Source organism: Zonotrichia leucophrys, chromosome 6 (genome assembly GCF_028769735.1).
Source record: "Zonotrichia leucophrys gambelii isolate GWCS_2022_RI chromosome 6, RI_Zleu_2.0, whole genome shotgun sequence".
Taxonomy (NCBI): Eukaryota; Metazoa; Chordata; class Aves; order Passeriformes; family Passerellidae; genus Zonotrichia; species Zonotrichia leucophrys.
In genome coordinates, this window is record NC_088176.1 from 4,447,125 (window position 1) to 4,591,303 (window position 144,179).

The 144,179-nt window shown below is 43.5% G+C and overlaps 2 protein-coding genes across 11 annotated transcripts; both read right to left on the bottom strand.

Annotated features, from left to right (window-relative positions):
* Nucleotides 1–27,139: 27,139 nt before the first annotated feature.
* LOC135449611 (CD59 glycoprotein-like) lies at nucleotides 27,140–30,130 on the bottom strand. The gene is made up of 3 exons (XM_064716786.1): nucleotides 29,740–30,130; nucleotides 28,824–28,940; nucleotides 27,140–28,246 (listed from the first exon to the last, which is right to left on the bottom strand). Exons 1-3 carry the CDS (start codon nucleotides 29,792–29,794, stop codon nucleotides 28,044–28,046), a joined length of 375 nt encoding a protein of 124 aa, XP_064572856.1. The 5' UTR covers nucleotides 29,795–30,130; the 3' UTR covers nucleotides 27,140–28,043.
* Nucleotides 30,131–30,727: 597 nt separating this feature from the next.
* Nucleotides 30,728–120,242, bottom strand: TACC2 (transforming acidic coiled-coil containing protein 2). 10 transcript variants are annotated; one of them, XM_064717547.1, is made up of 19 exons: nucleotides 119,736–120,242; nucleotides 104,167–104,292; nucleotides 98,106–98,237; nucleotides 69,776–69,942; nucleotides 62,056–63,358; nucleotides 57,122–57,182; nucleotides 55,851–56,058; nucleotides 52,034–52,095; nucleotides 51,103–51,218; nucleotides 50,176–50,347; nucleotides 49,914–50,054; nucleotides 48,922–49,002; nucleotides 43,039–43,182; nucleotides 42,572–42,648; nucleotides 38,510–38,553; nucleotides 33,059–33,219; nucleotides 32,629–32,735; nucleotides 31,698–31,818; nucleotides 30,728–30,947 (listed from the first exon to the last, which is right to left on the bottom strand). In XM_064717547.1, exons 1-19 carry the CDS (start codon nucleotides 120,209–120,211, stop codon nucleotides 30,882–30,884), a joined length of 3,765 nt encoding a protein of 1,254 aa, XP_064573617.1. In that variant the 5' UTR covers nucleotides 120,212–120,242; the 3' UTR covers nucleotides 30,728–30,881. The 10 variants fall into 10 exon arrangements, with proteins under 10 accessions (XP_064573617.1, XP_064573608.1, XP_064573610.1 ...); XM_064717538.1 differs by lacking the exon at nucleotides 48,922–49,002 and adding an exon at nucleotides 58,652–58,687; XM_064717540.1 differs by lacking the exon at nucleotides 48,922–49,002.
* Nucleotides 120,243–144,179: the final 23,937 nt, after the last annotated feature.

Genomic DNA, 144,179 nt, shown 5'->3' on the forward strand with positions numbered 1-144,179 from the left:
AGGCAGCAAGGAAAAATTGCTGTGCCCTCTTGTGCATCATCATTCAGTTGAGAGTGGCTGCACCTTGAGGAGAAAATGATTTTAAACAGTGCCATTTTGCAATGGCATTTTCCAGTGGTGCAGAGGACTGTGGAAGATCCAAGGAGGTGGAATTTTGGGAGCTGTAGGATAGGCCTTTTTCTAAGCCAGAACATGCACAAGAAATTCAAAATGCAATTCTGATTCAGTGTTCGATTTCAGTCATCCTTTCTGCTTGTTGGTTTGGTTTTGTGGGATTTTTTTTCTCTTTCCTTTTTAAAAGCAGCATCCTCAGCTTCTCTTATCAGGAGCCGGGGGGGAAATGTTGTAATGAAACCAGGCTGTCCCAACAAGGGTCCTGAGGAAAGCTGGCGAGAAATGCTATGGAAAAGGGCCATGGTCAAGGGGACATTCAACTCCATCTTCTTGTCATTTTGAGAGGTGAACTTGAACATGTTGTACAGAGCAGAAAAAACCTCTGAGGTACTGGAAAAAATATTAATAATTCAATCCAGTGAGCATTTTATGTCAGTGAACACAGTCTCAGGAGGAAGAGCTGGATGTTTTTAATAATGTACTCCTCAGAAATCTTCAGAAACTCAAGAAATTATTTATGAAGTGCATGTGAGGACAACAGTGGTCTATCTACTAAGCTAAAAATGTCTTCTGTCCTCTACTTTTTAGCATCACTCACAGGTACCTTATATCCCAAAAGATGTACCACAAAAACTATTTTATATGTTCAGCAGGGAAGCAGAAGCTTTGCAGGGCAGAGGTTGTTTCTCACACCCCTCTGGCCTTAAGAATCAGAGCAGGACTTCAAGGCACTTTTTAGGATGCAATACCCTGCCTGGTGTGCTGCATCCAGCTCTGGGCCTCACCCAGGCAGGTCCTGGACTTGCTGGAGCCAGCCCAGAGGAGGCCACAGAGGTGATCAGAGGATGGAGCAGGTCTGCTGGGAGGAAAGGATGAGGGAATGGGGATTGTTCAGCCTGGAGAAGAGGAGGCTGCAGGGAGATCTTAAAGCCTCAGGTGCCTAGAGGGACTCCAGGACAGCTGGAGAGGGACTTGGGACAAGGGATGGAGTGACAGGATAAGGGAGAATGGCTTCCCACTGCCAGAGGGCAAGGTTAGATGGGATTTTGTGAAGGAATTGTTCCCTGTGAGGGTGGGCAGGCCCTGGCACAGAGTGCCTAGAGCAGCTGTGGGTGCCCCTGGATCCCTGGCAGTGCCCAAGACCAGGCTGGACAGGGCTTGGAGCAGCCTGGGACAGTGGGAGGTGTCCCTGCCCATGGCAGGGGTGACACTTTAACTAAAGTTCCTTCCAACCCAAACCATTCTGTGGTTCCATGATTACAAAAAGCAGCAATCTGAGATTCAAGGAACAACCTCCTACATTTTCTGTCTCTGTTCTGGAAGTGATCCCTCCAGCCCTTGCAGGCTGAGGCACTGGAAGGATCCATCCTTCAGGCCCCTCCAGCTGCAGGAGCTCCTCAGGAGCCACCGGTCCCGCCCGATGCCACCCTCAGCCCTGTCCCTACCCACAGCACTGCTGGGACAGCGGCATTTCCTGCTCTGGAGCTGCACATTCCCATTGCTTCCTCGGGAAGAACAATCCAGGGTGAGTAAACAGCAGCCCTGGGAGGGAGGCCGCTCTCAGGGCCCTGTCCCTTGGCTCAGCACAGCTCTGGAAGTCCCCGGCTCGTGGTGCCACAGGGGCGGCTCCTCGCTGGTTTTTCCCTACAGATCCCACTCCAGAGAGGTGGGACACAACCAGCCCTCCTCTCCAGGGGTAAATTCCCTCCATGCAGGCTTTTGTGACATCCCTGGGCTGCAGGACGCTCTGGAATGACAAATTCCCATCAGCACAGGTAGCCACTTGCCAGTAAAACCCCCTCTCATTCAAGGGCTGAGGTTCCTCTTTCTCCCCCAGCACCTTCCCAGAAGTTATATGAAATGATGGTATAGCTTTGTTAAACAAAAAAAAAACAAAAAAAACAAAAAAAAAAAAAAAAAAAACCAACAAAAAAAACACCAAAACACCGAGCCCTAACTTTCAGAGCATTTTTAAAATCCTTTCCAGTGTACCTCATCCTTCATGTTTGCTCCAGCCACTGTTTAAACAGTTTGTGTTTGTTCAGGCAAGGAGATTTATATCCCGGATCAGTAAATAAACCTGTCCCTGTGTGCTTTCCTACAGATACTCCTACCTGATGATTGCAAAACACAGCAGGCAGGAGAAGATGACGTGCACAAAGAAAACTGGTGTCTTTAAGGAAAAAGAGCAGGAATTACAGCTCTGATTTGGTGTGTGGAGGCAGACACACAGGCAGTCGTGGATTTAGCCCAGGATTTAGGTTTAGAAGTGTCTCTCTGAGCAAAAATGATGTCCAAGCTGGATGATAAAATATGAATCCAGAAAGTCTGTGGGTTAGATTTCACTAAGCTTTGGCTGGAGTTGCTGGATTGAGGAGCTCTGTCTCCTCTGGCTTAGACATTACATAGCAAAGCTTGTAATTTTTCATCTCCTCTGGAATGCAATTTTGCAAGAAATACCAATTCTAACTACTAGGTGCAAAGGAATTTTTTTTAAAATAAACTTTTACCTTGTCCACCTGTGTTCAGAGTAGGTCAGAGAGTGGAAGGAAGGTGCCCCCCTATCCATGAGAGGTACTGAGGGGAGCTGGGCTGCACACAGACCCAGCACTGATATTTCAAATCCTTCCATCTGAAAATAGGGGCTGGTGAGGTTTAAATCACAAACACACAATAAAACCCACTTGAAATGAGTCCATGTAAACGAAGGGATTGAAAAACAGCTCTGTATCTCTGTCCTATTTCCCTTTCCAGGAAGGAACATCTCTTGGGTAACCTAAAAACAAAACAAAGTAGCAGAAAACTTTATTTAACCTCCAGCTAATTTCCTATCCGGACTAAATTTAGCAGGTTGGATTTTGTTTGGGGGATGTGCCTCCAGCACAGTAAATTCAGAGGGATGTTGCCATTCCCCTAAAGCAACTCATGCAGTGCTCTGGTTAAAACTGGCTGGGTTAATTCCACATCACAGCATAAATTTTTAACATGAAATGTCACTTTCGGTTTAAACAGGGCAGCACAGGGGTCTGGTGGAGCTGTGGCTGAATTCTGCTCCCTGGAAAAGCCCAGCAGCAAACACACAGCAGAAAAGCCACAGAGCAAACAGCTGCTGGAGCTGCCTTGCAGCCACCTCTGCCTCGCAGAGAGCACGGGAGGACAAAACCTTTGCCATGAAAGCTCCTCCACGCGTGTTTTGAAACAGACAGTCCTTAATTGAAGGAAGATCAAGTCAGGGACCAGCCCAAAACACTTAGATTATTTTTCCATGAGTCAAGGGTTATACTCAAAACAAAAATTAGCCTACAAATACCAAGGCCAGGCTGGTGCACTGAGCATTTCCCAGCACAGGTCACTGCTGCCAGCCTCCTGCTACAGAGAAAAAACCATCTGACAAACGACTTGGAAAGTTTCTGAAACTTTATTCACTCTGTCTGTCGTTGCCTTGCTAAAACCTTTCATTTCAGGGCCTGCAATTATTTGCACTGCCATCAGCTTGAGGTGTAGAAATTGTGGAAGGAGCATAAAAGGACAACAAATACATTTAGAAACTCTCTGAAACTGGCAGCAAGTGTTTCTGCTGTGTGTTTGGGGAAGCTGGAGACCAGGACAAGGTGCTTCTCTTACCTAACTGAGAATTGCATCTTCTTTGTGTTGAGAATCTTTCCAGGGTAAGGAGATACCAGGTTACCAAACTGTCACAAAAACCATGACTAAGAAGTGCCTGCTGCTCACATCAATCCTGAAATGCTGGAGGAAGAAGAGGAAGGGAAAAAATCATTTTTAAGCAAGTGGATTAAAAAAAAAACACATACAAGAACTTGTACAAATAAAAAGCAACACCTTTATTAAAGTAGTGCTTGAAGTTAATGTTTGAGCAGACAGTGTCTTTGATCCCATCAAAGTGAAATGATTGAAAGGGAATGGCAAATGCACTGGCAGGCTGGCTGGAAAAGGTGATTTCAGGACACTTCCCTGCACCACATCCCCCCAGACCCACCAGAGCCCCTGTTCCAGCCCCTGCCCAGCCTCTGCCCTGTGCATGCAGAGCTCCTGGGGCTGGTTGGTTTCCAGCCTGGCACCCAAGATCCCTGTTTTGCTACAGGGCAGAATCTGAACGCTTGAAATGAGATAAAAAACCTTTTTGTGCTCATAAATGCAGGGACAGAGGCTGCAGCCGTGTTTTCCTGCTGTGCTGGAAGCAGCAGCACCTGGCACAGCACTGGGAAGGGGCATCTTGCTCCTGACAGGTCTGTGGGTTTTTTTATTTTCTTTTTTTTTTCCTTGTTTGTGAGCAGAAAATAAAATTAAACTGCATAAACCACCCTTGTTGAACTGGACCCTTATTTTCGCCATGGACTAAAAGGTGCATTTGAGATTTTACCACTCACACTAATGAACTGGATGTAAATGAAAAGAAAGCTGTCTTACACATAATTTAGCCTTCTGTAATCATTAACACTCTTTCCTAAGTCCATGGTTGATTCACTTTGACGTTTTTTGTGGGATTTACAAACCCATTTAGCCTCTGTTGGACAAATGAGACTGTGCCAGATGCAAGCCAGGGCTGAAGATGATTTAAGATTGTTTCCACTCTTTCAGCAGCAGTTTCTCCTTCTGTCTCTAGCATTAACAAATAAACACAATTACAGGCAGAGGAAGAACAAAACGTTGCTTACTAGCATGAAAGAAACTTTTAGGAAGAAAAAAGGAAAAAATAGTTTTGCAGTAAGGGTTGTATTTTTCATCTGGTGACACTCAGCTCTGTCAGAGATCTGGGGAAGCTGATTCAGGACTGGTTTGCAGAGCTCAGTGCAGGTGGTGTCAATGCCTTAAAAAAAAAAAAAGCTATGAATAATGAATAATACATAACCAAGCTTTTGTTGAGTAATTATTAATAGGAAACACAGCATTTGAGATAAAGGAGACTCTTTGCTGGCAGAAGGTGGTAGGGATCACCATAACACTGAAGTTGGCCATCCGTGGGGTTTACTTGGCACTCAGCAGAAAAGGAAATGTATTTTCCCTGCTATTTCCCTGAATAGTTGAGAGTGGAGCAAATCACCATCAGCAGAAGGCAGGAGAAAAAAAATCTGTTTCTGATGCAACTTCCCATGTTTTCAATCAGCATTTTCCATAAGCTGCCTTTTGGTGATGCATTTAAAAGTGATGTAAATGCTCTGATTGCAAAGAGTATACATATATTAAAGAAGCACTGTAATAACATAAATAATAATAAACAGAAAAATATATACATATATAGACATATGCATACACATATACATATTTTTAAATATATATATTCTGTATATGTATATATATATATACATATTTATGGGTTGGCTGAAGAGAGCCACTGCCATGGCTTCTGTATGAAATGGAAGAGAAAAACTAATTATTTGCTTTTTCAAGTAGCTGTGCATTTGTGGGCCCTGGAAGCACAGGTACCGTTTTGCAAAGGGCTCGTTGCAAATGAGAAATGAGCTCCAACTCCATCACATCTCCTCCCCCATGCTGTGAAAGGTCACAGTTGGCTGAGCTCCATTGTAGCTCCCCTCAGAAAGTGGGGAAGGAGTTCAGAAGTTGTTTTTCCCACCAGAAATAAAAAAAGAAAAAGAAAAGAAAAGAACAATTGTACACCATTTCCATTTTCTGAAGAGGAAATGGTGGTTTGTCTCAGCCATGCCATTGCCTGGGAATTCAGCAGCCTTTGGTATTAAAGGAGTTAAGCAGCAGGTTTGCCTTAAATCTGGAGGAAAACATGTTGTTTGAATTGCTTTTTTTTCCATGGTAAATAATCATGAGTCCTTCCCAGCACCTTCTCTCTTTCAGGTGCACCCTGCCCCTGGCTTGGCTGGTTTTTGCTGAATCCCACCTCAGCTCTCACCCAAATAATGTGCCACACCTGAGAGGTGCACCCACGCTGGAAAATCTCAGCCTAAGGAAAACAAGTGAGAAATGCACTGAAATGCTCTGAAATTCCATCTCCTGAGCAGGCAGGGGTTCCAAGGCACCAATAAATTGTTTTCTGTGGGCTCCTTCATCCTGTGGGTCAGGGTGGAAAGCCAGAGGAGGATGCAGCAAATGGATTTTTCACTGTGACCTTTTAAATCATCCCAGCAGCATGGGTGCCACTGGAAAAGCCCCAGATCCTCTTTTGTTGTGAACCAAACCCTACTGCAAAATTTCCCTCTAGGTCTCGTGTCCAAACACAAACCTTTTCTGTCTCCTCAGCATGAAATTCTGTATCCCAGCCGTGCTTTGGGGGGAATCTTTCACATATTTTTTATTTTTTCATACATGAAACCTGCTGGTTTCCCTCCCTGCAGAGGATGGAGCTTGTCTGGGCACGACCCAGGCAGATTAGGGAATGAGGCTGGGCTGCCTGTGACACTTGGATGGTTTGAGATAATCAATTCTTCACATAGGCACCAGCTATTAAGGGGCTGCTTTCTGGAAACTTCTGATTCAGAGCTCCAGAGCTGTCAATAACTCATTCTGACCATTTATTTGCACGTCAAATAAACAAAATGCTGAAAGAACCCCAAGTGGAGCAGCATCTGAGGAGAGCTGGGGAGCATTTTGGAACTTTTGATGTTCATTTCCCTCTGTCCTTCTTCCCCATGGGGGTAATTCAGAGGAGCTGAATCTTCACACCTCCAATTCATATAAAATCAGATTATTAATAAATTATGCTCACTGGGTGAGAGTGAGATGAGAATCATGGCAAACCTGATGGTGACATTTAGTATCACAACTTTGAAAAGCTGTTTTCAACAGCACATTGCAGGGTGCAGTTGCCAACAAGAAGACAGAACATGCAGACACCTCATTTTTGCAGGGTTTTCCACTCTGCATCAGCCATGTGATGACAGAAGTGGCTCTTATAACTATTTATTTAAGGCTTTATTATAATGCTCATGCCAGAGGGCCCTGGATTAAGATGAATTGCAAGTTTTAATCGTGTCATTTCATTGTTTTTGTGGACCTGCCTCGGCGCTCACTTTTGGGCAACCGCTGGCTTTGCAAAGAAAACTGTGTGAAAAGTCTGTCTTTTTCACTGCACTAACAATGGACAAACCCCCAGCTCGCAGGAGCAATGTACATCCACTGTTCTGCACATTGTTCATGCTCTGAAAAGGAAGAGGAACGGGGCTGGGCTCCTCCAGAAATGAGACAGAAATGCCATTGAGGTCTCATTTCCTGCGCGGGGCTGGCGAGAGCTGGGCTAGAGCTGGGCCGTGGTTTGTAGGAGCTGCTGCATCCTCCTGAAATCACTCACCCAGGGTGAAAAGGGCTAAAAAGGGTCTGCTTTTAATCAGTTTAACATTCTGAGCTGGGGACAGTCCCTGTGGGTGGGGAGCAGAGATCCCCTCATGTGACGGTGTTCGCAAGGGTCTGAGGAAGAGGGAAGAGACGAGGATCTGACTCCATGTTTCAGAAGGCTGATTTATTATTTTATGATATGTATTACATTAAAACTATACTAAAAGAATAGAAGAAAAGGTTTCATCAGAAGGCAACTAAGCTAAGAATAGAAAGGAATGATAACAAAGGTTTGTGGCTCGGGCTCTCTGTCTGAGCCAGCTGACTGTGATTGGCCGTTAATTAGAAACAACCACATGAGACCAATCACAGATGCACCTGTTGCGTTCCACAGCAGCAGATAATCAATGTTTACATTTTGTTCCTGAGGTCTTTCAGCTTCTCAGGAGGAAAAATCCTAAGGAAAGGATTTTTGATAAAAAAGATGTCTGCGACACCCTCATCTCCCCCTGATGAGGAGTGGGAGCAAAGCCCCTGGGACATCTCAGCATCCAGAACAGCCCCAACGTGTCTGGGCATCCAGAGACCATCCCTGACCTGTCCAGTGATGGCCAGCAGGGCCCTGGCCACCAGCAGCACCACATGATGCCCAGCTGGGCTTCAAACCCGCTGAAGTAATTGTTTAAAGTAGTCACAGCCAAGCAGAGTGGAAAAAGTTAGAGCTGTTTTAGGTGCTGGTTGTACTCACTGCCACTCACACTCATTAATCAGCCTCCAGAAATGATGGATGCCTTCAAATGTTGTTGCTTGTAAGTGAAGGTTTAGGGGCTCTGGTTGTTTGACACAGGCTCTGTGCCATTTGAGGGTTTTTTGGGTGGTACATGATGATCCAGCTGCTTCCAGGGTGTGGGGCTTTCAAACACATTCTTCCTCCCAACTAAAAATCATGGATTTGTGAAAAAAAAAATTGCAGTTTAGCAACACTGGGCATGTATTAGGTGGCTTTTATGGGACAAGAAATCATTGATAGCTTCTTCTTTCTCCTATGTGCCTGAATGGAGCACAGAGAGGCAGCTTCATCTCTTCATGGCTGCAAGAATATCAGTGAAATTGGAAACACTGCGCTGCAAAACCCCTCTTCACTTCCAGGAGCTACCCTGGGAGAACAACATAATGTTCATCTCAACCCAAAGAAAACATTCTGAACCATATTTTAGTTTATATGTAAAATTTAAATATATATTGTGGGTTTTTTTCTGGGAAATTAATTTCCTCATCTCATCTTCCTCCTCCTTCCCTTTCACCTGAAGTGATGGACACCATGAACGACATTTCTTGATCCCAGATGTGTTCCATTTCCTGCAGCTGAAATTGAAATCATTGCCTTCTTCATAAATACCTGCCAGGGATGGAGATGCACTACTTAAGAACCTTCTGCAACTGGTTCGGTTAGAAGCAAATCAATCAGAAGGACTTGAGGAGGTAGCCAGCATTTTCTAATTTGTTTCTACTGGCAGAAGTGCTGCAGTGAGGCTACATCCAAACAAATTTGGTGGCAGCATTTGCTTTATAATGACCTAAATGTCTAAATCTAACTTTAGAAAGTGACTTGCAGCAGGTTCAAGCAAGGCTTTCAGAGTTTTTATTTTCACTGCTTTAAGTGAAGAGCTGGCCCATGGGGTTTGTGATTGTGGGATCCCTGGAGGGATCCTAAGCCCAGCAGAGTCCCCAACATGTCCAGAGGAGCCCATCAGTGCTGTTTGTGCTGGACCACAAAGGGTTGGACACACCAACCTCTGAGGGAGGGAAGATCTGTTTCAATTCCCCACCTGACAGCGCTGGACTAAAATGGACAAATGTGGGTGTTTAACAGAAAAACTTCAGCTGCTTTATGGTCCAGATCCTGTCCTCAGTCTTTAACTGGGCTTTAGTGCACAGGACTCCTCTGTGTTTTATATATATATATATATGTGATTTTTGCATCCAGGCTAAATAGATGTTGAAGAAAAAAGCTTTATTATGTCGTATCATACACACCTTAAAAAATATAATTGCATAAACAATGCCACGCTTCAGAGCTGCACGAGAAAATTTGCTCTTTAGGGGTATTTTAAATATTTAAGACGCTATTCTGGAATGAAATTAGTCACATTAATAATCCTATTAAAATGTTGGATCAGCGTCCAGAGATGTAAGGGATTATTACTGTACAGGATGTGAAGAAACAATTAAAGAGCATGTAAATGCCTCATGTCCTGTGTAGTTTTGGCCTTTCAGGTATTTTATTGCAGGATTTTCTTTTCTCTAAAAGTTAGTGGTAAAAACACATCTCAGGTCAAAATAGTAAATAGTGAATCACCCACAAATTCAGCTCATTTCCTATCTCTCACTGCAAAAATGTTGATTCCAGGCATGGGAGCAGAGCTGTGAGCCAAACAGTAATTTCTTTATGGTGTGGATGACTCAGAGGAAAGAATGCCTCATGGGGATAGCAGGAGAAAAAACCAAAGAACAAGGAAAAAAAGTAAACTTTCTTTAAAGAAACAGGCAATCAAGTGAAGGGCAAAAGGTCAGAAAAAGCCCTCAGCTGTTTCTGTGATGCTCCTGTGATGCTCTCAGTGCCCTGCAATGCCAGGTTTGTCCCCAAGGCAGGGGCAGCCCAGGCCAGGCTGAGCCCAGCCCCATCTCTGGGTTCAGAGCCCCAAATCCCATCCAAACCAGGATTAGGAGCTCATTTCACACCAAGCACTGGATCAGGAGTTTCCTTCCCAGCACTGCTCCTGGTGTGGAGCCCTGGGAGCTGATCCTGCCCTGGATCTCTGCTGGGAGAATGATGCAGAGCCAGCCACATTAAGCCAGGGGGTTTAATGTTTTCAATGTTCAATCCCTCTTTACTTAATATTTAGAGTTGTTAACTCTACTTAAGGATTTTGGGACCTCCAGCAGCTCTTTTGTTTGTCCCTCTTTCCTTTTTCACAAATGTGAATAAAAGCAGTTTAACCTCCTCCATTAATTGCTTTGTGATCTCTTGATGGGCCTTTAATTATTACAAATATTCCTTGCCCTCCCTGGGAAGTGTCTCCTCCCCCAGGCAGGTTTATGCAGTGGGGTGAATTGATATTCATCAAGCCCATTTCATGAAGGCTGATTGAGAAATGGAACAGAATTTCAGCTCAGCTTTCACCAGCAATATCTCATCTCATTTTTTTTTTCCACGGTGATAATGAATGATTAATTTCAACAAGCATTGCTATCTACATTTACATAATTATTTATGTGCAATTAAAACATCTTGCCTGCTGTTCCAGAGTCAATATCACGTGGCCAGGAGCACAAAACAAGATAAGGAGGCAACATTAAAATGTAGGTTAGCCCTGTGGGGTAACCATGTGCTGCTTTAATGTCACATATTTAAAGCCATGCTCAGGACCAATTAATTTCAGTCTGTGAAGACTGAGAAAATTATTTGTGTTATCTCAGTACAGATCATTACCCTCTCCCACGCATTTTAGGAGCTTTCAAAAAAATGTGATTCACGTTCCAGCACGATATAATTTGAGGCCTGAGGCAAATTTCCTCTTCAGCACCTTTCCTTCATAGGGATGCTGCAGCAAATGGCCTGACATTTATGTACAGTGATTGCTCTAAGAAATAAACCAGATTTCTCTGATTTTCCATGAACACTTAAAATATGAAATAGAAACGTGACTTTTGGAAGAATTATTTAAGAGCTAATTCTTGTCAGTTAACAGATTAAAAACATAAAGTTTCTATTAAAAAAAAAGCTTGAATTAGAATTGACTTGACTTCTTTCCACTCAAATTCACTTCCTCACCTGCTAAAATATGGTAGAACTGTTTCAGGAGCTGGATTTATCCCTAGGAGTTGTTTCCAGAAGGTGAAATTCACAGAGTGTAAATAATCTGCAGGAAGAAAAGACTTGTTAACAACAGATTGGCATCAATTATTTATTCCCTGTTAGCAGGCCAGGCAGAGCTGGGCCCTGTGACAGTTTCCAACCACAGCAGGTTGGGAAGCTCTGGGTGGGGAGTCAGAGCTTCCACAAACATTGGGGAATAATGAGACTGTAAATCCGGAGTGACCTTTGCTGCTGGGGTGGGATGGACATCAAAGGGCTGAGATTTCCCTCTGCCTGCCCAGGGCTGGGACATCTGAGCTACACCTGGCCCTGAGCAGCTTCTGACAGAGTGCAGGTGAGAGCCAAGTGCTTCCCCTGGCTCTGGGCTGTCCTGGTTTGGTTTGGGTACAGGTGAGAGCCAAGTGCTTCCCCTGGCTCTGGGCTGTCCTGGTTTTATTTGGGTTTGGGTGGTGATGGCCCAGAAGGAGCAGGATGACAAAGCTGTCACTTCAGAGGGCACTGCAGCCCTGCCACCCTTGTGCCACCCCTTGGTGCCCCCAGCAGCTCTGGCAGCTCACTGCCCCTCACTGTGCTGCATTACAGCTTGCTGGAATGCTTGGGTTGAGTCCAGCAGGCTGCTTATCAAATGTCCTTATCAAAAGGATCAATGCAATAAATCCATGCTGTGCCCTCCTAACTGGAAACACACCGACCTCCCTCACTTGCTGTGTTTTCTTTCAACATGAGAAATAATTTCTCTGTTGTACAGGTCTGGCTGATTAACAGGGAGAGAAATGGCAGGTTGTTTACTCATTGGAAGGGAAACAATGAGTAAAAGAACAGAAAACAACCCATGAAGCATGTGGGAATTTCAGAAATCAGTTTTATTTAGAAATCTAGACAGATAGGAACTCAGTGACTAAGTTTTCCTTAAAAGAGGATCCAACTCTTTGCAATTGCCTGTGATTTGTGTCCTGCAAATGATGAAACAGCTGGAGTAGGGATACCCACACCATGGCTTCCCATGGGATGTGAGGATTTTGGGACCTCCAGCAGCTGGAGGATGAGTGGAGGCCATGGCTCCCCCATTTTGGTATGGGGAGTATGGAGGAAATTGCAGAACAGAGGTTCTGGAACAAGCTCAGGCTGCAGGAGATGGAACACCAGGAGCCCTGTGCTCCACACCCAGCACACCCTGCCCAGGATCCCACCTGAACCCCAGCACGTTCTCCAGGCCAGAGGATGGAAATTGTCCCTGGCTGTCCACGGGGAAAAACCCTGGCAGGGACAAGGTGGGTGTGGAGGAGGCTGCTCTGAAGGGGATCAAATGTGCAGGGATCCACTGCCAGGGGTGTTTGTGATGACAGCTGGGGGGAAGGAAAAGCTCCAGGTTTTCCAGTGGAAAAGGCGACGTCAGGCGGCCTCAGGAGCTGGGAAAGCCCAGGAGGAACAGCTGAAGTCTCCACTCAACACTTGACATGGAAGTTGGAAACTTGGTTTGGGAAGGACAAGACGCTCAGTGTCAGTGGTAACCAACACCTCAGGAGCTGAGAGAAAGGGGAGCCCCTGCAGAGGGGGATCAGGAGGTGCCCAGCAGGCTGAGGGTGATGGTGCAGATGTGTCCTGCTGAATTGAACATCTGCTCTGGGTCTGTCTGTGGTTCCAGCAGCCCACACTCGGTGCCTCCAGCACTGCAGGGGATGGTGGGACACCCACACCCCCAAAACCAGCAGAACAACAGCAAGGAGAGATGGGATGAGTGCAGGAGCCAGCTCTGCCTCAGCATCAGCCCTCACTGAGGCACCTCTGAGAGATCAATGAGCAGCTCCATCACAGTTACAGCTTTGCAGGCTACTCTTTCATTTCGAGTTAATTAACAGTAATGAGAATATTACATGGATTAGGGGGTGGCTCTTGTTTAGCAGAGCACGGACTTTGTTTGTCTATCAGGACTATTCTCATTTTACTGACTCGTAGATCCTCATTAGATATTAAAACTAGGAACCTGCAGGGGAAAAGCCCTTCATCACATTTCTACTAAGTCAGTGTTTGTGTTGTGTAGGCTATGGTGCTCTCTAATTATTTCTAACTTTCATTAAATTTGAGGTTTCTTTCTTATTAAAACATAATTAACTGGATGGGATTGTAGAGAAACTATGCTTAATATCAAAAAATTGAAGGTGGCAGAGCTTAGGAACAAAAGCAGGGAGGTGAGACTGTCAATATTTTGAACCTTCTGACAAATGCCCAGACTGTTTCATTTTAAAAGGCCAGCAACAACAAACCTTCCAGAAAATCTGCTTTCATGTTTTCGTGCCCATCGTCATTTCTTTGCTGTTTGTTTGTTTTAAAATGCTCCACTCCACTGGTGGCCATGGTATGCTGGGTTACAACACAGCGTTTCCAGACATGGAAGAATGTTTATATATCTGTGGGGAAACATTTAGCTATCTTTTAAAAATAAGCTATTTATGTATCTGGGTGTCAAAGACTGATGTTCAGTTCAGAGCCTGGTCCCATCAGCCTTCCCTCTGCTCTGGGTCACTGTGGTCAGATTTACAAGCAAGATCTGGAATTATTTTTTTATGGTTGTCCCTGTAGCTGGAGGACACCATCATGAACTTTGGAGCCTTCATAACAAGTAAACTCTCAACGATGCCAATATCACATGGAATGTCTGCAGGAGTTTGAGATAGATCTGGATAACATAGCTAAACAAAAAGAGGTTTAAATATTCTTTTCTAAAAGTGATTTTATTACAATTTGTGTTCAGTGTAAGAGTTCTTACTTAGAGCACAATGCATTACACCAGGCTTACATATTGATTTTTTTTTTTGGCCATTTCTCAGTGTATTTGCCTGGTTCTGCTTTCTGCATTGGCTTGAAGATGCAATCATTCTGTGTGAGTGAAAAGCTGGAGCACAACTAGCCCAGACACCAGCCTGGTGTCTCTGCAGGAAGCAGAAATTCCAAAAGGGAGCAGGACAAAGCTCACAAGTCTGGACTCATCCCATGGGAGAGGCTGGTGTGTGCTCACAGAGCTGCTCCTGAGCTTCCCAAGTGCATCCCAGGGACTCTGTCCTGCCTGTCCTGGGGCAGGGAGTGGCAGATCCAGGCTTTGCACACAGGGACAGATGGCAAGGGAGCAGCTTCTACCTCTGCAGACACTGACAGGACAAGGGGGGATAATTTTAAACCAAAAGAGGAGAGGTTTAGGTTGGATGTTGGGAAGGAATTGTTCCCTGTGAGGGTGCTGAGGGCACAGGGTGCCCAGAGCAGCTGTGGCTGCTCCTGGATCCCTGGCAGTGCCCAAGGCCAGGTTTGGCTTGGAGCAGCCTGGGGCAGTGGAAGGTGTCCCTGCCCTTGCCAGGGGGCTGGAAAAAGACAACCTTTAATGTCCCTTCCATCCCAAACCATTCTCTGATTCTATGAATAAAACCAAACCTTCAGGCACATGGCTTGGGAGACAGATTTTTGATTTGAATTTTACAGGGGTGCTTTACAGGTAAGCTGACCCAAGGACAGCACAAATCTGGCTGCTTTGTGATGCTATTTTCATTGCTAGTGTTATCATCATCCTCCTAAAGAGCGTGAACACCTACAAATGTACTTTAGGGTTTGTTTTGTGTAGAAACGTAGCATGCACGGGGCTCTCCCTAATTCAGGGTTTGAAGTGGAGATTTTTTCATGTGCCCGGCTCCCTGGGGCTGGTGATTCCTCATCCCCAGCTCCTGCAGCATTCACAGAACGGAGATTCCCCATCCCCAGCTCCTGCAGCGCTCCCAGGAACGGCCGGAGCTGATGGATGCAGAGGGAAGAACCTTTGGGAGGGCGGTAAAATAATGTCACAGCCAAAGAAGGGGACCTGCCATCCTGTCCCACCTGGGCACGGGGGGCTCTGGGGAACGCGGGTGGGATGGAGCCGCCTTTGGAAGGGGCTGTTTGCTGCTGGAGCGCGGAGCGGAGCTGTTCCTAAATGCCGGGTACCATCTGCTGGCCAGCGGGAGCAGTGCGGGATGGAGCGGGGACAGGGACAGGGATGGAGAGGGGACAGGGACAGCGAGGGAACAGGGACAGGCATGGAGCAGGGATGGAGTGGGGATAGGGATAGCAGAAGGGACAGGGACAGGGACAGGGACAGGGACAGGGATGGAGAGGGGACAGGGATGGAGCAGGGACAAGGATGGGACAGGAACAGGAATGGAGAGGGGACAGGGATGGAAAATGGACAAGGATGGAGCAGGGACAGGGATGGAACAGGGGCAAGGATGGAGTGGAGACAGGGATGGAGCAGGGGAAGAGATGGAGCAGGGACAGGGATGGAGCAGGGACAGGATGGGAAGGAGCAGGAATGGAGAGGGGACAGGGACAGGGACAGGACAGGACAGGGACAGGGCAGGACAGGACAGGGATGGAGCTGGGACAGGGACAGGGACAGGAACAGGGACAGGGACAGGGACAGGGATGGAGCAGGGACAAGGATGGGACAGGAACAGGAATGGAGAGGGGACAGGGATGGAAAATGGACAAGGATGGAGCAGGGACAGGGATGGGGCAGGGATAGGGATGGGGCAGGGATAGGGATGGAGGGGGGACAGGGACAGGGATGGAACAGGGGCAAGGATGGAGTGGAGACAGGGATGGAGCAGGGGAAGAGATGGAGCAGGGGAAGGGGTGGAGCAGGGACAGGGGTGGAAAAAGGGACAGGGACAGGGACAGGGATGGAGCAGGGACTAGGAAGGAACAGGGACAAGGATGGGAGCATCATGTGTGGCTGGGGAAGTGTTTGGGTCTGGGAGCATCCTCAGAGCCTCTGAGATGGAGCAGGGCTGGGAGCATCACCCAGGTCTCACTCAGGGCATTGCCCACTGCCGGTGGGAGTTTAACAAACAGAATCCTGGTTAGGATTAACAAACAGGCTGGGTTCAGCACATCATTCATGCCATACAATTCAAACCCCACAGAGAGTAAATTAATTGTCTGAAAAATTCTACAAGAGAGCTGGAGGACTTTTTGCAAGGGCATGGAGTGACAGGACAAGAAGAAAGGCTTTAAAGTGTCACAGGACAAAGTTAGATGGGATTTTGGGCAGGAATTGTTCCCTGTGAGGGTGGGCAGGCCCTGGCACAGGTGCCCAGAGCAGCTGTGGCTGCCCCTGGCAGTGCCCAAGGCCAGGTTTGCAGAGGGCTTGGAGCAGCCTGGGACAGTGGGAGGTGTCCCTGGGGTTGGAATGAGATGAGTGTCAGGTCCCTTCCAGCCCAAACCATTCTGTGAGCTCATAAATTGATCTCAATCAATGGGCACATTAATCAGCATCTCAGTTTCATGTAGGTGCCAGAGTTCACCCATTCCAAGCCCAGTTTTTATCACCTAACACAATAAAAGCCATGTACAGAGATGCTTTACTCAGCTCAGTGCCTGCAGATGTTTTTCCCCAGAGGTCTGGGGTGTCCCCCAGCAGTTTTGGAGTTCCTGAACCAGATTAGCTCTGTCACTTTGAGACCTCCTACCCCTCTCCCCAGGCCTCAGAGCTGTCTCCACCTCTGACCAGCAGCTACAGATGCAGCTTGGCAAACTCCAGATTTGTTGAAACCTGTGCTGCAGAGAAAAAAAATACATATTTATAAATACAATATTTTTAAAGCATATAGAAAGATTTTCATCTCGATTTTGTAACCAAAAGTCAAAAGAAGTGAGTCTAAAAGGCCATTTTAGAGGTTAAGCTGGAGTGGGGGGAGGACTGTGGTTGCTAACAGCTGTTTGCCAACAGAACATTCCCTGGCATTTTCTTTGAGGAAAGCTCAAAAGGTCTTTTCACATTAGCAGTCTCCAGAATGGGTGTTAAGTTTCCTATTATTGTAAGAACGGCCTGGGAATCTCGGTGCCCTGCGTGGGAGCCAAGCACGGGCAGCAGCTGGGGAACAGTGCAGAAGTGCCCAGGAACTGCTGCCAGTTGGGAGAAAGGAAAAATTCCCAAGGAAAAAGGAGTTTTCAGAAGGAGCTTGAAGTTGAGTTGGGGTGAGGAAACATGAATAAGTGATTATTTTAGTATATGGAGGGGGGGAAAAAGGGTGGAAAATATGTTTGAGTGATTGTGAGGAGAGCAGAGTGAGCAGGGATGCCAAGGAGGAGCTGGGGAGAGGGAAGGGATGCAGAGCTCCAGGGCAGGACAGCTGCTCCTGCCCTCCACAGTCCTGGGAAAACAGGAGCTCTGAGCTGGGAGAGGCTCTGGACGGATTCCACACCCTCAGAGGAAAGGGACTTTCATTTTTGTACAACCTTGTCTCTAAAAAACAAATTGATTTTGGTTTCATCAGTAGTTATTCCCTCAATTTCATTTTTATCAGCAAGAAGAGGCAGCACTCCTCTGGCTTGTTGGGTGGAATCAGTTTGGAGAACATCAGGCAGCTGTGGAGGAAATTAATGAGCCAAAACAGTGACTCTGGTCCCCCTGATCAGTCAGTGCTCCATTGCTGTTTGAGATCTTGCTCCATCACAGGAACAAATCAAATGCAATTTAAGGACACTTAAATATTAACAGAAGGGGCTGCAGATGAAATTGTAGTGGCTTTGAATCTTCATTTTCAGCATCCCTGTCAATCACTGCCATTGCTGTCATTACTTTGGATGCTCAAAACCAAATTTTTCAAATCAGAAAGATGAATAAATTGTACACAAACACAGGTGTGTATTCCTGTCTGTAAGAAAAGTTTGGTTGCTGCATGCCAAGAGGTTTCTGTGCTCAGAGAATTCAAGAGAAACTAAAAAGTTTAAATATTTCTGCATTGCTTCAGTTTAAATTGCCAACCAAGAGGACTTTTATATTATTTATATAATATATATATGTATTATATATTTATACTTTTATATTATTTATTTATAATATTTGCAGCAAGATAATAGAGATCGTTTTTTGCTGTTCTCTCACTCTGGAGATGCTGTTGGGGAAGGGAAGGGAAGGGAAGGGAAGGGAAGGGAAGGGAAGGGAAGGGAAGGGAAGGGAAGGGAAGGGAAGGGAAGGGAAGGGAAGGGAAGGGAAGGGAAGGGAAGGGAAGGGAAGGGAAGGGAAGGGAAGGGAAGGGAAGGGAAGGGAAGGGAAGGGAAGGGAAGGGAAGGGAAGGGAAGGGAAGGGAAGGGAAGGGAAGGAAGAGGGAAGGGAAGGGAAGGAAGGGAAGGAAGGAAGGGAAGGGAAGGGAAGGGAAGGAAGGAAAGGAAAGGAAAGGAAAGGAAAGGAAAGGAAAGGAAAGGAAAGGAAAGGAAAGGAAAGGAAAGGAAAGGAAAGGAAAGGAAAGGAAAGGAAAGGAAAGGAAAGGAAAGGAAAGGAAAGGAAAGGAAAGGAAAGGAAAGGAAAGGAAAGGAAAGGAAAGGAAAGGCCACAGAGGGTCATGAGTGGGATGGTGACCAGTTTGCAGCCTCCTGGCTGTATTTCAGTTGGAGGGGCTGTGACAACTCAAAAGTCAGATAAATGTTGATGACGCTCACTCTGATTTATGTGGTTATGATGAAAAGCACCTCCCCACTCCTGTGCCAGATCCTTCCTCCATGGCCCTGCTGTTCCTCAGCCCAGCAAGGAGTTCTGCAGATGCTCCCGTGATAAGCTATGCAAAAATAGGCTCAGTCTCAAACTAATTCAGGCATTAAGATAAGCTGAGAGTCTAAAGCTTTATCTGAATCTGCTCACTGGATTCAGAGTGCACAGGAGCAGTTTCCACTGATACCTGCACACTGCAGATCAGCTCATCCCCTGCCCTGTGCTTGACATAATTACCTTAAATCAAATTACTGACAAGAGGCAGATTCTTCTTCTAGTGCTACCACTTATTATCAATTTTAAGTTGTAATTACTTGGTTTTTGGTTGTTTGTGACAGTGTTCACAGGAGTCTCAGGTTGAGGGAAGAGACGAGGATCTGACTCCATGTTTCAGAAGGCAGATTTATTATTTTATGATATATATGATATTAAAACTATACTAAAAGAATAGAAGAAAAGGTTTCATCTCAGAAGGCTGGCTAAGCTAAGAATAGAAAGGAAAGAATGATAACAAAGGCAGCTGTCCCAGACTCTCTGTCCGAGCCAGCTGACTGTGATTGGCCATTAATTAGAAACAACCACATGAGACCAATCCCAGATGCACCTGTTGCATTCCACAGCAGCAGATAACCATTGTTTACATTTTGTTCCTGAGGCCTCCCAGCTTCTCAGGAGAAAAAATCCTAAGGAAAGGGTTTTTAATGAAAAGATGTCTGCGACAGTTGGGGTTTTTTTGTTTGTTTTGGTTTGTTTTTTTTTAATTCAGAAGGTCCCCGGCTTTCAGAAACAAGATATTTCATGCCCACAATTCAGGAAATGATGTGCTGAGAGGAGCAGACACAGGGGCAGGGGTTTCTCTTCCTGCCTTGATGCAGTTCTGTCACTGCTCTCGTTCCTGGGATAGCTTAAACCCCACAGAGCAGAGCTGGACTCTGTCATGGTGTATTTGGAATTATCTGCTCTCTGTGTGCAGGGAACAGCTTGGGTGCAGGACTCAGGCATTGCTGAGGAGCTGCTCCAGCCAGGGGCATTTCAGGGATGCTGAGCAGCACAGAATGGCCTGCACAGCCCCTGCTGCCTGCCAGCCCCAGCACGGCGCAGGGAAAGTGAAATCTGCTTTATTCTGCATCAGTGTCCCTCTGTGCAGCTCTGGGGGTGTCTGTGCTGTCCCTGGCCACCAGTGAGGTGATCTGACCTTCCCAGGGTTAACCCTGCCTTGTGCAGGCTGCAGGCCTTGGAGGCAGTGACAAAGCTGAGAATTGCCCAGCACTGCTGACCAGGGTGGTCACCCCCAGACCTGTGCCTGCTTTGGTTCCTCTGAGAGAGGCAATTCCAGTTCAAGTGGGTGGGTTTGAACTGTATTTTGCAGTAAAAAAAGGCCACAAAACAAACAGGTCCTTCTGAGAGCTCTCTGAGTTCACCAGAGCCAGGGTGGCTGAAAGCTGAATTCATTTTGTCCTGTCTGGAAGCCCTGACCGTGTTCTGTGAGAGCTGCAGGTCCTGAATCCCTCCCTCCTTCCTGGGGGGCTCACCTGGAGAGGAGAAGCTCCAGGGAGAGCTCAGAGCCCCTTCCAGAACCTGAAGGGGCTCCAGGAGAGCTGGAGAGGGACTGGGGACAGGGATGGAGGGACAGGACCCAGGGAATGGCTCCCACTGCCAGAGGGCAGGGATGGATGGGATACTGGGAATTGGGAATTGTTCCCTGTGAGGGTGGGCAGGCCCTGGCACAGGTGCCCAGAGCAGCTGGGGCTGCCCCTGCATCCCTGGCAGTGCCCAAGGCCAGGCTGGATGGGGCTGGGAGCCGCCTGGGATGGTGGAAGGTGAAATCACCAGCAAAGAAATGAAGGTGATTTTCCTGCAGAAGCAATAAAGAACAGGAGCACTGATACCCAACAAAAACACCTCAAATGAGCCTTGATTTGGCTCTGCAGCCTCTTCAGGCTTTTCATGCACAACCAGGGGAGCCTAATCTGATTTAAAATGCATCCAAAAATTCCCAGCAGCAGCAGCAGCAGGGGAGTGGGACAGAGCTGACATCCAGACAGGCAGCTCTGAGAGGGGACCTGGAGCTGGGACAGGCTGGGACACCTGAGGGTCAGTGTCTGTCTGTCTGTCTGTGTGTCTTTCTGTCTGCAGGCACCTCACCCCAGCCAGGGCACCTTCCAGGGCCACCAGCATCACTGAACATTGTCCCACTTGCAGCCACTGGCCCCATCCCAGCTCCTCTGCCTGACTGGGGCTTGTGGTCACCTTGATCTCAGGTAATGGAAACAACAGGAATGAAAATGCTTCTGTAGAAGCTGGGCAAATCTAGAGCAAAAGTGGTTGAGACAAGAAAAATAAATATAAAAAGAGAGCTATTTTAAGGCAGTGAGTGACTGTATTTCTTGGGACCAGTGCAGCCCACAGCCCATCTGTCTCCTGTTGGAGAGCTGCTCTGTGAGACTGGGCACACACACTGAGCACACCATGGCTCAGAAATCAGCCCCAGGACAGGCAGCAGTGTTTGTTTGCTGGCTCAGGATGCCCATCCGTGGGCAGTAATCCCCTCTTCATCCTCCTGAGGAAGCAGCTGAAGGAGGGGTCAGCAGGATTTGCCCCGAATAGCCTGGGCTCACAGAGCAGCCCGGAGCCAAGGCCTGGATAAGCATAAAAAGCTTTGGATAAGCCACATTAAAGCAAAGGTCAGATGAGATCACTCCACTCCTGACCATTCATGGGCAAAGTATTGTTCTCAGTTTCCACAAGGGAGCCTGAGTTTGAGGAGATGGGTTTTCCAGGGACTGCTTCTCTCTGATGGTAACCGGAGATGTCAAATCAATGCAGGGTTTTTCCCCCCTGCTTATCATCATCCTCAGAAGAGTCCCATCCAGGCCAGCTCTGGAAAACTTCCTGGCTGGCACAGCCCCTCATTTATCCCTAATTTACCCCTATTTTATTATTTATTTATGAAATTACCAGCAACTGATGAAACTCTGCAAACCCCTCCTCATTTAAAGAGCACCAGACATCCACGGGCTGGCATTCAGGAGAAAAATCTCCTAAATCAGGGAAAATATGGGTGGGGGAAGGTGCTTTAGGAGAAGCTCCTCCTGTCCTAAGCCTTGGGGTGAGTGAACCAAACCATCCCAGGGACAAACCTCTCCTTTTCAGCTGCTGCACAAAGCACAGCAGAGGAGCCTGGTGGATCTGTCCTGCTCACAGCCCTGATGCCAGGAATGCTGACAAACCTCTGCCAGTGCCCCCAGGCACAGCCCAGCTCGGATGATCTCCCCAGGAATGTTTTTTCCTGGCCCAGCTCACTGCCCCCACTCCTGGATTTGCTTCACCTCAGTTGCTGATTTGCTCTTTGCAGAGCCCCAATCACTGCAACAGAATATTGAACAAAACCAGACGTGTTTATCCAACATGAGGAGTCAGAGCTGGCTGGGAGAATGTGGAAACAAGAGATGGAGACTGCCAAGTGCTCATGAGCACTGTTCATGGTACAGTGCAAACAGACAGCTCCAAAAAGTGAAAATTAACCCTTAAGGACCAAAGGAGAGGAGGGCAGAGCTTGTTCCTTGCTGCTCCTCACACACCTGTGGTGGTGCTCACAGGGGTCCCAGGATGAGGGAAGAGAGGAGGATCTGACTCCCTGTTTCAGAAGGCTAATTCATTATTTTATGACATATATTGCATTAAAACTATACTAAAAGAATAGAAGAAAGGATTTCATCAGAAGGCTGGCTAAGGATAGAATAGGAAAGAATGAATAACAAAGGCTTGTGGCTTGGACAGAGTCTGAGCCAGCTGACTGTGATTGGCCATTAATTAGAAACAACCACATGAGACCAATCCCAGATGCACCTGTTGCGTTCCACAGCAGCAGATAATCAATGTTTGCATTTTGTTCCTGAGGCCTCCCAGCTTCCCAGGAGGAAAAATCCTAAGGAAAGGATTTTTCATAAAATATCATGGCTATACACACCCAGCTCTGAGGGATGCAGTGCATCAGAAGGGAGGCTCAAATCATCACTGGACACTGCAGGGTGCTCATTTCCCTTCTGTGGCTGCAGATTTCTCCAAAAGTGTGTCCTGACCATTGGGACTTCAAATGCTCACATAAAGCAAAATTAAAGCACAACTGACCTTGCTGATTAAGGCTGGTAATGAGCAGAGTGTGAGGAGGAAATTCAGAGGTTATCCTCCTATTGGAAATGTCATTCCAGTGACACATAAGGATGAGAATTTGAATTTAATAACTGCACACTTGTGGAGATTTTGCTTGCATTGGAAAGCCCTCAAAACATTGTAAAAGCGTTAAAGAAAAGTTGCTAAAAGGAGATCAACATTCTCAGGATCTCAAGGATATGTTGCAAAAGCTCTCTTTAGGTTGGGAGAGCACAGGAGCAAACCCACAAGTCAAAAGTTTCTTTAGGGAAAATCAGGTTCTGACCTGGCTGAAGAGAGAGTAGCCAGTCCCTCTGAGCTCCAGATCTACTGACACTGATTTTTATTCACTGAAAATGAGAAACTGAGAATGACTGACATTAAAACATGACATTGAATGTCTCCAATGATGGCAGCAGCAATCAGTGATTTGGACACCAGTCTTATTTTTTTGGCTGAGTCTCTGCCAGTGTTCCAATACCTTCTCCCCTTGAGTGTTTAAAGGAAAAAATTAAAACTATTTTGGTGAGGATGAAAGGCAGGAAGTCCTGAGAGAAGGCAAATTGCTTCAAGAGAGAAATTCCTCTTCACCTGTCAAGCATTACCTCACACTTGCAAGTCTTTTGGGCTTGCAGCTAAAAGGGTTTTAGGAGGGCCTGTGGAGCTAAGTCAGGCTGCTGTACAAGTTGTAAGGAATTTAAGGAAAAGTGCATTCCTTAAGGGATTACTAGTGCTAAACATGGAAGAAAGGAGGGTTGGGTGGCTGAAAAGGAGGGCAGGGTTAGGTGGGAATTTGGGAAGGAATTCCTCCCTGGGAGAGGCTGGGGCTGCCCCTGGATCCCTGCAGTGCCCCAGGCCAGGCTGGACATTGGTCTTGGAGCACCTGGGACAGTGGGAGGTGTCCCTGCCATGGCTGGGGTGGCACTGGGTGGGATTTCAGGTCCCTTCCAGCCCAAACCCTTCTGGGACTCTGTGCTAAAATGCTCAGCCCCATCCTCCCACCCTCATCCCTCTGCTTTAGTTTTGTTCCAGAAAAGTGCATCATCATCACCTGTCTCCCTTGGAAACCCATCCCTATGGCAACGTGCAGGAATGTCTCCATGCAGGCACGGCACAGCTTTGACAGCCCCTTCTCTGTCACACTTGTCATGGCACCGTCCCGAGGCTGATGATGGCAGCTCGCCTCTCTCAAGACACCACTTGGAAGATTTTCCACTGAGAACTTGTTTTCTGCAGTCTTTCACTCCCCTGGCTCTTGAACTCTCAGTCTGTGTATCACAACTGTGATTTTATCTGAAAAGTGTTGCAAAAAACCCATGTATTTGCCTTTATCAGCAAAAAGCCCTAACCCCAAATGAGATGTTTTTGACAAGACCTACTTTCCATGGAGCCACTCTGCCAAGCATGAGCTGCTTCTGTGCTTTTTCCAAACTCAATCCCACACTGGCTTTTCACTTGTGATTTTTTTTTCTCAGATGCTAAGAAAGTTCACCTGCACCTACACCACCAACGCCGTGAATTTCTTGCTACACTTTTTATGGGATTAACATTGTTATCATTTTCCCCACTCTGTTGTGAGTAAATATGCCACCTCTGAGTGAATCACAAATTTTCCAATTAAAAACACCCCGTGCACTGCTGGCTGTGGGTGATAAGAGGGAGTGTGTGTGTATCCAGGATTGCACTCAGGAATTCTGATTTCAGAGGCATGAAATCCTCCCCAAGGCCACGTTACCAACCACAGTAACACATCAGTGTCCTCAACATCTGCACGTCCAGAAAGGTTGAGACCCTTAAATTTGATGCTCACAATGAAATCTGCCACAGCTGGGCTTTCTTTGCACACAAAGACATGGTAACACAGGCTGCAAGGATGGTTCTTGTTTAATCCCTACTGCACAGAAATGCATGACTGAAATTTCACATGAGGAAAAAAAGGTTAAAAAATAAACTGTGGTTTGTGACAGCAAGATGTACTTGAAACTTCCATCAAATTGCACAGCCAGTATTGAGCTGATCTAGATTTTCAAGGCCACAAGAATTGCTTATTCCTCACCAAGAACAAGGGACAACTTGGTACCTTGTGCTCACTGTGGAAAAGCCAGGTGTGGAGGAACACTGACACAAATTAAATGGCAAATTCTCACTCTTACAGAGAGCTCAAGGCTCTCTGCTCAGCTGTGCCCTCCTGAGAAGTCCCAGAGGCTCTGGCTGCCCTTGACAAGACCAGGAAAATAAAGGAATGCTGTTTGTAGAGCCAAAAACAAGAGGATAGAAAGGAATAATGGAAGTTGTGATTTGGGGCTATAGGTACAACTGAGATTTTCTCTCACTTAGAAATGAATCTTTTTGGACATCCTTCCTGGAGGTGAGAGAGCAGAGTTACACTCAAATACACTTACCCAACTGAGCCATTACATAAATCCAGCTGATACAAGAGATGAAAAAGAAGTCCTGTCATTCTAAATTGCAGCAGAAAGCAATTCAGCATCAGATTCTCTGCTTCTGACATTAAGGAAGGGAGAAGGAGCCTGTGGCTGCAGCAGGAATTCACCTCAGAACTTTCTCTTGCACCTGTGACTGGGACTAGCTCTGCACAGACATGGCAACAAAACCATTAAAATGTTTTCTGCAATTTAATGGAGTTTAAAAAATATTCATCCTATTTTGTTTTTGTTTCTTTGTGCTTGTCTTCCTGTCAACGCTTATGCCAAAATCCATCACGAAACCGCTCTGAAAACACCAATCCACAAACGTGGTTCATCCCTCCTAGATATCCACATGCAGGCACACTTCAGGGTCATAATTGGGCAGGGAAAATGTATTTTTTTGCTGTAAAAAGCAAAGCAGGGCCTGTGAGGAGCTGGGAGGCAGGAGTGGATGGAGGCGGCGGGAGCTGCCTGAAGATCCCAGCCCTGGCTGCCGTCAGGAATGACAGATGGTGTTTGTCAAGAGGATAGAGATTTACCTTCTTATTTTACCGTGGAAATGCAGCAGCAAGAACACTACCAACATCCACTATTTTATCCAACAGATTTAAGAAATATATCCCACATTAAAAAAAAAAAAACAACAAAACAACAAAGCCCAACAGGATTCCTGCAGGAAAACAGAGCACCAGATGCAGCTGGAAATCCCAATTAAAAGAAGCAGTTGTGTTTACCAAGAGACAATGTCAGCCATTGCATGTAATTTATTTTCTCATTAAGGAAATGCACTGAGCACACACAGAGATTACATTCAATACAGATTTATCATTACAGAACCATAGGAAGATAAAGATACAATCAATACCTGCTTCCTGTAGCAGAAGAGATTGAAGGAACTGCTTCAAGCTGAGAATGAAATGAAAAATACTTACACCAATTTAAATGATTTTTTTATACAGATGAGACACTGGAGTCCAAATTAACATTCTCAGCCAAGATCTGCTGCATTGCTGCAATCTTTATATTTAACAGCTTTATCAGAGTGGTGCCTAGAGACTAAAAATAGACCAAGCTGCCTTGTCTGAGCCCACCTGAACAAACCCAGGAGAATCCAGGCAGTCTGAAGCCACATGAGATGATGGAAGGATCCACACTGGGGAAAGGGCACAGAAAAACAAGGAGACAGCTCAGCCCCTGAGACAGCTACAAGGCAGGCAGGGCTACACTCTGCAGGGAGGGCTCACTCATTGACCTTGCAGCAGCTCTAGAGTTTGCAACCTGAATAAAATTTTGGTCAATGTGAAGAATTCTACTACACACTGCCCAGAACTGATTTTTCAAAGAATTGTACTGAAAAAAAAAGTCACAACACAAAGCTAGGGGAAAAACTACTTTGCCACTTATTTTGTGAGTTCCATAAATTTGATGACCTAACCTTTTTCCTGCTAGGCAACTAAAACTAGAACTGGAAAGACCACCTCTACCTCAGCTACACCAGCTGGACTTTCAGCCAGTCCTGTGCATGTTGTGTGCCAGGGGTTGGACCAGATCATCACAGCTGGACATTAAAATCTACAAATTTCACTCATCTGCTTGCCTGGAGCTCTGAGTTTTGGATCAAAGGAGGTAGTGATGCACAATGCCTTCTACTGACCCCTTCTGGATCATTTACTTGGTAAAACTGCCGTGAATGGGTTTATTAAAAATACTGATTTAGTCCCTCTTTATGCCTCTAAAGACCTCCAAGTAATTTCATTCACTTTGCAAAATGAAAAGATCATAAACCACCTCAACTCCACCACATCACTGAAAGGGGTGACCTGTACAGATACATACACTCCTACTCTCAAAGGCTGCAGTTTAGGGCAGTGGAGAATTATTTACATAACTGAAACCTCAATAATTATAAACTCAAGTTATAATTTGCCTACAAGACAGGAATTAATCACTTGTTTTTAAGCCAGCAAGGGAGATAGATTGAGCCAATCTTTGGAAAGAGTACCAGTTCAAAAACAACTTCCAAACTCTTCTTGTTTCTTCTTCTTCTGATGCTGTGATAAAATTCTCGAAGGATCAGAAAAGACTGGAAGGTGTTTTTTCCAAGGAAATATGCACACAAACATAGAACCATTAAATGGTTTGGGTTGGAAGGGACCATAAAGACCATCCAGTTCCAGTCCCACTGCCAGGAACATATCATATACAACAGAATATGCCTCCATGCATTATTCTCTTAATCACCTTCTCTTACCGTTTGTATTAATACTAAATCATCTGTATTTCAAGTTTCCTTTTGTCCAGCACACCAATATGCTCTGAAAGATTAACCTGCTTGCTAGAATTTTCAGTCACTTTGTGCTTGAAAATTTTAGCTTGCTTTTGAATATCTGCCAACAGCAAAAAGCATTTGGCAGCCATTTGCCCTTGACCTTACTACCAGGTTACCTGCAGCCAAGATTTCTCCTTATCCAAATTGCAGGAAAATAAGCAGCAGGGCAGCATTCCTTACACAGAGATCAAGACCTATTTAGCAGATGAAACAATTTTTTTATCTAAACATCTGTCAGGTCTTCCTACAGCTTTTTGCCTAGTGAGATAAATGGTACATGGAGCAACGTGATTATCAAATACTATCACCCCTTGCTAAGAAGGCAGAGTTGTTGCTTCAGGATACTCTTTTTTTTCCTTTTCCCCCTCATGTCAGCTTCAGCAAGGGGAGCCAGAGCAGGGTGAGGATGAGGAGGGGGAGGCTGCAGGAGCTGGTGACCCTGGGAGCCAGGCTCCTGGCGTTGCAGTTGTTGGAGTAGCAGCAGTGGACGCTCACGCCGGGCGCCCGCGATCCGTCGCGCCTCGCCCGCTCGCAGAAGGACCTGAACGAGCAGGACTTCATGATGCCACCTGCAACAGAGCCACAGTGAGCCCACAGGGGCTGCCAATGGACCTGAACCAGCAGCACTTCATGGTGCCACCTGCAACAGAGCCACAGTGAGCCCACAGGGGCTGCAAACAGCCTCCTGCACCCCCAGCACCAGCCTGAGCATCCAGCACTGGGCCGGGTTGGGCCGCTCCTCACAGGAAAATGAACACGGCCACAACAAGGCAACGCACCAACAGCTCCCCCTTAAATAAGTAAATTTATCTTAGAGGCAACTGGTGCAGCTTAAATATCTTTGGATGTGCCCAAGTGCTCATTAGCTTCTCTTCCATCCTAATTTCCAGCTAAGCAAAAAGTGGGCAATACTTAAAATGCTTCTTCCCAGCTTTCCCACAGACTGGGTGCAGCTCATTGCGGCGCACCGACAAATCATTCCCTGTGGGATTTTGTGACAACAAAACCAGGACTGAGATTCATTAATGGGGTTTATTTTGAGAGGAAACATTTAATTTTGGTTTGTTCCTTAACTTACTCAGCACTCTTCTCTATTTCTTTCTTTTGTGACAAATGCAACAGGTCTGACACATTTGTGACACTTACTTGCTTGTCCTCTAATGACTGCACAGGCATCTGCATGGCCTGGGCACTGCTGACTTCCTTGTCTGTTGCAGTCATCATCACTAGAACCTACACAGGTGTAACACTGCAGTGCTTCACCTGGGTGGAGGGAGAAGAGACCATTTAGAACTTACAAGAAGTATTCAAAAATATCCATCTTTCTAGTATGTTTTCAAGCACGCATAAAATAATTCCAACAGAGCTTCGGTAAATCCAAAGAGTCTGTAAATCTTATCAATGTTTTTAGAAATGGGTCAAATATTGATAAAAATATTAATAAAAACATCAACAGCAGATTACTTAGTTGTTATAAGTAATCTGCATTTAAAATAATACAAAAAACATTTGATGTTCTGTAACTGCATCCATATCTTCTTGTAATGTTTTCAGAGGAGAGCCCAAATGTTTTTTCCCCCTCCTTCATGATCTTTGGTCCACAGTGCCATGAGAAAGCACATTGTATACACATAAAATCTCACAATGATCCAATTTTCCTCTTCTCCTGAAGTACCAATTCAGCTGGAAAGCACAGCAATGTATCTTGAGTTTTGCTCTTGTTTAAACACCACAACCACACCTCAATCCTTTCTTTTCCTTGCCTCAAATTACATGGCATTTTCAAAGGAAGGCAAGCATGAGTTATAAAGATATTTCAAACGCCACACTTGAAGTTGCAGAGCAGAAATCCCACCCTTGCTATCAGTGGGGACATTTGAATCTGTTAGCACACACATTTATCTTTACAGAGGTGCAGTTCTGTGCTGCCAACCACACACACAAAATAACCTGAAACCACCCAGCCCAGGAGAGGAGCCCAGAACAGCAAAGAGGCTCAGCCATGCCTGAGGCAGGGAATGCAAATGAAGTAAAAAAAGGAAAGAAAAAGGAGCTGACTTACTTTTGAGGACAAAAAGGGAGCTGACAAGAACCAGGCTGAAGACTGTCCACATCATGGAGATCCAAGAGATGCACCATTAGGCAAAGAAAGCAGTTTGTTTGCTATTAGAGCCTTAATGCTTCTCCTCCATCCCTAATCCTGCGCAGAGGATAACTTACAGGATAAAGAGGTGTTCAAGAGTGCTACTTATGGAGCTTATTCTGGCTGCACCTCTGATCACACCAACCTCAGCTCCACCAGCCCTGCAGGCAAATTCTGCCAGGAGCAGGAAATTATTCACCTTTCAGTGCCAGACATGCTTAAAAACCATCCTGTCACCACATGGCACAGCCTCTGACTCCTCCAACAGCCTCATTACATTTGCCCATGGGATTTGCTGGATCAGGGTCAGAGCATTAAATATTTTGGAGGATTAAGCCTATGCTTGAGACTTGAGTGGTCCAAATCCAACACATATATATATATATTTAGAGAGACATTAAGATATAGACCTAGATATGTGCACATAAGCAGCAGACTCTTGTGACCCACAAAGTGTTCCAAGCAGTGACCCATGAAGTGCTTTCTCTGGAGGAATTAATTCCCAAGAGCATCTGGTGCTGCAATAAGCAAGTGAAGGACACAAAAGAGAGACATACTTATCTTCAACTTTCAACGAAAAAATTTATTTACAATAGAGAATTTCATTTGTGACATGCATTTTCCTTCTTTTTTTTTTTTTTTTAGATTTTATTTTACAAATCAGCAAATGCAGATAAAGTTTACATTCCTTAAGGCAAGAGTCCCCATGCAAGTAATACGTGTTTATATTAAATCCAAAAGACATCCAACATGGGAACTCATGTACAAAGGGAAGGCTAGGATCAGCAATTTGTATTTTCTTAGAGAACTTGACAATCTCCCTGATACAGGAACTTTGAGATCAACTTGCTATGAATTATACTATGAAAATGCAAACAATAGCAAGAAATTCTGATAGTCATCTTAGTACTGCATACAATTAAATCAACTTTATTTAGAAAGAAAATACAGTAGTGCATACGAAAAAGTGAAAATATAACCTGTCCACATAAATGTATGGACATCAGTGTGCCAATGGTCATATTGCACTCAGTATCGAAGTCCAGAAATTTGGTTAAAAGTTAGCTTTTCCCCATTTTGGCAATCAGTTCATCACAAATCTTTGTTAATTCTTCTATCTCTTTATTCTGGAAAATAAAATATGAAGTATTAGGAAAAGGATTGCTGCGTTAGAGATGAGGAGGTTTGTTTTTTTTAATTTTAATGTTATCTAACTAGTGAGAAAGGTGTGGGAAAATTAACTTTTCTCCAATGCTGAGAACAGGAGATCTATACATACAGATATATCTGCATATATAGTACAACTAAGTGCTCATATTCATAGTACAGCTACATGCATTCAAACAAATGCTTCCTTTCTTCCAAATTCAGCTCCTCCAGTTTTAATAAATCAAATTTAGCAGCAAAGCAGACAGCCTCACAGCACTCATTCCCAGCACTCCACAATAATACAGAGTGGAAATTTGTTTCTAGGCTGCACTTTTCTATTTTTTTTTTCATTATTTTCACCCTGCCTTGCAGAGCTGCAAGCAAGGACGAGCTGTTCCATGCCAAAGCAAGCTCCCTTGGCTGAGCTAGAGATATAAATAGGCATTTCCTACAGACACTTTGGAATTAGCATTGGAATTACAGCTAGCACTAAAAAGGGAAACAGAACCTCAGAGAAAAACCTGAGAAGTGAAGCAAGCCAAGGCCTGGGCTGCAGAGGTGCACCCTGAGCTCTGCCCAAGGCTGAGCCAGCCCCAAACACTTGGGCTCAGATCAAACCTGGCTCCAGCTGCTGCTCACAGGGGTTCTGCCTTAAAATCTGGGGAGTGCTGCTGTCCCCAAAGCTGCAGGACAATCCTCAGGCAGAGCTTGGCTCCTGGTTTATTTACCTTTTGTTCCAGTGTTCTCTCCAAGGCATCCACTTTGAGCTGCTCCTTGCGAAGGCTGGCCTGGTACGCTGCCTGCTCCTGCTGGGCCTTGCCTCTCACTTGTGCAATTTCAGCATTGGCTCTGCAAAAATCACAGGGCTTGGTCACACCTGGGTCTCCACAGGAAAGGGCAGAGGGTGCCCCAGGGTGGACAGCACCTTTACAAATGGGGGGAGAGGGCAGGGCTGCCTTCTGCACATCCTGGGTATGTTGTGAGATTCGTCCCTGAACATTCCACAACTCCCTCTGTTGCTCAGCAGGGGCTGCAGAGCCTTTTCTTACTGTCTGTGTTGCTCCCTTTGTGCTTCTCTCAGATATCTCTGCTGAGGTCACAAATATGACTCAGGCAGAAGTGTTTTATGGCAGTTACCAAATATGATCTCCAGTTCAGGGCACTGTACTATGAGTCCTGAACATGATCCCTAGAAAGGCTTAAGTGGTCATTATGTGGAGATCTAGAAAGAAACTGGCTAATGGCTTCTTTCTTGATCCTCCCATGATAATACATTAACAAATATAAAGACATTAGCTAAATATAGAAATTTAAGGTGTTCTGTATGGTCAGGAGCTGGAATAAACACCAGCACATTGCAGAAATTCTCATTATTGCATTTCTTTCCACCTCTATCCCAGAGCAGCCTGTGATTTGCATATTGCAGGATCAGTTTGGGATGTGAGGTCCAGCCATGGGAATCCTTCTGCAGCATGAACTCCTGAAAAAATGTGTATAATCCATGCACCAGCCCTGGAAGTGCCCAGGGCCAGGTTGGACAGGGCTTGGAGCAACCTGGACCAGTGGAAGGTCCCTGCCCATGGCAGGGGGTGGAACAAGATGGTTTTAGGAAGGATCTCTTCTAACCCAAACCATTCTGTGAATCCATGACTCAATTACCTGTCCAGTTTCTCCTCAGCATGAATTTTGAGTGCCTGGTACCTCTGCTCCTCCTTCTTCACTCGTGACAAATATTCCTGCGCACATTTCTTCAACACTTCTTCATTCTTAAAAGAGAAGATGACATCAAATTTAAACCAAGAGGTTAAAATGCAGGACAGGGAGTCACACACACAGCTGTTTGAAGGGCTGCAGTCCAACACTGACACCCCCTGAAAGAGAATATTTCACAATGCAAGGAGTTTTACAATTTTTCTGTTTGCATTTGATAGCTGCCTGCAATCCTTCACCTGAAGATTATGGTTTGGCATGCAGAACATCAGAATCAGCTGGAAACACAAGTCCTGCCTTCTGTCCAGCAGCACAGCACATTCTGGTCCACAGAATCTGCTCAGCTCTGCTCTTTAAAGGAGATGTTAAGGTGACTCACCTTCCGAAACCCCTCCAGGACTTCCTTCATCTTCTCGTATCTCCTGAAAAGATCTGCCAGGGATTTCTCCACTGAGTTCAGATCGGCCAGAGCTTGCTCCTTCTCCACTATGAGCTGCTGAACAGTGTGGTGGGAGACAGATTTCTCTCTCTGTTCATCCTCTGAAAGAAGAGAGGAGTAGAGAAAAGAGAGGTTTTCAGAAGGGTAACAGGAGTTAAGTCCATTGAGTTCACTATCATCTACGGTTTCTACTATACTTTGCCCTATTTGTGTATTAGTAAATTTACAGGATCCAGAAAAGTCAGATTTATATAAAGACACAAGCCTGGTTTGGAAAACAGTTGCTAAATACAGTGATATTTAAATATTTTGATGTTGGGGGAAAATGTGAATGTATCTCTGTACTGATGATTTCTTCACTCTGAACTCGAAAAGGCAGGTGCTGGATTTCCCCTGAAGATGCACGAGCTGAAGGAAAGGACATTTATGCACATTCCTAGCACTGGCCACAAGTTATTTGCCACTGTTGATAAATGCCTGTCATCTCCTGGCACCTTCTAATCCTGCACAAACAAGGCACTTTGTTCAGGGCAATTCAATTCTTCCCTTGGAAAAGCAATGTTTTACCAGCTCTCAGGATTGCTGGAGCAAGTGGCAGAAAGGAAATCTAACATCAGACAGACTTCCTAAGTGTAAAAAAACTGCAAAAAACATCTGCCAAACTCCTTCTGTGTATAGCTAAATTTGAGCCAGGGGTGGTGGGAAGAACATAACAGGAATACAAATCCATATGGAGGAGGAATTTTCAAGAGAATTGACCTCATAATAAGCTGGGATATTCACATAACACTGGAAGAAAAGGTCTGGCATTGTCTTCCAAAATGCTGCATTTTTTCCTTCACATCCTAAACTATGATTCTTGTGCCCTTGTTTTAAGGGGTACTTTGCATGATACTGAAAGGAAAACCCACCCACAAAACACAACAGTTTTATATTACCATTTCCCTTGGTTTATGATAGAAACTAAGATAAGGTAAAAAGTTCTCCTGTGGAAAAAGCATGGGGCATTTCACAATGTACAACTTTTCATCTGGATCTTCATATTTGGAAACATAAAAACTAAACAAGTTCGTTGGTTTTATTTGAATAGAAGATTTCATCTGAATTATTTATAGTGCTGGTCAGCTCCAAAATGCCAAAGCTGATACTGTCAATTCCCAAGCTGAGATTTATCTCTTCCTCTTGCATATTCCATCCAAAAAAATACACATTTTTGTTGGCCTGACCAAGGCTAGAGCAAGTGCATCAGCTCCTGAGCTCCTCTGCTCACCCCTGACAGCACCTGGCTGGGGCAGAGCCTGACCTGAGCTTGTTTTGCTCTGTGTGATACAGAAGATGAAAAGAACCAGAGAAGTTCTCAGGACCTGCTTGTAACACCTTTATTTTACTGGTGAACAAACACCGTGGACATGGCAGAGAAGCCCAACTGTGTAATACAATATCACTTGGATATATTTAACATTTTATTAAAAAGAAACATTCTTTTCTATTTTGCTTTCTCAGAGACACTCTGTATTCCTCTCTAATGTCAAAATTAATGTGTTCTCAATTAAAACAAAAAAAAATATTGTTGTTTTTTGTTTATTTTTCTAAAGCTCAGAGGCTGTCTCCTTGTGTTCCAGCACTAGATTTGTTTAATTGTGCTGGAGATTACACCCTGCCTAGATAATTCCAAACCCTTTCCTGGCAGGATCCTGTTCTCTGGCAACACTTCTGTCACTGCTGCAACTCCATGGGCAAGAGATCCATGTGCATCCTCATCCAAAATATTTTAGTGTATTTAGTATCACATCCCTACTTTTTGTGAGACTGTGGTCTGAGGTATTTTAGCCACTTCCTTACTTGTTTCCAGGGGGGCAGGAAGTTAATAATTCATGTCACACTCCCTCACAACTACTGAGCTCCTCCTCTTCCTCCCAGCACATTGTGGGCTCTCCTCTCTCCTCAGCTGGATCAGCTCCTCCAACACTCAACCCCCAGCACCATTTAAACTCATGGAAACTGGGGCAAATGCTACAGAGTCACAGAATGGTTTGGGTTGGAAGATCCTTTAAAGATCATTTAATAATTTAATAATTTAATGTCCCTGCCATGGACAGAGACACCTCCCACTGCACCAGGCTGCTCCAAGCCCATCCAAGTGATGCTCCCAAACCAAAATGGTTAAATACAACAAAAGGCAGAAACTTGGCTGGAGGGAGACTAGAGTTTTATGTGATACTTTCATAAAATCACAGAATGGTTTGGGTTGGAAAGGACGTTCTATTTTCTAAGACTATGATTTAGTTTCAATAAAATGTGCTACGTCAAATCTTAGATAAGCGGCCACACATCCTTAATTCTAAATATGTTTACGAGGTTATGTGATCAAAATATTTGAATTAAATGACTTCCACATCTGCACCACAGCCTGCCCAGGGCTCACCAACAATCACAGCAGTATGCTCAGGACCAGCACTATCCAAATTGACAGAATCAGAGCAGCACCACGGCAGATCCGCTTTCAGGCTCAGCTCACTACTACTCACACGACTTAATGGGAATGCAGCAAACAGAGAACAAAAGCAAAAGAAACTAAAGATGCAAAATGCTGGTGTGAAAGTTGGTGAAAAGCTTTACTTACCAGGCTTGCCTGTTTTGTTTTTGCAAGCAAATAGCAAGAAGCAACGAAAACGGAAGCAAAATAGAAAAATCGGGAATTGTTAGGAAAGCAGCAAATAAGTAATGCAACAACCTGTAATGCACAAAGCATAACATCTGTTTGTTTTTCACAAGGAGAATCTCATCATCTATTCAAATGTAAAGTAATAAAAAAATCCTCATAATGTAAATCTCATAATGTAAAATCTCATAAATCTCATCATGTATTCAAATGTAAAAATAAGGATACATTTCTAACAGGGAAAAAAAGACCAACAAACCAACATTAGAAACTTGTCAGTGAAAAGGAACTGGGGTGGGGATTTTGGCTGTGAGCCAGGTGTGTGGAGGGTGCAGGAACACTGGGGTCACCCAGGCTCTGCTCCCTGGCTGTCAGAGCAAACAGCACCAAGCACAAAGCAGCAGCACAGCCTGAAAGCCTGGTCTGTCCTCTCCCCACTCCTCAGAGTAAACTAAAATGTGTTAGGAGTTGAGGCAAATGTAAGAAAAAAAAGGGGAAAAAAGATAAAAGCACGAGTGAAAAAATACACCAAGTGACAATAAACAGGGATCTCCACACTGGCAGCCTGCACAGTGTGGCATGAAGTAATCACAGCAGCTAAGCTGGGTAATTTTGGGTTCCATATATGTGAGACAGCAAATACTGAACCTTCCACAGCCCTTGGAATCAAAGGCAATTGCTGTTTGCAGTGCACATTTTTCAGTGCCTTTAGAAGCAAACATAGGCAGTCATATATTGTTAATATGGGACATTTTCAGTATTCATTATGCACACACCAGCCTGCAAAAAGCTCAGCAGGACCTATCAACCTCACTGAATATTCATCAAAGGGATTGGTGAAATTGGTTTATGTGCAGTGCCCTTCTAACAGGGCTGTATAAATAGTTCAGAAGGGTTAAATGATGAACAGAAACAGCACAGGCATTTCTTTTGTTCAGATGCATATTCTGCTTCAGCACTGAGGCATCACTAACAGGTCACTGAAGTACATGCAAATAACAAACACACATTTTCCTCCACATGTGGCATTCGGATGAGTGAATTCCTTTATCGGAAGGGACAGCAATTTACAAGAAATGGCATGACAAAGTGGGACAATTAGATCAAAAATTTACATTAAATGCAGGGAGAAGCCTCACATTTAACGTTTTACCATGCTGTAGGATTTGCATACTGCTCTAATTAACACAGAAAGGATGTTTTCTGTGTAGCTGTTGTTGGTTCAGTTCCTTTGCAAACGGACAGCAAATTCAATTACTTATAACCATAGCCCTTAAATACTCACCACAGAGAGGCTCTGATACTCTGAATCTGAAGTTTAAAGAGCTATTATATTACAGTCAGTGGCCCAATACTTACTGAACCTTCATTTCTTTGCAACAAGAGGAAATGGCAATGGTGGAATGCACCATGTACACCAAGGCCTCTGCCTCAGGATTCCTATTCTGTATCTTACTGTTGCACTGCAGTCTCAAAATTTACTATTTTTTTAAAATTTCTTTCTCAAAAACAGAATTCTAATTTATCTGTTGTTAACTGTATGCATAGCTTGGGGAAGAAAGGACAGGTCTTTGGTGTGTCTGTAGGACTGGCCAGGTTCAGGGTGGATGCCACACCAGGGTATGTTTACTGTAAACCAAAATGAAATAAGTTCTTTGCACACTCTGGTCACTCCTGCTTGAACATTTGCATGATGACAATGACACACACCATGTCAGAAAGCAGCACATTGGCTCAGTTGTGCATACAAAAGGCAATGGAGGCAAAACACCGGAGAGAATGAAGCCTGGCATATTATTAGTGTTTATTATTCATTATTATATGTATTTCATTAATTTATTAGTTATAGTTGTCATTACCATAAAATTTATTTGCAGGTGCATTTTACCCTTCACTTGAAATGAGGCTGAAATGCCTCCCAATGGCCAAGAAATCCAGGAAGGCAGCAAAAGCACCAGAATCTGGTGCTCTTCTGAGCACCTCTGGCCTTGGAGACCCCAAAATTCCACTCAGCCATTTGCCTTTCTGGGAAACTGCTGGAGCTGAAGCAGTGCAAGGCAGCCCAAGCCACTGGTGCTATAGCCAGACTAATAAAAAGAGCTTTAGAAATCTTAGAGGAGGCTTTAAAATCACATCCCAGGGGCCAGACCTCGTGTGCTGAGGAACCACATGAGCCCTGCAACCTTTGGGTTTGGAGAGCTACTGAGGGTAGAGGTTTTTATCTGTGAGACATGCTGTTAGCAAAGGTGTTTTTTAATTACTGAGAGGCAAAGCTTGTCACAATTTAGACTTGAAAGGAGACCCCTGTGTCAGTAAGTAACTGGGGGGGTGGATTGGGCACTGGAAGGTCCCAGCTGGGATTGGAGTTAATCTTGGTTTTGGTCTGATCAATGCACTTAGCACAGATAATCCCTGTTGCTGTGAAGAGCTAACTTTGGTATCTGCCTTTAAACAGCTGTGAGCTGATGCCTAAGGGGTTTTTAGGTCACTGAAAGTCTCTCCTGGAGAAACCCATGAATTTGAACCTGTTTCCTAGGGAAAGCCCTGAGCTCTCTGTGTTACCTGAACTGCCCGGGGGCTGCTGGCTGTGAGACGAGGCCCTGACTTTTCCTTTCCTGGTGTCCTCAGATGCATTCACAATTCCCTGCAGCATCAGCAGATGCAGCCAGCATCAAAATGAAGCCCACAGACTTCAACCAGGGAGCGCCTTTCACAGCAGGAACACCTACCTATCATCTGAGCAATCGTCTTCTCGTATTCCGAAACTATTTTTCTGTAGGAGGGGAAAACAAAAAAAAGACAAATTTTGGCAAACAACATCATTACTCATGCTTACTTAGCAAATAACACTATCATAAACTGAACTCTGGTGCTTTAAAGAGATACAGAATCCCATCATACTTTTGTATGTTCTTTATTACCCAAATAACAAAACTGAGAATTTTAACACTGTACCTGATTTTTAACTGTCCATGGAAATCAATAAAGGTGAGGGGAGGAAGAAGAGATTGCTTTGAAACAGATTCTGCTTTTTGAAACATCACCCATCGTGATTATAAACACTGCCCTAACTCAAGTATTACAAAGAGCCTGATGGTTCCATTACTTTCTCCCCTCTTCTCCAAATTTGTGTTGGTTTCTTTTTAATATAAACTTCAAGTAAACTTATAATTGGCAGCAAATAAACCTAACAGGAGTAGTGTTGGCTATCATCCAAATTGTATCTCATCTTCTAAATGAATGTTCTCATGATTAAATGATTCACTACCACTTAAAAGAACAAGATCAAAATATTCAACTATGTAGCACAAAATCCATCATGTCCCATTTCCCAAATCTGTTTTTGAAGCAGAGGTGGCAAAATTCTACTTTTAAGACCGTTTTATTCCGTATACTCATGGTAGGCTTTGAATTTCCTTCTTGAAAAGAGGTTAGCCAAAATAAGCAGATTAAATGTGATTTAGAAAGATGATCCATCCCTTCCCAGAGCCAAATAAAGCTAATGAAATGAGACTAGCTTGATCTGTGCTTTGATTCATGAGCCACGCAGGACCGTCTACAAAAAACAAAATTACCCCACACTTCATCAGAAGTGGATATTCCAAACAGCTCACTGGAGTTGGAATACACCTCTTTTGAAACTCACTTTCACTTGCTCCATTTTCAAAGCTCTGCTGCAGTTGGTGAGGTTACAGAAAGGATGTGGGAATAAAAGTCAGTAAGGAAAGGAGAAACTTGCAGAGTTCCTAAAAATCAACTGTAGTAACTCCAGAAGTGCCTCAAATCTGAATCACAGACAGAGCCCAGAGGCCTGAGAAGGTCACCTGGCCCTAAAGTCAGCAGCATCTCCCCTGCCCTGGTCCTGCAGAGCACTCAGAGAGCAGGGCTCTAACCCCAGCACTGGGATTTTTCCTTTCAACCATAAATAACACTTTGGAGGGCAAAGATAACAGCAAGGATTTTGCCCTAAAAGAAAGGGTTTGGTTTCATGTCCAAAGCAGATTACCTCAAAAGCCTGCTGTAAGCAAGGAGGATTTTAAAGCTTTGTCATGTCCTTGTGACACAAGGCACCTTTGGGAAGTTTTATCATCCAAGAAGGGGAAGCCAAGGACTCAGGGTACTCGGGGTAAGGAACACAACATTACAACACTGCAGCACTTCCCAGGGAAGGATTTGCTCCAGATTCATGTCAAAGGCCTCTTTCAGTCCAGCAGCCTAAACAATGGTCATTACAGCTGGGGAACCAAAGGATGCTGCCACATCATCCCTCTTTGGGAGGGCACATCTTAACCCCAGGCTGACACATTACTTAGGCCTAAATGTATTTGAGACACTCAGTCTGATCATTTGTAAGGCATAAAAACACCAGAATCTAAGGCTACAAAGGCTCTCAGAGGTCATCTGCCTGACTCCCCTTACAGAGTCATGATCAATCAGATCTCCAAAAAATCATAATTTAGTATTTCTTGCCTGCCTCTGGTTAGACTCTTGGATTATGGTACAGCCGCTGTGGTTCAGCTCTTTGATAGCTACTGCATTATTAAACCTCTCATTCTGCCTTCTGTTCTCTGGAGTGGAATTTCCTCCAAGTGATCTTTTCCTGGTAATTTAGATGAATTCAGGATGTTCCAGCTACACTATGCAGTACATGGGTACAGGAGCATTGCTTCTCCTTCTCTGGGAAGTGATGCTTTTGTGCCTGCAGCTCTAAATAATCCCTTCACTCCCTGCTTATCATTATGTCATATCTCATTGCTGCATCTCTAATTTACCACACATGGACTGCTTGAACATTTCAACTTCCAAGAGAAATCTTATCTTGGTGCACATATGTGTATTTATCATTTTGTGACAATATTAGCCAGATTTTTTTTCCCTTTCATCCACACGTTCCAGGCATGTGCCTGTGGGAAATCTGGCTTGGTTATTGTGGGGGGGGTTTTTGAAATCATATTTTCTGGAGGGTGGAGACACACACAAGCAAATTACTGTGTGGAAGATGAAGGTGCAGCTGCTCTGTGTCACCCCTGGCTCTCCTTCCATGAGGGAAAGGGCTGGCAGTGCCCACTGGCAGCCAGCAGACACAGAGCAGAGCAAGCATCACGCTCGAGTGTGAGCTGCACACTGAGACTTTCCTCACAATCCCTCCCTCTGCTCCCTCCTGGTTTGGCTCCCTGGGTCTGACTGCTCACAGCCACTCCGTTCTGTTGCTCCTCATTAAGCATTTCAGGGCTATGCCAGGGCTTTGTTCCCCATCCCAGCAGAGCACAAGGGAGGTGAGAGAACTCAGCTGGGCACTGGGAGGTGGCAAAAAAGAAATAAAGAGGCTGCCCTTGCCTTTTGCAGATGCTTCTCTTAAGATGCCTTGGCTCAGAGCCCCGTGCTGCTGCTACTCCAATCTGCCATGTGCAATTCCTGGCATCCATGCAAGCGTTTGTGGAGCTCTGCACTGCAGCTCCCTTCTACTCTCCCTCCCTAAGCACAGTTTTCCTGGATATAAGTGATTGATTATGTAGGTCATCACTAGATACAGAGTTTAGTTTTAAATCACTGAAACTCTGCATTTTGGGAAGAAGCTGGTCTAGAACAGAAAGGATTTTAAAGAAAATTGAGTCTCAGAAGTGATTTGTATGAATTATTACTTAAAGGAGGGATGCTAAAATAATGTGACAGTTTCCTTTTCTTTATGAGTTAAGAGGGGGGACCATTTTTTCTGGTTTTTGAAGGTAGAAAATAATAAGCTTTAAAGGCTCCATAAAGTATTTTATACACTCTCTTCTGCAATTGATGGCTTTCTCAGATTCAGATCAATGAGCAAGCCAAGCTCATTGTTTTGTCCTCCTTATGGTCCTACCAACTGAAAAAAAACAAAAGCAAAGCTGAAAGCTTGAAAGGTTTTTAACTGACTGAATGGAAGGCATCAGTTTCTTTGAGCAGCACTGCTCACATCATCCACTACAGGGATTTTGCTGTCATCCTTGCAAGTGGAGGACCTGGGCTGGAGAGGAGGATCAAACCACGTTCCAGTGTACAGATATTTAATGTAACAGAGGCAGGCTGGCACAGAAATAGAACACACACAACCAGAACAAACTGAAAAGCTCTGGGTCCTTCTGTCAGCTCTCAAAGGGAACAAGAGAGCAAAAGCCAAGAGAACTACTGCTTTACTAAAATCAACCTTAGTGTGTGCAGCAATTAAAAAATCATCTTAGTTCAAAGAAAAGGGTGTAGAATCTCCCTAAAAGCCAACATTGATAGTCCAGAGTGGTTCCTGTACAGGAAATGCTTTTCTACTGACACTGGTTTGATTTCTATTGTTGAACAACTTTACAATGATGTCCTGGAGGCAGCCTGTAACCTGCAAACCTGCACGTTCTTCCCTACATTCCTTCCTTTTTCCAAGCAGAACTAGAAGTGAATTTAATGTGCATTTAATATGCACCCTCCTGCCAGCTCTGCAGCAACTCATCCAGCCTGCAACAGGAACCTCACCATGCAATCCTAGTGAGAATTCACACACAGACCAGAGGAACTCCTTCCCTGGCATTAACCTGGAGTAAAACCTCCCTTATCTCAGTATTCTGAGGGTGTGAATGAGATCAGCAACACAGAAGTTTTCAGTGATTACCCTGAACAGTGGTGCCCCCCATACAGAGAAAAGACAAAGGATCAGTTCAGGATCAGTGCAAAGCCTTAAGTTAAAAATAAAGCTAAGCAAAACAACTGTATGAGCCTGGTACTCTGTTGTCAGGCTGAGATGAGGCTCTCTGACACAGTGATCAATAACCCACCTCATTTCCATCACTTCCCTTCTGCTTTCTTCATATTTCTCTTTCCACTCAGATACTTCCCTTTCCTTGGCCACAATCTGAAACAGAAAACAAAGGGAATAAACCCCCCTGGATTATATCCATTTTTTCATTGCCATTGCTAGCCACACTAATATGATACATAGCTTTGTAAAATACATCATTTTATTCCTATTTCAAGCAGCATATATTTTTATATAATTATATAGCAATGTCAAGATGCACAGTGCATCTTGACTGAGGTTTAAAACCATAAAGATTTGTGTTTACATCATAACTGCTTTTCACATCTGTAAAACAAGTAAAACTTGCAGTGTGGCACCTTTTGCTTTAGTGTGGCTGAGGATGGCTCCAAGAACAGAACAAGTGATCACATTTGGGAGAAAACAGGCAAGAAGGGAACAGCAAAGGGGCAGGTTTCTCCTTTCCCAGGTTGTGCAGACAGTTACCTCTGCCCTGGCCAGCCGTAGTGCAGAGTCCAGGTCCTGCTGGGGGTAGAGCAGAGCCGTGGTGCTTTCTGCATCTGAGGCGCCGATGCGGGAGTACAGAGCGCTTTTGGAGATGGAAACATCTGCTGGGATAGCAGGTTCTCTCTGTGGGTTTGTTTGTTTAAAAACAAAGAAATAAACCATTAAATAGGTGTTTAGCTCATGGGTTTTCTGGGTGTGGTGCTAGGACTTCTAGTCTAAATTACAACACAAACAAGGAGCTCTGAATTCAGCAATCATAAAATATACATTGAAGATCCATAAGAAGCACCATGAGAGTCATATTACCTTTACAGAGAGAAAATAAAGGCAGCACTTTGTTATCAATATTTTAAAGTCTTATCTTAGAAAATGTACTGCTTTCCACCACAATATCCACAAGAAATGCACGTCAGCAGGAAGAATCAGATTTGAAGGCAGAAAGCTTGTTAAGGGGAATTCTGCTTCCATAAAAATAAATCAAGAAACCAGAAGCAAGAGGACAGCTCACTTTCTTAGGTCTGGCCTGTCAATACATGGCATCTATCATAAAGAATACCACAGAAAAAGTGTGACTATGCAGGTGGCACTGCTGCCCCACTGGTGTCCAGCATGCGATTAGTCAGTTAAATGAGGCTTTTTTTGCAGCTGTCAATTTTGCTCATGTCAGCAGCAGAGATTAAATAAGGGAGAGCAGCATGTGAAATGAGGAGAGCAAAGAACAGGAATGTGACACTGAGATGCAGGAGAAGTCTCACAAACAACTCTTGATGCAAACAACCCAAGGTACAGCACATGAAAACTGAGGAGATTCCAAAGGAGAGTCCGCAGAACCCAGAATGGTTTGGGATGGAAGAGACCTTAAATCCCCCCCAGTGCCACCCCTGCCATGGCAGGGACACCTCCCACTGTCCCAGGTGCTCCAGGCTCCATCCAGCCTGGCCTTGGGCACTGCCAGGGATCCAGGGGCAGCCACAGCTGCTCTGGGCACTGCCAAGCCCCCACCACAAGGGCTGGACCATGAGTGGGGAGGAAAGTCAGGTTGATCACTGCCTTCTTCCATCCACTGATGGAAATGGATATTCAAATCCTGTTTTCCTTGCTGCTGAAAAAGGGATAATGTGTTTTCCCAGTTTACCTGTTAACTTTGTGCATAAAACAATGTATTCTGTTCATTCAAGTTCACTAATGCTGTAGCTAAGTCTTTAGGCTTTATCTGCAATAATTAAGAGTAGGAATGTAGAGTACTTCAATCATTTTTTACATAAAAGAGAAAATAATTATTTTCTTGTATTTTTTTGTAAAAGAGGGTGGTGTGGTTTTGTTTAAGTTGTTTTGTTTATCCTTTTTTAAAAGAAAATAGCAGAATCACGCTCCAGTGACTGAAGCACAGGGATGTGAAAGGAGTAGATAATGTCTGGATCAAGGTTCAGTCCTCATTAATTTCAACATCACATATTCTTGTCTCAACACTGGTAAAGGAAACTTTGCCAGATGCTATTCCATAAAACATTCACCTCCTCACAGTTCTTCTCACACTGCCCAGCATCACAGAAAGCATCCAAACCCACTGCTAATTTTGTTGTGAGTTCTTGTATCACACCTGACTGAAGAAGCTGTATTAAAAATTGTACACAATGCACCCAGGACCAGATGTTCTGGATATCACATCTGTAAAGAACATGAAGAAACACTAACAACATTAAAAGACTAGGCAAGAAAATGTAATTAGAACAAGAATAACCTAAACAGTACTTACAGAACACCTCACTGTATCTTCATTTACAGGAGACCCTCACTAATTTACTGGTATTTTTTGTTTTTACACCTAGGAGTCAATTGACTCTTCTGGGATTTATGGAGCAGGCTATCCCTTCTCTGTTTTTGCTACATTTAACATGAACATCTAAAATAATGATCAATTCCAGCAGAATTAGGAGGCGCAAGTTCAAACTCGGTGGATTTTCTGAGGAAAAAATCCATTCCAAGATCTGTCAAAACTGCACAGCCTGTGGTCTGAAAGTATCTCCAAATGTAAAACAACTGCATAGGACAAAAATCCATCTGGCACACAAGCTCAGACACCTCTGTAAATGCATAAATAAAAAAAAAAAGGTTCTTTACTCCCTCCTTAATCACAAAGTAGGAATAACTGAGAGATAAAAGAGAGCCATTAGATCATCAAAGCTGTCCTCCAAAGAAAGGCCACCCCTCAGATCGATCTGTTGAACTGCATCTGTCACATTTCAAAAGCCTCCCGCAGCTTAATTTGCTGGATCTCATAAAGAGATTGCTGGAAAATATTCATTGTGCCAAGAAGAAACACAAACGTTTTTCAAGCTCATATAAAAACATGTCAAAGTAACTGCTGGGAGGATGACAATTTTTAAAGAAAAAGATGTTTAGAGCATTTAATATATACTTATAGGTATTTTTATGTAGTGCACAACAGATCATTAATACAGTTATGTTTTCTCTAGCTCTCTTTGCATTTGATGAAAATGTACAAACCAATAGCAATAATGACATGCAGAACAGCTTGAAATTTCAAAAAAACGACCATAAAAACTCTTGGAATTTAAGCACTGAGCAGAGATGCTTGTAGCAGTGGTCCAAGCAGTGTTGCTCTAACTCTGGGAACACCCTGCACAAGTCACAGCTGGGCTCTCTGGCAGGAGTAACCAGTAAAAGTCATCATGGTTTTACTTCAAAAGCCAATTTTACACAGCTCCTAACTGATGAATAACTCAGTAACTGTTATTTGCTGCCTGCAAAATATTCCTGCCCTGAGAAAATAACAGCACCTGACCAACAGGATGATGGTGTTACCCAAAATAACCCAATAATAATGCTTTAACACCTAATTGCTGAGAAGGTAAGCAGTTAATTGGGGTAATAATCATCACAGGGATTTGTAAGTCACTAAACCTTGCACAGAAAGATTAGTCTTCAGGGGAATTACTACAAAATGTAGGTCACTGCAATCTTAGTGTAAATATTTGAGAGCTCAACACGCTTCTCTTCCCAGCACCTTTCACAGAAACCAGATATCTGACCAGAAGGGAAAGAAATGCACATCCATTAACCAGCTGCAGCTATCTCACTTCCAGGAGGTCAGAGAGGGAGAAAACAGAGAAATGGAAGGAAAATGAAAAGTAGTTTTTATCCCAGCAGTTAGAGGAATGTGTGTTTAGCCCTGCTGGAAATGAGGCTGTCCTTTCCAAACCCCTGAAATGCTGCCTGGGTGTGCATGGAATGATGGATTCTTCTGATAGATGTGTGAGCAGACAGGTCAAGGCAGGCAAAGTGAGACCTACTTGTGCTTGCAAATACATGGAAAAGCAAGGAAAACCCAAGCAGAAGTTTTCTGCCCGTAAAGTTTTGCTAAAATCAATGGCATTGCTGTTTGTAGGAAATAATTCTCCTCCTGCCATGAGAGGCCCACAGAGCTGTAATGCACTAATTCCATTTTTGCCCATGCCTTTACTTTCAGTTTTTATTTTCCTTGGATCCTATCTCAGCACCCACAGGTGCTGGACACAAAAAATTACCTCACAACATCCAAATGGAGACTGTTCAACAGAAAATAGCTCATTTACCTCAACACTGGAAGGCAGAAATACTTGGCAATGTAAAAGTAGGTGACTGGGCCTGCTGTTGTTTAAGTCTGTGACAAGAAATTTGGGAGTGGCCAAATAACTCCCCTCACCCTGAGAACAACAATCTGCACATCCTTATTCTCACTCCTAGTGCTAGCACAAAGTGCTTATATTTAATCTTCATTTTAGGTGATCTAATCATAACAAGTGCTTCTGTCTTTATTTATCATCCTATTCTTGTTACCCACTCAGTCATCATTTAGCAAATGTTAAATGTAATTATATAGCATTCAGAAAATAACAGAGGCCAGCCATCCAGAAGGGAATTCTGCCAGCAGCATCCAAATTTAAGTCACTGCAGTCATCTGCTGGTTTCTGTTCTGCTTAATCCAGGCCATCAGTCACTGCAGGTCACAAGGGGTGTCATCACAGGCTAATTTAACACTGAAATAGCAAAGCCATGCAAGGACAAAAGTCCTTCCCAGCCTAACATGACACCCATGGTGTTGGCCTACGAGCATTGCTGTGCCTGGACCAACATGGGGCACTGTCATCATCAATAAGTGCTGCCAGTTCTCTGTCAGAGCGGGGAGTTCTGCCTGTTTTTCTCTCCTCACCTCTGCTTATCCTTTTGTTATCTCTGTTACACACATTAGTGACGTTTTCTAAAAAGTCACATGAAATCCGTTCCATATTTCTAAGGAGTTCAAAACTTGTTCCAACAAAACAAGGTGCTGTGATGATGCTGAACAGCATCTTTAAAATGTACCCCCATATTCTGTAAAAATTCTGCAGCTCTCAATCTCCCATAGGTAACTCACAAGTACTCACAAACACACAAATGCATTCTCTTCAGTCTAAAAGAGTACAATTTGTGAGTTTCTGAACAGCTGGCTGGTTGCAAAAATGCAGATTTTAAACAGAAGAACATCTATGCAATATTATGTGTTTCATCTCAGGTGTTTCCTGATGCTGGAGGTCTTGAATCCTTCATCCTAGAGCAAAGTGTTGGGAGGTCAAGGAATTTGAGAGAGAATAAGGAGGCAGAGAGGATCTAGAGAAGATCTCACCTCATTCTCTTTCAACACCTGACACTCAGGACAGCAGAGCAAGGGGACACAGTCACACAAAGGAAAATTATTTTTGTTTTTCCTCCTTTGCTCTATATGTTCCTCATTACAGGTTTCAGCTTGGTTAGTCCTTCTAATGAAGACAACAGCATGTTTTTCCAAATTAAATAAAAGATTATAACCACATACTCTAAAATACTCTTAAATCCGTGAGGAATGTGTTTACCTTAGTAAATATATGTGCACAGCAGAAACAAAGTGACTTATGGGCTTTAAGGTGTGTGAAATAAATCAAATATGATCCTTGTTTTTCCAGAGGAGTACAGGTAACCTTTAAAAAATCTTTACTTTTATGATGTAGCTGCACCAAGAAATTCTACCCTGAAACCAGCCCAAATGCTGTTGTGGTGCAATGAACTCCAGACAATTTAGGATTGGGCAAAGACTTTGGGCTGACCTATTAATGGACAGTACAAGAGGAAGGTTACTGGAGAAGGGCATGTCAGAAGCACATTCTCCTCATTTGGCATGAGAAGTCTCACTGCAGCAGGACACTGCCATCCCATCCAGCTGATACCCTTTCCCAAGAAAGCCACCAACATTTATGGAATGACTTTTTTGCCTTTCCAAACACAGTGAGTTCCATGTGCAATCCTACAGAAGAGCAAAGCATCACTGTGAGGCACAACTAACCAGCAGGACCTGCAAGTAGCATTGAAAAAAAGTAAGATTTAGATCTTTATGAATAAAGACACATTGTGATGGAAGGCTTTTCTTCCTTGGGAGCTCTGTAGCCCTTCCAACCCTGCTGCAGTCCCTTTCTTCAGATGCCTGAGGGCAAGGTTGACTGATTTCTTCCCTTCCAAACATTGAGGGTCAAAGGTGTCTGACTTCAAGATGAAAATACTATCAGAAGACAGAATGTCCTTACGGCCAAGCCAGCCTTGGTACTCTTCACCATCAAACAATTCAGGACAAATCTTGCTTCAGAGAAATGACAACCACTACCTGGACCGCAGAATCCATCTCCTGCTGCAGGAACGCTGCTGCTTCTTGCCTGTTGTTAATTGGGGTGTGAGTGGGGTGGCAGCATTTCTGTGTCAGCTCTGCTGCCAGCATGCTCCTGGTGCCCCCCAGGACAAGCAGCACTCGGGCTGTGCACACTCACACACACAGGGCAGGCACAAAGCAGGTACCTTGGAGCGCAGGGAGGACAGGGCAATCTGCCTGGCTAACTTCAGAGCTTCTATCCTCATGGCAGCAAACTCTAGCTCCTCCTGTCACAGGGTTTGGTGGGGCAGTCCCCCACAGGGAAAAAAATGTGGTAAGAACATGGTAAGAAAAGTCTGACACACTCAAAAATGGGTTGTTAAATTTTAACGTGTAACTCAGACAATTCCTGGGTGACAAACACCCCAAATTCCTCTCATGGTGAGGACTGTGATGCAAAACTCCAGGGCTTGGTTAGTTTTGAGGTAGCTGTGCAGAAAAATAATTTGTATTAGGTAATCAGTATGAACAATACTTCATGTAAAAGAAATGTTTTTTGAAGCTAAAGCTGTTTTATCACAGACTCTTCTTTTTTTCATTTCCATTTTATGTGAATTTATGCCACACGTCAATCTTAGTTCAACTTTTGTTTTTTAAAATTTCACTGTAAATATTCCAAAAAATATGTCCTGACATACAGAACTGCTCTGCAGATCCATTTGCTTTTCCTAGAAGAAACCATGCCAAATTCTGCATTAGAGAAATTACAAGAAAAACAAAGCCTGATTTTCATTTCAGCAGAATTAGGTCCTGAATCTCAAAAAATGAATCTATACATAGAGACTTACTAAGGCCAGGTGACAAGACAACTCTCCACACATCAAGTCCTGTGCTCAAGCTTAAAATAATTTGCTTTGAAAAGACTTCTGGAAAATACATACATTAGAGGTACATAGGATAGGTGTTGATGAAATTTAAGGTTATGTGTTATATGAATTACATGAGTTAAATGAAAATATCTTTGTTCCTCATGTCTTTGAAAGGGGAGAGTTACTTTGGAAAGAATTAAATAATTATTTTAATTCTTTTCCACATGCCATCCAAACCTTCCTCGACCCCTTTTAGATGAGGCAAAGCACTCCTTTGCCTGTGTATGGACAAACAGAAACAAAAGGACATTTATATTTCTGCTACAAACCTGAAGTTTCTGAGCAAATACTGGGGGGTTCTTTTCTGCCAGGTCAGGATCTAGATATTCAGGCTGATCACATAATGAGGCTTTCTTAGATATCCTATTGAGAAGAGCATCAGCAGAGACAAAGGAGTCTTCAGGAGAAGCCTTAAAGGTAAAGATGAGGCTGAATAAGCAACAGAGACTTTGCCCGAGTTGTTCGGGCCAAAAGCAAAATGCAGAATTTCTGGAGGAAGAGATTCCCCAACCATTATCATACAGGACTCACAATTTCAATGGCCTCTGGAGTTGTTCCCAGGGTCATGGGCTCCAGGTCCTTCTGCTTGGCCTTGTCAGGGGACTGTAAATGTGCCTCCTGGCTGGCAGCGAGGACTCGGGACGCTGGGTGTGGGATTTTCATGCCAGAGGACTGCTGGGCTTCGGGGTCTTCAAAACTCGACCTGGAAAATGATTGTGCACATGTTTTCAGCTTCACAATTCTGCTTCTGGTAGCAGCTGGGCAAGTCCTCTTCATCACTTTCATGTGTATGTGTATATATAAAAATATATTTATACACACATTGTTTCAACTCAAATTTACATCATTATATATCTCGTAACACTTTGAAATATCCTTTCAAAACAATGCACTGGAGACATCAAAATAAAACCAGTTCTATCAGAAAGGTCACATTTCTTCAGTATTTCTCACTTGCCTTTTTACCCCTTTCTCACTGTGACCTACCTCTCTTCCAAAACACAACTTTTACTCACAAGAACAGATGTCCTTGACAAGCAAAATTATTGGAAGTAAACACAATTCCCACATCCTGGTCTTATGAACAAGAGCCCTTGTTCAGAAAATGTATCCAGGGAAAACCAAGTGAAAAACTGCAATTAACAGATTTCTAGAATAACGTGAAAATTACCTCAGTATCTTAAGAAAAAGCTTTAAGTAGGAGGTCACCACTCAGTAAAACAGTTGCCACTGTGATTACTTAGTTAGAATGTGAAGGAGAAATCCATGTCCTTATTCCACCATGAAACTTGTGTCTCTTTGCCCTCTGTTCTCTATCATATGTGTACACAGATGGGGATCTATTTTTAAACAAATAGCTTGGCAGCACAGAGGCAGAGAGAGGAAGAAGTTCCTGTGTGTGTGCTCTGAGGGGAACCCGGCCCCCTGGCAGGCTCTGCACTGCTCACTGTGACCTACCCTGAGCAGGGAGTTGTGGAGTCAGACAATCTGATGGGAGGTGATTTCACTGGGCTCTCCTGCTGGGCATCAAACATTAGGTACAAGGACTGCTTCTTCTGGGTGCTGTCATCCTGCTGGCCACGGGGAAAGAGAAACTCATTAAGCAATTCAACCATTCTCCATTAAAGATAATTCAGGTCACTGAAGCCTTTAGTGAGCAAATGAGTTGACAGAAAACTAATAATACAGGGTTGTAATGCTGATACTGAGATGGATGCTCCCAGGAAGGAACCATTAAAGGACAAAACCTAAATGGCTCACTCTTTGTAGTGGCTCTTCTTCCCCCAGTTTGGGGTTAATCAGATTTCTGGTTCTGTCAGGCAAGAGGCACCCCCTGGCTGAGGGTGTTACTAAAACATCCACTGAATATTCTCATTGCTTTAAGCATCACCTGAGTGATTTTCCTAATGTCCCCAGTGGATATCCCCTCACTGGATCCAGTCAGGCTATGAAATCCATGATTAAAAAGGTGAAAAAAGTGATAATGTACAGTGCAGCATTCCAGACCTCACACTAATTCTGTTTCTCTCCTGGTTCCCTCCAGCTTCTTCAAACTTTTACTCCTGATTTCTTAAAGAGTTCAGCAGTTTTTGTAGACAGCTCTGCACTCTGCACTGCTGGAAATACTGACTGGCTTTGAATCTCCAGAGAAAACTACCATGATGCCAGCTTAGAAATAAAAACATGAAATGGAACAAGCTTTACAGGACACAGGACAACAAAGCACAGGCAATTTACCCCAGTTATGCCAATTTCAAGGAACTGGTTTTGCAAATCTGCTGCAGGCACATTATGATTAATTTAAAGGGTGGTGGGGCTGAGGGCATTACCAGGGTAGTATATTCTGACAGGGGAATGCAAATGAATGGAAATAGAGGTGAGAACTTACAGGCACAGAGGAGCCTATTTTCTCCATATATTCTATTTCATATGAGTTGCCATATTCCAATTCTGCAACAGAAACAAAAAAAGAGGTGTTAATACATGCCATGACATGATTTTTTTTCAGAAGTAAATGAGAGCTCTTCTCATTGACAGGGGCCACTCCCACTCTGCTCAATACTTTCCAATGACATATTAAAAATAGATTATACAGAGAGAAAGTAAAAGGTGTTAATATTCACTCATTTTCAACAATGAACCTGACACATTTCAGGCAAATCAGTTTGTCAGAAAAAAAAAATCAGCTTTTTAATTTGCCCCAGGGACCAGAATATTGAGAAGGTTTCAGAGTAATTTCAGAGTACAGGCAACTTTCCCCTATCGTGTTATCTTATCACAGAAAACACATTTTTTCAATAAATGGCAATGCTGATGCCAATTTCTTTTAAACATATTTTAACAGCTGTTGAGAAAAAATAATTTCTATTTTTTCATGTTTGTCACACTCTTAATTCAGAACAACTACTGGGCTATCAGTGAAGAAAAAGGAACCTAAAATACCTGAGTGCTCATGAACCAGGAGTGAGGCACCAGCATTTTGTTTTCAGAGAAAGAGTTTAAGGCAGGAAGATTTACAAAGAACCCTAAGTCTAAAATTTAATAAAAATGCAAATCTTTACTGCTTCTCTGCTTCTAATCTCTCAGTTACACTGGGGGGAATAACCAGCATTTCTCCCCAGTCTGGGGTCACGCAGTAGTTGATATAGAAGCAGACAAATCTAACACAGGAAAAGAGATCATATCCTCCTGCACTCAAATAAAAGCAAACTTCCTACAATGACAACTTAATTTAAAATTAAATGCATAATTAATTTGTCCAAATGCTGTGCTTTGTTCTGTTTCCATGATTTAATCCAATAAACCACTTGCATAATTTGATTCCCACTCCAAATAAATCCTAAGGAAATGCACACTAGCATTTGCATTATCATAAAATCATGTGCTAAAATCCTTCTAGATTTAGGCAGCTTTTGAAAAATAGAGCTTGCATTAAGAAGATGGTAACCACCATTAAAATGTTTGATGTTTAAAAACAAACAATCCTGAAGAGAATCTCTAGCCTGATTTGTTGATGAAGAAAGTTTTAGAGGGTTAAATGTCATTTTACAACGCTTGATTTGCTTTTTTAGTAATAAAAAGCACTGCACAAGGACTGTAATTCCACAAACTACGTATTTTGTAAAACAACCACTGAAGAGGAGGAGCCACAAGCCCTCAGTACTGGTTGGGAATGTTCACAGTAAAACCTGTAAGTGAAGAGAAAGCTGTAATAGCAGGCTCCTCATGTTGAAATTCCTAGCACCACATGTTTTTAATGGTAATAAGGAGCCAGGCAAGATGGACAACCTCCTGGTGTCAGATACCAGCAGCAGCCTTTCTCATTCACTTCTTTTCCCAGTGAAAGCAAAACCCAAACTGGAAGGATGAATTCAAACCCTCTACGAGGAGCTGAACTGCAAGAGAAAGCCTGAAATCCCAGGTAAGAGCAGCAAGTGTTTAGAAACTGCCCCTCTGTATCCCATTTAGGCACAGACAGCCCAGTGAGGTGCATCAGGAGCATTTATGGAGCAGCTTTGTGCTCCAGAGAGCAGCCCTGAGTGTCCGGGCAGCCTCAGGGCCAGCAGACGTTCCGGCACTGTCCTCTGCTGGCACAGCCACAGGATCCTCCACCTGCCTGCAGCACTGCCAGCAGCCCTGCAAGCCCAATCCAAACTGACTGCTGGGACAACACACATTCAGCTTCACTGCTGACAAAAAAAAAAAAAAAAAAAAAAAAAAAAAAATCAAAAAACCAGGCAGGACACAGATGGAAATAGCCCAAGTAGAAACAAAAGGAATAACGCGGCTGGCTAAACGCAGTTTGTTTCGTCTCACTGCTCTCAGGAGTCTCCAGCACAATTCATCTCTCTCTCTCCTCTCAGACATCATCTCCCCTCCAAAATCTTAGGCTCTAGTTATCTCTGTACATTCAAAATCAGGAAAGCCCAGGATATCCCACTAAGCAAGATAATTATCTTTTATAAACACGTACAACAGACTTACTAAGTGATGTCCTCCAACTCCTCCTACAAATAGCTGCAAGATTACATCAGAATTTTCTGCTAATAATTAGAGCTTATTTCGGGTCTGTGCAACAGGAAAATGGCAGCAGCTACAGGCAGTGCCTGACACAGATAAGGGCTGGATGCCCTGGCTGGCTCAGGAGCTGGGCTGTATCTGTACAGAAGCAGTGTTAGGTTACAGGGTAACACACGGGTGTCTGGGAGAGGTAAAAATATCTACACTGAGAAACAGCCCTCAAATTACTCAGAAATTTCTCAAAGCTGCAGGAGCAAGACTGTCAAAGAGAAAAAAATTATTATTTTTAAGAGATATGAAAAGCAGAAGCATTGTTGATTATAATGAGTGTGTAATCTGAAACCTCGACTGTACCATGCAGCACACGAGACAAGACAATTACCATTTAATTAGGAGCTTTGCTCACTTTCTTCTACCCACTTTGAAAGCTAAAATGATTGTTTCAGAGTGTCTCTCACTATTCTTTTGTTCCATTTTCTTTCATATAGTTTCCATCTTCCCAGATTTAGGGGGGCTTATTTTATAAAAAGTGTTTTTTAAGTTATTTTTTAAAATTCAAATACAGGGAAGTCAATGTCTACAATTTATGATTTGATAATAAAGACAAATGAATTCATCCAGACTGAAATACTTATTTGTTTAGAATACTCAACAGATTTCAGAAAAGCCCAGGGCATACAAGCATATGCATATCAACAAAAGCACTGTGACTGTTGCTGCTTTTTGATGTCTACCACCTTGACCTAAAAATTTTTAATCAGGCATAAATTTGGACCCAGCCTAAAATGGCAGAAAGTAGATTTAATAGTTGATTGGGACAGGGACTGAAAGGCTGGGGAAAAAATGAATTCTAATCAAGAAGAAAAAGTTTAAGCCAAGTTAAACTCAAACATGCTTCCCACCCACAAAGTTGAACATCTGCCTTTGGAGCAGATGTTGCAAAGCAGAATTCCCTCTGGTAGCCCCAAGGAAGGCCACACACAAATTTTCTTAATTCTGTCCCTTCCAAATTTCACAGACCTGGAATGACAGTTCTCTAAACAGAAACTTCCAGCTTTAGCTCCCAGCTGCTCATAGGAAAGTATGGCAGGAAAAAACTTTTATAGCTGACCTAGTATGGAATTTTATCTGGAAATATGAATGGTAACTATCTTATAGAGGGGATATCCTGGACACTTTTATGCATGAAGATACTTGGAGCCCAGTATGGCTACCAGGAAGCCCAGTATGGCTACCAGTATGGATACCAGGAAGCTGGAAGAGAGATGGCATGGTATGGGTATTACTGCAATACAGAAAATTTGAGCAGAATTTTAACATGGGACCTTTCCCCATGCAGGTTAAGGCACAGGCTCAGGCAGAATCAGTAGTTCAGTGATTCTGGAGAAGCAGCAGCCCCCATTCTCCTGTCAATGAGAGAACACACTGCTCACAAAGAACAATTAATCACACAAAGGAAGCAAAAGCCTTTCTCTGAAAGAGCCCTCTCATTTCCTTTTAAGCATCTTTTCTTTCCTAAAAACTCAAGGCTGGACTGTTGGGGTTTTACATTCAGCTCCCCAGAATGGCCCAGAGAGCACAGCACCATTTTCAGGGTTCCCTAGTAAGAGTCTGCATTCAGCAGAGAATAACCCTGGCCAAAGCAAGCCCTGTCTCTCAGCAAGCCCCCCTGGCTGGAGCAGTACCCTCTGTGGGAGAGTTGAACTTGGTCTCATTGACAAAGGTGGACAGGTCAGAGGGCTGGGGGTAGTCCTGCTTGTCCGTGTTCAGGTCCACAGTCATGCAGGTCCATTTCTGCCCTGTCACAGAGGACGCCAGCTTCTCCTCATCCGTGGCGTGAACCACCGTGGAGATGACAGGAGGTGTTTCTGGAGTTGGCAGTGGAGTGGGATCCTGCAGCAAACAAGAGCCAGTTAATTCCATTATCTTTCACTAACACATGGAACAGCTCCATCTCTGAATTCCCCTGCACCACCAGAGCCATCTCTTTAATTCCATAATCTCTGCTGCAGTGTTGTATAAAATACTTAATGGAAAATACTAACTCTACCAGCAGCGAGTTTTCCCAGTATAACTCAGCTCTTTGATGATAAACACTTGCATTGCAAAGCTGCTTTGATAACAGGGAAGAAAGAAGATCCAGAGCTGCTAAAATCTGTAATGCACTTGACACAAGTGGCACACATCACCCACCACTGAAGTCCCTGACTACCAAAACTGACTTTTCAGGCTTCCCTCACAGGAGCAAACCCTTGTAGGGCCACGAGGTCATGAACCCTTTCCCCTCTCTTCACTTCTACACTGCCAAGCAGCACAAATAAAAGGGCAGGATGGAGAGCAGGAAGAGGAGCAGCAGCATGGAAGGAGCTGTGCCACATCAAAGCAGTCAGGCCTCTGTGGAAGAGCAGCTTTTGTCAACTTCTCTTCCAAGAAAACCACCTGCCAGCAGTTTACAACATGGAATCAAGCTATCCAAGCACATGCTCCTGGGAGAGCAGCCCACTTGGTTTATTTCTATTTCCCTTCCAACCCACCAATTTGATGCATTTAGTTTCTTACTTCCTAATCTAAAAATTCCACGGTGGATAGTGATAGTCTTGTTTTTCAGACAACTGAATGAAGATATTTACTCATTTCCTTGCTCCATCTTAACAGAGGGCTTTCCAAAGTACATTAGCTAATACTCTAGCTGGAATTCCCAGAGAAAATACTCTATCTACTATATATTGTATCTAGAGGACAAAAGGTTAATGCTTTATGGTAATAGCCTAATGTCCTATACTTGGGACTTATGCACATTTTTTACAAAAATCTCCTCTATTACTGAAAGTACAAGTCTACAACAAAAATATCTTCCATTATTAAACATTAAATTCCAATTAAATTAATAAAGTTTCCTTCTTTTTACCCCTTCAAGGACACAAATTACATGCATCAAAATAAGGCAGCAATTTACCTGAGAAGGAGGATCAGATAGTGGAGATCTTTTTGGTGATTTTTTCACCCTAAATGTATCACTGAAAATAAAGTTCAAACTGTTAATATGGTAACAGCAGCAAGAATCAGGTCATTTCACACTTAGCAAGAGACAGCCACAGACAATGCAACCTCTGTAAGCCCTCCTGCATTAAAATCCCATCCATTTGGAAGCAGCACCACAGAGAACCATGCCATGGGTACATAATTTTGTCATGCACTTGGAACAGGCCTCCATCCCTCCAAAGCTGAGAGCAGCAGGATTGCCATATTTTTCATGCTAGCTCCTGACACATTCGCAGAGCAGACTGCATTTCAAATTCAGCTGCAATTCAAATCCCTGCTCCACCACAGGCTCCCTCCAGGGCCCTGTGGAAATGATTCAGCTTCTGTCTGCTTCAGTTTCACATCCCAAAATTAGGTCTAACCCACACCTTCACCTGGGAGTTAAAACTGTGACAAACTTAGGCTCCAATGACCCCAAAAACCAGGAAGAAAAAACCTGGTTTGCTTTAGATGAACTATATAAAACCATCTGAGGCAGATGCTGCTCCCCAGATGCCAGAATGAGCTGTGTCATTACAAATGGACACAAAAGACCTTTTTAAAAACAAATAAAACAAGAAATATGGCAATTCTGCTTCCAGTTCCCCTGACACCTCACAGTGCAGACTGGGAGCACGGACACTGCAGCCCTCCAAAATCCCACAGGTTTCAGTCAAGCAAAATGAATGAAGAATATAAATTATGTCATGATGGTATATAATTATTAATGTTGCCTTTATTCACAATTGACTAAAAATTGGCTAAAAAATTGGCTTAAGTTTCTAGCCAGGAATAAACTATCTGTCTGTTCTCTTAATGCACATTGCTAGAGTTATTCAAAACTATTGATGCTACTAGCTACAAAAGGGAGAAAAATACTCTAGCAAACTCACTGATAAAGACTTTATGTTTGAACTGAGATGCAGTGGCAAAAATTACTGAGCCCACCAGCTCATCCCTGATCAATGATGGCAAGGCTGACACCAGAAATTCTAATGGTGGGTTTCAATGGGCAGAGGGTAAATCAATACCACATCTAGAGGGGAAAATAAATTGGGCAGCTGAATATTGGTGTGTTCAATGCCATTAATTATCCAGTTATGATGACAGAATTAATTAGGATAACTTTTTCCTTCAAGAAAGACAAGCATTTTATGCAGTATTTACAAGGAATTGATTGCACAATGTTGATCAGTGGTAGAAATAAAACTTCCATATTTTAGCTCAAGGATACAAAATTTCTATAGGTTTTAAATGAGGATCTTCTTTGATAGGCAACAGATAATGAGGCAAACAGTCACAGTCAGGCATCTTACTTAAAATAGCTTTCATATGTGCAAGTGAAATCATTAACATAAAAGCTGCATGCTGAATAATAACTGATCATGCTGCAAAATAAATAAGTAAAATTAAAAAGCCCACAAATCAAAGAGGAAATTTGAATTGTTAGCTTAGAATTACTTACAACAGAGAACATACAGACATCACATCTTCTACCATCCTAAGACAAATAAGACAAAGAAAAGAGAGACAGACAGAAGGAACTGACAAAAAAGATTAACCTACAAATACTGTTAATGTGTTAAGGCAATCTGATCATGCAGATTTTCTACCTGTATAATCTTAACCCCTACTTTTTATTTTGAAATACACAAGGAGAAAATAAAAATATTCATCAAATCCCTCAATGTTTTCTAGTTCAATGTTATACTTTTAAAATGTTTTCATCTCACAAAACACATTTTTCAAAGCTGACACCTTCAAGTTAATTCCTCTCAACACACTAACTGTCCTTGCCTGCCCTGATGGAGGCCACCTGCTTGCTTTTCAGTGCACAGTATTTGTTATTATATGAGATGCAAAACTGTTCTTGAATGGCAGCTAAGCTTAAGGAGAGGGCACAGTTATCCCAGGTTTTGTCATGTTTGCTGATGTGTTGTGACAGCACAGAAAAAGCCACTTGACCATTTCAAGCCATTTACCCAGGTCAGGATAGAAAATGACATTTCTTTAAATCTCAGCTGGTTTGGCTCTCTCCAAAACCTAACCTGGTGTTCTAACACAGCAAATTAGTTACCCCCAAAGCAGAGCCAAACCTTGCCAAACATCTTAAACTAAGAGAAGTTTTCATTTACTTATAAGCTTGGCAGCTTCTGCTCATCTCTCCTCACGTGCAATGCTCATGACAGCTGGCACCTTCCATTTCCAAACAGCCTCCAGCCATCCAAGGGCTTCCAGAGCAATGCCTGCACAAGCAATATCTCTACAAACCACTTATTTTTACTCATCACTGTGAGCTGGCTCTGGGGAGGCATCAGCTGCTCCTTGCTCAGCATCACCTGAGCAGTGTGATTGTCTCCAAGCAGCTCAGCACTCGGGGAGATGAGAGCAGTTTGTGTCGAGCTCACATCTCTTGTAAAATCCTCATTTTTCACAGGGAGGTCAGCGCTTAAATTCTTGCAGTTTCATTCAAGAACAAAAATTTATTATTTTTACTGATTTAGCACATGTTAGACAGAGCACATGGCTCAGATTCAAAGCAGTACAAGCTCAGCAAAGGCTTGAACTCATGCCTGGCTCCTTCACCTCTAATCTAGAACTCACTGCCTTTTCACACGAGGAACTAATTTCCAAACAGGGTTTGATTTTTCTGCACCCCTCAACAGGGCTAACAAAACCTCCTGCCACTGCCTACCCTATCCTACATGTCAGACCGAGCACATGGCTCAGATTCAAGGCAGTACAAGCTCAGCAAAGGCTTGAACTCATGCCTGGCTTCTTCACTCTAATCTAGAACTCACTGCCTTTCCACATGAGGAACGCATTTCCAAACAGGGTTTGACTTCTGCACCCCTCAACAGAGCTAATAAAACCTTCTGCCATCCCCTCTCAAGCCTGAAGGTGATTTTCTTCTAGAAAGTACCACAGCTGCAGGCTGCAATGGGTTATTAATATTCAGTCTCATCTTTGTAAAAAAAAAAAAAAAATCATTTGCAAAAGTAGGTTACAGGGCTGCAGTGAGCAGCACACATCACAGCCCAGTGAAAGCAGGGCCAAGCACGGGCTGGGAATTCCTGCAGCCCTCCTGACCCAAGAATTTGTGAGCCCTGAGCTGGGGGAGCTTCACCTCCCCACCCTGATAAACACCAGCACTGAACTTTGTGATTCCAAGACAGAATTTTCCTGGGATGGATTTTCTCAAGGACAAACATGGCTTAGCAAACTCTCTGTAAACTCATTTTCCCCCGAAATTAAGAACTTTGGAATTCTTTCCAGTATTCAAAGCAGATGGGAGAACCCAAGAGGCCACTCTGGGGGTCTGTCAGCTCCAGCTACTGGAAGACACAAGGACACTCTGGCTGGCTGCAAAAACTTAAAGATCTGGTGATATTAAAATTTCCCTCTGCATATCCCCAGTAACATTCAAATTGTTCCTCTCTTGCTGTCAGACTTTTAAATCTTCTTGGTTTGGACCAAATCAGTTTGGACTACAGGCATGGAGAAATGGCATTTACCACTAAATTTCAGGTAAACCTCAAAAAGTAGCAACACCAGAAAAACCAGGCTCCTCTCCCAAAGAAAACAACTCAACTAAAAAATTAAACTATCAGTAACTCAGAAATGCCCCTAGAAACAAAATAAAATAAAGGCACAAGCTTCCTCAAATCTGACAAGGGACTTGAATTAGAAACTTAAGATGCAGGAGCCTATTCAGAAAAATCTGAATAATCTCCCTCTCACCCTGTACAGGAGATCAGCTTTTATACTGCTTTACATTAACCATGTTATCTTCTTATCTTAAATTGGCATTTAAAAAATTTGCTCCCATTTTTGTTAGTCAGCTGGAACATTTAAACCATAAAGGAACAAGAACTGAGATACTTTCTTACAGATATACACAGGAGATAAATTTCAGATATATGGGACACTTAAACTCAGTGGTCATCTACTCAAAATAACCATATCTGTGCAGATAAAGCAACATGCAAATCAGACACCAGCCATAGGGGTTTTTAACCAAATATCTAACAGCAACATAGAAAATTTATCCTGGAATTTGTCACTCGTGTCTAAAAGCTGGATTTTTCCCTAAAATACAGTAGTTTTGGATATTTTAAACTCTGCACAATTGTAAGCTTTTTCATAAAAAGGAATTTTTTCACATTTCTTAGTCGTGTACATATATATATATATAAATGTATTTCCATACTGCACTCTTCTCTTTCAGGTTATTTTCTTTTAAATACCATAAGTCACTGGATGAAATCATCTTCCTGCTGTTTGCAATATGAGATTGACACTGCCTTTCACTGTCACTATTTCACATCCCACGCTCAAAAACAATGATTCATAAAATAGTTGTGCTGGTGTGATTAGTTTTATCCTCTTAAACAGCATCAACTTCCCAGAACGAGGTCACAGAAAACTGGGTACATAACTGATAAAACTGGGTATATAACCAATAAAATTGGGTATATAAGTGATAAAATTGGGTACATAACCAATAAAATTGGGTATGTAACTGATAAAACTGGGTACATAACCAACAAAATTAGGTATGTAACTGATAGAATTGGGTACATAACCAATAAAACTGGGTATATAACAAAATAAAATTTAACCAGGTTCAGAACTACACTTTGAGCCCAAAGACTTGAAAAATGCAGTTTCCTAATGTGGCTTGGTAGTTCTGGAAATACCAAATTATTGAGGAAGCAGGCTGAGAGCAGGAATAGCTCAGCATGGCTCCAGTTGTGGCCACCAACACCCAAAGTCACCTCCCTCTCCCTGTTGAGCTACAAATCCTGTGTAACTGTGCTAAGGGATGTGCTGCTTCTATTCTAGAAACATCTTTGCCCTTTAACTTACGTTTTTAATGGCGTCTTCTTCTTCTTGGCAGGTTTGTTCAGGCTGTCTCCTTCTGTCCCATTTGTTTCATTGGCACTGGCTGGTATCTCAAAGGAAGCTGGAGATTTGGAAGGCGAGCTGGCAATCTTAGAAGAAGTCTTGAAAGGATCAATGGAGTCCTCACACATGTCCGGCTCGAAGCTGTACGTTTGTTGAGGCAGTTTGGGAGATTCCTGCATTTTTGAACTGGATGAGAAGGGGTTAAAATTGGGATCGTCCCACTTGTCGATATCAAAAGTGTAAGAGCCTTTAGTGATGGGGATTTCATTTGGATCAGTGGGCGACTTGGTCGGGGTGGTCGGAGCATTGTCAAGCTTCTCCACCGGCTTTTTAGTCTTTGGCCTCCGGAGCGGCATTTTAGCACCAGGCTTTTTCCCTGCTTTTTTGGGAGGAGGAGCGCTCTCCTGCTGCTCTTCACTCCCCCCTTTCTCCTCGGAATAGTCAAACTCCAGCCTCACTGCTTTGATGGGAGGGTCCTCCTGTCCCCCGGTGTCTGGCGGAGTCACCTCCACAGCCTCGGGGGCCGTGGTTAGAGGCAGCGTTTTCCTGCTGCCAGGAGGGGAGTTCTGCACCTTGCTGCCTCCGGAGCCGAATGCACCAATCCCTTCCAAATGGTCCAGATCCGAGGGCTCGGATCCTTCAGGCACAGACGGGGCCTCCTCTTTCTCAGCAGAGATTTTGGAAGGTTCAGTACATTCAGGCTTTGCTGAGTCAGCCTTCACCTCAGGTGCTTTGTCCTCACAAGCTGCTTGGCCAAGCTCGGGCGGTTCTTGTGGGGTTTCCTTCACCAGCGGAGCATCCAGAGGTTTTTTGGCCGACTGCTTCTTTTTTAAGGAAGCTGGTCTGGGCTTTTTTGTTCTCTTGAGGGTACTGGAAGCGCTGCTGGAACCAGTACCGTAGGCATCTGCTGAGGGTGCTAATGTCTCACTGTTGCCAAGGAAAGATGCTCCATCAAAATCACTGGCCTGCAGGCTGAGGGACCGAGACAACGTGGATTTGGACACTGGGACCGAATCCGTGGATTTTCTCCGGACATTTGCTTTGGGGTCACGATTCTTGGGCTCTGCAGAGCTCGGTCCTAAGGCATGGAGAGAATCGACCAGCTCAATGTTATCAAAATCCAAGTTGTAGGTTCCACTGCTGGCTATGGGCTTGTCCTCGTCGAAGACAGTGGAGAAGGAATGGCAGGGGGGACGGAAGGGGCTCTCCTGAACTGGCTCGCTGTGTGACACATCGGTTACGGGCTCAGCTTCTGCACACAGCCCTGCAGGGGCAAACAGAAAATCAGGGCACTTCAAACACCTCATCACAACTGGGGCTTAGGAGGTTTCATTGCAATCTAATACTGCTGCAAGTAAAAGGCATTAAAATCATACGAATTGACTAAGCAAACCAAAGTGATTTTCCAATATATGAACCAGATTAGGGAAAAAATAGATCTGTTCTCCCCAGAACAGGATTCAAGGCAAGTTTCACAAAAAACCAAAATATGTATTTGCAATAACCTCTAAAGCACCTCTTCTAAACTATCACTTACAGAGATGGATATTACCATAATATGCTAAATATTGGCAATACCAGAAAAACTGCACATAAAGCACTTTCTTACTCCCATTTTCTACTACTATAAAGAGCTCACACAATTGTGTCAGAGCTCTTATGAAGTAAATCTCCTGTAAATTGACTGGTGCTTCAGTAACTACATGTTGACCTTAAGTTTTGTTCCCCATGTGCTATTTTTACCAATTTACCCAGAGGAAAATGGCTTCCTCTCCACAACCCATCAATGCTGCTCCTCTGTCTGCCCCAAGCAGTCAATAATTACAAGTTTATAATAAGACATGAATAATTGAGAATTTAATGTGAAATAAATGATGGCAAAGGTAAAAGAAAAAAAGGTCATTTAGAGAACTCCACAAATATTTTCAGTTGAAAATTCTTCCTTTAAAAATCTAGAACTCCCTACTGGTTATTTAAACCAGGTTTTTCCAAGTGTAGTTCTAACTTGTTGATGAAAAGAAAATTTTGTAGAGAGATTTATGTCAAGACTCTTAATCCAAGCAGCTTTCCACTGCAATTAAACGTTCTCTTGTTGAATAGAATCCTAAAATGATTTATTGAAGTCTCTTCACTTGGGATGAAACAACTGTTGGACAAAGTAGAGAAAGAGTGCTTAACAAAAAAAATTAGAAAATAGAGAGGTAGAAAAGCAGGAAGGTGAAGGTCCTTGCTGCCTTGCAGCTCATTAAGTTGATTATGCAAATGTTTTACAAATCCTGCATATGTTTTGCTCCTGCTGTGACTGCACTACTCTGACCTGAATGAAGCAGGGCCACCTCTGTCCCTGTGTGTCCCTGTGTGTCCCCCCAGGCCTGGGGCAGCTTCTCCAGCTCCCAGCTCAGGCTGGGCTCAGCCAGCTGCTCTCAGCTCTCACACAGGAGCAAAATGGCCCCGTGGTTCCTGATGAAGCAATACAGCCTTCTTCACATTGTCATCTTTTTTTAATTATGCAATTATAAAGAAAAACAGTCAAACAAAAATGAGTGTTTTGCTCAACCCTAAACGATTTCAGAGACATTTCTGCTCATCCTTTCCATTCCAATCCTGACATGTTTTGCAGAATAACTCTCATTTTGCCCTGCTACATTCATTAACACTGTTCATAAAAGCAATACAGACAATCAATTATTATTTTAGTGAGAAGCTATGAATGGATTAAGAAAAGGGAAAAAAAGATTTCCTTTGTTTCAGAAGAAATTGTGTGTCTGCAAGGATTACTATTTATGGGTGTAGAGCACAGCAAAGGATTTAAGGGAATTGGACACATTTCCCAAAGTGGCACCATGTACTTCCAGAGACTGTCAAAGGGATGACAGCTATGCAGCTTCTCTTTTAAGGCCGTGGAAGTTCACTATGATACATCAATTAAAATAATATTCTAATGTGTTTTCTCTGCTAAATGAATGCTAATGGTGTGTCAGTACTTCAGAACAGTTTATTTTCCCCTAATCCCCACTGGTTTGGGTTGGTTTCAGCCTGGCTGAGGGGTCATTAATTAGGCTGGTGCTCACTTCACACACACATCACTTGGTGACACTGATGGGACTCGTGTAAAGGGCACTCAGAGAGTGACACAGACCTCCAGCATCAGCCTCATCTGTCCCTTTCACCCTGAGAGGAGACTGGGAGGCACTTCAGGGGAATGCATCACAATAAACACTGGGGTGCCAGTGGAGTACAAATGTAGGTCAGCAAGAAATCAAAGTGGGATCTGAACGAGGAGTCATCTGCAGTTATGCCCTGTTATCCTTCCTGCCTACGTCAAAACCCTCAACAGCATCGAGGCCCTTGTTCCAAGTAATTATAAACATGCATTAAAACAAAGTAAAATATAATAAAATAAACCATTGCCTTGCAGGACTTGGACTGTAAATAAGAGTTTGGGATGCATCATGCAAAAGGAGCATGCAAGGCTTTGCAGCTACTCCCAACAAAGCAGCATTTCAATTCTGTGTGCTCCACACAGTGCAAGGCTTTAATCTTCTTTAACTGCTTATTTCATGACTTCCTCCTCATCAAATCCCTTTTACTCAAGAGTACGGATTTCTGCAGAGCGCTGCTCGATATTTTCATTGTTTCTTTATGAAACAAGATGTGAAACTGTCTCGGCAAACAGCTCTTGGCAGAAGAGAAATGCTGCTGTCAGCCTCTTCTGGCTTCAGGACAGGACTGGCTCGCTCCTGGCAGCAGCAGAATTGCTGGGGCAGGAGGCATAAATGGTACTCAAGGCTTTATTACCACAAAGCCATGAAGACCACACTTTGCTGACATTAACAGCCTGTTCAGAGAGCAGGGACATTTGTCCTTTTACAACACAAAATCAAGCCAATCAGTATCACTACAGTATTTTATTAAAATGCAGTTTGAGCACAAAGGAACATACCATGACACTAGCGATGGGATTTAAGGCACAATTTACCTGCCCTAGAGAGAGACCAGCACAACATTTTAAATCAGGTTTATGTCTTTTCTTGGTACTGAGTCACCCACAATTTATACTGGTAAGAGCTGCCCACAAGAAGATATTAAATTTTATAAAGCTCTCCAAGAATGTGGAGGATAGCTGGGGAACTTACACTGCAATAAAAAAGCCAGACAAGCACCTCAAACCTCCAATTTCATTAATTAAAAAAGAAGGTCTAAGTTCTGCTCCTTCCACTGGGAAATTCCTCTGATTCCAACCACATTTTCACTGGATCAACTATAAAAAATTCCCAAACCCAAACTCAACAACATAAACCTCAGACTTCTTGTATCCAGGTGATGAAACCTAAATATCAGAGTTACCTGGCATATTTAACACTTGGCATTTTCACCTGGCACCTGCTAGGGAAGAACCAGAAGCTGATAGAAAGTCACAGAATCACAGAATATCCTGAGTTGGAAGGAACTCACAAAGATCACTGAAGTCCAGCTCCTGGCCCTGCACAGAACAAACCCAAGAATCCCACCCTGTGCCTGAGAACATGAATAAAATATTCTAACACTGTGTGTATCAATAAACAAAACAAATTTCTGCTGCCTTTTTACAGAAGTAGCCAAAGCAAGCAAAAATAAACTGGAAATAGGCCTTAAGAGTGCTGAGCTGGAAACAAAATGAAACACTCTTCTGACAGGCTTAGCAATAACATTTTAACAGATGTAATAAGCAAATACAGAAGAAATTTAATATCAGTTCTGTTTTCTAGAGAAAAAGCAAACAATGGAAAATGCATACAACATGCACCCAGTTACTATGTTATGAGGAAAAAATGCCAAAAGCATAGAGGAACTGGAATTGCCTTACACCAGAAATTTTGAAATACGGTTTATTTCAAGTCCCTTCTTGTTATGGAAACCCTTTGATGTGAGAAAATCAATTAGTACCACTTGTTTAAAGTTCTGTAAAAATACTTTTGTCATTTATTCTAAGATGTATTCTAACATTTTATATAAAAGTTTCTTTTCAAATTTTCCATATCAGGCTTCAAGAGGAAAAACTCTGAAGAAGAATGCTGCCCATACCAAAAATTTAGTTTGTTTTTGTCTGGACCATAATTTCTCTATTGGAAAGCTTGACCTCAAATTTCCCTGGCACCAGAAGGACTCAAAAATAGGATCTGCCCCATATCCTGATTGTTGGGCTGTAATGCACACAGGGGACTCCAGATCTCACTCTCCCCTGTGAATACAATCTGAATTCAGTAATCATCTGGGGAAGGCAGTGGGGGTGACAGAAAGTTCCTAGGCAGGAATTCCTGGCCAAGACCAGAGTATTTGGGAGAATGGGCTTGGGGGACATTCTGGTGCTCAGATGGATGAAACAAGGGACAAGAGGACACTGCTATGGGGAGCTGAGGAGACAAGTAACAATAATTTAAAATAATGACAATAATAACTGCAACCTCAAACACTCCAATGTGAGATTATAAGCCATGTTTCCCAGCATTATTCAGGGAGGAATGGAAGGGCTCACTGGTGGCACTTCTGGGGCTCAGGGGGAGTTTCCATCCTTGCTCTGCTGCTCCTCTTCCCCTCCAGAGCTGCCCTCAGACTGACTCTGATGGACCAGAGCCATGCAGCAGGTTTCACCCCACCAGGAGCTGGCACAAACCCAGCACCAGAGCACAGCTTATTTCCCTTTCATCATATTCACTAAAGGACCACAGAAGTCAACCTAATTAAAACCTCTCCTCTTGCCTTTCCAGCAGTGGGGTCCAGCTGCTGTGCTAATGATATCATGCAACACAACTGCAGCCCTCTGCATAAGTAATTATTGTCAGCTAGAGATGAAAGAATCTTTAAACACTTACTGTGCTCCCTCCCTCCACCCACACACGCTCTGTCACCCATCCCATGTGCAGACAAAGCCATGTGGCTGCTGAAGCAGGAGCCCAGCAGGACCCTGCTCCTCTCCCTGTGCCCGTGCCAGGCTCTCCAGCTGCCCATATTCCTCACTCCCCCTGCAGTGAAACCTGGTTTTTAGCTCTATGGTGCCATCCAGGAACTCTGCTTCAATGCCCCTGAGGAAGGGACTACAATTCTCTTTGTGTGCAGCCACATGCATAACTTATGAAATAAATAAACTATGAGACACTCAAGTGGTTTATACAGCACAAAATGTTTAACTTTTCTCATTTCTAAACACCTAAACTATACTGTTACTATTATTTATTTCTTCTAAAGATTTCCAAAACAAATGGATGCTTTGTGCTGCCCTCCTACATTTGGATTTTTTCTGCATTACGCATCTTCTTCCCCTCCAATAAATTCCCCTGCTGTATAACTGTGTTTTGTGTCATTTTGGATCACTGAACAGATCTCTGTCATTTTGCTGTAACTTGCCTCCCATGGACAATGTGATTTGCAAATGAACTGGTTTCCCCTCTGCCATCCAATGGCCTCCAATAAAGTTCACACTGGCTGTGAATAGCTAAATTCAGTTTCCCACTTTTCTTCAGAAAGATCTGAAAAAAAAAGGAGGGGGGAACTGGGATGGAAGGAGACAAGAATCACATGTGCCAGGGAAGCACATGTGTAACCAAGGGCTTGAAGATAATCTACACCAGTAATTAAAAGCACACTCCAACCCTGTTCAGCATGTGTGTTCTTTTGTTCTCTGAGCACTTATTTTGTAATCATTGGATTGCTAAAGATTTACAAAAAGGAAAGAAGATGCAAACTTGAGTAACTTTTGCTACAATGATGAGGGAACTCTAATAGCAGAAAGGAAAAAGCATCAGGGTGCCTCAGTATTTACTTTTTATTTTGTCAAATCAGTTTGTAGAAAATCCTTGAAGCTTCTTAAAAACCTATCATAAATCAAGATCCTAAACAGCATTGCTTAATGAGTAACTCTCTTTGGTGGGATGCTACAGCTCTTTCCAAACACAAGTGTTTAGCAGCTTTAGACTGCTGGGAAAAATATTATCTGCATACAATTTAGCCAGGTGATCAAGATGACTTGACTTTCAGATGGTAAAAAGACAGCATAATGGGGAATTCAGTCTCAAGCTGTTGAGCTGTCATCTGACAGCCCAAACAAAGCTATTTTGGGCTAATAGCATGCTTTCTACTCCCTCATATTCCATTACTCAATCTGGAGAACAAAGAACACTTTTTGGGGGAAAGAATTTCTTTGGGTTTTAAACACAATTCTACCTTTTCAAAGATTTTGGTTTCACCAATTTTCACATATGCGTACCATACATACATAACATAGCCCTGTGTTTCTCCTATAAAATCAGTACTTTGGTTTTTTGACTACCTCCTCTTCCAGTAACATATCTGAAAATGGCATTTTGTTACTTGTCATAGCTAATAGTGCTCACCCAGGTATCTGCATCTGCAACCCACATCTCCTTATTCTACTCAACTGACTCTGTAAAAATCCTAGAAAAATAAGCTTGGTTCAAAAGGAAGAAAGTTTTTTCTAGAGAGCTCCTCTTTTCTTTAATATTTTTGAAATGTTTTGCACAGATTCTCCATTACTTTATTCCAGGAGGCAACAGGGATTTTTCCTCTCTGCATGGGTAATTAATTAATATTCCAGCAGCCAATTTATTAGCATAATTCCTTGTCAGTGCTCAGAGAAACAGCTCCCTGCATGTTCACCTCCCCCATAACGTGTCCCACTCAATACCTGTATCTTCCACGGGCAGCTGAGGTTTTATTTCTTGCTCTGCTACGTCTGCAACAACTTCTGCTGCTGCTGCTGCTGCTTCAGGGGGAGGCTGTGGAGGTGAAGGTGGTGCCTTGACAGGTGTAGTGGACTCCGGGGTCTCAAATGCTTCTTCAGAGTCGGAGCTCCTGGGGAAAATCAAAGCAGAGAGTGGTGAGCACAGGGAGGGCTCATGTTTGCAGGTCAGGCTTGGCAGCACTGGGATTGCTGAGCTGGTGGCACAGACCTCAGCTCTCAGGCTACCCCTGTGCTTCCCAAAGGAGAGCTGACATTCCAGGATGGCTTCCAGAGCAGGATGTCATGGCTGTGGTTTTCTCCCTAGACAAGGATTGATGGCATTTGTGTTACAGAAGTGAACACACACTTGGAAATGAATCCATCCTGGAAATCCTGCTTTGCTGTGTGAGGGAGCTCAGCCCTCTCTGTGCACACCCCTGTGCTACTCCTTTCCACAAGCACACCTAAATTAAATAAAAAACACAAATAAAAAGACTATTATGAAGAGAATTTCCTAGCTTCATAAAAAAACCCCAAACATCTAAAACAACACCAAATTTCTTGGTGTGCCCTCAAGGGTGAGAGACATGAAGGTATCTGAGGTGCAGCCAACTCCTGTACATCCTCCTCCCATGGAAATACCACATTCTGTTTTCAGCAGAATTTTACCAGAGCCCTTTTCAAACAGACCTTTTGACACAAGGGAAGACAGCCTGTAAAATGCATGGAATCCTGGCATTACCAATAATCCTTTTGTGGCACCATGTGCTCACAGGGACACAAAAACACCATGGGTTGGTGCTAGCCCAGGAATGTATCAGCAGCACCCAAAACTGAGTCATTGAAGTGAAACACAAGCCTGAAAGAGAGCAACTCTACAAAATTATCAGTAACATAAACATTAATTGAAAAGCTAAACCATTCAAGGACACACCACTTGCTCTTAGAGGTGTACAGCCATAAGAAACTGTCCTTCTAGGTCTGGAAACTATAGATCATACTTCTTGAACTGAGCCCAAATGATAAACATTTCATCCTTTGTTTGGGAGCAAGGAATGCAGTAACAATGGTGTCATGTTCAATATGCACTGAACATATGCTCAGTATACATTCAATAAGCATTTCTGTTAGTCAGAGGCAGTTTTGGATTGTTGGTCTGTAATGAAGTAAATTGAACACAGCAGTTTGCTGAAGGACAGGCCAGATTTGCCTCTTCCCAGTGGTTCTATGTTGCCAAAAAATGAGAAGCCATTTCATCCCCCAGAAATACTCCACAAGCCAGCCCAAATCAAGGACTCCTCTCATTTTGCTTAAGTTAGAAGGTAACTCTGAGCTGCCAGACTCTGTTTGGTTTCCTAGACCCATGATTATTTTAAGCAGCTCCATGTCAGAAGTACAAATACAGGATTTACATTCATTTGCCTAATTCTATCACAGTGTAAAGCCTTAGGAGAGTTGGGGAAGAAGAGACCCCAGTGTTACCTCAAGGAGCACAGCGGTCCCAATTTTCCCTCTCCCTCTTCTCTGCAGAATCCCAGAGAGAGCTCCCATCCCATCAGGATGCACATCATGACCCTGCACCTACCAAATCCTGGCTCACCACCCCTGAAGCAAAAAGAGCTCTACTAGTTATAACTTCAGGTGTTTGGAGATATCTTTATTTCCTCCCCAAACTTAGCTCAAAACCACTGTGTCTGGCTTTCCATTATATCTGCTCCTCAAAATCTCTTTGTGCCACTTCTTCAACCATCCTGATTCCTCAGGCCACAGAAGAGTCAAACTGGAACAGGCACACTGCATCATTTCAAATCATATCACCCCAAAGATGCACCATGTTTTATGTTCTACATATTTCAAGCTTAAAGAACAGCTGCAAACAAAGGGCTTCTATAAATAAAGCTTCACAATAGGTATTCAACAACAACAACAAATAAGTTTTCTCCTCCCTCCATGGAGCTGGTTCAGGAAACTTTAAAGTTGAAGAATCAAAGAGAAACAGAGTCGTGTGATATTTTCCCAGTGCCATAAAAATAAACCCAGGAAGTTATCATCTAAACCAACAAAACAAGAAGTCATTCATATCTCTCAGGCTTTCACGTAGTTTTTCATTGTGCTGCATTTAATTAATGTTTCACCCTTTACAATTTGAACTCCAAGTCTAGCTCTGTAACACTCAAACAAACAATAATGTTTAGACTCCTTTTCCCCAAACTGTCTGTACAGCATTTATAACATATACAGAAACTGGAATGGAAAAACCTCTATTTTCATATCCTACTCAAAGGGGGATTTGTTAAACTGCCTTGAGGGAGTAGTTCTGCATCCTCCTTACTTAAATTATGATTTTAGAACTGATGCCTGTTTATCTACCTTTTAAAGGAGGTCCCTTTGTTTACTTGGTCTCTTTCTCGGATGAATTGGGCAAAACCATTTGAAGTAAATAGAAACACTTGCTCTTTTTTTGTTCACTGCTTGAGTTTCCACTCTGGAAAACCTCTTAAGTCCGTGGACAAACAGTTGAGGTGCCTGAGTTCCAGAAAAAGGCTTTGTTTTGCCAATATTTAATAATTCCCAAAAGATTCTGATGCAACACTCCTGATTTTCAGCTAGTACAATCAAGTAAGAACTGTCTTAACCATAACTCAAATCCTTGTTATGAGAAGCAGTTGTGCTCACAAAGAAAATTCTATTTAACAAAGAAACATGAAGGGAAGCTTAATACCAGAAAAACCTTCTTTATCATGGCCTGGGATCTGGGCAAGGGCATAAAGCCTGGAAGCACATTCCAGTACTGTGCTCCAAAGTCAACATGCATCCTGGAAATATTAAACCTTGTGTTCAGTTTTCCTTAGTGAAAATACAGATGATCTGTCTTACATGAGGTATTTTTAAGACCACAGTCCTACGTTCAAATGGTAAGAAAAGATTTTCCCAGAACAACAGGATTTTCTGTGAAAAGGAAATGATGTATTTCAGCCAGTTCAATTCACAATGCCTTTTCTCTGAGAAACTCAGGGAATACATGGAACAAAAAGAAATAATGCTGCTGCTGTACAGTTCTTGGTGCAAAGCAAGATTGCCAAATTGTGATATATCCTGAGAGTCGGCACCAACTCAAAGCTGCACAAGGAGCAGCCACCACAGGTCCAGCTGTGGGCAGGCTCTCAGCAAAGGAAGAGTCTTGTACCATCCAGAATATGATTCTGAAGCTCCAGCCAAGGATGCAGCAGAGTTTGAGCCTGCAGGACTTGTTTGTGGGGCAGTGATGAAGTGGGAACTACAGGAAGGAGCCTGGAAAGTTAGTGGGAGCTTACCTTCAGAACATGTCATACAACTCTTTCCATCTGTATCCTTTAGATTATGTACATAACAGGTGAAAAAATACAGATCACAGAAGTATCAAAACATTCTTTCAGTCTGTTTCTTTCATGTCTCTTCTTGAAAAACACCAGTAAACAGTAAATCCAGCACATACAGATGGGGTCCCACAGCAGGGGAGAACAGGGAAATCCAAGAATCAGACTAGACCAACCAAATCTGGCAACTCCACATCAACTTGTGGAGCCTGAGCACCCCCACTCTCACCTGGGAAGTCTGAGCTCTTGCCCAGCCCGTTACATAAATCTCTGGAGGAAATACTGAAGGCAGAAAGAGGGTTGACCTCTCTTCCTCACCTCTGGCCATGTGGAAAGCCAGCCTCATAAGTTACATTACCTTTTTTATAAACCACAGGTTCTTACAATTTAAATCCTCCCTGATTTCAGAAGGAAAATTTGCCTTTTTGTCAGTGTAGCTGGAAAGTAAGAATGAGATTTCTTCATTCCCCTGCCTCTCCTCCCTGCCTGCCCTTGCCAGGCAGACACAGCCCCTGAAATAAATGAGGTCACCCCAGTTGCCACCAGAAAACTCAATTCATTAAAAAGTGGCTTTCAACAGAGCTGTGGCCTTGGGCTGTGGTGGGAATGCTGCCATCTGCCTTGGGTTCCTCCAATATTGACACTGCAGCAGCACAGCCAGTGCCACCCTGCTCCCTGCTCTCATTCCATAGCAGGGAAAGAGAACTTAAAGTTAAATTAAAAGCAGGACTTTGACATGAGGACTGAGCTCAGCAGCATCACCTCCTATGGAGATGCTCAAGGGAGCAAAACTGGAAGTGGGATGTGCCAAGGGAGCTCCATGGGCTTTTGTGGGGTTACTTTATTTAATGCTAAATCTATATAGAATTTCTATTTAGTGTATAGCCTGCTTCAGAAAACAAGACAAACAAACAAGCCTGACTACTTTATGGAGTGCTGATCTATTGATGTGCAATATGAACAATCTGAAGAGGAAATGGGGGGTGATATTATGAATTTTTGAAGCCAGGAGTTGGAGCTGCATTACTGACAAGTGCTGCCTGTGCTGGGAGTGAGGAGAGGGAGATGGAGCTGAAGGAGCTGCTCTCCATCAGCCAGGGTTGTGGATTCACAGCTAACAACAAGACTGGCTTCAGGGGGATCTGCTCCACAAAAACAAAGGTGAACAGACTCTATTTCAATTTGTACATTTTCTTCTAAACTTTGCACTTAGGAAAATGTATGGTTCATCTCCCTAATTAGCAGAACGTGTCCTGGACTAATTGAGGTCTCTCCTACCTGTCAGCAATATCACTGAAGCCCTGCCAGCACTTCATAAACTCAACCTTCTCCCTGTTACTCAAAAATCTCTGTTCACCAATTGTTTTTTCTCTGTATTTTATTGACATGACAATTTCATTCTCATGGTGTATTTAGAAATAGGACACATTGGGAGGAAATAAACCAGGCAATCTTACAACACACACACAACAACAAAACCAAACTGTGCTTCAGTGCCACCCAAGAGTGCTCAGAGAGTGATGCAATGAAAGCAAGGACTGCAAAGGTTTATGTGGATGTTTGCAGATTGCCCTCTCATTGTAGTGTGAGTGACATTTGGAGGTGTACAGAGAGACTGAAACTCTGAAGATGAGCAATTCCTCCCTGACCAGTTTTAACTGGTAATAACTCCTGCAGTCTTTTCCTGAGGTACAGCTGGACCCCCTGAGGGAGAGGAGACAGAAATTAGTATTTTGTCTTTTTTTCCCATCTCATCTTTAGATCCCCATGTTCTTTACAACTGGCTAGAGCTGCAGCTCAAGGGGAAAATGCCTGTCCAAGTACATCCATCCCTCCAGGAAATGTAAACCCACATTAAAGCTCTCTGCAGACCTGTCCCTGAGCCTCAGGACTCAAACAAGGAATTTGGCACCAGGGGACCATCTCAGCTCCTGCACCAGGTACTGGCAGGAATTTGGGGCAAACAGAGTCCAAGGCCATGGCATGAGGGACTCAGATGAGCAAACACTGCAGTGCTAATGCAAAAGCACCATCTGTGGCAAGAGCTAAAGGAAACAGATTCCATCAGGCCTGGCCCTGCAAAGCATTTGCAGCTGTTATATCATAAATTTAAGGTATAAATTTCACATGAGTATTTACTGAACAATTTATCATGCACCATGAGAGGAAACTCAATCAGAGAGAAAAGGAGAAAAAAAAAAAACCCAACCAACTTTTTAGATTGTTCAATTTAGTATTGAAGATTAATTCTGGCTTTCATTCTGGGTATCTCCCACTGGGAGACGAGCTGGAAATAAAAAGGAGGAATGAGTTCTGTAGTTTCACCTCCATCGATCATTTCCAGAGATGATCCTCATAAAGCCAGCATGAATAATTCAGGTGTGGTTTACAGATGAGCCCAGATCCAAGATAACAGGAGTGGCTGCATCCTTCTCAGGTCAATCTGGCTGTGTGTTACTTAAGCAGGCACCTTCACTGCAGTGGCAAGGCCCACACAGGCTGACAGATCTGCAAAGACACTCAGTAACTCCAACTCCAGAGCTTCTAAAGCCAGAGAGACAAGGCACTCAGAGAGATGCATTCATTTCAGTCAAAGCCCATTCACTGTAAAAATCTGATAAAACCCTTTCAGATTTCCAGGCGTCATTTTCAGTGGTTAAAATGATCTTCTCCTAAAAATCCCCCAAACCCAAGTAAGCCACAACACAAAAAGAACACTGAGGCAGGATGTTCCAGCAAGACATCTCTCCAGATGAAGATCAATCCTGCTCTCAGCTCTGTCTCTGAACTGCTGCACATACACAGAATCATAAAACAAGTTTGGGTTGGAAGGGACCTTTGAAATTCATCAAGTTCAGTGCTCTTGGGGAGTTCAGCTCAAATCTGCCTTACCCACCCAGGCTGGGACCTTTAAACAGCAAGGACAGCTTCTTGTAGTAAATGTATGCAGAGTCCAGAGGGGGAAAATGACTGCTCATGACATTTTACATTTGAGGGCTTTTCCCTTTTGTTTATATAAAATTAAATAACTGGCAATCTCTCGTAATTCATCTTGTGGCATCACTTGTGGTTCAGTAACACAAATCTAATACAGACACATATACAGTCTTTACTCTTTTTTTCCTTCAGACTCTCACAAACACAGCTCTGCATCACAATTCAAGAACATCAGGAGAGCCCAAATGGTAATTCCTTTCCTGGAGATCAAGTTCCCACTTCAGGTCAGCAGCCATTAGCTGACCCAAGGGCCTACTCAAGAGGACCAAGAATGTTCTACAGCTACAGCAAAAGGTCATTTTCTTAATCCCAGCACCAGGTTAGGATAATATCAGAGATGTGCCAACTTTCTATGCTGTGATTTTTACATAATATTTGCCTACCCTGTGACTTCCAGCTAACATGACATTCCCCAATAATTAGCTTCCTTTTACATCATGTTAGCTATTACATGCTTTGAATATGAAATATCCCTACTGATTTTTAATTTTGATATTAAATTTGTACAGCAAACCACAGAAAACAGAGATAGAATGGTGGAGTTATCTGGTTATTTTTGGTATTAAAATTTGGTGTCTACCAAATAGGAATTAGTCTACCTATCAAACCTAGCACCCACAGATCTGCTGAACACATTCTTTTAGAAAACAATGCAAATATATGTGATGAGTGGCATAAACCTCACAAAATTTTAATAATGCTCTAGAGGCATAAACCTCACAAACTATTTTCCCTTTCTCTAATAAAACATACCTTTGGAATTACAGGGTGTCTCAAAAGAATTCAGGGCCCCTCTGGGGGTTGGAGCAGATGATCTCCAGAGGTCCCCTCCAACTCCAACCCCTCTGATTCTGTGAGAGCCTTTAGCCCAGAGCAGAGCACAGCCTGTAACCTCAGCCCAGCCTGCTGGAGCTGCAAGATGGGTGACACCTCAGGGACCATGGAAAGCCATCTGTCCTGCTGCCTCTGCCCCCTGGGAATGCTCTCAGGGCTGGATCTGATGCTTAAATTCCATCAGGAGCTGGGGGAGGTACCAACAAGTCACTTGGTGTCACCACAGTCCACTTACAAGACAGCTCCTTCAGGGACACATTTCTGGCCATTAACTATTAATGAGCCTCTGTCACACTCCTCTAGGGAAAAGTGACAAGATCACCCATCCTAGGATTGAATAAATTCACAACAAACCCATACTGGGAGGAGACCAACCACAAGAGAAGATGATGTTGGGAAGGAAACAGATCACCAAGCTTTCCTTCAGCTCACACCACCATGACACCATCATCCCAGAGGAGTATTATTACTGATGTCCACACACAGGATGAGAATAAAGCCTGGAGAATGTAATAAAATGATGTTTGGTATCTGCAAGGTGGACACAGGAAAACCACAGGGTACTGGTCTCTGAGGTGCAAAATGCCCCAGATCTCTGACCAGAAGTCAGTGGAAATTCAGATTTCTAGTGCTGAGTCTGCACTGAAAAGTGCATCACCTTACAGGGGAATCCTTCAGTCTGCTGGCTGGTGTGTGGGGCACACATAGAGAATATATATCCTATATATCATATATAAAATGTGTGCACGGAAAAGGCAATCACGCTTTGGGCTACTCACCTGCAACACTCCTGCCACATTCTGCAGGTTCCTTCCTGCCTTGCCAAGTCTGACCATCAAAACAAAGCCACAATTTCATTACAGGATTATTTCAGCTTAAACAATAATGCTGGGAAATAATTCCAGTCCTACTTTATATAGATCCTATATTTAAGTCCTACTTTATAGCAAGAAGCTCCCCATATTGCTTTAAATCATGTTAAATTTTTCATTTTCATTTTATAACAGTCACCACGGCTGAGTTACCAGATCTCTTTTATTTTTACTTTAAAACTGGATATGGCTCAATGAAAAGTACAACTCCAGCTCCTTTTATCACAGCAATTTCAAATAATTTTATAGAAGAAATCTATGAACTGGGATGAGGTTAATTTCCTTGGTATCTTCATTCTTTATCCTGTTGTCTTTCTGATGCATTAAAACACTAATTAAAAACAATACTGGAGGACAGACAGAGTGAGGGCCATTTAAAAAAAATGTTTTTGTAAAAGAACACAATCAAAGCTGAAAGGTTTAAACAGAAATCATGTTTTGCATTCAGAGTGGTATTCCACAAAATCATCTGCAGTTCCTTCCTCAGCACAGGCATTCTGCTCAACCCAAGAGCAAGACAACATCACGTGTTCATTTTATGGCCTGAGCTATGGAGCAGAGAGAAGCATCCTTTGCAATTCTCACTTAAAATGAGAATCCAATTTTCACTTAAAATGTCAAATAAATCCCATTCCACCGAAACCACAATTGCACAAGAGCTCATATTGACAGGGATGTGTGCAGAAAGCAGGGCAGCAGCTCCTCTCCAGAGGAAGATTTTAATATTATTTCAGCTTAAACATTCCTACAGAAAACACAGCTCCCCAGAAAAATAACCACTATTACAACAAAGGTGGCCCTTGCCAGCCCACAAGGATGTGTGGTGAGAGGCATAAAGCTGAATTTTGGGGCACAAGGAGGAGGGTGATCCTGCAGCCAGGTGAGAGGGGCAAGGTTGAATTTTGGGTCACAAGAGGAGGTGATCCTGAATAAGCAGTAGGGCAAGTGAATTTTGGGGCACAAGGAGGAGGGTGATCCTGCAGCCAGGTGAGAGGCACCAGTTTGAATTTCGGGTCACAAGGAGGAGGGTGAGAGGTGCAAGGCTGAATTTTGGGTCACAAGGAGAAGGGTGACCCTGCAGCCAGGTGAGAGGTGCAAGGCTGAATTTTGGGGCACAAGGAGGAGGGTGATCCTGCATCCAGGTGAGGCACAAGGCTGAATTTTGGGGCACAAGGAGAAGGGTGACCCTGCAGCCAGGTGAGAGGCACCAGTTTGAATTTCGGGTCACAAGGAGGAGGATGAGAGGTGCAAGGCTGAATTTTGGGTCACAAGGAGAAGGGTGACCCTGCAGCCAGAGCCCTCCCCTGCCCTGAGCAGTTCTGTGCCTCCCCTCACCCTCTGAAGCTGCCCCAGAGCACCTCAGCTGAGGTGTCAGTGATGGACAGCAGGATGGATTTGCTGTGAATGGGTGAACATGGTCACACACTGCTGCTCTGATGGCACTGAGTCACTTCTCAGCTCTTCCAGCAATGGGGGCTCCAAGCTGAAGTGCTGGGATAACTCAGTGTCTGAGCTCAGAGACGAGAATCTGCATTTTCTCTTTAAACACAGGTGAGATAACAGAAATAAAATGTTGTGGCTTCCCCTTTCAGATCATTATGTGGGACTTCAGCAACAGAAAATAAGACCTTGTGTGTTATCCAAGCCACAGAGATGGGTTTGGAAATGTGTCTGCTATAATAGATTGCAAAAAGAAAACTATGAATACCTTAAACATTAATCACTTGCTATAAAAAGGCTCGTTTTTCCTCACAGGATGGCTATATTTAGAGAACAGGATTAGAACTGCAGTGGAGGAGAACTAAAAGGACATAATCATCTTAAAAATAATGTTGAATTTTGGGTTTTAGCCTATTGTCTTATAAGCAGTCTTCCTACCCTAACTGAAATGGGAAGAAGGAATTATTTTTTCCTGCTTTTTCTCCTTGTTTATTCAGCAAATTTGAGCACATTTTGTGCAGAAGCCAAATTCCCACTCCCCCAACAAAAGCCATTTCCTGCTTTCACACAGCAATGTTAGAGAAATGTCTCAAGCTGTGGGAAACCACATCTGAAGGAAAAAAGACTGCGGGATATAACATGGCACACTTACAGCAGCACTTCAATCTACTTAAATCATTTTTCTAACTGATTAGCAAGAAGTTCCCCATATTGCTTTAAATCATGTTACATTTTTCCTTTTTATTGCTTTTCCTGAGATCTGGCAGGGTATGTTTTTCAACACCACTGATATAAATGAATAATAAAACAATCCTCCATCCTTTCTGGGCAGCCTGCTTTCTCTTTTACTGGCTTCAGCCTGAATAATGAAAATATCTTCGCCACAAAAACAGGACTCAGAATTGAAATTGTTTTTTAAATCCCTATGCTCTTCTCAGGCAGATGCTTTATTCTCTGAGGTACAACAGGAAAAAGCAATTTAATTAAAGGCACTCTTCTTCAGACATCACAACTGCAAATATACTAATGTGTCCCTAAATCACCAGAGGCTGCTGAATATTCAACCACAGAAATCTTTTAAGAAAGATGCAGACTACCCCAATAGCAAAGGTGGGAAATGCTTAAAACAAATATAACCAGTTAATACACAATAATCCCACTCAGTGATGCATTTTGCTCACCCTAATGGGTTAGGGGTTGGGGTTTGAATCAGTGGTTGATGTTGAAATATTTAATACCCCTGGCAGGTATCTTTCCTCTTCTTTTAGTCCCAAGGTCTAAAATTTTAATCCAGGAATCATCATCGTGTGAACTGTGCCCCCATGAAGAATCATCCTGTGCTCCTGCTACACAGCATCACCAATGGGAAAGGGATCAATAATTCATCAGGAGCAGAGCCACAGGTTGGGAATTGCTTTGTTTACTGCAGCCACCTTTTAAATGCAACACTGTGGCTTTGCAGAGCCTCCTCTCAGCTCTGCCACGCAGCTCCAGAGCAGGAGCAGGGGACAGAACAGCGCGGGGGGATGTGTGACACCATTCCTGGGGACTGGCCAGTCCTGGGAGCACGGAGATGCTGAGAGCCCCGGGATGTGGGACGGGCTGTGCTCCTGCACGGCCCTTCCTTCCAGAAAGGAGACAAACACTACACGGGGGTGGAGAAGAGAGCCGGGGAGAACCTTCACTGAGGAGGAAACAGAGGAGGAGAGACCCTCTGCCTCCAACCTGCCCCATATTCTGCCTTTTGGGCCCCTGCACAGCCTCCCTACAGGACTTTGCAAGATCCTCTCTAACCCTTACTCCTCTATTTCAACACCTAAAGCAGCTGCATGCACAGACACGTGGCCAGCAAGCAGTAGGAAAAAAGAACAAAAAATATCTATCTTGACCTCTTAATAACAGCAACAACAAAATCTCTGCTTGGGCTGTACTCATTCCATCTCCTGCCTCGAGTGGGTGAGATCCAGCTGCTGCTCCAGCTCTGCAGGGTTTCCCACTGCCTTCATTCACCTCTCCCATGGGCACATGGTGCTGCTGCAACTCTCAGGAACCCTTCCCTTCCCTTCCCTTCCCTTCCCTTCCCTTCCCTTCCCTTCCCTTCCCTTCCCTTCCCTTCCCTTCCCTTCCCTTCCCTTCCCTTCCCTTCCCTTCCCTTCCCTTCCCTTCCCTTCCCTTCCCTCAGGAAGCACCAACTCAGCACCACAGAGTGATGGAAACGGCAAATCCTTGATTTCCCCAGCCTGGTGAGGAGCAGCCTGAACCTTCCCTTCCCAAGCTCCCACTTTGGTCCTGCACTTGGGAAGTTACACAAAGGGATCTGAATTCCTTGCTCATCTTTCCTCTCCTTTAGCACCAAACCCTTTTCCCAGCACAATGCTGGACTCATTTCTAAGGAGAGCAATGGGCTGTTATTAACGAGAGCAATAAATGCAGGTTTTTATGCTGAAGGAAATCAAAGCTCTAAAGGAGCAGGAGCTTATGTGATTGTAATTGTACCCTGTGTCAGATACAACCTGGTTTACATTACCTACCAAAGCGCTGAGGAAAACTGTACCGGTAAATTGTGGATAACATAAACATCTGTAGGTTTGTGAATTACTCAAAATGCAATACTAAGCTTTAAAATGGTAAAGACACGTTAGTCTCAAAGTATTACATTATTTGTCCAACAGAACCTACAGCCCAGTTAATTTGACATAACTCTCAGGATTGGATTATCAACCAAATTAGCTTAAAATGGAAAGACACAGATTGTCTCAAAGTTTACATATTTGCCCCAACAGAACCAACAGCCCCAGTTCTTCCTCTCAGAGGTTTCCCAAGCATCCATTCATCCCCTCAGTCACTCCCTGCAGCAGAGGGAGAGGAGCTGTAGCAAACAATACTGCAGGGCAAACAAGAAACAGAGCTCTACAGCTGTCCCAGGGTCTGTCTCAGACACATCCACAGTGGCTTCAACCACATGCAAACTCCAATTTGGTTTCCAGAGCCAGGGAAGGATCTCACTATCTTATCTAGTGTCACCATCAATGAAGGCTCTCAGGCCAAAACCTGGCTTACAAAAAAATTTAAGACTGTAGCGGAAATAGGAAACTAATTCAATTTTTTCCCCATTAAGCTGCTTCTAATGGGAATACAAAACATGATATCCACAGCCTGCTACTAAATTCAGATGGTTGCTTAAGAGCATTTAAGGATCTGAAGAGAAATGACACTTTTACCTTTCTTTGCTTTTTCCAAAGTAAAAATACATTTGCTTGTTTGCTTCTTACAGCAAACCCACCCACTTTCTCCAAGAGAATGCAAACTGCATTGAATTTCTAGCTGTAATTACAACTCTGCCTCTTGCCACTCAAAAGCCTGTTTACCTGGACTACATAAGAAGCTTAGTACACAGCTAAATCCTTACAAAGCATCAGAGGTGGATAAGGATACTGTGTCCATAAGACATAAGCAAATATAAAAATGATAGGTGCATGGTCTTAAAACAAAGGAAATGTGCTTGTAAGAGACAGAACTGCTTTTCTGTGTGCTGTAATCATGTTAGAGAAACATTCAAAGCACCCAGACTATTCCCTCTTGAAACAGAGTGCTGAAGAGCATCTTTGATTTAAATCTAACAATCAGTTCCTCTGACTGCTGGTCAAGGCAAGCAAAAAGCAAAAAAGCAAACACAGCCAGGGAAGCAGCTCTGCTGGTAAATGACAGCCACAATGCATGTGCAGGAAATGCCTTTTCATTCATGTTTTTACCACCTCACATCAGGTTTTATTTTCCAATTTGCCTGCATGTCATAATCCATAATAGATGACAGCAGCTCCATTACAGGTGGCATAGGGCACCCCACTCCGTATGGAGAGCTTTAGAGCACACATGGGTTTGCCAGACGTGTGCTGTGCCTTGTTAACACAGGGCTGGGCTCTTTTCATTTTATTTTCAAGGCTAAACGTGACCTGCCTACTTCCAGTGACAGAAGAAGTGGTTGATGTAACCACCTCTCATATCAAAGGGAGCGCTGTCATTGACTTCAGAGATGAGATCCTTTGGGCTCAAATAAGGGAGGCTGGAATGAAAGACAGGGAAGCCTGACAGAAGAATCTCCTCGTTACTCCTGGTACATCTTAAGTAAAACATCCCCATGGCTTCCAGCAATTCACCCTGTTTAGCAGACAAGCCCAGCAGATAGAGCATCCTCTAATTACTGATGGGGGATGCTCACTGAAGGCTGTCAGTAAGAGGAAGAAGAAAACAAGTTTATGTTTCTACATAATAAGCTGACAATAGGCAGAATTGTCTGTCAAGGGATTAACTCAGACTAAATATCAATTCAGTAACATCAGCCTCCCCTCCTCCCAAGATCCAAATTTTTCAATATTTAAAAGTTTATATATGTATATATATCTTGCGTTTCCATGTATATATATTTATTTGGATCATGTTCCTATGTACTATATAGGCATATATAGTACTGTGCAAATATCTCACCAGACTGGTTTCTTTCAAACTTTTAAGAACCGCACAATGGATTCTTCCAGGTTTGGAAGATAGACAAGCAAAGGCTGTTTTTTTACACATAAGGAGCCATAACTTTTATAAATACATGTGTATACAGACCCTTACACAAAGAAAACTGCTCACATCTCCTGTGCAGAAGGCTGAGACTGTCCAGTTTATATTTTTCTGAGTCTCTCCTGTAACCAACAAACAAAAGAAAAGGCCACGCAGCAGAAGAAATATTGAAAAACAACCCACTGGGACACCAGCAGCCTGGCCTGCTACCAATGATCAGTGACATTCAATTTCTTTCTTGGAGCCTGCTCCAGCTCCCACTGAAGTCAGTGGGCATTTCACTATCAACTTCAGTGGGAGCTGGCTCGGGCTTCAGTCATTTTCCTCTTGGATTGGCAAGGGATGCAAACGTTAGAGACGCAGCACGTGAAGCTCCTGATGGGAGGAAATAACACATCAGCCCCCCTTTGGCTGAGCAAGAAATGGGCACTGAACGTAAATCCTGCAAGGACAGCAACCATAATGCAACCAGAAAAGCAAGGTGTGGTTCGTGCTCAGGAGAAAGAAACCCTTTCCCCTTAAAAAAAACCCAAATGATTCAGGGATGACAAATGCCTAAGAGCTCCCAGCTTTTAAAACCCTAGCAACGTTTCCAGTTTGCTAATACTTAAAAAACGTTGCCAGGAGATAGAAATATACTGCTCTTACAAATAAAAGCACTGAAGATGAAGGTGGGAAATATACTGCTCTTACAAATCAAAGCACTGAAGATGAAGGTGGCAGCGCCTGGCAAGCTGATTTGTGCTCACAGCCTGAGCAGGGCAGCAGTGCCATGTCACACAGAGCACACAAGGATGCCATCTCCAGCTGTGTGTGCACCCAACAGATCCCTGCACACTGAGCATCATCTCACTGTCACTGGCTCTGATTTCAGCAGAGCCCACTCCTGTTATCTGATGGAAACGTGCCCCCGATTGAGCTCGGCCTGTGACCACCAGGGTGCCTGCTGCGATTTGCAAAGCACACGACAGAGCTCATCACGTCAGCAGCGAGGCCTGAGCCACCCCACTTTCATCTGCAGTTAACTTTTATTGTCAGGGGCTTCCCTTGGGCTCTCCCTTTTTTATCATTCCAAATTGACTTTTCTTTTTTCTTTAAATAAAAGGGCAATTGTCTGCTGCCAGCGAGTGCTAACAATCCACAATGAGCGACAGAACACCCCAGGCTGTCAGTAGCAATAGCGAGTTTATTGCAAATACTTTTATCCTGCCTGACACAAATTTACATTAAAATTGGGAATTTGGCATATGCATGCATAAAGGGCATATTTAATTACAGATAAAATCTTAACCTAGACCCCTTTTCAGCATGGATTGTAACACCAATTTATTTCCATAGTGTTTCATCAAGAAGTCCATCATAGGATGGACGTTGGATACTTTGGAGGAACTCCTAAAGCAGCAGCTATTTATGGAATTTGTTTGCCTCTGAAGTTTTTTTGACGCTGTTCTACTCCAGCAATGATTCCTGACTGACACCCTCCTACTCTAATGAACCCAGAGCAGGCAAAGCCAACCCTGCTGTCCCTTTGTGGAGCAGCTCTCCTCAGGGCAATGCTGATGGCAGCAGTGATGGCTTCGGGGATGCTGGAACTGCGTGGGCAGCTGCCCAGCCTGCCTGGGACATGGCCAGATGTTTCTGCCTCTGAGCCATCACTGCCATTAAGGAATGTGCTTATGTGTGCAAAGCGAGCCAAATGCAACCTCATTTAAAAAGCACTGGTAGAAGTTACAGTGATAAGGGTAGAAAGTTAAAACCTCACTCCAGAAGGGATGACCATGACATGCTTCAAGGGTGTTCTTATTTCATGAAACAGGCCCATGATAGAGAAACACCTCCATCCTTATCTCATTTTGAAGAGTATTTAGTTGAAGAAAGCAGCAAAATCTCTTGGTGATGTATTTAATACAAGATTAGTAATACCTTCCACAAACTCTTCCCAATGACATCAACAGTTGCTGAATGATGCCTGTGCTAAAAGTGCATCTGCTGATTATGTCAGCCCTTAAAAGATCATCTTGAAACCCCACAGGAATGACTTAATACAAAACATGAGTAGGTCTGTATATGAAAGGAGTCATTGAGAGAGATGACAATATAATTTACTCAAGTGTCCCTCAAATGTATAAGTATATATATATATATATATATACACCTTCATCAATATATATATAAATATATATATATATATACACCTTGAGCTTGTTAATCCAACAGAATGCATTCTTAAAAGGCTGTGAAAATTGAAGACAAAAAGACTGTTTTAGCAACATGTCTTTTATTGCCCAGTCCTTGGACCGCTGTTAATAATCAACAGCAGTGTGTGCAGATGAAAATGTCATTTATGGTGCTTTAAAGACAATGAGGCATCCTTTTATTCCACCATATTATTAAAATAGATGCTTTTTATAGGAATGTCAGATGGAACTATAGGGGAAAAAAATATTAATTGCTGAAGCTACGCATCAAAAGAACAAAGGATGCAGAAATGCTGTTAGGCCTGTATCTTACAAATATAACAAGACACTGTCAAGCAAAGCTATCTGCTGATATCCTGGAATATGACAATAGGGAGCAGATACCCACTTGTAAGGCCTATTACAGAGGCAAAACTATCAGTTACTGCTCTATCATTCCCCAATGGCTCGGAGGCACTTATCTCAAACACACAAATGATGTTTCAACCATAATCAGAGCTACCTTAACAAGCACACATTAAATGAAAAAAAAATTTAAAGAGACCTATACGAGGTTCGTTTGTAGACTAGCCCTAATGGATAAATACCTAAAACTTACCAAAATACATATTCAGTAATGAACACAGTAGTCAGACATGTTAAGATAAATGTGATTTATACAACTGTAATGACAAAAGGAGACAAGGCAGTCCATTCTAAAACCCATGGTAAGGTCCATGCTCTAGCATTCCAGCTTACCAGCCTGGGGTGCAGGGTTAAGGAGAAAAGACTGTTAGCTAAGTAAACTGCCAAATCCTCTACCAATAAACTACAAAATCCTATTTACAAATGGGAAACGATGCTGCTACTCCTACATGCACATGCACATTTCTGCACTTTTATATGTGATTTAGCCACCCAGAAAAGTGCTAACTCGCTCTGAACAAGCACAAATTGCCTCTCTTTTCCTCCCTCCCGCAGCAAATCTTTCCGAGCCGGCCTTCAGCGAGGAGAGACCTAAGGACACCTTGCTTATGCTCCACAGAGGATCTAACAGCATGGCAGGGATGGATGTGACAAGGCTGATGCTGAAAACACAGCATCCGTGCAGAGAGAAGCCCTGAAAAAAGCCCAGTGAAACGGAGCCCCTCGCTGGGCGTTTTAAACCGACAACACCGAGGTGGCGGTGGGCTCGGGAAAACGGGGAAGGGGCTGGGGTTTTGTTCGCTGGCCATGCTCATTGTGTTTGACTGAGCAGGCACCCGAAACACGGACAGACAGAACGCACAGGGGCAGGCACACACGGAGCGGGGTGCCCTGGCAGCGGCACGGAGCTCTCCCACACCCCGCCGAACAAAGGCCTCAAACACCCCCACGGCAGCGCCCAGCCCGGGCGCCGCACGGCACCCGCACTTACATGGCCTCAGACGGCTCCCGGACCAGGCCACCTGTCTGTGCCTGCTGCAGGGACTGCGAGCCTCCCATCCTCAGCGTGCCCTGGGCTCGGGGCTAGGCGACAGCAAGGCCGGCTTCCTGCGGAATGCCCCCGGCGAGCAGCCCCGGCAGCTCCGGCTCTGTGGAGGCTGCGGTGCTGCACTGCAGATGGGAACAGCTGCTCGCATCAGTGGCAGCACAGGCACGAACACTTCGGCAGCTTCTCCTCTCTGAAGTGTTGCCAGTTTTGGCGGTGGGTTGTTGTTCGGTTTTGGGGCTTGTTTTGGTTTTTTTTTTCCCTGTCCAGATGAACGGTGTTTATAAAATAAAACAAAATCGCGGCCGCCGTGACGGGGTAATCATCTGCTAAACAGCTCCGGTGCAGGCGCCTGGAACGGTACTATTGGCTATGGAAACCGGCTTAAAAAAAATAAAAAATAAAAAAAAAAAAGAAGACGAAGAAAAGCAGACCCTCCCTTTAAGCACACATTGTCAGCTACTGTGGCTCTCTAAGGACCTGCAGGCAGGACCATTACATTGTGTTGACTCAGCCGATTTGAAATGCAAATGCCCGTGTGCGCCGGGCGCCGCGCACACATCTCCCCCCAGCCCGAGCAGCCGCGCTCATCGGGACCCTGGCACGGAGCAGCAACGAGCAGAACGGCTGATTTCTGCTCCTTTCACACACCAGCTCATCCCTCCTGCGGCGAAAAAAATGGAATCTTCCGTGAGGAACGTAGCGAGAATATCATGAACAGCCAAGGTAAACAAGCCAAAGTGGGAGCAGCTCCATCCGACACTGGGGCGCTTTAACCATTCTGCTCCTGCCTGCACAGACCCCCTTGCTGGACAGGGATGCTTAATAAAGGTGGGGAGGATCTTTAGGACCACAGATTTCCAAATCCTGCAAATCAGCTTCTCCTTCTGCCATCGAGGAGGTACCAGGGCACTGGGAATTCTGAGATGCTGAAAAGGATGGGCACCATCGCTCTCCACATCCCTGTCGTTGGCAAGTAACAGATGATTCACATACAAGATGTGTTTCACATCATTAGAGGAGCAAAAAATAAATAAAAATCAGCTGCACTGCTGCCTGTGTCAGGGATGAAACTCTAGGGATACAAATGGCTTGAAGCTATGTAACAATTCTGGATACATCACAGGGCGGAGGGGTCAAAAGGATCAGATAAATTTAACAAAAATATTAAAACGTGCTGACTTCCAAGCCTCTATCACTGCACAGCTTTTATGCTCTAGTGGAGGCCTCATTAGGCTCATGCTTTCAACAGTTTTGGGATCTTTTTCTCTGCTTGCATAAATCCAGTTGGGTTTTCTTGCTTGACAGAAGAATGACTACTGAATACATGTATAACATTCTGATCTCTGGGTGCACCCGCAATAAATTGTTATTGAGATAAGAGGAAACAAGAATGTTTAGTGAAGATTAAGAAATTTTCATTTCTAGAGGCTGCCTAAAATTTAATTCTGTTTTATGAACAGTATGAAGATAAATGATATTCTTCTTTTCCTTACTTTTTTTAAACTATAGGGGAAAGCCTGTGAGCCAGCACTTTGTTCAGCCACAAGCTTCTGAGCAAGCTATAATTCTGGGGTTGTTTTCTTTCTGACAAAAGCCAAACCCTCATTTCTAGCATCTCATTGCTCAAGACTCATCCCAAGGCCAGCAGAGAAGCAGCAGCAGTGCCTCTCTCAGGGATTGAGCTCCAGAACCTCTGGAGCAGGGCTGGTGCCTGAGCCACAAGTAACCCCCAAACCCTGCAGCAGTGAACACACAGAAAGTGCATAAAGTGTATGAAAATGTCCTATATACTCTTTGGCAGCAGATTTGAAATGGTTAATAACTCCAGGATTCCCATCCAGTATGGGAAATCAATGGTATTGGGCAACAGACTAAAATTCCATGTCTTTATCCAGAGTCCCCCACTTTAGTGTGTGGTAGCTCTACCTAGTCTTTGAATATCATAATAGCTCCCTGCTGGATTTCATTTCTTACAGAAAGAAGAAAAATCCCTAGAAAGGCAAACACCAAATCAAGTAAAGCCCTATCAGGTACCTGGAGGGAGGGAGAACACAGGCACTGTTTGTCCTGGCAGTGAGGAAAACAGGGACACTGTCCTGGCAGAGAGGAAAACAGGGATACTCCTAACAAGTGCAAACAATACACTTAAAATGCCTGTGTCAACTCCTTCAAGTTTCACATGTACATTTATTGAATAAACAAAGCCCTAATAAAAGAAGGCTGGGATTGAATCCTATTCTGAGTCAGTGTGGTCCTTTCAAGAGCTGTACAGCACAGGTTTGCTTTTTTTCCATTCTCCAACGTTTCTATGCAACAAACATTCAGACTGAAATAGAAATGGAGGTCTTGGCAAACCTGCAGGACAGGAGGAAGGGCTTCACTCAGCGTTTGGAGCCCAGCTGTGGCTGTGCTCACTCTGTCTGTGTTACAGGGGGCTCAGGGTTATGGTGAGGGGTGTCACAGGCAAGGCAGCGCCTCCTTCTCCCCTCCATCCCACCCCAGGTCCTGTGCACAGCTCAGAGATTCACCAGAGGACAGCTCAGCGCCTCTGAGCTTCTCCTGCTCATGAGGAGCACAGGATTTCTCTCTTCCCCGTGAGAAATAACCACCCAAGCAGCTCAGCTGCAGCACTGTGAACTCCTGCTGGCCATGGTCTTTCACAAAAAGCTGTGCTGTAACTGAGCCTTGGACTGGAGGCACTTTGTTGCCTATGGGATGCAATAACAAACACTAAACTGATGTTTCTGGCCAACACGTGCAAGAAGCCAAAATGTAGATTTACTCCTGATTTGGCCATGAAATCTGTTACACTACAAAGCTGCAGCCCATCCTGACTGGTAAGAAATACCTCAGATGAGAGGAGCTCCACCTCTCCTGCCTGGCCCCAGCTCACCCTTCGGGCCTGCCAAGAAGCATCAACTTAGCACTAAATTTAGTGTGGGCTTTTAAAAATACAAGAACCGTGTTGACACTCTGAGTACATTTGGTAAGAACTTCTCTGGAACCTTAAAAACACACAGATGTAGCTCAGAAAGAAAAAAATCCCATTGTAGCTTCAAAGGATTTTAAAATGCCCCAGGCACTTCAGCCTAGGGTTTAAAAGCCATGTAACAACTTATTGTGATCCCACTGCTGAAAATCCTATTTAAGTATTCAGTACCATCCTCTAAAATTAATCATTTTCTCTTTCTGCCTCTTTCACCCATTTAAGCAAGAGCCATATTTTGGCCTCTACTAAATTAATGTTTTATTGAAACTGGATGTCCACTGATTAGTTGCTTAAAACACTCTACAGACTCCTAAATATTTGGTCTTATTCCACTTCATGTTTATATATTAATTCAAACTTTGGTCACTTGCACCCAATTTGAAATTTTTGGCTTCCATCAAAAAACAATGCTGAGCAGGACCTGATAAGGTTTGAGATACTGAAATTTATGTTCTGTTTCTTTGCTCTTGGCTTCAGTGTCCATCGTGCCAGGCATTTACACAAGTTATAAACATGACCACACATCCACACACACACACAGAGAACATCAAAGAGCCTGCTCAAAGAAAAGCCTTCCTCACACATCTATTCCCTAGGGAAGGAGGGCTGAATATTAAGCTGTACCTCCTAGCTGCAATGCATTATTGAGGTACTGTGCACAAACAAGCACCACATGAAAGAAAATGCAAAGACAGAGCAAAACCAAACATCCCAAGCAAAAAGGGGTTTCTCTGGTATATGAATGCTGCTGCCAGAACTCTAAGGAACAGTACTTCCTATAAAAAATAAAAAAACCCAACAGCACAGTACTGTCTGCATGTGAGCATATCATAATTTAAAATTAAAATCTTTATTATTTTGAAAGATGATGACCCAAACCATCTCCTGGAGGGCCAAGCTGTGACCTCTTGCTGCCATCAGATACTGAGAGCAATGAAAAAAAAAAAAAGCAAATTTCTTTCTCTCCCTTACTTTTATAAGCACCTTTGTGCTACAAATAAAAGAACAAATACAAAAGTTAGCTGAAACGTGACAAATGTATCCCATTTTGGTATACTGGCAAAAACCAGTGAAAGGTTAACACAAATTGGAACATCGGTGCTTTAGCAGTGCCTAATAAATACACAAGTACTGCAGTTTATGGCCATGGTATAGTTATTATTATAGTCAATAATTAGCCATTTAAAGATGCATTTATTGCCATCCTTCCAAAATCCAGTTATCCTTAGCTTAATTTCATTCCAGTACAGATAAATCAGAAATTCCTACATAGAGTGACAGACCTTCAGATTGAAACCATGGGTTTGTTGGTTTGGTGGGGTTTTTTTGTTAGCTGTAGGTTTTGGATTAGTTTTTTCTCAGCATTTATCTTTTAATGGTCTAAGAGTGGGGCACTGATTCACAACTGGAGAGTGTAAATGAAATCTGAGCAATAAAATAATTGCAGAGTGTTGAATCAGTGGGATATTTTTCAATACAGTTTTCAAGGAAAACAGAAGCAATTTGTTCAATTGCCTCTGTGCATCACCTGGCACAACTCAGCCTTATCCATGTCACCGTGGTACAAAATTATCCACCACCAAACAACACCAGGAGATGCTGGGTGTAAAGCTTAACAGACTTAACTTGTTCTTACAGATCAAATACTTAAATAGACACATTGTCTGCTCCACCACTTATCTAGATTAACATAGTGTGAGTGCTTTATTTGCATTGATACACTCCTCATGAAAACACACAATGTCCCAGAGTTTTAAGCCTGAGCCCATGGATATCTGTTAATTCCAAGAAAACAGGAGAGACCTGTGATGATGCAGCCAGGATGGACACTGAAGCTGACAAGAAATAAGCATTAGAGTGCATTTCAAATAAAAATAAAAATGAAACCAAGATAAAACATAAATAATTGCACCCCTCCCCACTGATCCCTGCTTGGTTGCTAAGGTCACTGCTTAATCTAAATTGCAAGTGAGATTAATGGCATTAAGAGTTATGAATAACCAAGATGCCTGCTTAGTTATTGAAATGTCCAGCACGGGAAAGGCAGGGCAGGATAACAAAAGGGGCCCTGCTCGGTGCTGCTGGGGGGCTCCAGGCTCTCAGAGGCCGGCAGTGAATCACCACCAGCAACGTGAGAACCGCGCACCCCGCAGGGTTCCACGTTCCAAAGCCTCCCCTGGAGCTGAGGAGCCACAGCAAGAGGGACAGGAGGTTCCCAGGAGCTGAGCACAGCCCTGGCTGTGGGTGCTGCCCTGCAGGAGCAGGGTCCTGCCCCACACAGACCCTCAGAGGGGGCAGAGTTTGGGGTCAGGGCAGCCAAACCCCCACACCTCACTCTGCAGCCTCTGCTCTGCTGTTTGCTGCTTTGCTTTCCCTCCTGCCAAGGCACAGACGTTTCTGTTTCAGATTTTGGGCTCTATCATGCTACTGCTGTAAGAGCCAGGCCTGAATTCCTCAGGTCACAAACAAAACTTTAAACTCCTATTTACCAAATTTCTGGCCTGGCCTTCAGACCGGGACCACAAGCATCACCACACCAAAGGAGGGATGTTGTTTTCCTGCTGAATATGCCTCTGCAGACCATGTCCACGAGCCAGATGCCCAAATTCTGTTGACATTTCCAAACAACAGAATTGCAAAAACACCATCACAGACGACAGGAGCTCGTCTTGCTTCCATGCTTCTTTTTAAGTCTCTGAACATCCTGAGGTGTAAGATCCCTAGGGCAGCTGGAGCCAGGCTTGTGAGGGAAGGAGCTGCCTCACGCAAGGAGGGGACTGACATTTTTAAGGGTTTTATGCACCTGCCCTGAGCTGACAAGATCAGTGCTGGTAATGCTCTCTGGGAGCACCTTGTTGCAGGAGATTTCAGCAAGCAGAATCCAAAGGCCTGCTGGCCTCAGGGCCCAAGTAAAGAATTAGATGATGAAAATGCAGGATGAAGAAAGCAGACAGGAACAGCATCCCCCCGGTGCAATGCTCTGCTGTGGCTGCTGAGGATGGGTGGTCAAATGACTGCCTTAAAGAAGTCAGCGTGCAGCTTCAATTTGATTTCATGAGAGTTAACACAAAATTGGTCTGAAGTATGCCTAGTGTGTCTCAATGGCTTCTTGAAGGTTTTGCTTTCAGAAGATTTAGCATTAGAGCACCCCAAAAGCCCATGCCATATTTTAGCATAAAATATTTTGTATTGAGAAATACAAAACACACCTGACAAGAGTTTTATCTTAATTATTACCTGATCTAGAACAAGAGGTGATCCCATACAAATCCTCCACCCTCCTGGCAGTGTCAGGAGCTGTCCCTGTGTGTGCCACAGTGTCAAGGTACAGCATCCTAAGCCTGGAATGTAATTTCTGAATATTTACTGCCATGGTTTTTGTAGGATGCAGAATGATCAATGCTAATTCCAGACTCCTTGTGGACAGATTAATTAGCGTAACGACATTTTCATTTTCATGCTGCTGAACCTGTTCTAGCAGCAAGGAAATTACCATAAATTGCCTGAGGGAACCTGTAAAATACACAGGAATACCAGGCAGACAGAGGGCTACCATCACCCTTTTGTCCATGCCCTCATGAGACTGAGAGCAGCTTTATTTTGGACATAAATAATTGCTCTCTTTGAGCAAACCTGCAGGCAGAGCACCCCAGAGAGCCCAAATTCCCAACCAGCAAGTGCTTAGAAAACAGGTGACATTTCCCACTTGTGTCAAGCACCCATTAATGCTTTGCCTTTTAAAAATGGAGCTGATGGCAGCTATTTGTTGACTGTCCCCCACATCCTGGGTTCACCCAGATAACTCCACCATGCCAGCCCCACACCCAGCTACAAGAAAATCCACCACATTTTGGGCTTGAAGCACAACAGACACCCCAGAGTTTGATGCTATTAATAATAAACTGAAGATGTCAACACAAAACAGCCTCTTGTTTGGGGCTGAGCAGTACTAAACACACACTCAGGAGACAATCTCCTGTAAAAACCTGGAATGGTGGAAAGGGATGAAGAGCAGCACTGTGGCTCATTCCTGTCCATTTTTTACAGGCTGGCTGGTTATGTGTAAGGGATCTATTTTTTGTGCTGTTTTTCATGGTGTCAGCCACAAAGCCTCAACAAAAATCCTTGAGTTTGGTTTATAAGAATTAAACAACTTCATTTCAATGCCTTCTATCTGCTGCTATCCTGAAAAAAGCATCACTTCACTTCTGCACCAGACAGTCTAGACAAACACCTACTATCCAGTTCACATGAGAAACATAAAATCCACAAAATTACACCTTCCTTCTACCCCAGAAAACCCTAAACCCAAAAAGACCCTGCAAACTCCCACTTTTTGGAAGGAAAGAGGCATTTGTATCCCACACTTGCACTTCTCATCTCCTCCTTGCTCACTGTGAACTTAAGTGTTGTAACACATTCCTCTCAAAAGGGTTAAATTCACTCAAGAGAAAAAACCTTGAGTTTCTGAATCCCATTTAATCCCTTCTTGGTTTTAAATACACCATTAAAAGCAACTCAGTCTAGGATTATAAGTGCTGGTCCAAAATGAAGGCAATACATTGAATTTTATTTCCTCAGCTTCAAACCAAGCTTCTCTGAAGGTGGGCAAAAGGAGAAAACTTGTTTTTAACACACAATCAAGCAAATAAAACCCAGAAGTCATAAAGCTTATCCTGTTTTTCTGCCTGACACCAATTCTTCAGCTTTGCTTCCTCCCAGGGAAGCATTATGAAACATTTTGGAAACCAACAACACAGAAAGTAGAGCTTTGTGTAAACTGTTGTGACTTTCTGCTTTCAGAGAGATTTGTTGCTGTGCTCCCAATTGGTTCCAGACTCGTTTCAGGAAAATTAGGTAAGACAGAAATGTGTATTTGATTTCAGAGATCAACAGACATTCCCTGTCCATCCAAAGTCTCTCAAAATGTTCATACACCAGTCTGCTGTAGCTTTTGGAAGAAAACTGACCTGGTATCTGACAACAGGGCCCAGCTCTGCATTCCCATGAACCACACAGAACACCACAGGTGCAATTTTCAAGTGAGGCTGCAGCAGAGGACAAGCTCAAAACCAGCACTTGGTTTTTGTTCTCCAGGACAAATCATGTCCATCTCTGTTCCCCACAGCACAAAGGGATGGAGCAGCTCCCCAGAGACTTTCCAGCTCTGTCCATGGGGCTTCCATAAGGAATCAGCTGTTCTCTAGCAGTATTTCAGCACTTCTCTCACATTATGAAGTGTCTGTGACACAGTTCATAATGTGATCATCATAATCATAGAGGAGACTGCAATGCCTCAAGGATCCATTTTACAGAAAATCACAGAGTGGCCCAGCAGCTGCACAAGTTCAGCACCTTGCCAGACATTTCTCATCAATGTGACAAAGTGAAACAGAACCCAATTTACAGGCTATTATTTTCCATGGTTGATTTGACTCAATACACAGGAACCACACAAAAATACAAGGTAGTCTCAGAAGTATTCACATAAGGGGCTGATTACAACAGCAAATAGCTATTTGGACAGAAATATTTTTGATTTTCAAGAGGGTGCAAGAATGATATTTAGTCCCACAGACAACTCTAATTCTCACCTCTATGTGCATCTAAAGTCCATCAAGATACAAACAGTTCAACTTTGGAGAAAGAAGCTGTGGGTGACAGGATTGCTATTCTCAAAGCATAATGATGTGGGAAGTAAAAAGATTTCTAGAAAGCTGTAAAAGCAGGCTCCAAACACATAATGAGGATGCTGGGAGTGCACATTTGGGCTGCTGACATCCTAGGATGGATTTTGATTCAGCCTTAAGGAGTTCTAATAATACAACATGTTGCCCAAAGAGGCTGTGGGCTTCCCACCTCTGGAAGTGTCCAAGGCCAAGAGTTTCTTATGCACACACACATTTACATTATTAAACACACATCAATATCAAAACAAAACAGAAACTTCAGAGGCACAAGCCAATCTAAATATGTAAGCACAGCAGCTCTGCTCGCCCGCAGAGTTCTAAAGTTACTTCTCCTGTTGTTGAAGCTGAATTGTAGTGAAAAGGAAAAGAAAATCCCCATGTTTTAGTGGTTACAATTTGGATTTGTAAACAACAGTCATTTGTGATTACACTACAGCACTCCCAGAATGTGAAATCCAGGCTATCTGTGAAGCTCAAACAATTCTGGATGATTCTCTGGAAAGAGCCAACATCTTGGGGTGAGCATTTTCTAACTTAAAACCTCACCTGCTCATTTTTCTCCAGTTTTAGATGATAACCATTGTATCTACCCCTCAATACAGAAAATCCTCTCCAGATGGCAGAAGTTGCATACTGGTGCAAAACACTTCTGTTTTCCATCAATGGTACACAGGTTTGTGCACTGCAGTGTCATGGAGGAAAACTACAAAGACCTGGCCTAACTGTGCCACAGCAGCACACACACTAAAGGTGAAGGACACCATTTTTCTGATCAAAACAATCAGGAGTTTAGAAGAAATAATTAATCAACATTTCCTAGATATTAAAGTCAATAGTTTTTCAGCAGCATTTGCTAATAGCTCTTTGTGCACTGTCCACAGCAGAACACATCTATTGTGCACATTTTAATTCATAATTCAGAGTACCCTCCTGCTGACAGCAGCATCTTTTGACATTTCTGAGCAGAGCTTTAGTGGCATTACTGCATTTCCTGTGGTGTCTCCTGCCGTGCATCCCACTTGTCACAAGCTGCCATGGGTATTGGTGGGGTGGAGAATGCTGCTCTCCAGGGAGTGCCCATTTCATCTTCTCAGCTGTGATGTGACCTTTTCCACTAATAGATGTCACAGTAAGGGCAGGCCTTGATTGCTGAGCCCCAAGAGCAGACTGGTTAATCACCACAGACAGGAATATCCAAGCACATGTCTCGTCTATATTTGAGATGGGATGGCTGGGACATGATCTTTATGGTTCCTTCCAACCCAAATCATTCTGTGAGTCTGACTCAATTTAGGGGTTTTCAAAGCAAAAATGTGCTGGAGCACCTATCAAACACTATGGCAACAATCAGTGCAAATCTGAGGCAGTGAAACACTTAACTTTGAAATCAAGGTAATATTTATTCAGCAAGAGTGAAACCAGATGAAAAACTTCTTCCTTCACTACTGACAGTGGCAATGCAAATCAGGTGTGGGGTGGGGAAGGTGCTGGCAACATCTGAAGGGCAATGAGCAGAACAGTCCTCTTAAACAGGACGTGATCTTGCACAGTTTCACATCCAGAAACAAAAAAACCCCAACAAACTTCACTTCAATAAAGGAAAATATTGGGGGAAAAGCATAAAAAAATAATAGTTTAAAAACAGAAGGAAAGATCAGCATAGTAATAACCAGTGTAGCCTAAGCTCCCTCTTCTGGTATTTTGGAGTAGATACACTGGATTAGCCAGGTCTTGAGAAGTCTAACATTTGGATCCAAAATCCAGCAGCAAAATGTTCATATAACTCAGACAAAACACCTGTCAAACTTAGTCAGCCTCTTTCACACTAGAACCATTTCTTAGGCAAAAGATGTAAAGACATGGCAAAGTCTTGTAACAACTGAAATCACACAATACCTTTTTTTTTCCCTTGTGAAACCTTTGGTTTCTTCAACAGGCAGCTCTACACCATCACCAGGGGCCACAGCCAAAGGTACATCCTCAGACACGTGCTTATCAACTCCCTCGCAGCTATCAGGCTTGGAAGTGCTGCAAAACAGGTATTAAAAATAAGCTGACAAATTTCAGAAATGCCCATGAAGCTTTAATAGTCTCTTTACAGGATGAACTTTGGCTGGATCTACAAGGAGCTGTAAGTAGCACATCATCCCCTCCCAAATTCCCTCTCTCTCCCACTTCCCAAAAATTACTTCTTCCTCCAAACATTATTTCACTTCACTTCTCGGCTGGCCACATCATCAGCCTCTATAGACCATAACATTAAGTGCTAGAGACTTTAACTGTATATGAAATCAGTATAATAAATAAATCAATCACTAATGACCGCTTTGCTGTTCCCACACAGCCTTTTCTCCTCACTGTACAATATAAACATTCGATTCAGCAATTTGTGTTTTAGCAAAAATCCCTAAAATCTGGGACTAAAACATTCTCTTATTTTAAAAGCTCTCCCCAGGCTGCAAGGCTGAACAGAGTAATCCCAGAACTGATCCCATGGATGTGAGGTCCCTCTGCTCAGCAAAGCCCCACGCTCAGGAGCAGGGCAGCAACCACAAACTCCCCCTGCTCTCAGCCACACTCATTAACAGAAAAGGAGCTAAGAACCAATGATTCATGTCTCAAAAGCAGGAGAAGTAAGATTTTGTCATGCCTGTCTGTCTGTCTATTGTCCCTTCCAGGGCACACCAGAGGGACACAAATGTCCTGGGGCAGCAGCCACACACAACAGCCTCTCCTGCTGCTGCTGCCAGAGATACAGACACAAATGCTGATGGAAATGTTGATGGAAACAGGATGTGACTGAGAAGGTTCTTACAGGTTTCCTGAATTAAATATAAACAGCTATCTTAGTCATTCCTTTTCAATTCTTCTCTCCTCTTCCCCCAGTAATTACACTGGGATTGCAGGCAGCAGATGGAATTGTGTTACTGATGGAGAGTTAGTGAGGTCCAGGGACAGGCTGTTCCCTTCTCTGGTGCACTAACAGAGGACAAGCCTAAACCACATCCCTGACTTCAGTCACAACACACAGGAGCACGAGAGCAGCCACCTCCCAAAGTTCTTGTGCACTCAGGCACTGAGATCTCCAAAGCTCTTTGTGAGTGTAGTTTACCTTGATTAGCTTATATCCACAAAGCTGCTTTGTGCCATATGGGACAACTACCCAGCTATCTCTTCCAAGAAATTATCTCTGCTTTCCTCACTCCTTCCTTCCTTTCCTTCCTTCTGTTTTCCCAAACTGCCCTGATACTGACAGACACTCGAAATTTTCAGCCCCATCAAGTGAATACAAATAAATAAATAATGATTAAGAAGCAGGCTGTTTCCTTTTTCATGCAAAGGCCTTTGTCCTTGGCTAAAAATGTCTCTGTACTAATATAGTAACAGCATCCTCTCTATAGCAAGGCTGTGACTATATAGGGGCACAGGGAGAGCAGTGAAAGTAAGATTTTTAATGCAGAAAAAGTGAACTGCTAAAAATAAGTGAATGCTGAACATCTGTTTGGAGAGCAAACAAAGAGCTGCAAAACCCAAACAATTCACAAGAGGGCCCAGCCAAGCAAGAGCACCAAAGGCACACAAATTATGGCCCTGCTGTTATGGACACACAAAGCTGCCCCAGGCTTACAGCAGCACCTGTTTCACCCACACTCTTCACACGGGTCCTAAAGATCATCTGCAGCCCTTCAGCTTCCCCTCCAAGCCTTTCCACACCAAATGAATCCATTTTCAGAGATATTCTGACTGATGAGTGTCATTCCCAGCACTAAAGCAAAGCTTGCCATCAGCACACCAGCATTTCTGGAAAAGCTGTGCTCCCCATCCTTCCCAAAGCCCTGGGTCCTCTCCTCCTCCTGCTCTGACAGACTGAAAAATTGAGGCAGGGGAGCACAGAATAGGAACCCTGTCCAAAACACAGACTTTCTGTTCACTCTGAGCTCTCCAGCCTAACCCTGCATCAACTGGGGTCCATCTGTCAACTCATGGGACTTTCATCACTTCAGACATGAAGAAGTTACATTAAAACCTCTCCACAGCTCTTATTAAAACAAGATTTTCCATTAAACTTTTTTCTCAACTGGTGATATTTTAATGGTTGCAAGAAGAATACTACCAAAAAGCCCAATCCTTCTCAGTGCACAATAAAATATACACTGACCAGTATTTATCCTGTGGAGTGAGCTGATTAGAAAACAGGCATTTTCAAGCATTACCTCTTATAAGTAAACCTCAAAAATAATTTTCTGACTATCTGTGTGCACAAACAAATGTGGGTACTCCCTGTTTGTGCTGCCAACACTGAGAAGTACACCCTAAACACATGCAGCAAGTGCCTTCTACGCTGTCATTTTTTCCTGGGCAATTGCAGGTTTGGGGTTTTTTGCCCACAAGCCAGGAAGGAAGCTGGAGGGAGCAGACACTGCACAGAAGTGTTTCACACCCCTAACCTGGAGCCCAGCTAAGCTGTGGCCTTGTACAGACAGGGCTTTATTTGCCTTCTCTACCTTTCCAAGGCAAACATTCCTCCTACAGCACAGCAGTCCTGTTGCAGAGCTCTGCACCTGCAGAGCAAAGAGAAAGCTGTGCCTGGCCAAAACTTCTCCTAGAGCAACATGTACTGGCAAATCACAGTGAACTTGGCCTTTCACTGCTCAACAAAAATGCTTGGCAGAACCATCAGTGAACTTTTCAGCTAATTCTTTCCAGGGCACTTCTCTGTAGATAAATAAAATCTTACTGAGCAGATGCTAGCACGTTGTCCCTGATCAATATGGTATCAGTCAGTCTCCCTCAAGAAGCCAAACAAAGATAGAGTTTCTGACTGGACAGATGGAGGGACAACCTGATCTCTGACTCTGTCCTGCCATCTGGAAGCCATTTAGCACAAACTGACCCCCATCATGCATGCACCATGATTTTTCCCTGTCAAAGTGCCCACCATCTGCATTATCTGACACCCCTGATGGGGAAATACACAGAAACAAAAGCAAATTTAGTAAATGACTAAATATTTTGGGGGAAGAGACACACTTTCTGATTGCACCTTACTGCAGACAGACTGGAATAACACCATGGCATTCGGAGCCCCTGTAACATTGCCATTTTGCAGAGGTACCCAGCAGGCAGCACAGAGACATCACATTGTGCATTAGGGAATTGTATCCACTCACACTGAAATGCACTGGTGCAGTGCTTCCACATAAAATGCCAAAAAAGCAGAGACTTTAATAAGATTATTTTACTTATATCAGCAACAATCTGCTCCATGAAGGTGAATTGGTGATGACAGATAAGGCATGGAAGAACAAACATCACTGAGGCTCCTCCCTTGGGTGACAGAAGCCCAGTCCTGCTATGTGAGCATAATCCCAGTGTTTTGACACTTCCATTTGCTACCAACTTTATATTGTTGGCAAAGCCCAGGGAAGCCAGCAGAGCTGCTGCTGCAGGAGGAGCTGCACTGTTGGAGATTTTTTCAGGGATGGCCTAGAAGGCAGCTGTGAGGAGCAGGTTCTCACAGCCTGTTTCTGTGAACAGCAGAGGTTCTCAGGTTATTTTTAACTACAGGTAAAAGTGGCAAACATGAAGGCCTTGAGAGCCTTGCACATCAGAGTTCTCAGGCAGCTTTCTCATAACAAGTGGATATTCTATCTTTGGCTGTTTTGGGAAAGCAAGAATAATTTTGAGAACCCAAATCTTGGTATTGGAAACATAAGGAGGAGTTGGTGTGTTATCTCTGACCTATTGTGAGCTCAGATTTTGCAATATGCATGAAGTGAATTAACACTGTTATAAAAAGTGCCTGATTGATGAATAAAGGGGAGTCGATGCTGACCAACGCAAGGTGGGTCGTCTCCCTCCAACTTCACTATATGGTGAACTTCAATACTGCACCAGGACTGAACACACAGGAGTTTATTAAAGCAGGGCTGCAGCTGCACTGATTTAACCCCTCCTCTGCCAACCTGCTGCCACCTGGGGGTGGGCACAGTGGCAGCCTCTGGGTTTTCACTGCTGGGACAGCAGGAAACCCCTCTGCAAGGCTCACAAAGAAACAAGCAAGTGGCAACAGCCTGGACAGGAAAGGCGGGTGAAGGAGAATGGGCAGGCTTTTATATCCAAAGATGCACATGGATGCAAAATAAAGGAGCAAGGAAAACAAACAACACTGACAAGAGTTAACTTGTGCAGCACTTAAAAAAGAGGTAAAAGCAACAAACACAGAAGTAGCACTCACAGCCAGCTTCACTCCAGTTGACCACAGTGTATTTCTCTGTCAGTTTCTTCTGTTGCAGGAATTGGAAAACTACCTACATCCAATGTGAAATAGCCCTGGTTTGCCACTTTTTAGTGCTGAACCCTTGCAAAAAGCCTTGCAGCTCCCTCAGGGCCAGGATTTGGAAACCAGCAGATGCTGTGGTTGCTGCACAGTCCCTGTGCCCTCACCCCTACTGGGCTCAGCCACCCTGGATGGGGCAACCACAGCCCAGCACCAGCACAGCCTGAGCCGCTGGGCTGGAGCAAGGAGACACCTCCAGACAAACAATAACACATTTAAAGGCACAAGTTATGGAGGAGATCAAAAGGAAAGGTATAATATAATTAACTCGAAATTCCAGATTGATGTGAGAAGGCAAACAGAGTGAATTCATGAGGTTTACAAGAAACACTGAATTAAAGCACTCTGAGACTGCTCTCCCTAAATGTTTAATCATAGACAGCTTGTGTGCCTCTTTCCCTGCAAACAGCAAATTATCACCCCAAGGGCACACAATCTTCTGTTCCAGACTGTAGTCCAAAGACCATATACAAATCTTTCTGGCACTTTTGGTGCCTTTTTCATGCTTCCACATTCAGAAAGTAGTTCACAGCTCCACCTCAATTAATGCTCACTCTTTTCTAACTGCCTCACTACTACAGCCAACAATCCATTAGCAAGAAAAGCAGAATCCACAAAAAAAACCCACCAGTAACCCAATTACATTTGTTAAAAACAAAAGAAACACAACTTTTTGAATAAAAACTTACAAGGACTGAAAGAAATCCACATCATTAGCTTCCCACTGAAAGCTTCTCTAGATCATCTTACTGTGACTGTAGGAAAAAGTTTGTTTCTCACAGTCTCTCCCAGCCAGCACTGGTGACTAACCAGCTTGGGGACTGGTGGCAGAGCAGGATGGGCTAAACAGCAAAACAGCAAAGTCACCCAGCTTTTAAGGTGGATTGAGCAAACCACACAAGGTCCCTCCAGCCTTTGATGGTGTGTTATTGTGACTTCAGCTAACAAATGTAATGCTAGCTTAAATATACTGTGTGTGTTTACACTCCACTGAGCTCCTGGTGATTGAAGGGTACACACACCCTACAAGGCTTTCCTCTATTGTTCAGATAAATTTATATGCCCCAAGATCCTGACAACCCCACCACCAGCAGCACAAAGAAAGCAACAGTTTCCCTTCTCAGTGCAAGCAAAGGCAGACAAAAAGGCCAGAGTCCAAGAGAGATACCTGAATGCTTTGTAATCAATGTTGTGCTGTTTAAGAACTTCTCAAAGAAAATGCTCCAAGGATTATTTACCTTGTACTAATAATAATAAAAAAAAAGTATAAGCACCTAAAATAATATAGGAAATATATTGCATCTTCAGACACCATGTGCTGAAGTGACAGAATCTCAGGGAAGGGTAAACAGAATTTTCATTGGAAGGCTTTGACAAGGGGGGATTTAAATTCTGGTAGAGATCTGTGCTGATAGATAGAGGCAGGCCCAGCAAACCCATCCACATTTCTCCATGCAAGGAGGGTGGCAGCAGCTCCTCAGCCAGTGCTGAGCTCCTGGTGCTGCAGTCCCCTGCAGCAGGCAGCTCTACACCACCACCAGGGCCCACAGTACATCCTCAGAAACGTGGTTATCACTGAGCAGCCCCTGCCTGGCCCAGGCCCAGCCCTGGCAGTACCTGGCTGCAGTCAGCTCAGCAGCTCCCACGGGGACAGCATTGCCAGAGGCTGCACACACGGCTGAGGGATGCTCACAGGGATCCAGGGGAGAAGCCAACTGATTATCATCACCTGGCCCAGCAGGGCTGTGGAGAGAAAAGACAGAGAGAAAGGCAGCCTTTAATGTCGGAGTTATTGCAGAATTACTCTGTTTATCTCTCTGAATCCCTGGACTTGAGCATGAATGAGCTAACTTGTGTGTTAGGGAACACAGAGGAAGTTGGCATTTTTAATCTGAGTTGCTTTTGTTCCCACAGAACTGAAGTTTCTGGGTTTTTGTCTGACTTACAACTGCAGAAGCAATGAGACATTACAATCAACAACAAATGAACCCCATTGTGCTCCTGATTATGAACAGCAAATGAGAAATGGAGCTGCTGCTTGATCAAGAGAAATTGCAAGATTCCCTCACTCAGAAAGCACATCAAATACAAGGAGCTCAGTGTTGGTTTCTACCTGAGCCAGGGGGGCTCATCACTGGGGGCACAGAGTCAAAGGTGTCCAGGTGTGTGGGGAACACCCACAGGGAGACATCCAGCCTCGTCCCATTGCTGGGAAAAGCAGAGTGCCACTGGGTACCAGCAGCTCAGGACTGAACAAACCCATTTGGAAACACTGCTGAAGCAATAAGGAAAAGAGCTGTGCTGAGAAAGAGACTTTGTTTATTTTTGTAAGACGCCAAACCATGGGAACCCCCTGAAAACAATGTTTTTGCTGCTACTTCAACCTGACTTTGCCATGTGACCACCCAGAGATCAGAGCCCTTGAAACATCAGTTTTCCCTGAAATTCACCAAAATTCTCAAGTTATTTGTAAACCACAAAATGTGACCTTAAACTGCTGATGGAATTTCACACTGCCCTGGACCCCTTCTGCCCATGCTGTTTCCTGTGCTACCTTGTGAATACAGCACTGAACACACAGGGATGGTACCCCATACACAGATGGATTTGAGCTGCATAAACTCAAAACTGTCACTCAGCATTTGCAATTCCAGCTTATAAATAAAAAGTTCTAAATCACAGAACTCAGCTTTAAGTGCTTACTTCCTTACCTAACTTCAAATCCAGATATCCTGGATCATTCCCTACTGTAATTTAATTTTGAATCAAAAAACATAACAAACAGTTGAATTTTATTATAACAATGTCAGTGGTATTCTTGTAATGACTGAAGGTACATATGAATGTACTCACACTTTCCATATTTTATCTAAAGAATTCTGTACCATGTTTATGTGGGAAAAACAATTACAACTCTGAGCAATTGGCTGCTCACAGGTTCTCTGGCTGAACCACACCTGAGGGCTCTGCCTGTTCTAGGGACCTTTGAGCCAAGGTGTTTCCAGGTTCTAAAGTCCTCTGGCTTATAATCATAAAGGGACAGGTTTCCATTCATTGCTGAGCTGCAGCTGGGGTGTTCCCTCTGGTTTGCCTGAAAATGAGTGTTCAGAAAGTCAATTTTGACAACAGCACTTTACAATTTATTTTTATGTACATGAGTGAAGTGAGGAGATGAGCAGGTTTTCTTCTTGCTGTCACAGAGCTCTAAGGCTGTTCCTGTAAACACCTAAAAAACACAGCACAAACCCAAACTGCAGCTGGAACTGCTGTGCCCCAGCCTGGTGAGAAGTGTTTGCTCCTCACCCCTCACGTTTCCTGCACAACCAACTCCTGGACAGGGATTTTCATAGTGCATGGACAAAGTAACCTGAAACTCAGGCCTGGGAGGTGATGCAGAAGCTGCTCCTCGCCAAGCCACCCTGCTCTGTGCCGCACAAACAATGGAGCCATCCATGAGCTGCTCAGACGAGTTCCACAAGTGACATTCCCGGGAATCCCAACTGCCTTTGGCTCTCCAGGGGCTGCCACCAGCCTCTAAGGCCAGCTTGCTGCAAGAACTGAGCTCCATAAAAAGGCCATGAGCTTTTTCCATTCTGCTGCCTCAGTTCTGGGTTGAGCCTGGAAGAGGATCGACATAAAACTGCTTCCAAATTCTGCTTATGACAGGCATGGCTGAAATAGTTTGCAGAGGAAAATACCTCAGAGTTTAACAAGCAGTTGCTTACCAACAGCTGCAGCGAGCACACTAAATTCAGCCCCAAGACCACGGGGTTCAGTCTGTTATTAGTGTGTCACAAGAGAAAGACACTGCCCATCAAGTGTCCTGAGGCTCTTGAGTTTCACAATTTCACTTTTAAGGCCTCTACTTAGCCTTGAAAAGAGATTTTCCAAGTCATTGTTAGAAGGCAGGTATGCAAATAACAAGTTTCAGGCAAAGCTGGACCCACAGTATTCATTACATATCAATGAATGAATGAGAAATAACTTCATAAACCTGTCTAATTTCTTCTTAAACACAGCAGATCTGACTCTGTCTATGTCAGAAAGCTTCAAACCAAGGCAGAAATTTAAGATACCCACAGGGACACAACTTGGCACATGTGGACATAGAGACAGCGAGTGCTGGGTGCTCTGCTGGCTCTGTTTGCTGCTCTCCCCCTGACCCCCTGAGATGCAAGCCTTAAACCCCCAATTTCATAGCAAAGTTATAAAACACTCTGATACTGGTGCTGGAGACAGAAGGCAGCTCCAGGTCTTGGCATTTACTCCCTGTCCATGTTTTTCCAATCAGGAGAGCTGGATGAGGCTCCCTTTGAACACTCAACAATAGCTCCAAGTTTACTCCAAGGGAAACCAATCAGCATTTCAAACTCTGCTATCTCCCAGCCCCAAACATTTGGCTGCTTTTAACGAGATAAGAGCAAGATTTGTGGATCCTGCTCTTACTCCAGACATCTCTGGAAAATGGCACCAACAACCACGAGGCAGGACTGAGCTCTCAGTGCTCTCATCATCCAATGTTTTGTTTTCTTCAGGACACAAGATGTTCTCACTGGGTACAGCAAGGCTGACAAACAAAATCCTTCATATTTCATACTTGGCTTTCTAATACTTTGGGCCAAAGAGTCAAATTTTTAAGCCTCAGTTTACCCATACATAAGAAAAAGTATTAATCAATCCCAGAAAATATTGAGAGAATTTGCAATTTCTGCTAAGCTCTTATACTGCAATTCTTTGGAAAGGAAAAAGATCGAGCAGCACCTACATCAGTTTCAAATTAATTCATTAAAACACAAAACTTGATCCATTTTATTAATTCCTTCATAATATTAACCTTCTCACAGTTCAGCTTGCAGCTTATCTCTTACATTAACCATATTCACTGAAATTAACCTGGTGTCTAGAAAATCCAACAATAACCTGTTACAGTGACTCTGTCCCTTTGGTATTTCTGTTCTTTAAAAGTATTTCCACAATTACTGGGATTCCTTTCAATGATTCAGCAGAGAAGGAGGTAAGGAGTTATTTCTCATGTAAGAAATCAACATTATAGGTATCACTAACTAAAACTAAACTTGTTTAGGAAACAGCTCAGACCTGCTGCATAAGATACAAGCAAAGCACTAAAAACAAACAAACCCCTCTTTTTTTCCCTCCTGCACTACTACTTATGAACTTATTTAAAACCCATTTATATATTAACAGCATTTCAGGAAAAATATAAGATTGTAAGATTAAAATGGAAAGTGTGGCTTTATTTCCCAAGGAGCTAAGGGAACATCCATCCTCACAGAATGAGTCCATGCACCAGCAGCAGCTTAAAAGCTCAGACTGAGGGTCACTTTTGCTGGTCACTGTGTATAGATTTAGCCAAGGTTTTACTTTTTTACCAGCTAAAAACGCACCCACAGTCAAAAGTTCAAGTTTTGGGCAATACACTGCCTTTTGTAAACCCAACAAAAGACCTACTTATGCATTTAAATATGTGATTTTGGAAAAATCTCTCAAATTCCATACTCTGAAGAAGAAACTATGCCTTAAGAGACTCACACCAGTGCTTTGTATTTGGGCTCAGCCTGGGCCAGGCTGAGCCTGCTGAGCTGGAGCTGTGCAAACACAGTAATGAAGGTATCCAAGAAATGAACCGGCATGTGTTAATTCAAAGCAAATAAAAACCCTGTCACACGGGGGGAACACGAATTTGATACCCAGTGCATGGCAGCAGAACTACACTGAGAGACCAGAGAGACCACAGACCCCAAGTGGCTCCTGGGGGAATGATTCCACATTTCCATGGCGTTGCTCCGAGCAGGACTCGAGGAATCCACAGAACAGGTCTGGGTGCCGGTGCCTGGGGCACGCAGGGAGGGTGGGGCAGCCCCTGAGTCACACCTGTCCCCAAGGCAGGGACGTGCCACCACCCAGGCTGGGGACACAGGACACGCGGCTGCCCGGCTCCGCACGCAGCAACGGGAGAGTCCCTTCCCTCCCAGCACAAATCCACCCCAGCAGCACCAGAGAGGCAAACAGGAGCTGCTTCTGGAGAAATGATTTTCCCAAGGTTTGCCGAAGGCAATGCCCACCTGTGGAATGAAAGCAGCCCAGCTGTGCAGCAGCTGGCAGTGCCCGCAGGTAACTCCTGGTGTTCTGCTGGAGCTGTCAGGGACCCTGCACAGGCATTCCCCAAAAAGTGCATTTTTCTGGCACTCCTTTTGGAAATCCTGACAAGATAGCGGAGTTATCTTGGCAGGGGATGGGGTTTAGTCACACATTACCTGGGGGCTGCACTTCCTCTCTCACCCAGCCCTGCTTGCTTAGAAACCCCCTAATTTCTGTAACACATGCACCCAGATTGATCCCCAATTTGATTAACTGTAACAACAAAATAGAATTAATTTTTTTTAGTGTTCTACATCACTGTGGTCGCAGTAAAACTCAGGGTGAGTTACTACATTAAACAAACACAACTACATTAGATCCAAATACTTAAAGGCACTGAAACGTGTCACAGCACTACTTCCTTTGCAAACTAAGAGAGGGACAGCAGAAAGCCACATAAAAGTTTCAGAAGTATAAATCAAGCCTGCACAGGATGAATAAGCATATTTGCTCTAATAACTGTCAACCATTAAAAAAAGCCCATCACGTCACCACGAGCAGCTTTTAGAGCTCGGAAGGGCTCGGGAAGGGCTCTCGGTCACATCCTGATGTCACTGGAGAAGAGTTCCCAAATCCCCAAAGTTCCCAGCCAGCAAACCTGAAGCAGAAGTTCCTCAGTGCAAACAACACACACAGAGTCTCCTCCTCACTCCAGCAGAAAGCCCAAACCCGGCCATAAACCAGGGCAGGAGCCACAAAACCACTGAGGTTTGGTTTTTTTTTTGGGGAGGGGGAAGAAGAGTTAATCCTGACCCAGAGCTGGAGGCAGCGCTGTGGGAGCGGGAGAAACAGCGTCCGAAAGTAAAAAACTCAAAAAAAATCCTCAAAAAAAAAAAAAAAAAAAAAAAAAAAAAAAAAAAAGGAGGGGGAGGATGGGAAGAGTAACTTTCCCAGTCACAAGTGTGTACTTACCAACGCCAGATAAGCAGCAGCGCTCCTGCCCGCGGTCATCCTCGCCGTGAGCGCAGCCCCCCGGCGCAGCCCCTCACACGGCCACCGCCGCCCCGCGCTGCCCGCATCGCGGCCGGGCACCGCCGAGCCCCGCTGCCTGCGCTGCTCCCGGAGCCCACAAAGGCCGAGCACTGCGAGCCCGGAGCTGCCGCTGGAGCTGCTGCTGGAGCTGCTGGCAGGCTCCTCCCATGAGGCTCCCCGAGGAAAGGCCGGAGCGGCCGCGCTGCCGCGCCCGGGTCCTCCCCCGCCGCCGGGCCCGGGGCAGCGCAGCCCGCCCGGCCCGCGGAGCTCCGGGACAAAGCGGCCAAAAACACCGACCAGCCCGGCTAAACACCTCACACCTGCGCTGTCTTCTTTTTTATTGAGGGTTTTTTCCCCCCTCTCCTCGGCTTTATGGTGGAATTTCGGAGTTTCCATCCGCTGGAGGGGAGGGGATGTAGGGAGATTAAATTACGGTGTGTGTAACGCTTAAAGCGCACACACACAGCTCCCAAGGCTTTAAAAGTCGCTTAAGAAGAGCCTGGTTTAATTCATGGTGTTTGGCAACTTTTTTTTTTTTTTTAGAACTTTTAAAAATGAACTTTTCAGGATGAAGATGTAAAGTTCTTAACAACTTTCACTGAAGCATTATGTGTTTATAGCTAAGCAAATAACATTTTTTAAAAATCTAAACCAAACCATTTTTAATCCTGGCTTAATTGTTGGGTTAGATTCTATCCCAAGGCTTTAAAAGTCGCTTAAGAAGAGCCTGGTTTGATTGATGGTCTTCTGCAATTTTTTTTTTTTAATTTTCAGTTGTTTTGCCCAACTTTAAGTATAACTTTTTAAAATGTTTTCAGGATGCAGATGTAGAACTTTTAACAACTTTCACTGAAGCATTATATGTTTATAGCTGAGCAAATAACATTTTTTAAAAATCTAAACCAAACCGTTTTTAATCCTGGCTTAATTGTTGGGTTAGATTCCAGCTCCTAAAGTCACCAGGTTTTCTCCTAGGTTTTTTTACCTGCGTTCTTTATAGATTAATCTCATTTCTCTGTATCTTCTTTCTCATGGATTTCCTTACCTGCCTTCTTATAACTTCCTTTACCTGCTTTCTTATGAGTTTCTCTTTTTTTCCATAGGTTTTTACCTGTTTTCTTACAGGTTTCTTTACCCAGAAGAAAATTGAGCAGTTTTAATTAGTTGCCTGCCCTTATTAATTTCTTGGTTTTCCTATGGGTTTATTACAACACAAAAGAAGGGTTTTACAGGTAATTAAGTCTACATGGGGATACACCAAATTGCATATACGAGCTGCCAGCACCCAAGGAATTAATTGTTTCTCCCCAGAGAGATTATTATCATGTTTATAACACATGAGCTTTGTGATATCTCTCCCACAGCAAGAGAGTTGGTGGATTGGGCACTTGGTAAGCAATAGAGATATTTTGGATAAAATCTGGGGTTACAGAGAGTCAGTTCAGCTGAGTTAGTTTCCTAGCTGGCTCCATGTCTCCAAAGTGCTCAGCTGTGGTGCCAGCCACATCTTGGATTACAAAACTAAAACTTCCTTCTCAGAGCTCAGTCCAGCCCCTAGCAGGACTGTGCATCTCTTTTTAATGTTAAGGTACAGTAATGATAAGTCCTCATGGACTTCTCAAAGCACCAATTCAGAGCTGGGCTGCAGGGGGGAAAATATATTATTCCATTTTTAATTTTTAACTCTTTTGTTAAAGAAGTCAACTGTTTCTACTTCTAGTCCTTGTCTGATCTTTTATAAGCAAAAAGAGGCAGCGGATTTTTGTTCAGGTGAATTTTGTGCTAGAGGAGAACTTTCCATCTAGTCTGAAAGGAGAATACAGACATTTCCCCTCCACGTGCTCATTGTTGCTTTTAACAATTCAGATACCTGAACAGGAAATAGAAGCCAATACCAGATGATCCCCAGACACCAAATCAGGCCCTGTAATGGGTTAAAATGCTGAAGGACATGTAGAGAGCCAGCACCATCTGGGCTGCAGGACATGGGGCAAACACTGTACGTGGTGTGGGGAGAGCTCACTTGGCTGCAGGAATTGGAGCCAGCATCACCCACTCTGACAGCAAGAATTAAGATGAGCCTCCGAGTTAAAACTTTCTGGGGAGAGCATCTCTATCATATCCTGCTTCCCAAGCAGTAGGAAACCAGCCCATGGAAAAATTTACTGTGATTTTTGATACAGGCACAAGGATCCAGTCCCTCTGTCATTTTGGGGGAGATTAACCCTTTTTTTTGCCATCTGGAAGCCATTTCACAAATAGCTTCTGCAGGTATAACTGCCCTGGGGGGAGAGGGAAACCCTGGAAAAAGGATGATTCATTAAAATAAATTTTTATTTTCTTTGTGAGCAGCAGTCTGGCACAAAGCCACGGCCACAGACAAGCCATGTTCTTGCTAACAGAACCAAACCCAGCATTTTTGGAATAAATGCTCATTTTTCTCAAACAGCATACCTCTACCTGTTTATTCCTTAGCCTTTTGCCGTGCCAAAACCCTTTGACCTACAGTGAAGCAATTTCAAGGCACCTTTGTCACAGAAACATTTGCAATTGTCTCCCAGTGCCCTCTGCTATTTGAAGGTGGGAGCCTGAAAGGCTGAAACTCCAGAACAGCATGCCCAGGTGTGCCTGGGCTACCTGAACTTGGGGAGTCCAGAGGGAACCAGCTGAAAAGCACAGGGAAATAAGAGATAAAAGCTCCCAGCAGACAAGGACAGAGTGAGAGTGGCTGGGGCAGAGCAAAGAAAGCCTTGCAAAGGTTTCTGTGGAGGCCAGAGCTGCACCAGAGCAGCTGATGAGAGGGACTGGGAGCAGGAGAAATCTCAGCTGTGCCAGAGTCCAAACCCTTCCCTGGCTCCCAGGGAACCACAAGGAAAAGTCCAGAAAGCATCAGGATGGGACATACCAGGGGGGACACTTAACAAATGTAAATTGTGGAATCACAGAGGGGGTTTGGCTGGAAGGGACATTTACAGGAGCCACCCCTGCCATGGGCAGGGACACCTTCCACTGTCCCAGGTGCTCCAAGCCCTGTCCAGCCTGGCCTTGGACACTGCCAGGGATCCAGGGGCAGCCACAGCTGCTCTGAAAAACCTATTCCAGTATCTCACCACCCTTTCAGGTAAGAATTTCTTCCCTATAGCAAATCTAGCCCTGCCGTCTTTGATTTTAAAGCCATTCTCCCTTGGCCTATCACTACATGGCCTTGGAAAAAAAAATGTATGTGTGATTTTAAATTGCTCTTTGTGAAAACTTGGTGCCCATTTTGAGACCCTTCTGCAACAAATCCATATAAATGCGCTTCAGTTTTAGAATAAAACAGGAGTTTCTTGTTTGCATATCCTGACCAGACGTTCACAGTCTGCAAAACCACAGACCCAATTAACTGAGAGACACCAAGCCAGGTCTGTAACAAACACCTGAACTTTATATTCCCACTCCTTTCCACACACAAATTGCCCACAACCATCATTTGTGGTGGCTGAAAATTAGGTTGTGCATTTCCCAGCAATTTGTACTGGAGAGGCTTTAGGATGGCTGTTTCTTAAATTCCCAGATTTTCACCTTAATCTAAAGGAAAGTTCAGTATTAACCCATTTCATCTTGGAGGATGAAAGTGATGGGAAACTGCCATTCTGCAAATTTCCAATTAAGTAAGGCTGTTGTTTAGAAAACCCTGGGCTAGACTCAAAGCCTCACAAATTCCCATGATAACTTCTCTAGGAAATCAAGTTTTTTTGAGTTTCTACCAGAAGATTTGGAAAATGGTAGATGTAATATAAGTTTCGTGTACCATCACACCATTCGAAAAAAAAAAAAGAGAAAATGTGGAAAATTTTGGAGACTTTTAAATATACAGCAAAACTATCTTTTGAGTGTTCAATGACATTGTTAGGAAGGGGAAATGGAATTTTTAAGTGTCTATTTATTTTTTTTCCATAGTTGTTAGTAACTGAGCAATGTATTCATGCTTTTGCTTCCATTCCAGGAAACAAATCCAATCTTCTCTGTCTGCAGCAGAGTTATTCTTAGCTGGCTTTGATATTTCTATCAGCTAGAAGAGCATAACAATGTTATCATGGTTACAAATTCCAAAGATTTTACATAAGCTCTTGAGTGCCTTAAAAAAAAATAAAAAGGCTTTATTGATTACACTGTTTGTGTTTCAATAGCCAAAGCAGCTAGGGAAAACAGTCTGGAGAAGAATTTTTAAAAGGCATTTTGATGAGTTTCATGGAGCACTTGCTCCGTGTTATTCAGAGCACCATGGACAAAGAGAAGCCAAGAGGGACAAGCTGGAGGCTGGGAAACACCAGGCCAATGAATCACTTAAATCCTACTTGCCTACACACAGCCTGTATTCCTAATTGGATTTTTTCATCTGTTGGAAACAACTAGACACCCCTCTTGTTCAAGCAGAGCAGGACAACTGTGGTTGTATATTTATATATATATTTATATACATATATAACATGTACATATAACATATAAATATGTATCTATATATATTATATATAATAAATAGAATAGAATATTACATTATATTATATATATATATAATATATTATATATATTATATATAATATACATTATATATATTATATATATAAAATTTATATATTATATATTATATATTATATATTATATATTATATATTATATATTATATATTATATTGTATATTGTATATAGTATATAGTATATATTATACAGTATATTGTATATTGTATATATTATATAATATATTGTCTATTGTATATATTATATACAAGCACTATATACACACACAACCACATATATATATATATAAATATATGGCAGAAATATATATATATATATATATATATATGCAGAATTGTCCCTGGCTGAGCTGCCAGGGGCTCAGGGCCAAGTCCTGAGCTGGGATCACTCCAGTGGAGCAGAGATTTTGGGCCAGCATTTACCCCCTTGAAGGCTGCAGCTTCTCCCACAGCTGTCTGGAAAGGAATGTACCAGGAGGGAAAGCAAGTCAATTAGTTAAATTAAATTGGAAACAACCCTGTGCAGTCCTGAGGCTCTTTTGGACAGCTGATTATTTCACTGAGGATGGTGGATACCAAACAGGGGAAGGGTTGAACAAAGAGGAGGTGCCACAACATTTCAGCAAGGACGAGGAGGTTGCCATCACATTCTGGGGCTGGTCCTTGCCCACAGCACAGGATGGTGGCAATCAGCATTTCCCAGGGACCTTAGAATCCAGAGCAGCCCCCCTTTGAATGCAGCAATTAACATTTCTGCACTTATTACTGCAATTTGAGAGGAAGAACAACATCTAAGCCAAAGAGAATATAAGAATTAACCTGTGAGGTGAGTGTACATGAACAGGCCCAAACAGATCCATACAACATTTTAAAAATTTTTCCAGGGTACCCAGATGTTAAGGAATTGCAACAACTAAAAAATCCCCTCTTTTTAGCAATGCATCTCTGGATTTCCACACACCTGGACCAGTATAAGATAGGCACCAAAGATTCAACATAAGAGACAGGAGGGGAAAAATAGAAAGAAAAGGGTAATGCAAAAACTATGGAGTTCTAGCTCTTCATCCCTGTGTCTGTAATTCTGTTTTCAGAGATGCCCTCCACGGGGTTCAAAGCTCGGTCTAATCCTATTTTGCATATTCTATTAGACACATGGACCATGGAAGAAGCTCCATTGGATATATATATATCCAATTTTCCAAGAAGCCAGAAGATATTGTTGGAACAGAGAGAACAGGGGATCTGTAAGATGCAGAAATGATTTTGAGAAAACAGGCAGATTACTTGGAAGAAGCAAGGTTGAAAAATATATCTGGGGAAATCCAATTAAGAGGGAAAAAAAAGTAATCAAAGTAATTTTTCACTTCCTAGAAATGGGAGATATCTGTTGGGTAAGAGCAAAGTTATCTTAATTTTGACTTTTCTGTGAATAGAAAAATACCAAACTTAAATATCTCAGACTTCACACAGAGAAAATTCCCACAGAACTGCCCATCCTGTTAATTCAGTTCAGGACTGCAGGCATCTCCAAAGGCACAACTGTGCTGACAGCTGCACCTGCTAAGGACGACAATGACAGTAAGAAGGGAGGAAAATAAAGAGAAAGAATTCAGATACAAAGGAAGAAGGAGAGATAAATAACCTGGTTAATTTTGTGCATTTCATTTACACGATCCCCTCCAGCTACTTTTCCCTTTGTTTGTGAGCCTGAGATGCTACACACCTGAACTGAAGTTAAAAAATAAGGAAATAAAGAGCTGCACAATCAGTGTTTTGACAAGATTCCCTTTAACTCCAAACTCTTATTTTCAGATGCTAACAAAACAAAGCCTTAGTGTTCAAAACCCACTTGCCTGATCTGAAAAGCAGTTCTACATTCCCCACCTCATTCAGCACGACTGTTAAAATATTTAATACTGTATTTGTCACGCAGACAAAAAAAGACCAGCTCATATTTACTAAGGAGTGAACGTTCTTTTTGGAGTTACTGAACCTGCCAATTTTTGATGGCAAGAACAAAGAATGAAGCAAATCCAAAAGTATGCCTAGACAAACTTCAGAGATGTTGTCTAACTTATGCAGAGGACATAAGGAATGTTTCTCAAGTAGTTTTGCTGACTCCAACTGCTGCCATGTCCTTCCCACACAAAAATATTGTTTTGATTGGTAATTGATGGGGGTCAGTGCAGCAGAACTCTGCATTCTCTCAGAGCATGGGTGCCACTGCTTGCAGTGTGCTCACAGCTCCCCGTGCTCCTTCCTGACTGCACTCCCAGCCCAGCAGAGCCCCTGAGCATCTCTGGGAGCCTGGAGCACCCAGGGGCTTGTGAACAAACCCAGAGTTCTGCCAAACCAGCACATGAGCCCCCCAGATGTGCTCTCTGCACCTGCACATCTGGGGATGGATCCACAGCCTCCCCTCTGAAATCTCCCTCAGTGATTTTGGCCACAGACACGGGCAGCCTGCCTGTGCCAGCCACTTCAATTACAACAGCTTATCAAAAATCCATCCCACCTCTAAACACCCCTACAATTTTGCCATCGTTTCCAATTTTATTCCATGCTCTGCCCAACGTCTGTCACAGCCCATGGTGCAAACAGGAGCATTTCAGGGACTTAAGGACTCCCTCCATCCTCCCTCCATAAGAGAAAGATGTGTGGGTTACATTACACAAATGTAGGTTACATTACACAAATGTGGATATCAATTGCAAAAGGAGAAAAAAACAACAACGAAAACCAACCAACCAAACAAAACAAAACAAAAAACAACCCAAATCTTGATCTTCTTTTCCAAGTAAACCTCAGACAGAAAAGTGAAGCAAACGGATGCCCAATAAGTAGGAATAGTGGCATTTTGATGCCCAATTGTGGCCATTAGGAATACAGGTTTTCTGTTATTGGCTTGGTAAAGAGAGTTAAAAACAACAAAACAAGTTGGGTTTGGGTTTTTAGTCTTTTTCTGTGCTGATAGACAGGTTTGCCAAAATCCAACTCTTCCCTGCTTCTGCTACTGGCATAGCAGTACCTTCTCCTTCTCATTAAGAAGGTTCTAAATGGTTCTCAGAACCATTTCCTGCTCCTAAACATAATTTACTTCTTATTGATATTTATTTTGAGAGCTGGGGAGGAATCTTTCTCCCTGGAGTTCTTTACATCAGGTCCTTATCCTCAAGCCAGCCTTTAGGAAGGTGCACCTCATTTTGCATGGCTGTAGTAGTTTATCCTCTGTGAGGATGACAGGGCAATAAACCACTGCAGTAAATATCTAATTGGTATTTATTATTAATTATTATATAAATAATATTATTATTTATTTGTTTTATAGATAATAATCTTATTATTTATTATATAGATATCTTATTGATGTTTATGTTGCAATAAATAATTTTGTAATAAATAATTAATAATATTTATTTTGCAGTGGTTTATTAGGGCAATAAACCACTGCAATAAATATCTTATTTATATTTATTATTTATTATTATATAAATAATAAGTATTATATTTATTATTATAAATAATAATATTATTGGTTATATATATCTTACTGATATTTATTTTGAGAGCTGGTGAGGAATCTTTCTCCCTGGAGTTCTTTACATCAGGTCCTTATCCCCACAGCCAGCTCTTAGAAAGGTGCACCTCATTTTGCATGGCTGTAGTAGTTTATCCTCTGTGAGGATGACAGGGCAATAAACCACTGCAAAGCACTCAAGGCTTTGTGGCTGACATACACAGCCTATGGAATACACCTTGAAATTTAATGATACAAACAAACCCAGTTTTAATCTCAGAGGAAAACTGGATTGGTCAGTGTATTGGACCTGGTGAAGACAGACCTGCCAGCTCAGCTAATACTGTCTGCTTATTTTATTTTTTCTTTGTGATATAAATGCATATTGCTCTAAAAAGGAGCCTGAGCAGAGCAGAGGCTCCCCTGGGCCCTCTGAGAGTCCCCAGTGTTTCAGCCTTTTGGACAGCCACAGGCCAGAATGAGCAGCTGCCTGTTGATGCAAACCCTCACGCTGGAAAAACAGGTGATAATGAATTCCTGAAGCATATGCAAGCATTAAGCAACTACTCCATGAACTGTCAGCAGCTGTTGCAAGAGCCCTGCCCTGCCTGCCACAGGTATTTATTTAAAGCATGGTACCCACCCTGATATGAAACACATGCACAGGCTTATGCACTGCCCTGAGTCCCTCATGGCTCCTGAGCCAGCCCCTGCCTGCAATTTGTTTGGGAATTTCAAAGCTACCCACTGTGAAGGGAAGCAAACAGAAAAGGAAGGACCTCAGGAGAAATAGCAGGGTCTAATTTCCTTGTCATTTTATAGACAGATCCTTCAAGAGAAAGTCATGTAGCTGTCCTGGTTCCCAACATTTGTAATATTTTTATAATAGACATTCTGCTCACACAATTAGATGACATTCAGCCTCCATCCCAGCAGGCAGAACTCCCCCACATTGTCACCACAACTGAACCACTTCGGGAATTTTCACTTACAATATGGTTTTATCACCTCAGCCTTGAAGGAATGTGGCACTGGGACATTTTCCCTCATTGGTCAGTGAGTGCCATCTATGTTTTTGGGATTACTTAGAAAGTTTCCACCTCTGCAGACCATCCATTGGCATTGTCTGATATAGTTTAGCTTTACCCTGTGCCCTGTGCTCTGCTGCTGTCTCAGATACAGAAAAGAGATGGACAGTGTGCAAGGAAGTTCTGAGGTTACAGAGGAAGCAGTGACATGACTAGATAAAGGGAAATCACCTGTTCTACGATCCTAATTATCCTAAATTAACTGCACATCAAACTAGGAATTCAAACAGCAAAGTAGAAGCTCATTAAAAAAGAAAAAAAAAGTCTTAACTTTAATAAAGCAGTTACTGCTAGGTTTGGAAAATAAAAATAAATAAAACCAAAAAAGCAAGGCTCCACAAGTCCCAGCTCAGAAGAATTCACATCTGAAACAACTCCATGTCATTAGAAACACTGAATAACACGGTGATCAAAGGCACTGTCAGTGCAATTACTCTGTACAGGAGGATAAGAGGGAGGCCCAGACAAGTAACTGTGAGTAATTGGGTTACTCCTTAGGCTTGTTTTTAAACACTGCACTACACCATGTGAATGCTGCAGGTCTCATTTAACTGGGTCACCAAAACTGAGGCAAAACTCTCCTAACTTAAGGCTAGGAAGTGCAATTTGTATGCCTAACTTCAGGTGATGAGGTGAGAACACTGGGAATCAAACCCACACAGGTATGGACAGGAATCTGGCCCAGCAGATGGAACAGCTCAGAACTCTGCTCCTCAGCTTTCAGGACCTCTCTGTCCTTACAAATAGGTATTTTTCCCCCCCAACATAATCCACATTTAGAAGCAACATATATTTAAGATAAAGTAAAGAACAGAGTCAGTGACATGCCTTCCCAAAGTGCCCAGACAACGGGCACCTGCCTGGAAAATTGCAGCCCTCTCCAGCCCTGGGCTCCTGCCAAGCATTTCACGTAGTAATTCAAAGTAAATACCTTTCAGTGGGTAATCCTGCCACAGCCATATCTTGAGGTTCACTGAGGTCAAGGCTCTTAGGCTCAGTTAATGCCAGTGGTGATAGCTCTCCTTTGGCATCCTCGAGGGAGATTTCGTGCTCTGAATTCATCTTGCTTGGCTGATTTTCAGCAACAACACCACCTGCACATGCAGAGTGCTCGCCCTGCTCCATCGCAGGGAGGGCTGGAGAGTGATTTCTGTACAGGTGTGCCTCCTGCTCCCCAGTGCTGGTGTTTATAGCTAGGTCTCCCTCAGCAGTGACTAACATCCTGGCAGTACCAGTTTCAGGGATGTCTCCACTTTTTTCATTACCTGTCCTTGCTGAGCTTAACACTGTGTCACTGCTCTCTTTCACCTCTCCCTCAGTCATGCTGCCAGACTCTAGTTTACAGTCAGTTTGCAAGCAATCATCCTGGCTTACTTCAGTTTTTAAGTAATCTATTAACCCATGCATGGTCACGTTCTTTTCTTGCTGCGCATCTTGAGAATTCCTCGATGTTTCCAAGCATTTCCTATTTACTGCTTCATCCTGTATCAACTGCATGTCACTCTGAGACCTAACGTCATGCACAGAACTGCTGTGAATGTTTGCCTCCTGATTTTCCTCAGGTGACACCCTGAAACTGTCTGGCAATTCTTCATGGCTGTAAGATCCTCCCGGGACGAGCGCTGGAGCTGCCATATCAGAGCTGCTCTTGGCAACCTCTGCATCACCGTACTCACTTTTCCCCTGTTCATTTGGCTCAGGATCCTGGCACTGTGCAGCAGGAAGGCTTACATCCTCTTCAGAGGGAGCTGGTTGTGCAGTGCACTCTGTAATTAAGTTATTTCCCTCTGTGGCAGCAGCATCTTCTACGTCCCTGCCCTGCCCATCGCCTGCAGAGATAACAGCGCCGCGGGGTTGCTGCTGGCTCTCGGAACACGCAGGGAAGTTCTCAGCTGCTGCTGCTGCTGCTGCCCCATCAAATGAAGCTGGTCCTTGCTTCTTTATCTCTAAGCTTATTAGTGATTCAGGATCAACGCCACCAGCACACACGCCCTCCTCTCTTTCCATCTCACTGCTCTCAGTGGGCTTGCCTGGCTTCCGCAGATTTTCCGCGGCTCGTTCGGCAGATGGAGCGCCATCCAAGCCAGGGACCACTTCTGAACAGCCAGAGGGCTGCCTGCTTTCCTCAGGGTCCTGGAGGCTTGCTGGTGGCAGCTCTGCCCCTGTGTTTTCTTGTTGCAGAGGCTTGCCCTGGGCAGCTTTGCAGGAAATCTCAGTAGCTAAAGGCAACTCTTGCCCCTCTGCTTCTGAGGTGCCCTCGGGAGCTCCTTCGCCCGCCTTGTTTGGTTCTGAAAAGTTCTCAGCACCACAGAGTTCTGCTGTGTCCTTGGCCACTGGGCTCTGCTTGAAGCCTGCATGGTTTTCAGTCAAAAGCTGGGGTAATTCAGCACTCAGTGTGCTGTGGACAGTTTTCTTAAAAATCTGGCTGATGTGCTCCCTGAAGTCCGGGATGCTGGAGCCAATGTCCAGAGAGCTGCAAGTCAGAGCCTCATGCTCCCTTCCAGAGTTCTCTGCAGACTGCTCAGAAACACTGATGTCTGCCCTGGTTATGTTATTATTCTCTTTTGAAAGCTCTTCCATTTTTTCTGAATTCCCAGGTTTCGCTAAGATCTTACCGTACTTGTCATCCACGCAGATATTGGTTGCAATTTCCTCATTACAGCCTCCTCGTGATGATGAAAGGCTCAGCAGCTTCCCTTCTGTAGTAGGGAGTGCTAACAGAGACTCTGCTGAACTGTCACTTTGCTGTTCTTTGAAGTTTAGCTCACTTTTTGTTGTTTTGGATTTAATTGCAGAGATCTCTTTCTTCAGCTTCTCAGAATTGAAGTGTGATAAGTTTCCAGTTCTCTGCCCTACATTCAAAGTCTCTGGCAGGGCAAATATTTTGTCTCCATCACCCTGAAAACTTTGGTCTGGACACTCTTTTTCCCTTACACACATATTCCCTGCAGAGCTATTTTCTGAGTTTGCTGCTTTACCTGTGCTTACCCTGGGTGAGGGACCTAAGGGTGCTGACACCTGGGGACCTGGGGGACCCTGCAAATTAGAGTTACCTTCTGAGCTGTTTTGGGATGCTGCAACTTCTAGCTCATTATTTAGTGATCCCCCCCCAGTACCCTCATTCTTGTTGTTGCCAGGTTGCTGGCTGGGATGGCTGAGTGCAGAAATTGTAAAGTCTGCTTGACAGTAACCAGGCTCCTCTGTTGCATTTTGAATGCAGCTGGATTTATGTGAGTTATCAGTGGGAATGTCCTCCCTGTGTGCCTGCAATGGTGAAGGAGATCCTTGTGCCCCTGGACTTGCATCAGGCTTTATATTGCTTGTTTCTGGGGCAGAAGCACTGTCCTCACAACTCATCTCCACATTTCCATCTTTCTGGATGATTTCCCCATCAGCAGTCAGAATATTTTCCGAGTTTTTTGCCATTAATGGCATTTTCCTGTGCATTTCTGGACAAGACATTTGGGGATCATTTTTCTCAGAATTATCAGAAGTATGTGCTATTTCTGTATCTCTTGGCAAAGCCTGTGATGTGTTAGTGGCACTTGCTGAATCCTGCGTCCCTGCAAGAGAGTTTACAGCAGCAGAGTTTTCAGCACCATTATCCTCTCTCCTGCACTCGCTGCCTGGCTGCTCATTCTTTTCAAGTCCTTCGCAGAACGTGTCTCTCTGACATGCTGCTTCATGCTGCCTCGCTGAGATCAAAGAATTATCACCCTGCTCGGGCTTGCTGGAGTTGTGCTTACTGCAGCACTTCTCTCCTGCCTGCAGATGGGTTTTGTTTTGCTCCGTGCAATCTCGCAAATTAAGCGCGGTCACACCAGCAGCGTTGTGCCCGTGTTTGCTCACGTCCTCAGCTCTGCTGTCATCCTTGTCCTGCTCTTTTGGGCTGTCAGAGCCACTCCGGGGCAGTGCTGGGCCTGGCACAGGAGATGGTTTGTCAGGGCTGTTTGAAATGTCCGGAGGTGTTTGTGGTGTGTTGCTGTGATTGTCTGGGTCCGGCCGCTCGGGTTGTGGTGCCCTTGCCTTGTGCTGCTGATCACCTGCTCTGCTGGCAGCTCTCACCCTGCCCTGGTGCTCCTGCTGCTCCAGTTGTGTGTTTGAACTCCAGCCACTGTCACCAGCAGCAGACAGTGACTGCTCTGCGTGCTCTGCCTGGGGAGGAGCTGTTGGAACACCTTCATTTTCCTGCCCCTGTCCTGGGACACTGCTCTCCAGCACCTCTGAAAAGCTGCTCGTGTCCCTCTCAGACGGGCAGCTGTTTGCAGTGACGTGGCTGTCACCCCTTTCCTCCATGTGAACCTGGTGATCAGTAAGTCCTGAAGTGCTGACTGCAGTTTTGGGGGGCTCTGAACCAGCCATCTGTGTATTTCTGTGACTTTCTGCAGCCACTTGCTCCAGCTGAGCTTGCACATCTGATTTACATTTACTTTTCTGAGCCAAATCTTCATCCTCCACAGAACTTTTCACTGCAGTTTGGTGCTTCCCTTGTTGAATACCCTCATTTTGGTTTCCATCCCCATCACTGCTGTGTGCAGCTGCAGGTTCCTGCTCTGGATCTCTGTGAGGTGCCGTGGTGATGGGACTGTTCTGTTCTTTGGTTTCCTGTGAGGCCTCCTTGGTTTGTCCCATGGTCTCTGCCAACTCATTTAAGGCCTGGAGATCGAGTTTTAATTCAGGCATTTTTGCACTTTCTCCTGACCTGCTGGAGCTCTCAGGCTTGTCTTGACTCTCAGCTTTGTGCTCAGATTCCAGCACAGCTTCTCTAGCAAAAGCCTTTTCCCAGGACTCATCCTGCTTACTCTGCTTGATATGATTGTTCCCAGGGTGGAGGAGCAGTGAACTGTGTGCACCAGCTAAACAAACCTTTTCAGTCCTGTCACAGCCTGACTGCTCCCAAGGTTTGCCTTCTGCCTCAGTGTGAAAGCAATCAAAACTCCCTGGGCATTCCTCCCTTGCCAGCTGTGGGGAAGCCACGAGTTTGTTCTCCAGGCCATCTGGGGCAGCTGTTTTCTCCTTGCTCATTTGTTGTTCAGGTTCACAGCCACAAGGCTGGGAATCCTCTTTGGGTAATTTAAAGTTACTGTCCAAATTCAGAGGCTTTCCCCCACCTTCTTCCCCCAGGTCACCTGTTGAAATGTTTTCACAAAGACTGAATTTTTCAGGATTGTGTTCCAGCTGGGTATTTTCCATGTCCTGGTGGTGGCTGCTAACAGAGCTCAATAGTTGTTTTCCTGCCCCACTTGAGCCCTCAGGTAATTCACTGGTTTCTGACATTTGTGCATCCTCTGTTCTGATTCCATTTTTTCTTCCCGTTACATCCACCCCCGTTTCTTTTTGATACAGCTCTGTGGATCTGCTCAAAGAAGTACTTAATGCATATTCTTCCAGTAATAATCTTTTATCTACCACTGAATTTTCCTTGGTGGGACTGATAATGCTTTCTGTTTCAGAAAGTGTGGTGCTTTCTCTAGACACATCATCAGCTTTTATAATTTCATTGCTATTGGCTTCTTTTGGGCTTTCAGTTGTGACAGCTGATTTTTCTTCTTCCTCTCTCTCAAATGATAAAGGCACACTGAACTGCTCAGCACTAACAAGCTCATCCTCCTTTTGAAGCTCTCTTTGAAAAAGGGGTTTGTTTTTCTCAGAGGCTGTTTTCACTGCTTCACTCCTCCCTGGATCTTGAGAGCCATTTCCAGGCACACATTCCCTCGAAGGCTCTTCAGGCTTTGGTGCCAGGAAGAGATTTGGAGGGCTAGAAGGCAACTCTGACATTAAAGCACAGGGTTCTGATTGCTCCCTTTTGCTCCCAGATAGAGCTGGATTTGCCTCATTGCCTTTAGCTGTTGTTTCAGCCCCCATCTGTAGATTACAGATCTCACTGAAGCCCTGGGCGTTCACAATTGCTCCAAATTTTTCACCGTCTGGGCCTCCTGTTGCTGGATAATTTGGGATTAAGGTTTCCTTTTCCATTAGCAGACCCTCTCCACCATCTGTGTTCTGTCTACCTTGCTGCATTACTGCCTGCAGCTGACCTACTTCCCAAACTCCTCTCTGCTGCTGCTCCTGAGCAGTAAAATAATCTCCTGCTGCTTCACCCCAGGGAAACGTGCTGCCAGGTGGCTCCCTCCTGCCACCCAGCTGCTCATCCTGCTGGAGAGATCCTGATCCACCCAAACCCACTGCTGTGAGCACAGGGCTGGGCTCCTGGGGCGTTCTGGGCTCCTTCTGGCTGGTTTTGGTGCAGGAGGCAGCAATATTGTCCACGTGTGCTGATCCCTCTTCCATGTCCTCCCCTGGGCCTGGTGGTGGCTGTGCTCTGTGGCAGCCTGATGAGGTGTGTGGTTTGTCACTGCTGCCTGTGACAGGTCCTTTGGCACAGTCTGTGGCAGGCAGGATGCTCTCCCTTGCTGCAGCAGAGTGCTTTAAGAAATCAGAGTCTGTCTGTCCTCCTTGCTCTTGCAAGGCAGTGCTCTGTCCCGTCCCCTCTGGAGACCCCAGGCTGGAATTTGGGCTGGAATTTGGGCTGGAGAGCTCTTCAGCACTGTGGCTACTGATGCTGCCAACAATGGAAACGTTTATTTGTTTCATGTCAATAAAGAAGCAAAGAAATAAGAAGACAAGAATAAAAACCATTTTGTGGCGCTGATGTTTCAAAGCCATGCAGTGCATGCACTGGGAAGCTGATAATCTGCTTTCAGCAGTTAAACCAGCAGATGAACAGTGATTTAAATGCTCATTACTCTGTGAAGTATGTTCCCAGTGTTACCTGAGAGCCACCGTGCTCATGGCATGCATTTTAACCACTCCAGAATCTCAGGTGAGTGACGGGAGAGGGGACACACATCTGACAGACTAAAGGAGCAACAGGGGAAAAATGGGGGCGGAAAATAACACTGGAAAAACCCACAGCACCTCAAAGAAAGGCTTTTTGTTTCTGCTTCTAAGAGACTGCTTTGGCAGAGCTACACAGTAAGTGCTGTTATCTGGCTGTACTCGAGTGTGTGGCAGAAGATTAAGAAGAGCCCATCTGCTGGATGTTTTCTCCAACTAATCAGCACAGTTGATCCTCACCAAAAGGTCAGAGGCTCACCCTGCCCAGTGTGGGACGCTGCTGTGCCACCATCCACACCCAAATGATGAGCTCATTTCATTGCACTGTTTGATTACAGTGCATCCAAGCTATAACCCTTGGTGTGATCTCTTTCTCCACCCATTAAAGATATTATAGAAAAAAACAGAACCAGAGATGACTTACTGCAAGAAGGAAAAGTTATTTTAAGTATTTTTCACTGTGTGGACCTCAGTTTTTTCCACACTGAGGTTTGTAGGTGATGAAATAGGTTAACCTTGTTCTCTCACTCACCTTCCATGCCTGGGCATGGGAATATGGACAGAAACATCTATTTCAGACTGGATGTGGGATTGTGCAGAGGAACAAGGGGCAGAGTTTACTTGACATGAAATAAAGAATCCCAAGCAAAGCAGGGCACAGAAAACACACTGCCAGGTGTGTGCCAGGGCTCAGAGCTTTGCCACAGCTTAGCAGTGACAGGTTACATTTCAGAAATTCCAAGTCCCCTTTAGGTTGGAGCTGGAAAAGATGCTTAAAACACCTCCTGTACAGCCAAGCATAGATTGGATTTTCAGTAATCTCCAGAAATCTGAGAAGCTCTCTCTGCCCTCTCTGCTTCTCTGCCCAAGTTTTACACACAAAATACTTTGATGGGGAAGTGAGTCAGTGACCAGCTCTGGGGTAGGGACCAGAGATGAGGTTTGTGTTTATGCAAACACAGCACCTTGGGCTGTGCTGCCATGCACAAAATTCACTTCCAGCTGGGGCCAAGACCCCTCCTTATTCTGAGAACTGCCCAACAAACCATTTCTTTAGGGACAGCTGACCTAAAGCTGAATATGAGTCTGTCTAAGGTCCTAAAAACCTTCTTCAGAGTCATTGCACTGGAAAACAAAGTGGTCTTTAAAGAGCCATTGAAAATTGCCTGTGTTAAGGCCAAGCCTCAAATCTAAGGTAAAATACAACTTAAAATCCATATATAGTTAAAACAAGTTTCAGCAATGTTTGGCCATTTAATTCATAGCACCAATACATTTTATTTAAATGTTCAAAAAATGGATTTGCTCAGAGGGATATTTCTTTCCCTAGCACACTGAAAACACTTATCCATATGAAATTTATGGGAATACCAGAGATGGCAACAGAATATTTGGTGTCTGCTGGATCACTGACAGCACAGGGCATGACAGGGCATGAGCAGACAGAAGGGAGATGCCAGGAGGTTTTCCCCAAGCAAGGAATACACTTTATTATTGACATTAATTTTGCACTCAGGGAAGCTTAATTAGAAGAGGAGGGACAGAAACCACAACACTGAACTGGGGAGGGGGTGTAGAAGTGGGAGTCAATTGTTATTCAGGATTTTTGCTGTGTTGCAGGTCTATCTTCTTATTAAATTGCTCATTAGCAGTTCTGTGCCCAGGGTTCTTCACCCTGGAAGCCAGCTCCTGTCAAAGATCTGGTGATCAGGAGGAAAATAAAACTGGGTGGGGGTTGAGGGGGTAAAAGCCCCTCTGCCCTCTGTGAAACTGAGCACTGGAAGAAGCAGAAAACACCATCTACAGTTAAAATTGCTCCTTATCATTTATCTTTAATCTCCGATTGTTTCCTTATCATTAATTCCATCTGTCAACAGAGCTGGCAAATGCACAGTAATAAATCTGGGATGGAAATGTTGGTAATGTTCACTATATAGAGCATTCATCATCATATATTTGCATTTTTCAGATTTCATCTGACTCAATTTTCTCTTAAGACTTTTACACACGACTTCTTTGTTACATTAGACTTCTGTTTGCAGCTATTAAATATGAAACAGTTCCAGACATGTCTGGAGTGGTTAAATATTCTTGATGACAATATCCAAACCCATGAACTGCCATACTGGTGTCAACCTTGTCAAGAGTTATAGTAATAAACTTGTGACTAAGCAGGTTCAAGGGAGATGGCAATCCTACCAACTAAATTCAGCATTATGAATCAATCAAAACAATTTTTCTGGTATTCCAAAATGCTGAAAAGTTGTTCATTTTACTGAGGAGCAGATGAAGGAATTGGGACAAGTTTGTAATTAATGTGTGCTGAAGAGAATTAAAATGAGAGTGCTGGCACAGGCTGTGACAGTGAGTTGAACTATCAGTGTTAGAGTGGAGCAGCACAGATTCATCATCTTGCTGCTGCAGCTCGCTCAATGTTTTATTCAGAGCACACCAGAACTGAAAATCTGAGTTTTCATTCAGCAGGATTGGCCCAGGCTGACCTGTCTGGGATATCTCTGTTTATATTTCTCCCTCTGATGGAGCTAACAAGGAAAACTATTCAGGGAACATATCCTACATCTTCCTTTTCATTATTTGCAATCTTGCTTTTCTGTCTGCGAGGCGTGCTGGGGTTAGACAAACATCTGTTGGGAATGCCTTAAGCACAGCTGATCCTGCTTTAGGGCAGAAGGATAGACTGGGTGACCCCTTAAGGTCACACCTAGTCCCATTATCTTCCACTCTTTTTAAAGGGAATAACACTACTGGGAAATTACACCACATGCTGAGGATAATTCCCCTGAGTAAAGCCCAATCTACATTAAATCAATAATTACTTTCAGAGAACGTGTATTTTTAGACAACCCATTTAATACAATCAACATAAAGCTATGTCTGTAAAAGTTGGTATTTTAAAACAGAGGAAAATAAAGTATGGTCTCTTCTGTGGGTAATCTGACCTAGCTCAATAATATTAAGAGGAAAATTCATTCCTATTTAAAACAAAACATGCAAATCACAAAGCATTGAAGAACATTTGAGTTCCTCATAGTTCATTTGGAGTTTAGGGCAGAAAAAGTCATTTTGCTGTGAATAATTGCTGCATGTGATGGATGATGTTGAAAAAAGAGAAAATGCAGTCATGCCAAGACGTAGGTGCATCTGCAGCTTGAAATATGGGTGTCCCACTGCACTCAAGAGTTACCAAAGGGAACTTTTCCCTCAGCTTAGAAGTTAAGAATTTGCAATTTCAAGGCCCTAACATACTGAGCATATGAATATTTTCCTTCCAGTTACAGCATCAAATAACAACAAATTAAATCTTTACATGCCTAAAACATTTGTTTTGCATAAACAATTATTAACAATTCGCTTGTTTGGAAGCCCATTGCCAACTTAGCAATTAATTTTTTATAGCTGCAGTTAACCTCTTCCACCCTCAGAAGATATTGTGGCAAGTCTGAATTTTTCTGGAAAAACTTAGGAGTCCTGCCCAGTTACTAAGCTGTTACTAAGCCTAGTTACTACACTGCCTGCTCTGTGTTTAGGGTGTGAAGCTATAAAGGATAATAAGAAATCCATGACTTTTGGTGCACACCCCATAAATAATTCCAGATTAAGAGCCATACCCAGTCTATCAACCATTAACACTTGAAGTCACAACTCCCATTCTTCTGTTTTGTCATCCACAGCAAAAGACAAAGGAGATAAAACAAGCAGCAGCTAGACAAAATCTCTGGCATTTAGCATTTACTATCTGAGTGGGAGTGTGTGTGGAAAGGGGGTTTACAGATGCCCAAGTATGATAAATGTACTGGATAAACAACAGGAAATTAAGATATCAAGAAATGAAGATACCAGAAAATTGTAGATAATTCAAAATTTCCACTTCTAATTCCTCTTCTCCCATTCTAAAACATGCAGGAGTTATTGAAAGGACAGGCAGCCCTCCCAACCCAGCCCCACTTGTGAGGGAAAAGCATCAGTGCCCAAGGCTCTGGGTCCCAGAGGTCTCACAGGGCTGCCATCCACGCTGGTGTCACTGTGAGCGGGGTGACTGCACTGCCAGGAGCTGAAATCTGAGCAGGAATTCAGAAAGCACCCAGGGGAACAAATGCACAGCCAGCTCTGCAGCCACAGCACATGGAGAGCTGCCTCCCAAATGTTTCTGTTCTCTTTCCACTGACACACAAGAGATCAGTGCCTACATTTTGAGTTTACACATTTGGACACAGCGTGCCGGAGCGCTTGAGTTAAGGAATCCTGCATTTTAATCTGTCCCTAAGAGGTACTGAAATTCAGTGAGGAACCTGGAATTCATTGCCATGTTCCCGTTCAAAAACAAAACAAAACAAAACAAAACAAAACAAAACAAAGCAAGTGACAGTTTTAGAGACAGGACAATTCACTTTTTGAACTTTTCAGTGTAAACAAGCACATGAGAAATCCATCACTGCTGAAGGGCTGCTAACAGCAGCCAGGCTCCCCCGCCCTCCCTGTGCATCTAAGCTTTCAGGAAAAAGTAGGAAGCAGGAATAATGATCTATACAGTCCTCTGGGGAGCCATCCTCCCCTTCTCCCCCACCCCCAGTCACTTTTCACCTCCTTGTTCCATACACAGAATAAAAGGCAGGCCCTGCAGTATTTTCAGTATGACCAAACGAAATTATTCCAACATGAAAGAGGTAAGCAAGCAGGGCCAGGCCTCCCATTCCATTCCAGGAGTGGCTCCTGGTCTCCATCTGAGATATCTGGAGTTCCAGCAGGAAGCAGGGCACTGACAGGGTGTCCCACAGGATGGGTGGCAGCTTTGTCACCCCACAGTGGCTCTGTTGGGTCCCACAGGATCTGTGTCCTGCACTCTGGCTGGGAGAGCAGCCAGGGTCCTCCACAAAGAGTGCTGCACCCCCTGAACTGTTTCTGGGTGTGTTGTCTTTTAAATGGATGAGTTATCTTTTAAATGGATGAGTTATCTTTTAAATTGATGCATCTGCTTCTTCCTGGACCTGCTGGAGGAAGAAAGTGCCTCTGGGGTAGGGCTGGGGACCAGGAGAAGGGCATGGTTACACCTCTCACGGACACCACTGCAAAGCCTGAGCCTTCCGAACTGTCCTGGCTCTCCAGCACTTTTATTCCACGTGGAAAATTCACAGATTAATTGTGTATTAATTACTGACTCTGTGTATTAATTACTGATCTTATTTTCAGCACACAGCACCAGCGAGTAACAGGTAAGAAAAAATGGGGCTGAAACAACTATAAAGTTTGAGCCAGGGACATTTTGAGCTCCCAAAGACAAGCATTTAAAAGCAGCTTGTGAGAATTTGTGGAGGGCAGGAGGAAGGCACCCAGAGGAAAGGGAAACGTGGTAATTTTCCATGCAGAGATGCTCACACGCCCTGCGGGCTCTCAGAGTTCACTCCGGGCTGGAAAAGATGCGCTCAAAGCAGCACAGGGGAGCGGGTTAAAAATAAACAGCTGGAATGTGCAACTTCAAAGATTTTCCGTTCATTGTCTTTGTTTCTATTTTGGCAAGGATGTAACTTAAAAGACACCCAGAACAGGCATGTGCCAGCGCTCTCAGGAGTAAGGCTGAAGAACAAGTAATTGCCTGAGCTCCCGCCCATCCAGTAAATTTCCTGAAACAAGAATCCTGTGAATCCTTTCAAGCTGACTCATCCATGTAACATTCATCTCCCACGAGTCAGAATTTTGCATGCTGCAGTGCAAAGCTCTTTCAGCCAGCTTGAATATAAATCTGAGTGTTCTAGGTAACTCACATTTTGGAAAGGAGCCCCTACAGAACTGCCCTTCTGCCATTTTTGAACTATACATTTTTAAAAATGCAAATTAGTTGCAGAATAGGATAAAGTTACCATGCTAATGTTAAAAAAAATAATAATAAAAAGCAAGGCTGCACTTGCTGCAGGCAAGCCACAAAATTCCACGCCCAAGGTAAGAGTCTCCACTCTTATAGAATCCATTTCTGGTACAAATGCTGTCTGATATTGTGAAGCTCCACAAACAACTCCACTTTGCAGCAATGTTAGTTATGATAAATCTACTGTAAATATCAGCACTTAGCAGCACTCATCATTTCCTCTCTTTTTCCCCCTTTCCATAACCTGCATAGTGATCAGAATAGCAGAAAATTACTGCTTTGCTGTAACAATGCATCATTCTTCTAGGTAGCTTCCTAATTTATCAAATAATTATGTTTTCTTCAGCAGGACAGCATGGTTACTCACAAACAATACAGTGATTATGCACAATACCATCAAGAGGAACTAAAACTAGAGGATACATGTGGTATTTGTTAACTGAAATAACAAACAAACAAAATGCACATTAAAAATCTCACCCTGTCCAATTTTACATCATTATTCCGAAATCTGATTTTTTTCCTAGCTACTGGGAATGACATCTATGGCTTCTCTCATTAGAGGCAGTCAAATACAGGAGAAATTCACCCAAGAAAAGGTGTTTAATGTACAGACCTGGTGCTCAACAGTAGAGTGATTAAGCCATGCATCTCTAGGAAGGAAGTGCAACCTCTCATCACTTTAAATTCATGCCTAAATACCTTTATCACTGTAAATTGACTTAGCAGTCTTAGTCTTGCTGAGACTCCATTATTTTCAGTAGATAATTAAGATGTGCTAGTGGCAGTCAGAAGAAATAGAATTAATAGCAAAAATCCTCCTGTGAAGACCTCCACAGCACAGCCAAACTGTCCCTTCCAGAAAACAAGCTGCTCTTTTTCCATAAATCCTTTTAGATTATGTTATGTGTCTCAATTTCCCTGAAATGTCCCCAGTGTGGTCAATGATGATCTTATTTAATACCTAAATTAGGGCTTCAGCTGCCAGAAACTGTTGCAAATATCAATAATTTTAAAACAGACTGGAATAGAATAGGATAGAATATAATGGAATGGAATGGAATGGAATGGAATGGAATGGAATAGAATAGAATAGAATAGAATAGAATAGAATAGAATAGAATAGAATAGAATATTGGAAGGGACCCACTATGATCCAACTGCCTGAGCACTTCAGGGCTGACCAAGGGTTAAAACAAAGACTCTTCAGTGTTGCTCTGTCTCAGATGGGAGTTTATTAGTGCAAGCAAAAAGCATGGAAAGGTTGGGTCAAGGGTTACTACAACAGCTGGAGCCTGGTTTATAGCTCTGCAGTGAGGCAAGAAAATCAGTTTGGTGCTCAGTGAGCAGTCTGGTGGTGTGCGGTTATTTTGAGGAGTGCATCATCATCATCATCATCACCATCATCCATCAGGATGACAGATCTCCCCCTCAGCTGTCAACAGCATCAGGCTCCAATGCTTTTCCCAGGAGGAAATTTCATGTCTTACCTTGCAGGTGCTGCAGAGGAGGGGGGTGAGCTCTCCCCAGGCAGTGGCACAGCAGCAGCCAGATCATCTGAGGGGTCCTGACCTCCAGGCTTCGCTGTGCTCTTCTTCTCAGGGCTCCTTTTGAAATTGTGGCCATTACCAGGAGGCTGGCCCAGTTCTGAGTCTTGTGGAGTGTTCTAGAATGAAAAGAGAGAACAAATTAAACAGCTGCTGCTGTTTTGGGGAATACATAAGCCAAAGGAGTGTTGTTATGCCCACAGACAGACAACCTCTGTGGTGGATTTCCCTGCTTTGATGGAACTTGCAGGTTCTAAAGACTTTTTTTTTTTTTCCTAATAGCAGAAAAACAGAAGGAAATGGTTGGGCCAAAAATAATTACTGGGAAAAGAAGAGGGAGAGAAGAATGCAGCAATTGTTCTGAAGCAGCCAGGGCCTTTGCTGGCCCAAGGAGGGTATCACCTTCTCTTCCTCCAAGCCTGGCAAATGCTTCCTTGCTGAGCAAGTTTAAAATGAGAAAGGATGGAAACAGGCTATAAACTTGGGCACTCATAATATCAGCAGCATACCTGGAGTTAAGTTAGAGATAAAGCCAGTGGCACTTGAATCCAAGTCCAGATTCCTTCCCTCCCACTTCAACAAAGCTCAGAATGCCTCTGAACTGAAACAGAGGGTTTGATTCTTCACCAGGCTGCCCTTCTCTGCTAACAGTGCCAGGAAATGCTGCAGTTTCTCTAGTGACAGCTAGAAATGCTATTCCACAACTGTGGCTATGCTGCATCACCTCTTCTCACAGGGAAATAATTACCAGGCATCTCCATCCATGGAGATATGCCTTACATGAGTGGATTTTTTTGTTTTGTTTTTATTGCAAATTATTGGTTTTGCTGCAGGGAGGAAGAGAGTCCTGGGCAAGCGCCAGGGTTACATCAGTTAGTGAGTGGCACCTTCCTACTGGACTTTTTTTGGAAGAAGTATCTTTAGAACATGAAGAAGAACTGGAAAAAGCAGTCCTGAACAGTAGCTGAGGATGCTCTTTGAGCATAGAAAGAGAACTAGAGCAATGGAGAGAAAAAAGTGAAAAGCAAAAAAGTCTGAATGAAGGCCTTTATCAAATCCTCTGGCACATCAAGCAAGAGTTAAAAAGAAGGAAAGCTGCTTCACCAAATCACCCTTAACATAAAGTCACTGTGGTTTTAATTCTTAAATTAAAAACAACCCAAAACCTGTGTTTTTAATTCTCAATTCTAGCTGTGAGAAGCCTAAGGCACCCTTAACCTAAAGCCACATAAGTGTATTTACTGATGGCAGAGCACTGCAGGGCAACACCAGAGACTGAAAGCAGAGTACACAATTCCATCTCATCTCTTGGGGTTTTCTTCACTCATTTGAATGTTTGTTTTGCTCTAGCAGCAGTCAGTAAATTGCAGAGAGCTGCTGTTGAGAGGATTACCCTGCTCTGTGTGAACACGGTGTGCTCCCACTCAGCCAAGAGCTGCTGGAGCTCAGACACCCAGTGGACAAGCACAGTGTAAGGAGCAACTGAGAAGGTCAGGGCACGCTGAAAATACAAAAATACTGCCTTTATACATGAGACAAATTTGATTAACTCTCATATCCTCTGCCTCTCCCTGGAGGAGCCCCTTCACTACAGGTTTGTTCTCCTTTATCTCTCTGTGTTCCTCTGGGAGAGACCAAGGGCTCTTGGTTTCATGGTCATGAAGCACTTACCCAGCATGTGCTGACATCTGGCATTCAGAATATTTATATAAGTATGTATGTTGGCTGCAAACCCAGAGTATATGGCAAAAAAATACTAGAACATCAAGAATTATATGAGGAAATTTGTTTCCTTCAGCCAGAGTGGAAAAAAAATAGAGCTGAGTGAGCTTGCAGGGCTCTGTTCTGATTTTGGTGCAGAGTTTTGGGCAGCCTTGCTTTTTCTTGCATAAGAAATATGTGTGGAGAGTTTATTTCAGTATGCAGAGAGAAAGAGTATGAAAAAATAAATTAAAGTTATTAAATGAATTTTCAGGAAAACCCCAATGAGTGGCTGGGTAAATTCCCACCCAGCCAGGTGAGGCAGCCACAGTGCCATGCTCTTGCTCAGTCCTGTATCCTGTCTCACTTTGGGAGGTACAGGTGGGCCAGATGCAGAGCTGGGACACAAACAAATGCCTCACAGTAGCAGCCAAATTAAAAAATCATTTTCAGGCCCCTTGCAGACAGAAATGACCTCCTTTACTTTCCCAGCAGGGCAGGCAGGGTCAGGAGAACCACACACAGAACCCCAAGAAATTAATCCAATTTATTAAATTGTCCAGATGCCTCCAGCAGTTGGCAAGAGCAGTGAGAACTAATTATTCATTTTTTCCTCCTTTCTGCTGCTGCCACCTCAGATTTTCTCAGCTGCTTTGGGTGCCAGGCAGGAGGAACACCTCACATCTCTCCTGACATGAAGAGCTGCATGTTTTGTCTCCCTCTCTAAATTTAACATTTAACATTTTCCATAGATTGTTTGAGGTCAGGGGACTGGTGGGTTTTTTGATGGGTTGATTGGTTTTGATTTTTTTTTTTTGTTTGTTTTTAAATAGCTTTGTACTTTCAGGGAACTAATGTTTAAGAAGTTATAGTTCATCTCCAGGTGATCCCCTAAGTGACTGACTTTGGCCACAGAAAAATCTGATTCTTGTTCTTGCAGTTCATTACCAAATTTAACATGTATTAAAACAATTTTAGCAGCACAGGCCCTGTTGGAGCAGAGGAGTCTGAACTGTGGACACTTTATTTCTTTCTGTTGGATGTTTGAGTGATCAAAAAGCTGCTCTAATACCTAGTAAGGTAAAAGCACACACATATGTTCAAAAGAAGCTCAAAACCAAAACAAAAGAGTATTTTAGCCATAATCTAAAATAAATCTTAATGGAGATATTTACATGCAAAATGAACTCCTAACATGCCAAGATATCAAAAATCTTTATAGATTGGTTTTCTGCATTTAATGTACTCATGTAATCATACAAAAGAACAGGCTTTGTGAATCTAAGCCAGACATCAGAAAAACATAATTCGATTTTTCGATTAAATTTTTAAAATTTAAACTAGTTATGCAAATCAGGTGCTGAACAAGCTTTGCAAAGAAAGCTTTTTAATTTTTTAATTAACATGCGTGAAAACAATTATAAAGACTGTGTTTTGTTCACAAGTACCATCAGACAGCTGCAGTTAAATAAATTACTTCTGAGTTCCAATACATGCATCCTCTGAAGTGATTGACTACAGAAGCTTGCAGCTAAATTTGTTCTATATTTGTTTCAAGTGTAAAAAGATTCTCATTATAAAGAGTTAGTTAACTGGAAGACTTAAATAATTATAATAAAAACCAGAACACAGAAGTTCTCAGCGTTTTTAAGTCTAGGCTAATTAAAAAAACCCAGCAACAAACCAACCAGCTTTGTCACAGAGAACATACAAACAACAGGAGGAAAACAAAACAGCTCATACTTCTTCCCCCTTTATGGCAGCACAATATTTAAATGAATACAAGTGATTCTCCTGAAATATGCAATGTAATTTCCATTAAATCCTTCCAGAAGCACTGGAGTCTGCAAGAACACAAAGTAAATCTACAGGATCACTTTATTCTCCCAATGACTTTGAACAGGATGCTAAAATAAAAAAAATAAAAAATAAAAAAAAGGAAGAGAACTCCATTAACACTGCAGCCAAAAGGATTATGTGCACGGCTGCACTGGAGTTATCACAGCAGAAAGAAATGCCTTTAATGCTTCCTTTTCCAGCACTGCTGGAACCTGCCAGAGCTCTGAGGAGCTCAGAGTGATCTTTGAGGGCTTACATTGAATTTCCATTCCCTCCAACTCCCTCTGGTTTCATGGAGAGGAAGCTGGAGCAAGCCTTTACAAATCTCAGTCAATAAACCAGAAATTGCCTTTCCTTGTCCTCCATGTCTTCCATTACAAGTTGGAGGAGGGAGGTGTTTGAACAGGTTTTTTTTACAAAAAGTCTGCTGCTAGAGGTTGTTCACATGGTTGGGAAATCAGGGTTTTTAAATGGTTCTTGAAACTTTTGAAGACAGAAAAGGTTTTTTGGACACCACCCTTTCACTCTTCTGGCTTTTGTTGTTGTTCTGCAGGAACAGTAGCCAAGCTATAAGTTAGAGTTTCTTAAAACTTCATCTCTTTGGAGAGTCATTGTCTCTCCCTTGTTTGGAGAAGTGGTACCAAAATAAATAAGGAGATAGTGAGTGGATATTGCTTTAACAGCTGGAACTTTGGGTTAAAACCAGTGAACACCGGTCAGCAAAACCAGTGAGCCATCACAGAACAGTAACAAATTACTACCTAACCCATTGGGCCACGAATTACACTAAAACTCAGCTTTATCACCATGCAAGGGAGCTAAATGTGATTTTAGCAAACAGCTTGGTGCATTGCTGCCCCTTTGTGAGAGTGGCTGGGGCACAGCAGCTTGCAGGGGATGCCTGCCCTGACCTCTTCTTGCTTTTCTCCCCAAGCACTGTGACTGCTCCATCAGTTGGGTGTAATTATGACATGATCAGATAGGAAGAGCAGACTCCATCCTCGAGGGAGTCTCTGTATAGGATTTTGCAATTACAGTAGATTTTTTCTTTAATCAGTAATGGTGTAATTTGCTGTTGCTTCTGGCGTGCTTTATTTGTCTCTCACGGGAGGAGAATTTTAAGTTCATACCTATTCTAATTAAAACCCTCAAAGGGGCAGGAATGCAAAAACTGGCATTGGCTTCTCACTTAATTTAATTTGCTTCTCTCAAATACAAGAAGCAAAGTAAGTTGTGATATGGTAACAATGGTATTTGAAAAATTCTTACAGCTTTTGATTGCAAGCACCCATGACCTTCTCTTAGAGATAAAGGCTGTTTTTCCTGCTGAGAAACACCTCCTGAAATGACTCTGGCTGAGAACACAAAAATAAACACTGCTGTGTGCAGGGGTGGGTGTGTGTGCTTATATATTCACAGTCACCACCTTATCCTTGATTTAGCTTTTTCCCCAGAACACACAATCTCCTCTCAGCCACAGCAGGAACAATTCAAACCTTCAGGCTTCAGTGCTTGTGTTTATGACTCTTCCAGTCCACTGAGGGCACCAAATTGTTTTCTTTAGATTCTTGTAATGTCAACATGGGTGTCTTCTCAACCCCCTGAGACTCCTTGCTGTGTTGGAGGAATGTGCAGGGAGTTAATGGAACCTGGCTGTGTAACTCCTCCATGGCTCTCCTGAACTTCACCTTCCCACCTGCCTGATGGGATCTGTGGTCAGCCAGCAAAGGAAAATTCAGAGTTAGCTTTGGGTCTTCACAGTTGTTTTCCTTTGTCCCTTTCCTGGTGTTTGGGGAGTGCCTGGATTGTTTTCTTAAGGATGGCAGGTGTATGAGATACAGCAGGAGAGAGAGAGAATAAAGCTGATGAACTTGGGAAGAAAATCTTCATCCCCTAACTCGCCATTTTCAGTCAGTATAGTTTTAGCTAATTCAGCTTTCTGCTGAGTGGTCCTCAGCAGCCTGGCAATGAGTGACTTGAGAAGATGCTGTTGGATTTAAAAAAGCACCATAGGAAAATGATCTCCAGGTTGAGTCCCAAACTCTGTTGTGCTTCCCAGCCAACAGTGTTTGCCTGCCTAGTCATTTCAGAGCTGTGGAAAATGCAGGTCCAACATTTTCACACTATTTTTTAAATGGAGAAACATAGTAAATAATTACAGAGGAACTTTATAAATATAATGTATTTTTCCTTTTCATCTCTACCCATAAATTCATGTGCCCTGAGAAATGATTATGACTTTGTGAAGGAAACTTTAACCATTAATTCAGAAGAGAAGGACCAGTCTCCCAACCTCCTTTTCACTACACTTTCAAATTAAGAACTCTGCCACCACTTTGAATCTTCTTCTTTCATCCCCTCTCCCTCACTCACAGGAAAGATGTAAATAATAATGTGAATAATAATTATTCATTGCAGTGAGAGGTGTTCCAGAAGTTGCTGCATTTGCATGAAAGGACATATAATTCTCTGGGAAAAACATGTTCTTTTTGAGTAAACTCAAAGAAATACTTGACATTATTCACCATGGAATATTGGACCAGCAGTAATTACCATTGGAAGTAAGAATTAATTAATTAAAGTGATGGCTGGAGGTCTGTCAGGACTCTGTAAGCATCAGGAACAGACTGCAGCCAACTGAAGCAACATCCTGATATGCACTGGATGAAATGGAAGGAAAAATGAAAGAGAATCATAATTTAGGGAGCAAAAATTGTGTATCCCAGTGGACACAACAAACCCAGAGAGGAGCCCCTGTAGGGTAATAGAAAATCACATTAAAATGCTCCAGGCAAAATTTCTTTGCAGAAAATTGGGGATGAATTTTTGTTCCCAGCTGACCATGAACAATGGGATGTACACAGATGTTACTGCACTGTTCAAAAGGTGTGTAAACACCCAGTTTGAGCCCCAGAGCTCACAGGGGTTTGCCCAGTTCCCATCTGTGGCATTGGAGGCTGATGCTGGGACAGAGCTGCTGCTGATCCCTGCAGCACCAGGGTCTGAAGGGAGATTCACTATCACAGCAATTACCCAGAGCCACTGTCACAGACATCTTTTATGGAAAATCCTTTCCTTAGGATTTTTCCTCCTGAGAAGCTGAAAGGCCTCAGGAACAAAATGCAAACAATGATTATCTGCTGCTGTGGAATGCAACAGGTGCATCTGTGATTGGTCTCATGTGGTTGTTTCTAATTAATGGCCAATCACAGCCCAGCTGGCTCAGACTCTCTGCCCGAGACACAAACCTTTGTTATTCATTCCTTCTTTTTCTATTCTTAGCCAGCCTTCTGATGAAATCCTTTCTTCTATTCTTTTAGTGTAGCTTCAATATAATATATATCATAAAATAATGAACCAGCCTTCTGAAACATGGAGTCAGATCCTCATCTCTTCCCTCATCCTCAGACCCCTGTGAACACCATCACAAGCCACCAGTTCAGAGGGACTGAAATCAGCTGAAAGATGGGAAAAGTAATAATGCAGAATATGAGCTGCAGGATGCTCAGCAGTCAGATTTGTTCCTAGGAAATAAGTGGAGAAATCTGAGCAGGATCACAGCAGGACAACTCCAGACAGCTCCAGACTCCTGAGAAGTTGTGGCCCCTCTGGCAAGTGTTGCCTGTCTTCCACATTTCACAGCAGAAAACAGGAACAAAAAGATAACCACACATTAAGATCTATGTTTAAAGAGAAATGAACAGTAATAGAGATGTGGAATAACCAGCTTTGTTTGCTTTTTTGCTTATTTCAGAAAACCAAGAGGAAGAAAGGATAAAGCAAAATATGTAGAAATAACTTATGTCTAACTGACTTTGAAATTCCCTCTTCAACTCTGGGGCAGGAGATGCATTACTGGAACTTCAATTCAGCAGCAGTTTTCACCTTCAAAGAGCATTAAAATTACTTGGTGACTTTTACTTTTCTGTAGTCGTGAGAATATGACAGTGCTCCCCTTCAGAACTCTGGCAAGAATTAAAACCCTGAGTTAAAAGTATTCCATATTAGAAAATCCAGACTATTCAAGTTTTACAAAATTTTATGCTCATGTCTCCAGTTATAAAGAACTCTTTCTGTTTTTAACATCTTCCACTCACCTCTTTAAAGTAAGAGCAAAATTGCCTTGGTAATGGAATCATTCTAGTAAAAATAAAGATAAAATACAGTCAGGGAAGTCAATAATAATCCTGTAATGTGCAGCCACTTTGGGAGCTGCCCCTGAGCTCTCTGCACAGCCCTGGAGCAGCATGGATGAGGCTGGGACACATCTGGGGTCACTCTGCATCCCACAGACCATGTCCCTGCCTGTGTCTGGCATTTTAGGGAGCAGATTTGTGGGTCCTGCTCAGCTTGGTCTCATTTCTAAGTGTGGCTTTATGAGATAGCACTGAGTCCAGACTACCCAGAGGTGCAGGGCTGAGGAAGTGCAGTTACATCAGCCTCTCTCAAAGTATTTTCCTTTTATTAAGGCCATGTGGATGATTTTTGGACATTTGGCTGTCCAGAAAAGCCAGGGAAAAGAAGACAATGTCATTCCTCCACAACACTCAGTTCTTTTGGGTGGATTAAGAAAGATCTGTTTGATGGGCAGCACAACAGCTGAGACTTTCTACACTTCCCTGAACTGCAGCACTTCCCATTAAAGAACACCTCCATTACTTCACCTGTATTTGTCCTGCTAAAGGCTGGACCTCAAGCATCAAACTGGGTCAAAGTATGTCTTCTTCCAGAATGCTTCTTTTTCAATTTGAAGACCTTTCTCTTCATGTGGAGTTTCACCATTCAAGGAAAATGCATCATAGAAACAGTTTATATTTTATTCAGCATAGGCCCAACAAGCTGTGCCACTGCAATAGGGCAGGGCACAATCCCAAAATCTCTCTGCAGTTTGGACTTGGTGTGCTTTACAGAGCATGGTTAGTATCAGTATATGTGGAATCACTCTGTTAAACACACTGCTGGCCCCAGCCTTGTTTTATCCAAGCATTTTCTTTGTTCATTGCCACTAAATTTAGCTGATATTCTCCTCAGAGGCTGGTCTCTACAAGCCAGATTGGGTATTTACTTTTTCTCCAAGTGTCTACTACAATCTTCCTAGTAGCACATTTATTCCACAGATCTTCCCACTCATTAAATGAGTTCTAAACTTAGCACAGGCTCTCCCAGCTTTAATGCAAACCATGTGTGAGGCTTCCAAATGACTCACGGAGAGCATGAGCCGTGCAGGGGTGTTCTCTGATAAACACACAAATAAAAACAACTCAGACCAACTGGTTCTGAGCATAAGAACAAGCCCAGCTGAGCTATTTCAGTGGTGTTAGGGCTGGAAGGAAAGGCAGCCAGCAAAAGGGGTCAAGCACAGGCTGCTTCTCTAAAGCATTGATTGCTACTAAAGAAAAAAAAGTTAAAAGAAACCAGATTTTTTTTTTTTTTACAACTTGCTGAAAACTCAAATGTATCTGCCTTGCAAATGTGCAGCCAGTGTCACAAAACCCAAAAGCCAGAAGCAGATGCAGAAGAAAAGGAGCAGCCAAGGCTGGTGCTAACATTTTGAGTGCAAACCATGCAAACCAGGTTCATCATCCACTGCCTGCTGTGCTCCTTGGCTTGGTGGTGTAAGGATGGCTTTCTTGACATTGGGGAATTTCTGACTCAAAATCAAAATATTTAAGTTTTGTTGCTACTTCTTGTTATCTCTCTGTTAATGGTGGTTTTCAAAATAATTTGGATTCTTAGCATATTTTGCTTTGCTTTGGAGGGAGTTGGGTTGTCTTTTGTTTTGGTTTTTACAGTCTGAAAAGGAGACCAGAAGCTTCCTTTCCTTTTACAGGAGGTTTTTTACTACATTTCTTGATAAATTCAGTCATTTTTAAATAAAGTCTTCTCAGCCTCAGGATGACTCCTGAACAAATATATTTGACTTCCAAAAGCTTCCTGAGTGCAAGCTGTACCCTATGGAGAAGAAATTCTCATTACTTAGTTATAGAAATTAAGGCATTCCCCTCTTCCCAAACCTTGAGGAAAGCTGGGACCAAATCTTGGGCTAACAGTAAACCTTGGTAAGAATGACCACGAACTATGGAAGATTTTTCTTCTAGAAATGATTTATTAAAAGATTTGTAATAGTTGTAATAGTGATTGCCTTGAGAGGCTCCACTTTGCAATGCAGAAGGTGCAGCAGATCTGCTGATACCTGAAGTGGAAGCAAAATCAATCCTAATGCATTTTAGCACCTACCACAACAAAAGGAGGAGGAGAGGATAAAATTTATACCAGTGTTTTAATTGTTGAAATTAATGAATTGCAACTTCTATTCCAACTTGTATCAGCATGGAAATTTCTAATGTAATTGTACACCAGTAGCCAGAGCATTTCACTGCCTTCCTTCTGAAAGTCTAAAAATAAGCCCCCAAACACCACCATGCATTAACAGCACACCCTGGGTGCAAATCCTGGATGGGGACACAGGCAGTGCAAGGTCATTTCTGAGCCAGGGGCAGCTGCTGTGTGCCAGGGCTCTGAGGGCACCACGGGCACTGCCCAGCTCCCAGGGCCTGCCCATGGCCCAGGACCCCATTTCAGCCTCCCCAGGGCTGCCATCCCTGTGATGCCACAGGGCACACTGCTCCTGACCTGCCTGATGCTGGCGTGCCCCAGGCTGGGGTGCTGGCATGAGCCAGCCCTGCTAACAGAGTTAGTCTTCCTTTATCAGCACCTACATCCCATAAAAACCCTATACTATGTCAATCTGCTGATAATCAGGTGGCAATTAGATCACAGAAACAGAGAAGAGATGCAGTGGTCATCTGTGGGTTCATGATTCCAGCTGTGAGTCCCAGTCCTGAATTTGATGTTGATTTTTGAGGGTAAAAGCTTCCCTAAATGTGAAGTGGTGTCACAGGCATCTTTTATGAAAAATCCTTTCCTTAGGATTTTTCCTCCTGAGAAGCTGAGAGGCCTCAGGAACAAAATGTAAACATTGATTATCTGCTGCTGTGGAATGCAACAGGTGCATCTGTGATTGGTCTCATGTGGTTGTTTCTAATTAATGGCCAATCACAGTCAGCTGGCTTGGACTCTATGTCCGAGACACAAACCTTTGTTATCATTCTTTCTTTCTCTATTCTTAGCCAGCCTTCTGATGAAATCCTTTCTTCTATTCTTTTAATATAATATATATCATAAAATAATAAATCAGCCTTCTGAAACATGGAGTCAGATCCTCATCTCTTCCCTCATCCTCAGACCCCTGTGAGCACTGTCACAGAGTGGGGAGGCAATATAAGGAAATATTTGCTGTGATTATTTTCCCAGTAGTAACTCCTAAATATCAGTAACAACTCCACTGTCCAAACAGTGCTCTGATGCTTTGGAGCACTGTCATTGCCAAAGGAAAAAACCACACCAAGCTGCTTTCAATTACCATTAATGACACTTAAATATGAGTGTAATGGGGAGCAGAAGATAAATATGGGGTAGGTGGCCCGTGGAAGCAGTTTCTGAAGGGTTTGCTCCAGGCCAGGAGGGGAGGAGGAACAATTGCCCAGTCACGCTCACCTCATTCTCTGCA

Coding starts and splice junctions, on each gene's coding strand:
- LOC135449611 (XM_064716786.1), bottom strand. CDS start 29,794: ATGATGTGGACAGTCTTCAGCCTGGTTCTTGTCAGCTCCCTTTTTGTC. Junction 28,941..29,739: donor CTCCCTTTTTGTCCTCAAAA/GTAAGTCAGCTC, acceptor CCCTCCACCCAG/GTGAAGCACTGCAGTGTTAC. Junction 28,247..28,823: donor AGTCATTAGAGGACAAGCAA/GTAAGTGTCACA, acceptor GCTCTGTTGCAG/GTGGCATCATGAAGTCCTGC.
- TACC2 (XM_064717547.1), bottom strand. CDS start 120,211: ATGCATGGGTTAATAGATTACTTAAAAACTGAAGTAAGCCAGGATGAT. Junction 98,238..104,166: donor GCTGAGCTGACTGCAGCCAG/GTACTGCCAGGG, acceptor CCTGTTTTGCAG/CACTTCCAAGCCTGATAGCT. Junction 50,348..51,102: donor TCCACAACTCCCTGCTCAGG/GTAGGTCACAGT, acceptor ATCATTTTCCAG/GTCGAGTTTTGAAGACCCCG.